This window comes from Strix uralensis, chromosome 1 (assembly GCF_047716275.1).
Source record: "Strix uralensis isolate ZFMK-TIS-50842 chromosome 1, bStrUra1, whole genome shotgun sequence".
NCBI lineage: Eukaryota > Metazoa > Chordata > Aves > Strigiformes > Strigidae > Strix > Strix uralensis.
The window spans coordinates 145,121,137-145,265,315 of record NC_133972.1 but is presented as its reverse complement, the minus strand read 5'-3'; the positions used below and the strand labels follow the sequence as shown (position 1 = coordinate 145,265,315).

The window sequence follows — 144,179 nt, the reverse complement described above, 5'->3', positions numbered from 1 at the left end:
AGTGCAGAGCTGATAAACGCTGTGCCTTTGGGCTGGATGTTAAGGAGGTTGCCTGCACCATAACCAAATGCACTCTCCCGTGGCTCTAGGGAGTCCACAGGGCTCAATGAGAGAGCAAGCTGCTACAGTGGTAGCTACCAGTGCAGGAGTGGATGGTGGGACAGTACACATTTTCATTACAAAGTCACCGCTCTGGGTGTTGATGTTTCTTTGTTTCTTTGTTTCTTGGATGTTCCTGACATCCCATCAAAATCATGTGTTGCAGGCATTCTTTACTGAGGACTGGCTTTTTCCATGTTATCATTTTAAAATGAAAATGTTACGCATTACAAACTAATGTAAATGACAGCAAAGCCTAGATTCTAACATTCACATGTTACTTCCTACTTTAGGCAGTGAAATAGTACTAAAAATTGCTGTTAAAACAATAATCTGGGGGCTTCCTAGTAAGGTTAGAATCTATATTAAAAATATGTCAATCCAACATGTTTACGAAAATGGGACATAACTAAAAACCACTCTGAATGCTTTGTGATTTTTTGTTTGTTTGGGGGAATTTATTCCTTTATTACATTGTCATCTCTCTGCACTTTTACTAAAGTATTTATATTAAATGTCTTACCTCTCTGTTATTTCTGGAAAGTTTCAGTCAGTGACATAGAAATTGTAGATTATTAGCTGCCTTTAAATGTTATTTTGCTCCCAAAAAGGGAAAAAAAATTATCCACAGGCAAATATTCCAGCTCTGTCAAGCTAAACCACAGTTTCTGGATCATGGTGCAACATACACAACATATGTCACTTGTTTTGGAGTGAAACGCAGCTATGCAGAACCTTTGCACTGCAGTTAACTGTCTTTAGCAGTAAGCAGTAGATGGCAAGGTTTATTTTAGGCGAATGCAGAAAAATAAAGGAGAAGCCTCACAAGTTTAACACTGCAGAGGAAGGCTTGACAGAATCCTTAGAGGAGGGCCAGCTGTTCGTGAAATCCTTTGCCCTTAGATGACTTATGAAAGGCTGTTTACCTACAGATTGATCGGTGGTGTCTCATATTTTGACAGATGATCAATAATGGATTTTTTAGCAGTAAGTGAAGACTGATTATTCCTGTGTCAGCTGAGATGCCTTAGGGCATTTGAGACATCAACAGTAGTAGTTGTGTCACACAAGGTCTTCAGAAGACACATGTACTTCTGGAACAACAGCTGAAGACCAGGTAAGAAACCCTAGGGTTCTTTAATGATAAGAGACTATCTCTGGGCAACTGAATTGTGCCCAGCAGTATTGTTATTGACAATATTGTGTATTTTTACTGCCAAAAGCTGATATATATACAAACATATTTCCGTGAGTGTGAGGAAGGTGGAGTAACCCTAATTGTAAACTCTTATCTGTTTGGAATTCTGAATAGAGGTTGAAATCTGAAGATAATGACTCCAAAGTCTATGTTGCAAGTAGAGAACTATATTTGATTTGGCTTAAGGGGAGAAGAAAATCCCAAATTTACAATGCAGCACATACTGTCATCTCTGTGCCTGGGTTTTTCTCTTTGGATACAGTAAAACCCAAAGTCCCTCAGGTCAGGTTTTTAATATTTCATCACACTGATTTCAAGCAGACTCAGGTGAATGGCTCAGCAGGCCCACGAGTGCTGTTCCCTTTGGGATGACATTTACTAGCACGGCAGGTCTCCAAGGCTGCTCCCTGCGTAATGTGAACAGGTGCTGTGCGTTCTGAATTGGTTTAGCTGTAGTAAAAGCATTCATATAAAAGAGCAAACATGCTGAAAATCCATAACCTGGTTTACCTACTGGTCAACTTGTTCACGGACCGTATTGGAGAGCACCTGTTGTTTGAGAACCTCCCAGACATAAAACCCTCTGTGTACACCGAGAGTAACAACAGCCAGTTCTGGTGGTTGCTATTACATTTGTAAGACTTTTGCTAGTATAGGTGGTCCCACAGTGTTCATCCATATGTAAGTTTGCCAATGTATTTAACATTGCAGGGTACCCAACTGAACACATGTGAAAAAGACAAAATGGTTTCTGAACCTATTAAGGCCAGACAAAATATTAACATGAGCTGCTTTGGCAATCTGTTCCTCCTTTACTTACAAGGAAAAAATCAGACAGGCAGAAGGCAAGTTTGATAAGTTTGACCAGCCAGCATTGAGGCAGTTGCTGTCCTCTCTGGGATGTGAGGTTGCCAGAGCAAGGTCATACCTTGTCCAGCTGTTTTTTGCTATAAACAATGCTTCTGTTTTCATAAGCCTTGAAGGGCTCGTATAAGGTCTCATAGGTTCTTCAGGCAAAAAAATAGGGTCTTATTCACCGTTATCACCAGGTTAAACCTATCTGAGATTTTCTGAAGCGAGCCTGGACACAAACACATAGTGCTTCAGCCAGCTGAACACTGGAGCAATGGCCTCCATCAAAGAGAGAGAAAGAAATAACCTGAGGAAAGAAGGGTTTGTCTGCAGTCTGCACGCCTAGCTACAAAACAGACAATCTGCCATTAGCTGTCAGAGAGGTAGAGACTTTCAGCATGTAGCAAATACATCCATCCTGGTCAGCAGAAAATCCACCACTTCCTCAAGTAGTTGATGGCTTTGTGTCAAGATATTTGCACAAGGACAAAGAATAATCATGTTTAAAATGTACTTCTGTGCTTGACTGTATCGTCATTCTCAGTCCATAAAACAGCACTAAGTTTTCTGAAATGCATCAAAACATTTTAATAATCAGTTTCATCACAATAATGTCTGTTATTAAATATATTAAATTATCCAATCTTTCTTGATTTGATTAGCAAACGTTCATTTTGTTTCAAAATAGGAGAGTATAAGGATTGTTAGAGGAGACGGCTGTGACAGCTAGTTTCAAATTATAACAGGTGTCTCAAAAAACTGGGTTTTGATTGTTATAATGGATGGCAAATAATAATAATTTTGTGATACATTGCTAATAAAATACACTAGTTAGCCATGCAAGCAGTCACTGGACATGGCCAACACCAAGAGGTAGCAGAATAGGATCTGTTAATAAGCTTTAGATTTATTTGTAGGCTAGGATGATGTAACTTATCAAACATGCTTCTGCCCATACTTTTTTCCATGCATTTCAGGAATCAACTCCCAAGATAACCACTGCTGACATTTTACTTTGTCTTAACAGTTTCCAGAGACTTCATGTTTTTTTCGCTTACATTCTGTATACAGGAAGCAGAATTACATCACATTTACAATAAGCACAGGGACTTTTGTTTTGCCATTAAGTAACTAAATATTTGCTATCAGATATTCATGATAGATAAAGTAGATAAGGTTTTCTTAATTCAAAACATGCCTTTATGCTTGGGAACAACTCAAATGGGTAATTAGGAAATACATGATGCTAGCTAAAAATGCATTTTTATCCACAGAAAAGGAATACAGATTTCTTACAGAAATACAAGTTAAATACAACAATTTCTATAGTCAGTGCAAAATGCATCACCTTAGTAGATAAAGCAGTAGCTGGTCTTCTGGATACTTTGCAATCTGGCTCTAGCTAGTCCGTGGATGACCGTTGTTTCACCTCTTTGATCTTATATACAAATGAAGATAAAAAGAAATATGCTTTGAGATCATTAATGTATCAGAACTAGGTATTATAACCACAGTAGAATTTAAGAAACTTACAGCTTATTATAAAACAAACTAAAAGGAAAACCTATGATTTATCTTGAGGTCTCAGGGCTCAAGTGCTTTTTGGCAACACTGCTTGTTTGGATGCCAGCTCTGCTCATCAGGAATTGTGGTGCCCAGTGGTGTAGTTGATAATCTGAGTAATGCATCTGAAGGAAGCCCAGATGGCCAAATGCTGCCTTTTCTTTCTTTCTGAAGGAATATGTGGCCTGAAGATAGATTAGGAACAGTGGCAGATGTATAAATAACTCCTTTCTTGGTGTAAACTACCCTAGCCACAATTATTTCCCAGTCTTTTTTATTGTTCCTTACCCCTTGTCTGCATTTCTGTGGAAGTAAAATGTGATGTGTGGTGAGATGATCTATGATCATGGTATTCAAGATCGAGTCAGTCACAAAAAGTATCAGTAATATCTTAAACTGGCTTAAGTATACAAACTTCATTAGGTTAATGGATGTAAACTACATTTTAATTATTTGATTATTTATTCAAAACAGATATACCAATATCAGTTTTTTATTAATGAAGAATATCATGTAAACCCTAGTTAACTAACATATTTAATCACGTAATGTCCTTTGGCTTAACACTTTTAATGTAATTATCTTCATAGTACCCCTGTGAGGTAGGGAAGTATTGTCAGACAGCAATATCCAAGCTTTTAGAAAAGGATTGGTGGAGATCAGAGTACTGAAATTATATTTCATTAGACTTGGATTGGCATTCTAGCTATGGAGGCCCTTCTTTTTTTCATTGTTTCATCTTGTTCATCAAAGAAAATAACAGAGACATATTCCAACTTATAGGAAGCTCTTTTTTGCTTAATATTAGACTTTGGGTAACATTTTAGAATGAGTGCAACCATTTAAAAATATATGTTTAAAAATGTATGTGTGCTCTGACAAGAAAGGAGAAAAGACTTTTTTTTTTTGTGGCATTAAGGGGGAATTTATTAAATGTAGCCTTAAATAAATTCCTGGAGTTAAAGGCAGTGTTCAAGGCCAGGTTGGATGGGGCTTTGAGCAGCCTGATCTAGAGGAAGGTGTGCCTGCCCACGTCAGGGGGGTGGACTAGGCGATCTTTAAAGATTCCCTGCAACCCAAACCATTGCATGATTTTGTGATTCAAGCATAAAGTGATAGCTCAGGACTGCTAGTCGCAATATTTCATCTTTGCTGTTACGAGGAAACTAATATTGTAGTCAGTGGGACAAATGCTTTTTTGCACTCACATGGTATAGATCCAGAGCAGTTACATTGCTTTCCACAGAGGGAGAATAGCAGTACAATTTGGGGCAATCAGTTATTTGGATTATCCCTTCAAACACGGTTTATTGATTAATAAAGCTATTTCTGTACCACTTGCCTCATGCATTTGAAGAATTAAAACTCGGTTGAAAAAATCAATATAATTTATTGTCTGTTTTCTAAGAATTGCTGGTCATGATTTAATTTGACAGTAATCTACATCAGAACAAGATTTTACTACTGAGCACATTTACTATGGTGGTTACTTCAATTAAATACCAGGAAATCTGTTCTGGAAAAATTACCACAGTGCAACAAAACACTATTGTTATTGTTGCTATTAATTGCATTGTGGCTTAGATTTTAATAACTCATTACAGATTAACAGAAAACCATATAAATCATAAAGGAGATGCTAGTTCTGCTATTGCATTTACCGAAATAATTTTGACAGAATAACACAACAGTTCATGTATTATTACAGCCTAGTAGGTAATTTTTCTCCTTTTGGTACCCACACTATATTTAACTTTTTCAACCTGCTTTCAGAATATTTATTATATAGGCAAAGTAGACCTAATTTTACAGACCTTTAAATTGCTCATTTTTTAACCTTCACCTTGGGAATACTTAGGATTTAACCTGTCTATGATTTTCCTATTTCAGGGCATATTAGTGGAGTTCAATAACTCTTCACTTGCTGGCAACACAATGATCATCAATTGTACTATCTGTAGTCTTCCACTCTGAGTAGCAGCCACTAGTATCTTACACGATCTGATATAATACTTTCTGTTAGTTTTATCGCTAAAATGTAGAAAATATAAGAGCAAACAAACCAATTTCTATTGCATTTTCTCCCTACAAGTGTAACTATTAGAAGATTTCCCTGCAATCATGGTGATTTTGACTGTGATATAGGGGACTGAACATGAGAATCTTATGGAATATCAGTTACTTGTATTCCGAAGATGTCAGATACGCTGAAGGATGTTATGGTAAATGCTTTCTTAGGAATTTTTGTTAGAAATCCCCCAGACCTAACTTCCCTTTGTGCTTTGGAAACAAGAAGAATTGTGGATACTCCCCAGTCATAATTGAAGATGCCTACAGACACAAAAAAAAAAATTCTTAGGCTGTAAAACCTAAAGAGATTGGGTTTTTTTCAGTACTGTTTTACATCAAAGCTTACATTAGACCAACAGTAACATAGACAGAATGAGCAAATAGGGAGTTGTTCAAAAAGGCCAGCTACTTAGACAACTTAATTTGTCTAGCCAGTTCAGTTTTTTGTTTTACACAGACTCTTTTCTGATTCAATAACTTGCTGTAAATTTTGCTTGGATTTCAAAGACTCATACAAGCTATGCCACTGATCCTGCAATCAGATTAGTAAGGCCTGACTGTTAAATCAATGTGGAGACCCATATGCTTTAAATTCTGAATGTAGTCTGTTTTGAAACACAAATGACATCTAACCAATCTAAAGCTGGAATTGTATCTCTCACTAGAAATGCTATCCTTTAAATCAAAAAGCCTAATTCTACGCTTTCAGTTACTGCTTTCCTCTAATTGTTTGAGATCAAGTGTTCGAGGCCTCCCTTCTGTCTCAGTGCTCGACTGGCCTCTTTTGTGTATGTAGGATATCTGTCTGCTTGCCTACCAGCCAGGAAGTTGATGTCTGCAGCTCTTAAAGTGCATATTCACTGGGGATATACACAGCACACAGAATCCTAGGGCACCAGTGATGCTTGAAAATACCTCTGATGTGTATGGTGATGGCAAACTGGTGAAGTTTAAAATAATATCCAAATATATAATTTCAATAGTGAACATTCTTTAACCATACTGAGAAAAAACATAGTAGTTTGTTGGGGTTTTTTTTAAGTTGATGTACTAGAGAAAGAACTGTCACTGGAGACAACCTAAACTCTCATGGTTTGAAACAGTGTGTAGTCACTCAGATACTTAACAAAAAAAGTACTAGAATATGTTTGATAAATTTTTAACTTGTCTGTTGCAAGTTCGTCTGTGACATTCTGACTTGTGCTGCAAATGTTGCCATGTGAGAGTTTTGGTACTTCTTTTTTTTTTTTTTTTTTTTACTAGAATAAGATATGAAATAGTTGCCAGAAAAAAGAAAGTTAACGGACTGTGAAACCTGAAAGGATGTGGATTCTGAGTTTTGGAAGAAAGTTTACAAACTCCATATAAAATTTGCTTATATGTCTGATGTATCCATTTTGTTTTTCAAATGGAGCAAATTGTCAATTGCTGGATTAAAAAGCTGTTTCCTAACTTCTACTTCAAAAAATACCAGCATGAAAGATAGGTTTCATCTTCCCAATGTCTATGGAGAAAGACAGTTTTAAGTGCCCTCTAAGGACTCCTGTCTCTCTCCAGAGATTAAAGAGGGATTCCCAATGCCCAGGTAGGACTAGATGCTTCTCTTGTAGATGGTTATGTTAGGTGAGATGAATTTAGTAATACTGCTTTGTGGAGAAACATGGATTCAGGTACTGTAAGAACCAAAAGGACTTTTGTGATCATCCTTGTAGGCACAGGAATTCGTTGAGCTATTTCCTGTTTGAGCCAGAGCATATCTTTTAAAATCTATTCAATCAGGTTTTAAAATGTCACAGACTGAGAACAAACCACATCTTTTATGTGTTTAGCCGTTTCACTGTTTAATTTCCATTGTTTTGAGTCTGTTGTTAAATTTCCAGCCCAGCACCAGCTTCCAATTTTTTGACCTTGCTTTCACCTGTAAATTAAAGACCCTGTTATTATTGAATGTATCTTCTCTATGAAAGTAATCACAGATTCATCACCTTATCTTCTCCTTATTCTCAGTCCTTCATGGTTTGTAAGGGAAACCTGAGATTTCCTGACTGAATCCAAAGTAAGAGTTTTGATTGATGAAGCCCTGAAATAGTTGGTGTTTTACTATTTCAGAGGTCTCCCTTCTTTTCATATGCTGCATATGCAGCTCCTGGAGGGACCTCACAACAGAGGTCAGTGAGTGAGAGACTCCATACTCTACACAAGCTTTATCTGTGGTCCAGCACAGCTCAGGAGCCGTTCCCTTCAGAACAATCTGCCAGAGTCCTCTGTTTACTCAAGCACAGTCTGTGACAGGTCTTTGGTATGTGATGAAGAGGTATTTGACACTGCAGTTTATTTAAGTGGACTTCAAACTTCTATTGTAGGAATTCTGGAGACTTAGACTTCGTGTGTGTGTAACTCTTCTGATAAATAATAGCCTTCTCTAATAAGAATAAAGGGATCGCAGGGACATAACCTTCTTCCTGTATCCTTTTCTCAGGGAGAACTCCCTATCTGAAAACAGTGAAATTTTTGTCAAACTAAGGATTTAATCTTCAGATATTAAACATATAATTTACAAAACTTTTTGTATTTCTAATTATTTTAGAACTTGATCACAACATCATTTTTGCTTGCACTTTCGCTATGTTTCTGTGCTAAAAAACCCCAAGAGAAGACAAATCTGACAGATTTACTTGGGGTTTCAGTGTCCTTGTTCTCTCTTACTGTCATCAAACTCATGAAGGACTTTCTGTTGCTATATTGGTCCAGGTGCCATCAAAGTTTCATTTTGTTTCCTTTCTCAGCCAAGTTTAAAGGAATTTCATTGAAGAAAAGTCATCCTTGGTGAAAAATATTGTCAGACACACATAGCAAGCTCTCCAAAAAAACACATCTTGAATGTTTTGTGTTAAACAAGTTTTATTTGTACATTCTGTCTGTATATGTGTCTCTCTGTGTGTATTTGCACTTTACATATGTACACAAACTTTGGAGACTCAGTGATTCTTTGATGTGGGTTTAGCTAAGTGGTTGGACAGTGTGTCCTCAAGTATATTAATAAATTAAAATATAGCCAAACTCCCCAAATCTAAGGAGAACTTTGGAGAAGTTTGAATCCACATCTTAACTTCTTGGTATAATTTAGGTGCATCTATTATAATAAACTAAGGATACATTTGATTGTTCTTTAGCACTAGCATAGAGTAGCTACAGGCATACTCTCAGCCGACAAGTAGTGTAGCTCCATGCCAATTGCCAAGAATGCTTTTGGGTTATGCTAATCCCTGAACCATCACCAGAAGTACTCTGGGAGACTATAAACCTGACTGGCTAAAACATGCCAAGATACAGTACATAAAATCAAGGGCCCAGAACTGTTCCCCACCAGTGCTTCTACAGACATAGCATAAGATAATTAAAATTTTGAATTACCTCATTCCCTACTTGTGATTTTTTGTAAATGGTGCGCTCTCTCTCCTTCTTTCCTTACATGGTGTTTACATGCCTTCTGATGGACCTTGCCTGACTGCTACATAGTGAACCCCCAAATTCATCAGATGCTTTTGAAAATGCTGAAGATATTGCCCAATGTTGTTCATAAAATGACTAAAACTCTTTCTATCATTTTGGAGGCAAAATGAGTGAGTTTTAAATAAAGGTTGTGTTTCCTTGGTTTTGGCCCAAACTGACTTACCAAAACCCATTTATTTAATAGTAAAATATACACAAATCAGTAGCAACTAACGAACTTCATGCTAAAATACTTTAGGAACTAGTCACCACAGTGCGTGTATCACTAACGATGAAGGGTAACATCAGAGTGTACATGAAGGACAAGTATACTACCTATTTTTTAAAAGAAGATTAAAGGTGTTCCAGGGAAGAATCTATAACAAATTACTAAATTATAAACTTTCAAGCTCTCAGGAGGAAGTGTAATGCTATGCAGTAAGCACTATGGATGTCAAGAACAAAACATATCAAACTAATCCCTTGTGCTCCTCAAATTGAACTTAAGTCAGCAATATTATAATTTTCATGACAAACCAAAACCAAAGGCTAATTTTAGCCCTTTTAGTTAATTAATAAGTGTTGTGTGTTATATCTGGGGAAAAATTACTGCAGTCTGTTTGATGTTGATGAGGCTTAGTTCTTCACTTGCAAATCACATCAGCTTTTATCTACCACACTTTGAAAGTGTGTGAGGGGAATAAATAGAAAAGAGCCCAGAAGAAAGTTATGAAAAGAAAATATGAAAAAAAGTTGAAAAAATGGGGCTTACTTAGCATAGAAAAGAAAAAGTATGGAGTGAGGGGGGGTCTTTTATATATGTAAAGGGTTACTTATAGAATGGATGGGATCAACACTTCCAAATGTTTGCTGAGAAAGAAATTAATTAAATAATCTAATTTCCAGTAGGTAGTTTGGATACTTTTTAAAAATCTAAAAATTATTAAATATGAGAACTTTGAAGTGCTGGAATTGGAATTCCAGAAATGGAAGCTTTAAATAAAAGCTGAGATAAATATCTGTCTGGGATAATTGGTGTATTTGACCTGGTATCTTAGGAGTGGATCCACCTTAAAGAGCTCTAGTAGAGGCCTGGCTCCCAATAGCACCAAGTGATGAAATCCACCCTTCTTTGGACTAGCCCCTTCTCTAGTAAATCTGTCTTGGGGAGCGCTAATTAATGCAATGCAAAGGGAGCCTGGGAGTGAACAAACAATTTAACAGGACAGGCAGCACTTTGATGCTCAACTGTCTCCTGAGCAATAGCTGAGCAATAGACAAGCATAGCCTTCTGAGCCTGCCTCTTTCTTAGTCAGTCATTATGTGGTCAAGGAAGAGATTGGTTACTTACCTAACACAGATAGATAAATCATAGAACGTATTTCCAGTTCAATCAACTTTTTTCAGGACTGGAAATTATTAATTTTTGTAATGGCTACACTATTAATAACACATTATGGCATGTCATTACCATCTCCAGAATTTATCTTAGCTGCATAGATACAGAAGCTAATTCTCTCTCTGTAACTCTCAGATTTGAAGAAAGTAAGTTATTGTTCAGAATATAATGAGTCCAAATGACAACATTAGTCAGTTTTTTATCTATAAACCCATTTTTGCACCTGTTCCTGCTGTGTCTGTAATATTCCCTTTTAATGAGGTGAATTCCAATTATTTAACTCTTTAGATTATTTCTTACTCCTTTTTATGATCTTCTGAGACACTGGCTCTACTTCACATTAAAATATGATAAAAGAAATACTTTTGAGATAATTTACATCTAAAGTACATCCATGATATTCATATCAGAAACAGTAGTGCAAGCCTGAGATGAAGAGCAGGATCACAAGCCTTGTGTTTTATTAGCAGACGATCTAAATCTGTGTGGTGGCAGATCTTGAAATGGTAATGAGATATTTCTCTTGGTATAAAAATAACCTTAAAATAAAGAACACCTGGTTTTCTTTTATTTTAAATGGAGACCCTTTCATTGGTTCGCACTTTTAAAAATAAACATCAAAAATCTCTAAAAAATACAGAGCTTGGTGGAATATTGCATTGAAAATTACTTTTCTCATCTGTGCTTTTCTATTTCTCTGGCACTCAGCTTCATTTCTAGTCTCTATTTCCACTTCAGTATATTTTGTTCCTCCTGGACAATCATGGAGTGACAGGAATGTCACATCAGGGACTAAAACAGTGCAAACTGCAATACGTATATTGTCAGGCCAAAACTACAATTTGAACGATGACTAATATGAAAAACCCCAGATAACTGGTAGAGATATATCAACACATATATACAAAGAAGTTACTATACAATAGCTGACAGCAATCCATCTTCTGAAAGCTGTTTGAGGGGATATTTGAACCACATATTGTACATCCATTACAGACAACTTTCTAGGGAACTGCACAAAGAAAGCAAAAATGAGGAAACACATACTTCTAAGAATTGTTCAATTGTTTATTTTGTCTCGTAAACTTTGCCTCTAATTCCAGTGATTTATAATCTAGCCATCCACAGCTTGCAGGTTTTGGGTCATTTTCTGCCAGTTTTTAAAATGGAAATCTATAATTCAAAATTTAAATATATATGCCTTCCCAATCTGTGCAGTTACAGAATATGAAATTGTACACCCTGCCTACCTGTAAAATGGCTGAGTCCCCACTGAAATAAGAGATCATTCAAATGACATGTTTGGATTGAAGAATGTCTGTGTGAAAAGTATTTACATGAGAGTACTGCCAGCTTCTCCACACCATACTCTGTATGTCCTTTCCTGATCATTGGTTCTATTTTCTGATGGAGTCCTTCATTTGTAACTGATGCACTGCAATTCACTATCAAAGAAATGAAAACATCCCACATAGTGATCACACCCTCAGACTGCTAAGCTGCTACAGACACCGCTTTGTTGCCTTGCCACCACCCACACATCAGAGAAACGCATTGGCTAGGCTTGCTGGGCAGAATTCACTGCACTGGTTTTGGGTTTCCACTTGAAATGTTTTGATGTCTGCTCATTTTGTCATGTGCAGCAGCATAAACTGAGTGAGGCACAAAATGTTCCTCACAATTCCTTCTCTGTCCTTACTAACTAAACCTGCCAATTTGAACTCATAGCTTCTTGGGCAACAGTTACTTTGGTGGTCTTTGGGGTGAAAAATGTCATGGCCACATGCATTAAGAATTGAACAGGAATAAATTAATTCCTCTGGTTCAAGTGTGATTTAAAATAATCACACAGAAAAAAAAAGTAAAAGCATAATTTCATTCTATCAGTCCTTATGCCTGATTAGTACTGTACAGCCAACAAAAAGGTGACAAAACACCATATTTTGTGCTCCAGTTATTTTGACAGAAATGTGATTATGGATTTATGCCTGATCTAGATTAAATTTCTACTGGTAGGTCGTTTGTTAATTTACAAGTAATATTAATGAGTGTCGAAGTAGGGCTGCAGAGTTCATGACTACCTGATGCCTTCTTTATTGGCTATTCCCTGAAATGTAGGGGTTAGCTTGATTAGATTGCTGGTTAATAGAAGCAGGTGACTTTGGAAGAATCAGCTCATTAACTGTTTTGGGTGATGTTAAGCATACATTCCAGTGACATAATTAAACTAAGTACTAAGGAGGTTAGTAATGGGAGTAATGGGAGGTTGCTCATTTAATAATAACTGTGTTTACTTTCAAGTTTATTGCTAGTTCATTTTTTTCATAGACATCATTAACGTGTGCTGTGATGTTGCATTCTGTTTCATAGAAAAAATATCAATTATTGATAGCAAATGAAAATACACTTAGGACAGCAGAATTACAGAGCACAATGTTCCAACGGGAAATAAAATGTTGGTTACATCTAGACACTACATTACCTTCTTAAATTAATTTGATTGACATTTGTTGAAATCAGCTGTGATCAGATCAAATTAATATTTTTCTCTCTATTTTTAGTACAAACTTGAATAGATTGCGGGAATCTACTTAGTATTAATTGTCCTTTGTGTCCATTTTGAATAAATGTCAGTTGTACAGATGTAAAAAACAAATAAACATCCCCAAATATGTGTTGAAATGTAGTACACCTGATCATAAGAGCCCTTTTAAAAAAATACATTGTGGCATATGAGAATGAACTGTTTATTCAAGATATACAGACTTGAAAGAAAAATACTTGCTACTCTAAGTGGACTTTTTTTTCCTACCTTATTCCTTAAAATAAAGCATTCTTCCTTGTTTCTGACTTTGTTGCTTTTTATTTCCGTTCAGCAAAGTTTCTTGCCCTTGCCACTGCAATGCTACATCTGAGTCCTGCTTAAACATCTGGCTAAGATTGCTGTATATATCCTGATTGTTCCTTAGTGACTTTGTCCCAAGAAAATGGACATATTTCATTTTCCAGAATGGAAATTTCCCATGGAGGGAAAGGGAAGGAAACATGTCATCTATCAGTCCCCATTCCAGTCCCAACATTTGCTTCTTGCGCTGGGCTCAGCCATTCACCAGGCTCCAGGCTGCTGTGTCACCCAACAGCTACCTCCACCACGAGAGAGTGTGCTGAGCCTCTTAAACCCTCTGGACTGTTTTAAAGCAAACAACATTTGCTGTAAAGGAAGAAAACATGTAAGGAATCCTAAGGTTTGGGGTGACTTTCTAGGAATTCAAGTAATATGGCTTTTTGGACAAGGATGAACTTTCCCAGCTGTGACCTAGAGAACTGCCCTCCTGCATCTCTTGCCTGTTGTGGCCAGAGTGGACACATCTGCCAGCTCCAAGTTCCTTCTAACATTTCAGTATCTATGAATAAAAGCTTTGGGTACCAAACAATAGCAACAAAAGAATTATAAAAACAGGCCAAGAGACATATGACAGACTCGAGGGTGATAACTGCACAGAAAAACTTAGCACGTTGTTTACATTGCTCTTGTCATGAGAAGACTGCTCAGAATTACAAGGCTGACCTAGTTTAGGATTTGACATTCTTCTTAAATGCTCCAGGGCAGGTACTTTTTTAAGCAAGATACTTCTGTTCTGCCAAGGTCCATCTACAACATACTGGCTGCCAGTACTAATATTCCTTTTAAAAAGTTATTTGAAGGACAGATCATATGTACTGTTATAACAGAAAATATGAAGGAAAATGTCTGTAGGATTAAAGGAAAGGAATTGCATACCCACGCTATAGAACTAATGCTGCAATATTTGTGAAGCTTATTGGTATAGCTTTTATATAACACCAGCTTTCTTCATTTGGAGCAACAGAAATTAGGTAACTAAAAGGAACTAAAGGTCTTTTCCAGATATTTGTCTTTAGAAAAGACTGATTTCCAGCTAGTTCCATTAAAATCAACACCCATAAAATCAGGGAATGAATTTCAGCAATATTTTTGACAATTTTGGTTTCAACTTACAATAATAATTATTTTTAATAAAATTATTTGCATATTAAAAGCAGATTTTAAAACACTGATGCATTTCCCCTCATCTGTATTGTCCCCATTAGGAACTGGCTTGTATTTATAATACACAACTGTGTGTAAAGTGAACTTTATGTATTTATTTGTTTAATTTTTTGTCTTTGGGGTTAATAGGGTATGCAGGAGTAGCTGTGGGAAAACACAGATCAAGCAATATTAAGGCAAGCTTTGTTCTGTAATTTCTCATTTATTCTGTCAGTTTTTGACTGGAGAGGGAGCTGAAATAGCACATAAGACTAAATGGGATAAATTTCAGCTTTAACTCAGAATTCTCCAACTGTTGGATCTGATCCACTTTTCTGTGAAATCACTGGAAAAGTTCACATTGATTTCTCTGAGAACTGGATCAGACCTTCTTAGACCCTTCAGTTAAATCCCATGAGACATATTCTTTGTTCTGCCAGATCTCACTAGTCCCATGGAACTAATGAGTTCAACAGCTGTAGCTAAAGGATAAAGTTTAACCTATGCTATTTTCTTTATATAGTTTTGTTAGGGTTATAGTTCCCATTGCCCTTGTGTAAAGGGAAGGAGGGAAAAGCATAGAAAGGAGAGGTTATAGTTCATTTTTTATTATGAGGTAAACAAGAGAGAGGCACAACATTTTAGATATAAGGTTGATATTTTGACCTTGAGAACTCAAACACTGTCATCCTACTCTGTACTTTTGAAAATTAATTCAGCAGGGGTTCATTTGTTTTATGCTTCTGAACTTAATTTAACTGTAAATATTTTGCTCATAATTTTGCTGACTGAATTAGTAAATATGCCTCTACAATATGTTCCTAGTATGTAATTGTTCCACTTCATACCCAGGCATAGCTGAGATCCACCCTGGTAAGCAAAGCCCATTCTGACATCTGAGGAACTGTGTCACACTGCCCATATGTTCCTTCCTACTAAGGAGGTCGCCCTGCTTTAAAGGAAATTTAAAAGGTCCTTTAGAAATTGAATTTGAGTAGTTTTAACAAACAGATGCTGGGTTACATGAAGAAAAACTATTTTATAAGATAAAACCATATACCGTACAGGCATTTGTGTGTTTTGTAATGTTCAGTGTATTATCACCAAATCAGCCCCTTTTAACCTTTACTTTTCAATAGTCTACAAAATCCTTTTATCTCTCTTCAGAGCTGCTGGTTGCTAAGCAAGTACCAGTCTCCCATTTTACGCTATTATTATTAACTGTCACTGCCTTAGCAAATAAAAAGGAATTAGCCAAAAGTAATTTTCAATAAACTTTGAATTTTCATATTCTATTTCTCATCATGACCTGTACTCTCCATAGAAGAAAACACACTAGCTCAAGTCAATGTAGAAAGCTGATCCAACTAAATGGTGTGAGATCTGTTTCTGTCACAGTAAATTATTTCAGACTGGAACACTAAAAACCATTTCACAGCTCTGTAGACCTTCCCATTATCTCTGTAATTCCTGCTGACATTAATCAAAACTATTGTCCTATTTGCAAAGTACTTAATACCATTTTGATTACCATTCATTTTATTTAACCCATGCCATGTGTTTTATTTTATGGTTCTCTCACAACCATTTGAAATAATGTCTCAAATATTATTTGTATAGTGTCCATTTTGATCAGAATATAAATGTATAAGATATTAATGTGTAATTAAATTTTGATTAGTTATATTGGGGTAGGTCCTACCTATGGGGTAGGACCCGACAGAAAAGTGAAGAAAAAACAGAGTGCTTTCAACCCTATAGATATTTTATAAAATTGAACCTGTCCACCTCAAAATTAGTTCCTGACAGAGACTTCAAATGTCAGGTCTATATTATGAGTATGTTTGCCTAGTTATAAAGATTAATTCATAAGAGCAGAAACGTTACATGTAAGACTGAATCTCAGAAAGAAAAAAAACTGATAAATTCTGCTCTTAACAGTGCTGGGATCAATGAACTAAAGCTACTACATCAGCTAACACTAAGCAGCTATATTCACTTATATTTTCATTATTATGCTATTACACTTATGCCTTTGAGTGGAAATCTCCAGCCGTCTAGGTCAAATTACTGCTACAGAAGTTGACCCAACGCTTCCTTCTGTTAAAGCTTTCCAAATAGTTGGTTTAATAGAGAAACAATGTAGAGATGAACAAAACACACTTTGAGAAAAGATAGAGTGTGGAGTGTGGAGATGGAGAAAATATGAGCATTTGCTGTCACTGAGAATGAGTGGAACATTTAATTCAAGCTTTTTCACAAAAGCCTCAGCCACAGAAGAAGGAGATAATAGAAAAACACTTTGTCACTAGAAGCACTGGAATATGAATGCTTAGAAGGTCCTACAGTAGAAGTAATGATGATAAAAAGCTTTGCTGTTCAATATATCTGTCTTGAAGTCAATGCTGACATCTGTAAACAAGACAAAACAAAAACTCAGTGGTGGAGCAGTTAGTTAAATAAACATCTGCAGACAGCTCTGGGACAGTTAGTCTTCAGAAATGTTCTGGCACTTTCTAGTGAACCTCCTCACTAGTATTTATGAAATACAAAATTATCTTATCATTTGGCTGAGCTCAATAAAGATATCAACAATTTCAACAGTGAATGAAAAAAGTGTCCAAAGCACAACTTTATGAAAATGCCCAGGAAAAGTCTGAATGCAGAAATATCACTATTATGAGGAGCCAGTTCTATCAAAAAAAATGGAGCTTTACACTTTGCCTGACATAAAATCATGGGGTGTCCATCCATTAGCTAAATAGAAACAAGAAAACAAGCAATCATTCCATGTCACAGATTTAAATCATGAGACATTACTGTGTTCTACCTGCTGTAGAAATGTGCTTGAGAGAACAATGGGGTCCTTGTTCCTCTCTATTGTTATATCTGTTTTTTCACAGTTTTACTTTCTATTTAGGTGCTGACTACTCTGGCTCAGAGCCAGGGAGCAATGGGCTGTCTCCCCTCTCCCACAAACATAAGATTAAAAACTATGTGAAATTTGTTCTCTCCCTCTGGAAAATGCAATCCTCAGAGACCAAAACCTTGCCATTATGGGAAAATGCAAAGCTGAGTAACTAAATAGTTCACAATAGAAATATTTCAATTATTAAAAGACCCATTGTTTGGTTTCAGTTCCAAAAGCTGATGCAATATCTGAGAGCATGATATTTCCATTGAATTAGGCATCACTGCCTGAATCCCAGGTGGCAGAGTTTGTAAGCCATACTTCATAAAACATTTTGTTTCTGTAAACTGAGTTCTGCCCATAAGCCCACATAGCCTCTTCCTTACTGGTACCAACCTTTGCCTTCACAAATCTCTGTGCCTCCCACCTATTTCACATCATTCCAAAACAAACCCCACTGCTGAACTGGCTCCTGTCCCATCCCAGAACAAACTGAATGACCTCTCTCTCACACTTATTCCATGCAGTGACTTGTTGAGCTTCCTTCTTTAGTCATTTGATACTGTCTGAGGAATGAGGAAAGAGAGAACGTTGCTTTTGACAGCAGCTTACCAGATACATTAAAATTAAGCAAAGTTTGGCAGGCTGGCTAATGGTTGCGATTTCAAAGATATCTTGTACTCGCCGGGACGCAGTAGAGAGTGTCTTTGTTTGTGAAGTGCTCATGATGTGCATGACCCTCATCTTGACGTGCATGATCCTCATCCTGACGTGCATGACCCTCATCCTGACGTGCATGACCTTCATCCTGATGTGCATGACTCTCACCATTTTAAGACCTGTGTTGTCTGGACCTGAGAGAAGACTCTGGGGAGTAATTTTCCACTGCCGCTTCAATGTATCCAGGCTGTTGGAAAGGAAGGAATAAGCTATTGTTCTCATTTTTCCATTTCCCTAGAGAAAAATTAAAGGTATCAGAATTAGAGCCAGGCAGCAAAAGTAGATTGTGGGACTATAATTGGCAGAAGGATGTGCTGCCATCAGAATAGCATAGAGAATATATTCCTGTTTAACACTGAATCTTGGAAAATGAACTGCAGAAAACAGTTTGTAAATCTGCTGGGTTATGAATGTTGCAAGGTTAGTGTTAGAGTGTCAGCTTTAGTTTGCTGGCCACCTTTCAGTCTGGTTAATTGCATGCTGCTTACTCAAACAAGCCTACAGTTTCACTTGCACATGGTATTCCTCTCTTCCTATCCTGAAATGCAGTACAGAGCTGCTGTGAGCTCATTAATAATAGAGCACTTCAAAAGTAGGCAATCCTCCATTCTGTCATACTGTTTGCAAATTGTCTTAGAGCAGTGTACATGTATATAAAATGAACAGCCAGGCACAGTTAGACCCTGGAATTAGTAAACTTTTGAGTGCCAATGACTTTAAACAGGGTTACTTCAGTTCCTTATACTCTGTAGAAGGTCACTAATTTTACTTGCTTTGCTCTGAATTCTCTTTGTAATCCTGTTTAGGAGCAAACCAGTAATAATCTTGTTCACATGTCTGTGGGATTTTGTTCTGTAACTTTAGGAGTTTTGAATTTCTTCTGCCACATATTCTGAGAACTAGGGAACAGGGGTATAGTTTGAGACTAAAGCAACTACATGTTGCTGTTCACACATCCAATAGGTATCTAAACTCTCATTATAGTTAAAAGATAACATAATGCTCCGCCTGAAGATTAATTTAATTTTTAGGTGAAAAGGCAGCTACAGTTTGCATCTAAGACAGCACAGCAGCTCCCTGTGCTTGGCAGTTGTGCCCACAGACCTCACCCAGAGAACTCTGAAAGCAAGTCTAGGTTTTTTATTGGTCCTTATTGTCCTCCTACATTATTCACTCTTGAGCCTTATCTCAGACCTCCTGTGCACATGCAGATGTACTCCTGGACTTGTACTAGAACAACCTTATGATCTCCTCTTATTTCATCACAGTAGGTCACCTACAAGCCTGTAAAGCAGTTAATGAGTATGGGACGGCAGGTTAAGGTGGACACTGACAAACTTGAGTGTCTCTCCTTTGCTCATAAAGCAGTAAAGTTCTGTCACCTCTGTCAGCACCTCTGCACTGTTTCGGTTTGATATGCATGAGGAAGAACCAAAAAATAAGAGTAGAAAGTAAAAAATGAGATATAGTAGCAAATAGAAGAAAAGCAGCAGGCAAATAACAAAATGTTGATGATTATAATGAGTATTCTTGATACTTCAATGGAGATGTAGCAACAGGGACAGCATAGGCATAGCATGGTAGGAAGAAGACCTTTAAGTAAAAAACAAGTCATGCTGTTCTAGGACATGATGCAAAGAGATCACCTGCCTGCTCAGGTCACCCTTGCTGGATGTGCTCAGTGTGCCAGTGAATATGCCACAGACTTTTTAACCCTGGAGGGCAGCAAAGACATGTCCTGTACTGATACACATAATGATTCAGGTAACTCCCACCTTCAGTCTCTGCTAGTGGAAGTCATGGCACTGCCCTCCATATTGGCTTGTGTTTTGGATGGTGACAAAACCCGCATTCTGTACCTCAGGGTGGACACTTTATTTTTGCTTTCCACTGGTGATTTCTACCAGCAAGGATTGTACCCTTCTTATTGACTGAAAATTTAACGTGAAAACCATCACATTTCTTACTTTCCTCCAGTGGGAAACTGCTGTGCCTCCAACCTCTGTCACCAGTGTCTTGCTGGTTGTGGCTCTGGTCTCTCTGGAACCTAAAGAAGAAGGGCAATGAAGACAAAGATGCAAGTAAATCATGGCAACTGGGAAACCAGTATTGACATCCTGGCCAGTGCTTTGAATGTGCAGGGTGCCCCAAGGGATGGTGGTACCTGAAGGCAGCTTCTGCACTCATTCCCTGATGGAAAGTCCTCTGTAACATATTTCCATCTTAAATTTCTGTGACACTCTGAATACTTTTGTACGTATAAAATGTTCTCCAATCTTATTGCCTCTTTTCCACAGTGCAAAGACTACATTTTCTTTGGATCTGTTAGAATAATTTAATTTCTGGGTGAGAAAGTATATATGTATTTCCATATTTTATACAGATATTTAACTTATGATTCTGGGGCTAAATAGCCCTACTATATTGATGTGGTTACATTGCACTCTCTGTTAAAATTCAGTTGCATGTGAATTTACTTTTGTGTTTATCCAAGTACAGACAGAGCAGTTCCTCTTGAGTAAAACTCAGGATTATAGAAACAATTTGTTGTGCTGATTACTCTGCCAATTTAGTGGTGGGAAGCCTAGGAAGTGTTGACGTTATTTTGTGTTCATCAAGCTCTGAGCATAAATAAAAGTTAGTATCATGCAAGTCAATTAAGAAAACAACACGGTTTATCTGACTCAGAGATAAACTCAAGAGTTTTGTTTGACGTCTTCCTAAGAGACCAGTCTACTACTACAGGCGCCCAAATGGAGCAATCAAAAATCACAACTGCAAATTCAGTAACTGGCCTCCAAAGAGAAGGCATGCACCCCCTTGGAGAATGATCAGCATCTGGCATGATTAGAGCTTTGGTTGATCTCTTTTATCCTGGAAATTATAAGCAAAGTGGAGAGGCATAAATTCAAGTTCTGGATATTAATCAGTAAAGCGACATTCTATCAAAATGTCTATTTTTGCATGTCAGTCTGGACCTGGATCTAGTCTGAGATGGGCCAGGATAAAAGTCAATATTTCAAGTCAATTTTCATGTATAATGAAGATGATTCTTTAGCAGAGATTCCCAGACACTGCCTCTGTTTTGTAGAGAACTGGGGTAATTGGGAAGGAAAGATCTTCCTTTTGTGACCGAAAACAGACATGATTGAATCCGGAGCATTACAGGTTACCTGGCTTATTGTACATCTTTTTGTGTGCTGTGGCAGAAAAGGGGCTGTCTGAACCTACAGTACTCCCCCAAGTCTTTCCATGAAAGAGCTCTTTGCTCCTTTCTTGCTGGCACAACTGTAAGTTCACTGTAAATTGCTTTTGAACTACTTTATCAATTGGTTTTGCAAATGGAAGTTGTAGGGACATAAAACTATCACTTGGCTTTGTACCACTATGTTAGATTAGCACCTGTAAAAACTTGTGTAGCTCTCCATAACAAGCAGCATCTCTGTACCACTAAAAATAACGAATAAAATCATGAAGAGTACCTTTTTCAACAGATAGTAGGAGAAGAAACTCAGTTGTTCACCTTTTCCCTTGTCAGTGTGGTAATAAATGGCATTTACAGGCCAGGATTCAGCACTGTCCTCTTCCCACAACCTGTTTAATTTTGGTGACAAATGCCTTATGAAGTTATGTAAAACAGAAAAAGAGATATTTGTTCTAATATATCTATATATATATATATATATTTCTTCCTATTAATATCCTGCAGCTAATCCTCCTGGCTTCAGTTCAGCAAAGCCCTTAAAAAGGATACTATTTATTTAAAGTTAACTTGTTCCCTGAGACAGTTTTTGCAACTGCCTGTGATTCATGGGTCTTATGGGTGAGCACTGTAGCCAGAGCATGTCAAGTAACACACATTCTGGGTATATTCACCATCTTCCCACTTAAATTAAACTTCAGCAAAGTTGGAATTTGTAAATGTTTACTTCATTGCTTTAGATTTGAGTAAAAATCTAACCCTCCTGACCTGAAAAATTATTAAATCAGTGTACCAGCCACAGCTCTACCACAGCCCACAGAGGAACAGAAGTCTTTAAATGTCAGGCAAGATGTTTTTTCCCCCCTGGTAAGGCTACTCTGTGATGTTACTGTGACTGACCTGTTTTATCTCTCAGAACAAAATGTGTTTCAGTTGAAAATATACCCTGGCATCTGTGAAGGAAGATGACTGCAGATTCTTTAGCAGAAAAAAAAAGAGTGAAATCCTGGCCTGAGGAATAAACTACAAGCATGAGTCTCTGCAGACTGCAATTTTAAAGAAAAACAAACAAACACAAAATAAAGCTTTACTGCTAAAAGACACAGCATAAAAATATTTTACAAAATTTTGTGCAGATTTTTAGTTGGCAATGGTGCCATTTAGCAGCCTGTTCAGCAGACGAGGCAACGCTTTCACGCAAGTCATTTTCTGTTTATCCAAGGCTCACATTTACCAGGGAAAGCTTCCTTTTTGCTTAATCATTATGATGACGTTTACATTTCTCAGGTTCAAATTTATACCCATCCAGAATCTGCATAATGACAGGTGATTACAGAAACCTTCTTGGCAGCACGCCATGGCGGGGCTGTGTGCACTGAATAGACCTGGGACTGGGGACTGGCCCTGACCCCTTTCATCCATCCCATCCAGTCTCCTCATCCCTTTCAGTGTCCTAGCTGGGACTCACTTGTGAGTTGCACGGTATTGATTTTGAACTGCCTATACATGTACAAACTTGGACTTCGTTATTAAAGAACAAGATGCCACAGACCCTTGGAATGAATTTTGTAATGTAATTGTAATTTGTAATGGAAGAAGTCAAAATGCTCTGGCTAGGCAAGTACCAGATTTCTGAATGCAGAGGTAATAGGATGACCATTCCACTTACCTCTGGAAATTTTATGGAAGTCGATACCAGCACTAGGGCCCAAATTCAAATCTCATTGGAACTACAGAATCACAGAATCACCTAGGTTGGAAAGGATCTTGAAGATCATCCAGTCCAACCGTTAACCTAGCACTGACAGATCCCAACTACACCATATCCCCAAGCGCTATGTCAATCCAACTCGTAAACACCTCCAGGGATGGGGACTCCACCACCTCCCTGGGCAGCCCATTCCAACACCTAACAACCCGTTCTGTAAAGAAATGCTTCCTAATATCTAGTCTAAACCTTCCCTGGTGCAACTTGAGGCCATTACCTCTTGTCCTATCGTTTGCTACTTCGTTAAAGAGGCTCATCCCCAGCTCTCTGCAACCTCCTTTCAGGTAGCTGTAGAGGGTGATGAGGTCTCCCCTCAGCCTCCTCTTCTCCAGACTAAACAACCTCAGTTCCCTCAGCCACTCCTCGTACGACATGTGCTCCAGACCCTTCACCAGCTTCGTTGCCCTTCTCTGGACACGCTCGACTAATTCAATGTCCTTTTTGTAGTGAGGGGCCCAAAACTGAACACAGGAATCAAGGTGCGGCCTCACCAGTGCTGAGTACAGGGGTAAGATCCCTTCCCTGTCCCTGCTGGCCACGCTATTTCTGATACAAGCCAGGATGCCATTGGCCTTCTTGGCCACCTGGGCACACTGCTGGCTCATGTTCAGCCGGCTCTCAGTCAACACCCCCAGGTCCCTCTCTGACTCGCAGCTCTCCAGCCACTCCTCCCCAAGCCTGTAGCGCTGCTGGGGGTTGTTGTGGCCAAAGTGCAGCACCCGGCATTTGGCCTTATTGAACCTCCTACAGTTGGCCTTAGCCCATCTCTCCAGCCTGTCCAGGTCTCTCTGCAGAGCCTCCCTACCCTCGAGCCGATCAACACTCCCACCCAACTTGGTGTCATCTGCAAACTTACTGAGGGTGCACTCGATCCCCTCATCCAGATCATCAATAAAGATGTTATAACAGGAGTGGCCCCAAAACCGAGCCCTGGGGGACACCACTCATGACCGGCCGCCAACTGGGTTTAACTCCATTCACCACAACTCTTTGGGCCCGGCCATCCAGCCAGTTTTTTACCCAGCAAATCGTGTGCACATCCAAGCCTCGAGCAGCCAGTGAGTACTTTCACATCCTTTTAAGTAGAGTTCAGTTTTCATGCATATCTGCAACTCCTTCAACCCTTGAAAAGAAGAATAGGAGAAAATTCAAATACTGATATTCTGCATCTGCATGTCGGAGAAACACTTCTGCAGTGTGAAAATCCATACATTACAGAATCAGAGAATTCATACTCAACATACATTGTGATGTTTAAAATCATAGTCATTGTATGACTTTGGAAATGGCTATACATTTTCATTTATTTTTAACCTGTGGTAACATCTTGGTGAACTTTCTTTGGAGTAGTGAAAGAACTAAATATATTTCTCTCTTTTTGCCTCGCTATGGGAGTGCCCTGTAGATAGAAGCAAAAATAGATCTGAGCCAACAACGCAGATGAGACAAACCAAACCCTTGCCACTTGAGAGCTGTTTAGCCAGCTATATCTTTTCTAGGCAGGAATTGGTCTTTATTCATAAGGAACTATAAGCATGACAGTCCTGTAATTTTCCTCAAAACTCTGTTGGCAAAACAAAGGGCAAACAAGAACTGTAAGCAGGGGTGTGGGACTAAAAATCCAGTTATAGCAATATAGACACCAGAAAGTAAAATTAGCTTTAATTATGGAGACATCTTGAAAAGTAGATTTTTTTCTTGAATTTTTGTTTCTTTTTTTTTTTTTTAACTAGAATGTGGTGTGTTTTAAATTCATATTTATCACTGCCCTTCAAAATGAAGATTTACCTCCTTAAAAGACAGTTTTGATACTGAAATCTCTCATTACACCTAAAGTTAGATAAAGCTTTGTGTTTAAGATGATACAAAAGAAAGCTCCTCTTGGAGTTCCAAAAATTAAGAATTTTTACACTGTATGACGTCAAAAAGAAGGCTCTCTTAACTATGTACCCCAAATTATTTCTATAGCCCTCATCAGGCCATAGACTTTTGCCTAGGCAATGTAAAATTTGCCAGAGTTCTTTGCATAAGTGGTTCATCACATAATACAATGACATGTGATAAATGTTTCAGCGCTGCAACAGATTTTTATTAAAGGCCAAATTTGTTTGTCAATCATTCTGGTGCAACAACATTTAAATCCAATGATGTAACTGAAAACAGGGTAGCAAAAGACATGCATCTTTAATTGGGCTAAGGAAACTGATCCAGCTGAGGTGAAAGATTTAAGAAGCTCTTACACAGAGCAATTCCCCAAAGATTAAAATGCCAATAGGTAGACTTACCATTCTCAACACGTTTACAACAATTTTCCTTGTGTTTTATTGATCTAATGCCTTAGCCTTTTAATTAGCCTTCCCAGAAAAGTGTCATGTTCTGAGAGGCTGAGAACAGAAGTGTAGGGGGTGACTGAGTCTGGTATATATCAGCACCCATCAGGGAATGTGCTGGATGACAAACACAGAAGTGTTTCATTTAGTACTTTAAAGTAATAAGTAGTTTCATTAATGACAGTATTTAGATCTCAAATACATTGTACTTTAACTTTCTCTAAGTGAGAAGCAGAGGAGACCAAACACAGATCCAAGTCTCATATATATATATAAATATTACATGCTTAAAGAGATGCAAGAAGCTATGAATTTAATCTGCATGAGCACTGACTGGGGTTCTTTATGGACACAAGATCATATCTAACTGTGTGTCAGCAGGTAAAATCAGATCAGTTGCATCCACTGTCTGGCAACCACACACTTTAGGGAATGTATGTATGTACACATTGTACGTGCTTAACTTTGAAACTGAGTATATCAGTCATAGATATTTGCTTCCTAGGAAAAGCAAGTTGTGCTCAACCTCAAATTAGGTACATGTGAAAAAAATCCCCCAAATATTCAATGTTGTTTTAACTGTTATGCCTGGATTCAGTCCATCTAATTTTAGGTACTTAAATAAGAGCTGAGTGCAGATTCCAGCTGGCCCAGGCTCCCTGGTCAGGGCAGGTTGGACACCCTTATTCATCTGGTGTGACATGACATCTCTGAAGCTGATGGCAAAACTCCAGTATTCCTTCTCCATATTTAAAGACAAAATGCAATGGGTGATATCCTGGCAAAATAACTAGGAATTTTGCTCTTGACCTAGATGATGTTAGAATTTCACTAGGACTCTCCTAGGAACAGTGGGATATAGGATCTGGCTGTGTGGTTTGGCTCATTGCCACGCACATCTATATGGGTGGGCAGTCTTCTGACAGTTGCCAACACAGGATCACAGGATAACCCAGGTGGGAAGGGAGGTCAGGAGGTCTCCAGCGCAGCTGCCTGCTCAAGCAGCAGCAGCTCTGAGCTCAGGTCAGGCTGCTTAGGGCTGTGTCCTGTCAGGGCTTGGAAACTTCCAAGAATGGAGCCAGTAACCTGCACTCCTGCCCAGCTGCCCTCAGGGGCAAAGGGTCTCCTTATTTCCTGTCTGAACCTCTCTTCTTTCAACTTCTGCCCGTAGCCTCATCTCCTCCCACCATTCAGTGTTGTGAAGAGCCCGGCTCCAACTCCTCTATCCCTTCCCTGTAGGTGTTGGGGGCTGCTGTGAGCCTCCACCCAAACACTCTCTTCACCAGGTTGAATAAGCCCAGCTCCTGCAGCCTCTCTTCACAGGACAGGTGCTCCAGCCCTAAACACCTGGGGCACCCTCTGCTCAACTGCTCCAGTTTATCAGCATCTTTCTGTCTTCGGGACCCAAAACTGGTACAGCCTAACAAGTGCTGACTTCTAAGAAACTGAAAGCCAGACAAGTCAGTAAAGGATTAAATTTCTGTCTGATCCATTATGTTGATAAACACCTCTTGAATTTTGAATTTATCTTGTCAAAAATATTTTAAATTTATCAGACTGACAGTCTACACAGTATTGTATCATAACAATCAATAACTGTATTTTTAAACAGTCAGCATATTTCTGCATGACTACTGCAAAACCATACAGTAAATTCTGTGGAGATGTCTTAGTAGATTATCTCTACGTAAATATTAGACAGTGAATTACAAACAAAATGTCTACACTTTGCATGTTGAAGTCATAAACCTGCTGCACTGGGAAATCTTGAAAGTTTTGCACTACTGTGACCATAAACTAGTTTATTATCAGCACAAGGAGCAATGATACTGCTACTTTTAACAACAAACATTTTATGAAGATAATTCTGTCTAAAGATCATAGAATACATCATTCCTGAACTTGTACCCATCACTGTGGAATATGCACACTTTCATACACATACATTTCAACCTCACAACCTGTAATCGAGACTGGCAAAATTATTATCCTATTTCAATGAGGGCAAAGATTAAAGACATTATTTCACTGACTGTATTTCCAGAATAAATGCAACTAATTCTCAGAGTAAATTAGGGTTCCATTTAAATAATAATGATGGAAATGGATTCTTAGAAACATTTTCAATTAAATAAACAGAACTGGGAACCAGCAAATCATGTCCTGTCCCATACCTGCAAAAGTAGTTGTCTTTTTGCTTCCTGTCATTTAATTTGGGTTACTCTCCCACAGAGGAACTCCAGTTCACAGTTTATAGCATAAATATGTAGTGGCAAACTAGTTAGATTTGATGAAGAAGTGTGAACATTTTGTCATGGTCTGCCCACTCACATTCAACATCATTTGAAGATTTGTAAATTCTCTTTTGCTGGGAGTGCTTCTTGTCTATTCATTGCTTTATATGTTTACCCTGCAAGGCAGAGAAATACGCACAGAAAGAATAATCCTAGGAATGGCAGAGTTAAAATGCATCGATGTTTTTTAACTTTTCATCTCTCTTTCTCAGAATGACAAAGATGCTGATAAATGGACAGTTATAGATGACATTTTTTTCAGCTGTCCATTAAGTAGATTGCTAAATACAATATATATGGTTTGGTTTTTTTCAGTGAAAGGAGACACTGATAAGAACTAGATTAAAAGATCAGGAGACAAAACTTCTATCTGCAGAGAATATGAAATAGGCAAGGGTAGTTGCCTCTTTTTGGCTGTATTGCTTAACCCTGAACTGGGATTATTATACATGGTAGTTTAGCATCTTTTCACTTTCCTCTTGAAGTTGCTGGGTTTCCATCTGACTTTTGACTGTTGTTACAATCTTCAAATGCAGCAAGCAGAACAGATGCTGAATTGTGAAGAAAAAATCTCATATATTCAGCACTGAGTCACAATGGTGGAAGTGGAAAAATGCTTCTGTCCATCTTGTTGTTTTCTTAGTCTGCAGATGCAGTGGATACATTGATAGACTTCAGTGTTAGCCATCTTTATAAATTAGGATCATCAGTGGTGCAACACAGATGTCTGTGAATCAAGTACAAAATCCACAGATTTCCCTAAAGACATCAAACAGACACCAGCTTTTCACAGCCTCTAACATTGGTGGGCACAGGACAAGAATAGATGAGAGGACTGGGAGAGACAATGTAATCACCAGAAAGGATCTGCTGTGGTCACAGGTGACCAGTTATCTTCTGAAAATATCACAGTACATCCATTCCACACTTGTCGCTACCTCTCATAAATCACAAAATCATCTTAACTCCTTTTCATAAGCTTATGACATAGAGTACAAAACTCTAGAGTACTAGTTGTATTGGGAAGAGGCAAGTGAGATACTGGGCATGGTGAAAATTCATAAAATATGAATCATTCACGTGTTATGAAGACAAGCTTCACTCACTGTCCCCAAAAATGAACATAGGAAAAATTACTTCCTGGCCTCTTGATTTATTGACTTGTTTCACAGTGAACATCTGGAAAACTACTATTCTAGCCCCCAGTACATCACATCCCCACCACTGCCTCCACAGACCCAAAAGTGAGAATATTTACGATGGCATTGCTTTTATCTGCAGTTTCTGTGCTGCTCAGCTCCAGGATCAGAAGATTTGAAACGCTTGTGATTCATTCAGATCTTATGGGCCCATACAATGATTTTACATTATTGAATTTTTATTTGCAAGACCTACAGGTTATTTGTCAAGTAAATCTATGATTCAGTAGCCATGTGGATCACCAACATGAATCTATGTGTTGGTAAAATGAAGAGAAATTTATGGTCTCCCCAGAGGACTCCCTTTCTCCAGAACATACTCTCTCTTAGTTCTGATTTTCCTTCCTTTTCTACCCCTGAGTTTCTAAGGTTCCTAAGGCTTATTTTCAAAAGCATATTTCTGTAAAAATGAGGGAATCTCCTAAGGCACAGATATAGGAAAATTTAGTAAATGTATAGAAGCCAGGAAGGAAGAAACGTGGTGCAGAAAAATTGTCTTTTAAATTTAGTGTTAGTTTTCCATGGGAAATAGTGGACTTTACAGTCCATCATTATTCAGATGTATGCACAAAATATAAAAGAGGAAATGGTTAATTATACAGCAGCTCTACACTTCCCTTTTTCAAGCTCGTGGTTGTCTATCCCCACATCATGTGATACAAGGCTGATCTTACAGCTCAGCATGTTGAAAACTTGTTTTGAAGTCTTCCATAAAAACAAGGTGAAATGAGATGTAAACTCCTTCAGCAAACCAACAATTCAAATGCAGTACTTTAAAATCTCCAATACTGCCAATTTTCCTGTAATGCTTAGTTTTCATCTGCATTGCTCCTTTAACAGAAGAGTTCAGCTGTCCTTACAGAACTTTTAAAAAAATAATAAAAATCCCAGTGATACTTCTTGATTTGCAGGTACTCTTCATTAACCTCAGTAACTAATGGATTCTAATCAGAGTTCCTGTCACTAACTGTGACAACATTTGGTAGACTAGAAATTTTTCTTATGGGACAGATAAAATTATGCAAAAGTGCAAAGTTATAAACATTTTAATAGACGTAGTAGAAGCATTCTTTTGGTAGAAGCATTAAGAAACATAACAGGTATCTATGAGTGCTATTAAGAATCTCTGCCAAATTTTGATTGCTTAAGAAAAGAAAGTTCAAGGCCATGGAAAAACAATATGACTTTACTGTTAAATTCAGTTCTTATTTGTTGAATATATCTTCCATATCAGCAATCCTTCAGCCTGTCATCTCTGAAAAGCCATCTGTGTCATGCTTTATCTTAGCCAACACTGTGTTGGCCCTCATAATCATGTCTTCATTTCCTCTCAGCTCTATTGTTGTGGCCTCGTCATTTGCTAATTTAATGAATTAATTTACTTAAGTTAAAAGCACCTATTCTGGCTTCAGGCTGCTAGTGGTTTCCTTTGAATTAATACACTGTGTAAAGCATGAATGTCACCAGCCTTCCAGGTAGGTGACTCACTGAACTTGGATTTGTTCCAAATTCAGAAGTATGCTGCTTATTTCTTCATTTCCTACCCAAAAAAAAAAAAAAAATGTCCTCAGTCATGAACTATATTGATTTCATTTCACCTAGGTCAGTTTATCTTTTAGAAGTTAAACCAACCTGAGGAACCATTCATAGTTACCATTTTACAGCCAAAAACAGGCATTGTGCCGGCACAGGTCCTTCCATCCCTGCTCCTTATGTGGACCCTGTAAGAGCCAGCATTGTCTGTTTTTTAAACTTTACCACTAAGACATGACAAAGGCAACTTATCTTCTTGGATAGGTTTCTATGCTTTTTTAGTGGAGTGGCACCAAAGAAACAGAGTAGGGATTTTTAGTTGCAAACTATTGTTTTCATATTTATTTATTTCAGCATCTAGCTCAAGCCTGACTGTTCCAGGGAATTAATCTTCCTCTTCAAACCTGCCCTTTCCAGTTCCCTAGCTCCTCCCTAAAGTTGCTTCCCCAGTTCTAATAAGTGGGTTTATTTTCCCAGTTTTCTATGTCAAGACAGCTCTTAGCACCCAAATGGCTAAAGATCTACTTCTGTGTCTTGCAAAAAACAGTGCTCTCCCTGGTCTATGACTGTCATAGAAGGATACACATGCTCTTGAGTAAAACAGCATCCCACTCTCTGAGTCACAAAACTTCCCTGAACTCATTCTTTCTGAAAGCTCTTCTGTACCCTTTTGCCTTCTCATCCTACATACAGTTCTTATTTGCACATACAAATTGTATTCAGATATGTAGGTTTCCAAGGTTTATTTTTATGAAGAATGCAATGATTCATGGTTCACAGACCATGAACAATTCACACAGTAGTCAGCATTTCTGTGTTCTGTAGGAAACTGTTGGATTGCCTTGTTCTAGGTATTATTGCCTGGTTTTTAGCTTATTATTGTGAAAAGATACCAAAACTCCTTGTGAAAAAATGCTGTTGTAGGACTGTTATTTGCCCGTAAAACAGACTGTGGCATTTGAGATTAAAAAGGAGTCCCACTGTTCGGATGTGATCCACATTATGGAAATGGAGAACCCATGGTTTATGCAAAACTGTCTTGGATGCATTATATATAGTTACCTCTGATAGCAAATACTGAAAGAGACTGTCAAACTCTGCATCCTGTGAGGAAAGATCTTACAATTTATTCAAACATGCAGTGTAACAAAACCTTTCTGCTTTCTTGAAGCTGCAGGTCAGGTCCTTATGCTGTGAACGTGCAAACTGGTGTAAGAGCAAGGCAAGCTAATGCTGGGAAAGCTTCACCGAGCTGCAGCACCATCCTGACAGCAGTCTGCGTGTAGGCACAAACTGAACAGCTTTACAAAGCCTGCTTGGGTACAGAGATCCTTCCTTTGTGGCTTGTTACAAAGGAAGAGCCACAGGAAACTTCTTCACTTGCAGCCTCCTACTTTCTTCCTTTGTGGACTGGCAAATTCAGATATTCAGATTCAAATCCCTCATACATTTCAAATGAGCTTTCCAGATCTATTGCATTTTTTCTTTTTCCAGTCTGTTTTGTTTTTCAACTAGAGCATTTTACCACTCTGCTTTTGGAATACTCAATGATAAACCCACAGAGAAATGTAGAGGAGTTAAAAATAGAGATAATCCACAATGTATTAACAGCCAGAATCTGCATAAATACAGATTGATTCTCAAAGAACTTGTTAACCAGTGTTTAACCAGTGTTTGATCCAGTCTGTGAAACATTTACTTTTCCTGACAAGGACTTATTGATGTGAATGCAGATCTAAAAACTGGGTCTGAACAAACTTGTTCTTCATTACATTTCTTTTTGAATGTTTGTAAAAAGCAAGGTCTCTACAATTCATTCTCCTTATTTATTTGAGCATGCCAAATTAGGGATCTATTTTGACAACCATCGTAGTTTACATCTCATATCATGAATATTCCTAATGCAGTCACTGGAATATCTTGCAGAGTACAGTATTGAATGTTAATACATCTACTCCAATGTGAATCTTCCTGGCATGAAACCATGAAATTCATCTTCTATAGCTTTTTTTTCTTAGTAGAACACAACTGTTGGAAAAACACAAGAAAGTGGTGGCAATTGGAAAAAAAACCCACTTCAGAATTATAATGAAAATTCACAGCAGTTTGTCTACATTATTTACTCTACTATAGATATCTCATACCCTTTTCTGTTTTATAAGATCATAGTATCTTAAAAGAGTGCAGATACTGTGTTAGAATTTCATACGGCACAAACAGGCATAGCTCCATTACATACCCATACTAGAGTAACATGTATATTCATATGGGGGGAGGAGCAAGTGAATGAATGTGTAGTTGTATATAGATAACCAACCTTTTCATATAACTTATATGAAGCTAACAGAATAGAATCATTTAATAGAACACAGAAAAGAGAAAAAAATCTGAAAAAAATTGAAAAAGTAAAGTATATGGTCTCCAATCATTGTACAAGTGCTAGTTTTATTTTACTTCCCTCATCAAGTCTTTCCATTCTTATGTCTGTGTGTTCTTTTGTTAAACAAACCCCAGAAACTTCACAGCTGCTACAAATCAATGTTGCTACAACAACAAAATCCTAGCAAGTAACACAAAAGACTTCCCAAATGTTTTACTTACCCTCACACGTATAATACATGACCACTGAAACGTAGCTGCTGACAGAGAAGGAACCTGGAAGCATTTTATTAATATCCAACAACATACAATGGTTTAGGATGGACATTGAAGATTCTTTCATCAGGCAGCAATACTATAGGAAGTTTAATTTCCCAAGGTAAAATTCCATCACTGTGTTTTAAAAGATTATTCTTATATAAAGAACAATGGGATTTTTAACATCCTCAAAGCTTCCAGATCATCATAGTATATTCAGTAAGTAAATGCTCATACTTCAGTGCCGACCGAAGCAAGATGTCACTGTGGTCAACCCCACCACATCCTGAGAAGTCCTCCATCCAAGTATTGCTTAGCTGGTAAAATCTAACTTAAGGTATTGCACAAAGCTGTTTTTGAGCTATACATGGAAGGCCAAACACTGAATTTAATTTCCTGTTGTGGAAAGAGTGTTCTACCCAGAAGAGCAGAATTATTCTTCCTAACCTTCACTGGTTTAGGGCAAAGTTTCCACTCTGTTATCAGAATAGGTTTCTTCAAGATAACTTCATATAAACTTAGTGTCATCGAGAGCAAAATCCTGTAGTCTACAGGAGTCATCAACAGCAATGAGACACGTATGGTAGACAGAAGTCACTGAAGCAATTAATATGAAAGGAAATAAATCAGAGGGAACTGTAGAAGGCACCTCACTGTACACTTTTGTCTAAATCAGCATGACTAATGAATCAGCTTTCAAACTCTGGAAAATATAGAGCTTTTCCATTACCAGTCAGTCATTTCATGTTTTTCAATGAAAGCAAGAACATGTGCTTATTTTTACACCTCACTATTTATTTGTAATCTTCATTTAAAAGTGCCAGATGGAGAAATCAAGCTTACATGACTTGTATGTGCAGGGGCAGGGTGAGGGGAATGCATGTGCATGTGGATGTGGATATTTGTACCTTGTGTGCCTAACCACAGGCTACTAACGCGTTGGCCAGTTGCAAACAAATATGTCAGAAGAGTAGCTGTCTCATAAAAAAGTATACCCTTGAAAGTTTCAGGAAAAGAAATGAGGTTTTTAGTGGAGAGGAGAGCTCTCCCCATAGGAAAAAAAAACTGCAGTTGCTTGAGAAGTTGCTTTTCACAGTGGGCTTCAAGGGCAAAACACAGTTCAGAGAAAACCTGCAAGAAGTAGTTATGATTTAGGAAATAGGCACATACTGAGAGAATAAGAAAATTCACATGGTACATATTTTCAAAGAGAAAGAGTTGACTCTGACTCATGACCACTTTGGCCATTCACCCTATCTAATTTTAGTGGTCTAAAAGGTGGCCTCCAAATCAGCTGCCCATGTTTTCTCTATAGTTAATGGAGGGGGACTTGCAACAGCCTCTTTCTCTTTATCCAGTCCTAGTTTAAGTGTCTAAGACTGATCAAATAAACTGTGTATGTCTTTTTACAAGCTAGAATAGGAGGCTATACAATTTATTTAAGTTAGAAGTCCAACTTTTAGAGAACAAAGATTGGAAAAGGGTGAGTTCCATACTTCATGTTTAGAGAAGAAAATCCTTGATCATTGTTTCACCCAACATGGCAAAATTCAGTGGCCTACACTAATAAAGTTAATAAATGGCAAAACTGGAAATGCACCACAGTTGATAAAATTAGTTAACGCCTGGGAGACACTCCCAAGGCTCATCATGAATTTTCTGTCAGCTGGAGAAGCCTGTATATTTTTTTCTGAAAGTCATGATGTATTTCAGTTGGAAGCTACAGTTCAATTTCAAGTTATTTTGCTCAAGGGGGGAATTATTGTGTGAAATCTACAGCTACGTTGTGTAGTAAGTCACTCAAGATGGGTCAGCATGACCTTTTGGGCAATCGTTAGTTATTATAGTAATTATTTTTATAGAAATAGTGATGCAGGTAGTCTGAACCTACATCTTTTGTAAGAATTTGTCTCAGATTTACTAAAGTCTCAAGATGACAGAGCTGCAGACTGAAGCATTGGGTGAATGTTTTACCTCTCATGATACCAGAATTCATTCAGTTCAAAAACAATTACTTTTTATGTAGTTATTCCTGCTGCTCCACTCCCCAACAAAGGGGAGACTAAGAAGCACTCTGAGTGCTGACAGACTTCACCTAAAATGTCGAGTGGTGGATAGCCCTGAAAGCTGCATCCCTGGCACCTTGAATAGGTCAAGGAGGGGGGAATACGTTGAACAATGACCACAAGGGCAAAACTGAAAGGAAGGAAAAAAACAAGTATAACATTCTGTTTAGATTTAGTTATCAAAATTTGCTTTGTAGCGCTAAGGTGGCAAAAGTAAACACATGCCTATGTATCTAGCCAGAGCTTTAGTTCATTCAGTAGCAGCTCTGCAGCATTGTCCCATATCAGAAGTATCCCATATTTTGTTTCTAATAGTTTCTTAATGACAGTCAAGTGGAGAAATTTAGAATTTACAAGTACCTCATCACATGTGCAACCATCTCAGGATGCCCCTTTTGAATGTTTGGGCTGCAATACAGATGTTTTATGTAGTTGTTAGAAATTGTTAAAAGCAAATGCAACATTATTTGAAGTACAAGATTGCTGTAAAGAAAATTAAGGATAGTGTCTTACATAATGGCTCACATTAGATATGTTTCACACACAGTGGGCTTTATGTTGACGTTTTAATCTCCAGTTAAGGGGATTTTTGCATGTGATCAGTGTAAAATTCTATTTGTGAAATGAAAAACAGATTTGCATTAATCTGTCAGAATTTTGAGGCAGACTTCTTATTGGTTCTTATTCTGCATCCTCAATGGATTTAAAGTATGCTTCTTTGTTGAATTCCTTCTTTTTCTCTCTGTTAGACTTACATGCACTTATTACTAAGGCATTATTTGTGAATGTTGCTGGCCCTGGACAGCTTCAGTTTCATTGCAGACTTATGAAAACCCTAAGAAAATACATTAAATGTAATTTTATTTTTTGAACTTCTTTTCTTACTAATTTTCTTTTAAAAAACAGCTTTTATTTAGGAAGCAATAGTAATCACAAACAGCTATTTCACCTCCACTCTCAGCAGCAGAATGCTGAAAGGTGTGGAGTTGGCAAATATTGCATGACTCAGTCTGATATCTCTATCACACTCCTAAATAACAATAGATTGACCTTAAGGAAATGCCATTACAGAGAACAGCCAAAATCAGGCAGAACAATAGAAAGGAAAGAAGAGAAGAAAATAGAAAATTATGTGAAACAGGGAGTATTCTTCCTGCCCCCTTCCAGTTTAGTTTTATTTGTCGAGGGCTGCTAAGGACTACCACTTTCCTGTGGAGACACCTGAGCTTTCTCTTCCCTGGGAAACAAATAGAGAAAGTTTTTTTAAAAAGCAATATTAGTGTATCTTTAAGTACACTTCTCAAAATTAATCACGTATTTGAGGGCCCAAGGACAGCATCACTTTAGAGTCAGAGTGCAGATCAGATCAAACCTGTTTGCTATTATAGTCAAACTGAAGTTTTGATAACTTCTCACTTTTTTCAGTAGTAGTGAGGGGATGGGCTGTTACTGCTGAGCCCAGAGAAATAAAATGATCTCTCTAAAAATTTCCATCCTCTAGCAAGGTCCTGTAAAAGACAGATTTGCAGCTATTTTCCATTCAGCACTTGCCTTCTCAGTATTTCCTCAGGACTGTCTCTAGCTCCAAAAGAGATTGTAAACCTGCCAAGGAGATGGAGCCAATCACATTGCTCAGGCTCCTAGTCTACAGGGGCAGCAAATGGCATTTTACAGGGAAACTGAGGAACTACAATTTTTCTCATTAAACACTGAGTGGTATGCCTTAGAACATATGGTCACATAATGTGAGCACTGTGCAGTTCCTCTCTTCCTGAAGCTTGAATAGGGCCTCCTGAGGTCCCCTGTCTCCAAAGTCCCCATTCTGCTCCATTCCAACCTGTCCAAATGGAACCTGTTATATTTGAAAACAAATCTATTTAACTTTAGTCTCAACAGTATTAATGTAAATTATCACATTTGCTATTTAAAATATCCAAGGAGATTATGTGGCTGATATTGAAATACTTGTACCAACAGAAGGAGCATTACAAGGTTGTGTAGCTTTTTAAAACAGGAAGGGACCGTTAGATTTTATAATGGCATAACACTATCTGCAGACCTTTTACTCAGTGGGCACTACACTGAGCTCAGCTTCTACTTGCCTTAAACATGACCTGCCAGAAAGGTCTTCACTCTTGAGGAAGATGGTGTTGCTTTCCCTGCTTTTCTCAAGGTAATTCTCTCTGTTTGGCATAGTCCTTTTACAATGAACACACAGGAATCTTTCTAATCAAACGATCAGCAGGAGTTAAGAGTGACAAAATGAAAGAAAGAAAATGTAGTATAAATACATGAAAAAAAAGAAAAAAACTTGGCACAGCAACACCTATTCCAATCAGCTGTATTGGGGCAATTAAAAAAAAAACAACCCCAAGTTTATTAGTCTTTCATAATAATTGAAGGTGATTTAGTAAAAATAGCATTATTTCTAAAGAACAATTTAATACAAAGGAGTTGCAAGCCTTAAAGCCTATTTAGTCAGCTCAAAAAGTAGTGACCTTTACTTTTCACAAGGACTTGGCTGAGGTGTTCAAATGAAAGGAAATGTTAGTTCAGCTCTACAGGCATTAAACTATTACTTCTTTTATAATTTTAACTCACCAGTCTGACTGTAATATGACTCTGAGAGTAAGATATTCTCATTTTATGCAAGACCATTCTGTTAATATGATTTGCTCAACTTAATTTTTGTGTATCTTTCTGTTTGCAAAGTGAGCAATAAGAATTCCATCAGCTTTCACTTTGAAACCAGTGGCAAGGAAAGGAAAGAGAGAATATGTTTGGGAACATGACTTGCAAACTTGTAGGGATGCAGAAAATTCCAAAAGATACTAGGTTGATTACTCTGATTAGTCTTAAATTTCCTTTGTAAAATGTAAAAAGGGGATCTGCCCTTCTCTTAATAGGAAGAAAACAGCTGTTCATTAAGCAAGCCCATAGAAAAGAATCCTCTAAGTACTGTTCCAGCATCTAAATTAATTTCATTTTAGACCCCATCAAACAATATAATGCTTTTTCCTTAAATCTGGATGAATTAACATAGCCCAATGTTTGTGATAAAAATACAAGCATACACACACACACATACACGTAACGTCTATGGATGTAGCTCAGGCTGTTGCTGGAAGCAACGTAACTCTGGGTACCAACAGTCCATGCTCATATTGGAGACAGTGAATTACCTTTAAAAAGAACAGATTATACTTAGCTTGTACTTAGCCTCACAGCCTCCAGTCAGTCTTATCACTCATATTAGTATACTTCACTCCCTTAGACTGCTGAAACGTAAGTCATTTATATGGTAACATCCAAATTTAGAAATGTTAGAAATACTCATGCAATCCTTATGTCCAGTATAAATGAATAAGTTCTTGGACTATGATCTATGTCAGTGTGTAAATCTTGCTTTCTTTAGCAATATCTACAACTCTGTTGATGATAATGACAGTTTTTGTTTACCTGCTTTGCTGGACTGAAGTCAAATGTAATCGCTGCTTTCCTTAATCTCTGTGCGATCTCCAGTAGTGTCACAAGCCAGTTGTGAAGTTTCCTAATATTTCTGTGAAAACTGGTGATGATCTGATAAATCTTGTGATGACTTTTGTAATAAAAGTAGAAATAGGTAACAGTAAACTTTCAAAACACACAACAAATTTTATGTAGAAATAAATTTCACTGTTGAGCATAGGTAGGGTAGCACAAATCTAAAAACAATTTTCTTAAATCCATTTTGATGAATTTCATAGTGCAACTTCCAGTGAAAATGATGGGAGGATAGAGCTGAGTCACTTTTCGCTGGAAATTATTGTTGCAGTCAAGCTGCATTGAATTTAACAGATCAAGGACTTAACTCTGTTTTGAATTCTTGCTTTCATGAAGCAGAAGGAAGACCCTTTCTGTAGGAAATTTCCATTTCTGCTCATTAGACATTTGATAGATATACAGAGGATAACAGGTAAGAAACTCTCTACAGGTCAAGTTTTTAGCTTTCAAATGTAGAACGTGTCTATCATTCACTGACATTTACCTTCATCCATATTATGCACAGGTGCAACTTTAGCTACAAAAGCAGCTCTACAGAATGCAAAGGAGAAACCCAGATGCATAGAAGTAGTGTATGCCTATGTGGTTGGTATTTCTACTGCCAGAACTGAAGGCTTGCAAAAATTTTTAACAACAGGATAATTACCATGTAGAAAGGTGTTCAGAGGGTAGTTTCAGAACTGACATTCAGAAATATTACCTTACTCAACCCAGGAAAAGCCAACTTCATAATACTTTCACAATTTCAAATTTAAACCAAAAAAGAGATGATCTAATGATATTGTAACCTCAGACTTATATTAAATATAAATGTAAAAAACACAATATATAAGTCTGTCCGAAACCTAAAAAGCAATGCCTTGTGCAAAGATCTGTTAGAAGGGTCTGACAAGTGCTTCACCTTGTCTTTCGAGACCTTAAATTAGACATCAGATGTGAATTGCACCTTTTTAAAAGTTTTGAATTCTTCCACCTAATTGATTCTGAAATGCTCAAATACAGTTTCAAAACCAATTACAAAACCACATTAACAGTGGTTACACAACAATATAGCTTCATTATGGCGTATAAAGTATTCTTCCAAGCACCCATTTGGATGTAAATCCTGTCTTTGTGTGTTTGAGCACACTGATGTGCAGGCAACTGGGGTCATTACACCTATGGTCACTTATGGATCAGTGAACTCTGTGAGTACTGCATACACCATCAGTGAGGTGTGATGAGAAGAATTAAGTTTTATGACAATAAATAAACAATTTTTATTAAAGGAAATAAAAATTTATTCAGGAAGTACCAATGTTTCTGTGAAAAACTATGTATCATATTGTTCCAGAAGAAGGCTGATATTAGAAAACAGAAATTCAGCCCAAACCTCAGAAGAGTTTCTGTACCTTGTGGTCTTGGAAAAGATCTATCTTTTGACTTGGAAATTATTTGAAAAACACCTCTGTCAACAGCTGAAAGGAAGCTCACAGGGCAAACAAAGCTTTATAGGGAAACACAGTGCAGTCAGCACTTTGGGCTCTTTAATGTCATTGTAGATGATGCCTGAAGCTTGAATACTGTCAATGACAGCTACTGACATAATGGAGAGAAGGGTGAAGGCAGCTGAGGTGAGGGGACATATTAATACCCGCCACTTTGGCAAGGTAAACTAGCCAAATAGACACCCTGAAGAGCCAATGAAGAGCTAGGAGCTCTTCTAAATGGGACCTACATCAGAAAGTTAATTTACATCCCTTGCATCACCTTCCAGAGGAATCTCTCCATTGCTTACAGTGAATGTTTAAAGAGACCAACTGGTTAACTTACATGGCTAAATTCAGTATCTTATCCACTTCAGCATCACCCTCTTGAGGCAGACATTCCTGCACCTTTGTCCCTACTGTGCAAGTTAAGTGCAGCTCTCAAGCTGGTGTGCAGATTGCTGATATGATCCTTAGTATGCCTTTGCCCTACAATGAATACTGACAATTATTTACATGGTGGAAAGCACTGTTTAACTGTACTGATTTATAGTGTGACTCATTACCATAAGTAAGCCTCCTAAGTAAGTGTCTCCCCTCCCATATTTACTGTTCACTTATCAACGAATAAGTAAATAGAAATAATATCTTGGTGTGGGACCATAGCTACCATTATGTATATTGCTTCACCGGAGCACATTGTCGTATTACTTCTACACTGGCTCACGTGAGCAAAAATCATGCACAGGACTGGGAGGAGCTATAACGATTGTACCAACAGTTTCCTGATATAACAGCATTGCATGAAATGGACAAGAAATTCATTTAGATATTAGACAAATTAGGATTATGTGAAACAATAGAGGTGGTACAAACACCAGGCATTGGTTGCTGACATTTTCTACCTGATCTTGTAAGATGGTGATCATTCTGAGTACAGTGGAAACTCCAAGATGCTTGAAGTGATATGGTCATTCATTCCACATCTCCAAATTATTTCTTTAGTAGCACAGTATTTTGTGGTTGGCATGTAAGTAGATAAAGAGGCAGTAGCAAGGATCAAGAGAAAGAGTAGTTGGCAGTCTAGGTGGGAGGGAGGAAAAGGGTGGAAAAGCTGAATAAGTAGGAAGAGCCCTAACTATACTAATGACCAAAATTTTGATCTAGTGAACAACAGAGAATATAATGTCTCACAAAGGGAGCCATCACAGCCAGGTTTATATTCACAACTATTGACATTATAACAATTCATAAAAATATTAGGTAACATAGGTTGTTTTTGTTTCATTTTGCTTTTTGGACTGGATGTTGACATTTAAATACAGTACCAGATAAGAATCATAGGAAGCAAAGTCCAATTAGACATTGTTGGTGCAGAGACAGCAGAGGAAATAACTTGGGACGCAGTTATATAAATGGCTCATCAGGTAGCAACTTATAAAGGAACATGAATGAGTTTGGAGGCAAGGACAAAAGGATCTTTGTCATACTCCTTGTTGAACTTGCTGAAAAAAAAATACCATGTACATTAACTTTTGAGATTTAGAGGAACATCTATGTCTTCTGGGAAACTAAAAAATCCTGCAGATTTTTGTGATTTCCTGGTGGATATTGTTAGAATTATATCTGATTTCAGCTTCCACTCAGGAAGTGACTCCTCTACCTAACTGATGGTATCAGCTCTCAGAGGGGGCTTTTGCTTCCTCCCCCTAATGCAGAGACCTTCACTTCTGCTTTGCTGCTGATGTTCACTGACCATCATATTTCTCAGTGACGACTGATGAACTGAATTAGCTTTGCCATAGCTTTAAAGACTTTTTTTTAAGGTTCCTAAATTGATGTACAGTGAAATCAAAAGAATTTACTGGGTGTTTCAGAAGCTGTTTGGCTATTTGGGCACTTCATGGTGAGATCAGATTATGATGTCTTTCTCCACTAAGACAAGACAGGCAAGATGTTCAGAGTTGATGTCTCCCTGCCAGCATTTATTCCACTTAATGCATTTGCTTCTTTTCAGTGTTGTGAATTGAGATCAATAACTGTACCTTTTAAGAAACTGCAATGGTTAATAATAGATGTGTGCAGACACGGGTGGTTATCCAGGAATGTGCCAAAATGGATTCATGCTTGCATTTGGTTTCAGAACCATTACTTAGTTTCATGTGCTTAGTTAAACATTTTTGTTATCCTCAGCCTCTAAACAAGTGCCTGTATATTATTAAACAAGAGCTATGCCATCATCAAGTATGTCTTAAATTGCTCTTCACTAGCTCCTCACAAACCACCAAAACTAGAAGTGATTTGTTAAGAGGGACAAGCACCTGTTTCTCATTCACTGAGACCTTAAAATAAGCACACCATGGGGTCCCTTCCTTCTTTATCCAAAACCGGTCTGTGAAATTGTCTTAGGAGCATGTTATTATTGCAAAACTGAGCACCTCTTTTCTCATCCTGATCTTAGTTGCACCAATAATTAGCTGACATGACAACAAATGAACAAGTAATCACGTTTGTAGGTGTTGCTTCTGGCCAATTACAATTTTCAAAAGAAATACCTTTCTTCTTTGCTTTTCTGCTGACAATGCTCAATCCAAAGGTAGTTACAAACTTTTGTGTAGCACTTTCTTTTGCCATGGATTTTGCTTAGACAGACACTGATCAGGAAGTTACAGATAGGGGCTATAAAGAAGATTTCACAATCTCATATTAACTATCCGTTGTTAACATCTCACGCTGACCCTGGTTACTCTATAAATGTGAGTCAGTGTCCCATGCCTAAAGAGAAAGAAGCATAGCTCCAGTTTCAAATAGAGATTTTCTGATCAAATACAAGTCTCTCCAGGTTTCTGTCAAGGCTAGATATCTCTGTCCGCAGCAATTTCTTCTTATTCTTGACACAATTAGGCTAGATAAATTCAACCTTTGCTGTGAATCCTGCAATTCAGCAGGACCAGGTATTCATTCTGTATCTGGAGGGCTGTTACCTCACACTTTCTGATCAACTTGGTGGGCTTTATTGCCATTTCAGCCTTTTAGGTCATCCCCATTCTAGGTGTTTGTTTCTTTTTTTACATTCCTAATTTACACATCATCTAAGCAGCAGTCAAGCTTAGAAGAATTTTGTGACCTACCATATTTTTAATTGATTTCCTCTTGAAAAGCTGCTCTCAGTAATGAAGTCTGGATTTAGGGGCTTGAGCTATGTGCACGAAAAGGAACATTTTACTTTTAGTCTAGCTCACGTCTTGACTGAAATAAGCATTTCTTTCCTCAGAGTACATCAGTTAAAAAAACAGATCTCAAGACATGCATGTTCTGTAGCAAACAGTAAAACTACACAACAATCCAGTAGTTCAGAAAAAAAAAAAAAACAATGTAGGGCATAAAAGAAGAGGCAGAAAGGTCAAGATAAGAGAAACAGTGTGTTGTGTGGAGAGGGTCCAGTGCCTCTCTGACACCCACATGGAATCATTTCCCATAAATTCGAAAAGCTTCAGCCATGGTTTCCCAATAAAGATAGCAGAGCTCATTACAGTGGCTCATTAGCTGCACAGTGCCATGATGCTATTAGAGCTAAGAAAAGAAGATGGAACCTGCAAGGCCCAGGCATGGGTCAAACTGTTAGAGAAATAAAGCACATGGGAAAGGAAGCAGGAGTCAAAGGAAGCAGGAACAAGCAGGGAGGCTCTATTTACTCTTCCAAGTGACTGAAAACACTCAGCACATGCCACTGACAATATTATTCTATTTTATTTAAGGGAATATTTGTTTAGGTGAAGATTAAACTAAGAAATTTCAGATCTATGGGAACAGGGTCCTGTGGTGCATTGTTATGCATTGTGCAGGACTATTTTTCTGGAACAGTACTTGAGGTCTGAAAAAATGACAGGAAGGACAGTTACAGAAAACATTTTTAATGCAATTTAAAATTCCATGTGGTCATATGCTTCCAATCCCTCATTCAAAAAAATCTGGTCAAGTAGCTGTAAATACTTTGTTTTCTGATTTTAAGATTCTCCTGCTGATTCTTCAAAGCTGAAATAGTTTAAAGGAACATTTGTGAGCTCCACTGAGCTATTTGCAACAGCACTCAGAAAGAACAACCTCAGGCTTTATCGCTGCTTTCCACACCCAACTTCTTATACAGAGAGGAAACCTTTCTGTGTAAGTGCAGCAACCGCTAACGGCATCTAACAAGAACCAAGGGAGAACTTAGTTCTTTCCCATGTATTTTCCAATGCTGGTAGAAAAGGCCATATTGTTTGTGGTTTTTAATAAGAACACATAAATGCATATTTTTAGAATAGCTACTTTCTGCCTTCTTCTGACCCATTGCATTGCCCAGACACAGAGCTCTATGTTCAGACAGACGTTCACTGTCCTTCTGGTCAGAGAGCATCAGAGAAACTCACGTCTCTGTCTTGTCTTAATGTGAGCACAACTGATTTTCGTCAGCAAATAAATAAAGAAATAAACATCAAGACAAGGGACATTTTTTGTTTACTTAGTTTGGAGCATGCTGGCAAGTGAATGCTTATAATTTATCTGCTACAATGTATATTAACAGTGTGAAGCTATAAAAAGAACGTTCTTTATGACCATTTCAGATTTTTTAATGGTGATATGTGGTTTTCTTTTTTTTAATATTAACAAAGGAAAGCAGGACTGAGCATGAGTCATAAAGGGAAGAAAAAACAGTAAGCCAAGTTTTCAAAAGCAATTCTTAATGATAAATGCTCACCTTGTGATCACTGATTACTAATTTTCAGGACTCAGAATGGAGAATCCCCAAATCACTAGCTGCTGTATTTCTGGATAGTTTCCTGCTTTATCTGCATTACCAAAGACAAATCATACAGGACAAGATCCAGAAAGAAACCCTAAACCCCTGGCCCTAGCAGTGTGTTGCATGTCAGCAGAACATGCGTTATTTGCCCTTGCAGAGGTCAGTGAAGAGAGCTGACAGTGCGAGGAGCATGCAGGCCAAAAGATTAAAGCTGATGAGTTTAAGCCTGTAGAGAGCTGTACAGGATCTTTCTGAACCCCCTTTCATTCCATAGACATATAATTCTGGCTAAATACCTTTTTACACCTCAAAGGAGGCTCTTCAAAACTCTTCCCAGAGCCCGACCCCTGAACTCCCATGGCTTTCAACTGGATTTGATGATTCTGAACCAGGCATCAGTTCCCTTTCTTTTCCTGTACACAAGAGGATATATAATTTAGTTAAGTGACTTCAAAGAGCTTATTACTGGTAGCATGGTAAAGGGAAAGGGGTCACTCGTGTCCTGCCTGCTCTGCCTTAGAGCATGTCTGTATTGAGTGGGGGGGGCTGGGGCCCGTACTTGGAGTGCTCACCCAAGAGGAGAAAGTCTAGATGATTACCCTGAGCAGTGAACTGTGCAATAACAGTTAAACTCTGTAATATTAGCTGTGGTTTCATATACAAAATATTTACATTGCTTTTTCTAAATTTTTAATGAAGCATCTACACAACTTTAGCTGGTAATGGCTGAGAGAATCATTCTAGTTGCAGACAGGTTGGCATGTATGTCACATAATCTTCTCCTTTTTTTCATTGCTAAAAGCAATTACCAACAGAAATTTTACTTTTGAACGGTTCATCTGTGCATGCTGTTTATATCTGAAGTTGTAATCCTCAGCTTTTGACCGAGGTACATAAAGATAATAATCCTGTCTTATTAACACAGATCCCTGGAGTTCAGGCTCTAACTGTTGTTGCTATTGCAAAAGCCAATTGGATCAGATGAGACTCCAACAGAAAGTGGAGAACAAGCAGTAGGAGCTGCTAATCTGTTAAAAATCAAATACTGTACTTTGTTACACATGATTATGAAGTTGTGGTGCTTTATGTTGTATGTGCTACACTGTTGAATTGCTGGGACTGCAGGCCTAGTTTATAATTGCATTGAACTTTGTCTTGATGTATTCAGGGAATGCAAACTGCTGTTGTCCAGACTGACTTTAAGCTCATGTATAGCCATAACTGACTGGGACACCAGAGCATCCAGCTTTCTGCAAGGACGTTCATCCTAAGGACCGTGCTCTTGTCCTAGGCTTGAAGGCCTGGAAATCACATGCTGTCTAGGCTTGCTTTTAAGACTTTGCCTTGCTGAGCTGTACTCACCTCACAGTAGTTATATCTGTGCTTATATTTAACTGATTTTTCGGACTATGCACTGCAATTCTTAACACCTCACAAACAAGAGTTGCTGCAGGACTTGGTCTGGAGAGTGTGACAGAAGACCATACTGGTCCAGTTTGAAATCCTGTAGGAAAACTGTCTCAGTCTTGTAACACAGCACCAGACTCATCACACTATCTACGTATACTTCAACTCTGCCTGTTCCAGCCAGGGAACAATTAATGGATCTATTGGGTGCACTGCTCCGATCTGCTAATGAATGGCTTGAAGAGAATTTAGGGTGACATTTTAGGTGCAGAAACAGCAGCTCCTTTGCTGTGCAGAAAATCGTCTCTTGGTCCCTTATCTTTTTTCCCTCGTTGTTTTCTGTAATGTCATCTGAAAAGAAATAACTATTTTTTTAGTGTTGAAAACAAATACAAGCAAAAATGGATAACATTTTTGATAATGTAAAGGCAGAAAATGTGCAGATTAAGATATTGTAGTGTTGTATAAAAGCTCAGTCTGTTCATTATTTAAAAGATTAATCCATTTGAAAGATAAACTTTTAAACTCTGAATGAGAAACACACATTTCTCAGAGTAACTTGTTTGCTCCAGCAGCAACATCAAACTGTGATTTCATCACTTCCCAGGATATTTTATTCCACGGAGTACACACCATTATTGGGAGATATATGAAAGACAATTTCCCTCCTTCCTATGCATGCTTGTTTCTTCCAGGGTGTCGTCTGGGTCCTTTATCTGTTCTCTCCGTTTTCATGTGAATTGGTGCTAATCACGTACACCAGTGACTGGCATTTTTAGTTTGCTGCAATACATTTTTTACACAACAGGAGCAGTTGCTGCTGCTGGTACGCTGTGAACTGCACAACCACTGTACGACCCCATAGTCCCAGGTGATTTTATAATCTGAGGCTACAGGAAAAGGATTCTCCAGGAATGTGATGCTATCTCTGAGCCTGAGGACTTTCAGAAAGGTCCCCAGTAAAATATCAGTGATGCAAAGTGGTTGGAGAGAAAATCTGCTGCTGAATTCACAGTGATGACTTACAAACTCTGAATATCCAGTAAAACTGAGTGCAAAAATATAGTTCTCAGTCATGACTTTTTCTGTGGCAATGTCAAGTATGTTTTTGATAAACAAAAAATGCATGGTATAAAAGAATTTATTCCTGCAAAATAGTAAACAGCCTTGAAAACTTTCCTTTTATCTGTCATCTTTGAAGTCCTGAGACAGGCTGTTAAAGCTTCTAGAAGTATCAGTGCTGAATGTTTGTAAAGTGTGGCTATGCATGGAGATGAACATTGATTCAGGCAACATTAATACCATCTTCTAAAAAAACAGGGTCAAAAACCTTTTAAAAAGGATTAATTATTTTTTTCTTTCATTTAAGCAGGCAAGGACATGATTTAGATAACACTCTGACATGGATGCCTTATCCAAACCAAAAACTATTTCATGTTGAAACACAGCAAGAATGAATGTGTCAGTTCTTAAATTATATTTTTACTTGCTTCTGGGTTGTTGGGGTTTTTTTATTTCTAGGATATAATCCCATGTCTAGCACAGGAGAGCACAACCTGTGTGAGATCTCCACTATTGAAAGATTAAACTGTTGCCTCTGGGCCAAAAATAGGAATTATAAGGTGGTACATCTGGGAGTCTCAGGCCACTCCTTTTCACGTGCTACACAAGAAGCACCAGAGTGGTTCAGCTGTCAAAAACAACTAAACAGCCTCAGACTTTTATTATGGGCTCTCTGAAGGAGGGTCTGAATCAAAAATCAGGTCAATAGGGCTTTATTTTGCTTCAGCAAGGATTAGAACAGATATAAGTATATCCTCCTGACATCCTCTTCTTAGCAGATGCCCAGTTTTGAGGCAATATGGGAATAATCCTGAGTTTTCTCTGCAAGGCAGGGGTGAGGAGCACTACAAGACAAAGCACCCTCTTTCTGGCACCAGCTGTTTGCAGCTCTCGGTGCTCCATGAGAGTGGAAATAAGCCTATATATTTTGGTAGCATAACTGGTAGGTTAGGATAGCACCGTGTAAAATTAAAATTAATTTCTGGTTATTTGATTCAGCTACATTTGCTGCTTAGATGAAGTCAATAAAAGCCACTTAGAAATGTGGAAAGTATGACCCTGATACTTTTTCTTTGCCTCACTATAAGGACACTAGATTTTTGTAAGGGCCTATGACACCCTCCATGTTTCAGGTCGTTTGTACTACACATTCCTTCCTGATGAAAGAGCAGTAACCAAAGTGATAACTTATTCTGTCTCAAGAGACAGCTGCTTCAGAGATGTTATCAGGGCAGTTTATTTTCCTCTTACAGCATCCCACTGTTCATGTCTGCTCTGCTTTTATATTTAAGCAGTCATACCACGTTATCGGTGGAGGTGAAATTAACTTCATTTTGTCCACTACTTGATATCACGTTATGTGGAGTGTTATAAAAGATAAGGAGAAGGCTTCTGTCCTACTGGCCTATAAATAAAATGTTTGTGTGTTAGGGCAGGATAGTCTTTTTTGGCCTCGGTATGATAAAATTATACAGACTAGCCCCAGTGGACTGCGTTATCATAGATGTGCAGTGGCACAGAGGTAACTTAACCCATCAAGAAGAAACAAATGAGCAAAAGTCTTGCAAAAAATGTAAAGTTTGTGAAATAAGATGTTAAATATGCTTTATAGCTCTATAGCCCACACTAGATGTAGCATATACACACGTGCATACATGCACGCATTCCATCTCGAGGTTCAAAGCAGGTCATTCCTTCTAACAGAATAATTAAATCCAATATCTTAAATACCTCTGTAATTTTACTTTCTCCTGCATTTTCAAAAACACTTGCTTTTCTACTTAATTCTTGCACTGATATGAGCAAGACTTGCAAATTTAGAATATTTTTTATATATTTTTTCGCTGAGCTTGCCTCTGAGTAAGAGTGGAACTTTTGTTATTTTGAAATGGATTCTCATGTACAGCAGAGTGCAGGAGGAAGGGCATATCTACATTTATCCATTATACATAACATATGCTTTGTTACAACCTGTTCTTAAGCTCCAATCTTCTACACCAGGGTCAGCAAATGAAAACTGCCTAACATGGCAACTATAATAATGCAGCTGAGGGTATTAGTGAACCTCTGTAATTACACAACATTCAAGAAGTCATGAACTCGAGCCTGCTGAGCAACATAGCTTGAATTTCTATGTGAGGGCTCTTCTCAGGGAAGAAGGTAAGTTAAGAAATATTGGCTTTTTCCTAGACACGAACCTTTTCTTAGTAAATGGAAGACTTCTGCTAATGGTAAAATCTATGAGGAAAATCTGTTGTTGTTAAATTTGCTTTAATTAAATATAATTCAAATGCTTGCCAAACTAACTGACCTGGCCAAAGAAAGGAATAAACCACATAATAGACCACCCACTGTTCAGTGTTATTGATCAGCAGAATGGATAATATGTAGTTATTTAATGTAGCACCTCATGTGCTCAGAGCTATGAACTCATTCATACAGGGTAATTTATTTGGTTATAGAAAAAGCTTGTAGAATTAACAGATGACTCCTTCTTTCTTTTTCCTCTACCAGCGCTTCCCTTTGTGCACAGATAAGTGCTACTTGACTTGAAATGTAAAGAAATACCATCTCACAGCTGCCTGTACCCAGGCAGTTTGCCATTAAGTGAAGCATGCCAGAGCAAAGGTTTCAGCATAAGGCAGCAGTAACTTGTTACAGTGTGAGTCAGAAACATGTGGAAGCCCCATCGAACATCAGTATTCAGTGTTACCATTAGTGTAAGGGTAGTACATACACGTGTGCTTCACAGTGCACAAGATGTGCAATATAGAGTAAAAACTGAATAGCCAACTTCAGAGAATTTGTAATGGATTTAAACCACACAGCAGTTACATAACCACAGGCCTTGAAGGAATTTTTGAAAAGCATACCGTTCCCTCTAGTTACCAGGATTTAATTATTAAACCTGAGTTTCATTAAGTTGATGATTCCTATCACTTCCACTGTGCCTCTAAACTTGCTAAAGATATTTGTTAACTAACAGAATAAAGCCTGATACTGTAACTAAGAGACGACTGCAAAGATAACAGGGTGACTAAGAGCTGACTGCATACATACAGACTAAAATATTAATTCTTTCATGTCAGTAAAATTCATGAGAATAAAAAAATGTATATTTTTATAGAGGTGGGACTGCATTAGATTGTAAAAACAGCGATATCAGTAAGAAAAGCTGCATTCAGTTTATGCAACCAAACCTTTACAATAAGCTGCAATCAAAAACCTGTATCTGACTCCCCTTTTAACAGTGAAGTTTTTAATATTGACATTGGAGCACCAATATTTCCCACAGAAATTACATTTTCTTAACAGTTTTGTTTATAAATATTAAGGTATCTGGTTAAGAGGATATCCTTGCTCCAAATAATAGACAGTCTAAATATTTGCCGATCTCTAAAAGAAACACAATATCAGCAGAAAGATTCACTTCTACTAAACACATTATGCTCTTTAAAAGCTTTGTAATGCCAAATCCCTCCCCATACACACCATCATTTCTTTCAGTAGTGAAATACTGAACTCATCCCACTTACGCATTTTGATTGTAGACTTGTCAGCATAATGAGGCTTTTGTTTTTAACATGTGGTTGAGTATTTTTTAGTCCATATGATGTTATGTAGAGTATTATTTCTAATAATGGTAACACTTTCATCAGTCAGGCTAGTGGCTTTTTCAATGCAATTGTGAAACAGAAAATGCCTTCTTTCACTGTTACTTCATAAGATGTATTTCTGGTAGCTAAGGTAGTTTTAAGCTGTGGAACATTTGAAAAGCTTTGGAAATTGTGGCTTTCTTGCTTAAAGCATAACATTAAAAGTTCTGTCATGCACTGACTGTAATGGACTGTTACAGTCCTTAACATAATGTTATGCCTCATGTTATGCACTAGAAACTACACATTACATTTCCCATTCGGCTGCAAGTTTCACTGATCCCAGTGTATGTGTTCTGAACAACATTTCTATTTTTCTGTGAATCTAGATTTTTTCATGTCTATAAGAGTATCAAACTGTGCTGCTGTGTCAAGTAAGCAAAGGGGATAATGGTCCTAAATACTTAACAGCATTAAGTAACCATATGTTTATTTTACTTACATTCATTATTAAAAGAAAAAATCAATTATCCTATTAATTGTATCATTTGGCTGATAAGAAAGAAAAGTCAGACATATCAGGTACAAGTGAGAGGGGTATACACAAACATGAAAGCTTCTATTTTCTCTTGTAGCCAAAGCTGAACGCCACAATCAGAAACTACCCATCACTGACGAGTATGTTGGCTTACTAACAGCCTGTGGCTGTGAGGAAAGAGGCCAGGACATCGTGCCTGGCAAACTGATAGATTTGAGTTCTTTTTCACTGTGAGATTCAGATGCCCTTTGGAAATGATGGGCCCCTGCCTGAATTCACTGTTTAGTCACAAAGTGTAGGTTGAAGCAGGGGAGAGGAGATCTTTCCAGCAGGGTCATGACCTTGCAAGGAGAGCCAGCTTCATCCAGCCTTTCAAACGGGTCTTCAATTCCTTGTATATTGTTTACCCTCTTGCCTTCCTTAACCTGTTTGGTTGTCACACAGTGTAAGTTTTCTGAGGCAGACAATTCCGTCTGTATGAAGTGCCTACTATGATACAACCTCACTCATTACTTGGGTTGCTAGACACAGCAGCAGTAATAAGAGCAGCAATCTGTTACTGGATGTGTAGTATTAATACAGAACACATGATGCACTGTGTACACTGAGAAAGGTGCAGTAGCAGCAAGAAGGTCTTTAATTCTGTTGAAGGAAGGTGTGTGTTCTCTATTGATATTCTTCTCTGATATTCTGGACTCTACTCATTCATTAGCATTCAGGTCTTCTGCTTGTAGAGAACAGCTGAATTAAAGATGTGTTTTTTTAAACTTTTTGCTGCTAACGTGCAGAAATTAGGGTTCTCATGTACATATTTGCATGGCAGAAGAGATAAAAACTGGCAGATAAAGTTCAAAACGTCAGTGCAATGAGGTTCAACCTATCCTCCCTCTGAGTAAGGGACTTATCGAGAACAGGGAGGAGTAGAGAGCACAGCTGGCTTTCCAGATAATATTCTTAACCTTATAGGACCTTTCAAAATATATTGCAAGCATGCCAAGGATTATTTCTTTCTCATGTTTACTTCATTTTTTTATTGTGAGAGAGAGGGGATGGTATCAGTGACTGACATGCCCTTCTATTTAGGACTATTACAAAAATGAGGAGGTTAGACGGGTCCGGCTATGGTTGACCTCTGTATATCAGGAGTTCTTCCCATTGCAAGCCAGTCATAATGGTGTCTCCATATCTTTCTGACTGCAGAGACTGCTCCATTTCCTGTGACAATAATCTCCTGAAACAGGGCAGGAAAAAACAAACCTCAAAGAGGTGCTGCAGTCCTATCACTTATCTTTCTCCCTTGGGTTGACTTATTCTTTGTGGTGAGCACGGAGATTGCAGCTGTGTTCCTGAGAATAGTCATGCTAGAAAGCAGAAGGCTCCTTGCCCCCATTAACTTTGTCGGTTATTACCCAGCTGGTCTGGCCCTCAGGGTACAGAATCTCACAAATATGATTTCATGAGTGAGGAGTTCAGTTTTGTGTTGATACTGCACTGAAAAATATTCCAAAGCAACATTGCAGAACGCATGTGTGTTTTAAGACAGGCTTAATGGCAGCACTGTCCTATCTATCAGTCAAACCAAAATTAATGTCATCATTGCCTTAGTCAGAACCAGATAAGAGTGGAATGCTGAGTAGGTGTTGCAATAATTATTTTTTTTTTAATTAAATGGTTGGCTTGTCCTTTTGAAGTTAGGGGAGACAGTTATTTTTGTAAAGATTGTATCAATATTTGTGGCTAAATTTGAGACAAGGCTCACTACTTGAAAAGGTAAATCTTCACTTTGCATAGCAACTGTATTTTAAGTCAACTGACCATGTGCTTATCAAATGTGAGTGCACTGACATATTTCCATGTCATAATAGAACCTATTATGACAGTGTCTGAGAGACTAGGAGTACATCAGGGAAGATTACAATGTCAAATTTCTTATACCTTAATAATTGTCTAGGAAGTTACACTGAGAAATAGATGTTGCTGCATAAAATTTGAGTTCCTCTCTTGAAATCATCTCCATGCCCCTTGTGTGCCTTTTGCATATACTACCAAGTTTTACAGATTTTAAAAAGAAAATCATAATTATAGACAAGACTGAAAAAAACCCATCACAGACTTTTCCTTTTAGTGACTTCTGGATAATTTTTTTTCCAGTCAAGCTGACATTTAAATTTTAAATACTACTTTGTTCAAAATCACTAAGGTATGAAATAGTTGTCTTGCAAGAAACAAAAATAGCTTAGCACATACTGGCAATAGAAAAACAAGTTTCTGTTGTAAAAATTTGTCTTTTATCTTATTTGGATGTTGACCTCTCTTGTGCCATCTCACAAATTCTTACTTAACTAGATTCTCAGAAACTTATCATACTGACCACTCTTGGAAACTGCTAACAGCTCTTACACTTTCAACGTCATCTTGGACTTACATGGCAATTGACCCTGCCTTTATATCTTCTGTATGGTTAATTAAATTCTACTGTTTCAGCACTAGTGAGGTTAAACTAGGAAAACTAAAGTTTTGAGCTCCCCAGTACAAGAGAGAGATTAACTGCAGAGAGTTCAGCACAGATCCACTAAGATCAGAGGACTGGCACAAATGCATGCAAGGAGAAATTAAGAGACCTGGATTTGTTCAATATGGAGAAAAGAAGGCTAGGGGGAGATCTAGTTGTTTTCCGTGACTAATGGGGAGTTACAGAAAAGAGAGCCAGACTCTTCTCAGAGGTGCACAGAGAGAGGAGGGAAGGCAATGGTCTCAGACTGCAGCAAGAGAAATTCCAGTTGAATATAAAGAAAAAAAAAAAATCCCTATGAATGTTGTAAAGCACTGGAATGGGTTGTTCAAAAGGCTGTGGAACCTTTACTCTTGGAGATTTTTAAATCATGACTGGGGACAGCCCTGAACAACATGGTCTAACTTCAGATTTAGTCCTTCTTTGAGTACAAGGTTGGCTTGGATCTGTAATTCTAATAGCTACATGGGTGAAACTCTTTCTCCTTACACTGTCAGCTTCCTACAGATGCTTCATGAGACTTTCAATATCTTTCAAATATCTTTCAAATCTTGTTTATAATGATGACTCATTAAGGCAGTGTATAGACGAGTGTCCTTTACTCCAGCTTCGCCCAAAAAGCATTCAAAATAGGGCCTACACAGCTCCAAGCTCTCTTCCATCAGATAGCAACTAAATTCCTCATGCCATATCTCTGTCAAACAAAGTCACTGGAAGTGTTATGCCAGGTCAAGTAGAAATCTGATCCAGCCCCAGAACAAGAAAAGATGTGCTGGCTTTCTAAGTACTAGCTGTGCAAAATATGACTCATGTAGTGAATGCTTTTGTCATTGGTTTATGTAACACAATTTTTAAAACTTTTCTATGGCTCAGGAAACATCTCTCAGCCTTTCCTTAAGCATACACACTTACATATACCCATGTATGCATACATATATTTATACATACATATATATGTGTATATATACATACACACATATATCTGTTCATACATGAAGTACACACATGAGATACAGTGTGAGAGTAGATTCCTGTGGCGCTAAGCTTTGCAGAATGTCTGGAAATGGCAAGCCGAATTCTATCTTCTTTTACACCAATATAATTCCCTTTATCCATGTTCCTGGAAAATCATCTTTTCTGAAATCCTATAGTCTGATAAATGCAGATCATAGTCTTCTAGCGGTAAAAATGAACCTTAGCAGAAATTGTCTAATCTGTTCTCATAACACAAGCCATAGGTGGGCATCAGTGTTGCATATCACCATTTCTTTTGGTAGTAGAATATGTAGGCCTGAGTGTAAAGATTGCATGTAAATAATGTCCTGCATGTGAGTGAGTTTAATCGCATTACTCTCCCTGTTAAAAATGTACAATTTGGCCTTATGGTGAATTTGTTTCAGCTTCCCATCACTGACTATGCTTTGGGCATTTTTGCATTGTGAAGAGTATGAGTCTTAAGCCTCATTAGTTTCACTACTAGCCCTACTGGTTTTATGCATTTGAAACGCCGGAGCGGGTGCCAAGAGACAGTTTTTGAGGAGTGTGTGAAACTTTCCCCCATTGTAGAGCTAGAAGTGTATCTGATCCCCCAAGGAAGCCTGAAGTCTTTCTTTTGACGTGGTCTGTGTAGCGTGGTAGTCATTCAAGACTATTAAAACCAAAAATTCTTTCTAGAAATCCTTTGGTATCATCTTAGTTAACTGTCTACATTTTCTGGTTTTTTTTCTTTATCATGGGGGAAATCCTGGTATCTTCCTTTCCTTTTTCCTGGGAATAGAGAATGGGAGCTTCAGGAAAAACACTCCTGCCAAGGTTTCCCAGGTAATGTCTGATTTGTTACATTTTTCCCTACACTTGCTTATGAACTGCTGAATTTTTTATTTTTACTTGCATTTCTTAAGTTTGCTTACAGCACATTTGCTGTATATTCACAACTTCTTGACTACATTTCAGAAAAAAAGTTACCCGTTATGACTACTGTTTTCTTGTGGCAGTTTACAATGAAGTGTAGAGTAACAGTCACAGCATATACAGCAGTCACACCTCCAATACACATTATTACTTTTAAGCTAAGGCTCTGAAAGATGAATGTGCTGCCATAACACTAGCTCCTGTTGGAATGGCATCAGAAACAAAACTGTCCTCTAACTCCAGGCACACAGAAGTGCCACATAGGATCATGAGCCACCTTGGTCCAGCCTGTACACACCGTACTCACTGCTGAGAAAACCTTTCTCCTGCTTTCTACCACCACCTTGCAGGTCAGAGAGCAGAGTCTGTATCCAGTTTAGCAGAGGAACTAGTACTACACTCAGCCAATATGCAATGGCAGGAAAAAAAACCCCTTTTAGCTCAGTCCAAGAACAGCTGAGCTGTGGTGGTCTGTTTAAAATGGGTTTCTATTCTGATTTATCCATAGCCACTGGGCTGTTTCCCTGGTTGGTAGGATACCAGTTTGCAGGATCAGAATGCTTTCTTTTATTTTATTATTTCTAATATACTGGTATGTGAATCTCAAAGTGCAGCTGTCAGCAACCATAGTGAACTCTACTCTAGTTTCACAAACCCTATGGATCTCCTGAGTTTCCCACAAAAGCCTAAGCAGAGATGAAGTAGAATAGAAAGGGACAGGCTGTCAAACTTTAAGGAACAGTAAGTGTGATCTCTGCAGTATTTGGCAGAATCTTCAGTGGGGTTTACACAAAACTGATAGTGCTCCCACAGCAAGAACTCATCCATTAGGTATGGCAGATGCCCTCAGCACAGGACAGCTGCAGTGGAGGAAATTAAAGACAGTTTCCTTTCATCTGGATCCAAGATTCTGTGATTATTGCCTGCCTGTGCAATGGAAAAAAATGGGAGATACTAAATGCTTGATACTAATGAAGTTCTGCAGTTCCCCAGCATCAGGATGAAAATGAAAATCTTCAACTGAAGTAACACACACCATTTTCCATCAACAACAATAAAACAGATGGTGAATTTCCAGCTGGTTAGAAAGTGTGTGCCATAAACTAATTACCCAGCATAGATAGCAGGTGCTGTTTCATTTTCCCCTGAGACAGAATTTGAGATCAGAAAGAGCCCATAAGGAGCTGCAGGCTACTAGACTTGCCCCAGCATGGGATGAGGAAGGTACTTGGGAGTTTGGATGAACTTCCAGCTGTACCACTTCAAGGGTAGATAGTATTTGTTCAAGCTAAGAATTGTCTAAACCTATTCAGGTGAAGCCCTTAGGAAATAGCCTTCAGTGAAGCAGCTTGCCTTGAGTTCATTGGCAAAACCAGATCTGCCTGCTGGCAAGATGTTTTGGTGACTGGATCTTGTTTTCTGGATTCTGCTACTGTACTCAGTACACGAAATGGTACAGTTCAGAGTATCAGTAGAAAAGAAACATAAAAGGCTCTTCTTTGTTGCTTACTAAATTCCAGTTATGAAATTATGCTGAAATTTGTTTACACGTATTCCACCAAACTGAAACAAATCATTACTGAATAGAGGCATAGATTATTAGACAGAACAAACAATATGGGCTGGAAAAACAATCAAACAAACCACTTTCCCAGGAATTATTCTCTGTTGTGATTACACCAACATAAGAAATTTTGTGCTGCAGTGCTGACCAGCAAAAAAAAGTTTCCATAATGCTGTAATACCAAATCCTGACATTGTCAGGTTGCTAAAGATGCCTGTGAAATATTCTTTTATAGCCATGAAACTGTTAATCACTCGGTGATGAAATACTTGAAACATTAGTCTCAGCTGAATTTAAGATGTTTCTGAGAATCTTTTAAGACCTCAGTGTTCTTAGGGTTGTGAGCTATGCACATTAATTTCACTTTTATTTTAATATAGCCCAACCCATTAAAATACTGGCATTGCATTTATTCAGTCAGCAAGTCCTGACTTCTTGCAAACAGAACATATCCCTTGTAGGACAGTCAACAGTCAACTCTCCATCTGCACAGACTCAAGTAGACTATAGAAATCTCTTGGTAGAGACCACCAACCTGTTCTACAGGTACTTGTACGTTTCTCTTCCTGCGCTGTCTGTGACTTTTGCCCCTCCATAGCTAAATCAGCAAGAACATCTCAATGATACAGAATTAACCCCAAATATCCACTGGGACTGATGAAAAAATCAACTTTGATTTTACCATGTTTTGATTGGAAACTTTATCTTTTAGTCCTGTAATGTTATCTGCTGGTATTTTTAGTTTGATTTCCTAGAGAGCATCCATAATAATGACTAGAACAGAGCTAGAATATTGTTTTTCATTAGAAATGTGTAGGGTTCATGTAAATGGGATTGTTATCGCTGTAAAACTTTGAGGCAACTCCCAGTGATTTGGATGAGCCTTCCAACACGTACCCAGAGGAAATGAAGTCTTTTTGTTGGGTGGTTCTTGTACTCAGAGCCTTCATCTTAATCTTCAAAGGCTTTCATTAACTTAATCTCAATTTCATAAACCTCTCTGAGGTTTATTTGTAACAGTTCTACTCCTTTGAAGTGCCAAACCCACTGACCTTAAGCATATAACATGTGAAAGCAGAAAACAAAATTTTCTCAGCTACTTCCTCATATCTCTTCAGCAGAAGGAAATAGGAACAGCCACAAACCAGTCCACTTTGAGGCCAAAATGTCAACTACATTTTTGCAATTGGTTGCATACACACCCACAAGAATCAAAATAGTGATAAATACATACAGGAAATGTGTGTGGGGAGGTGGAGAATAGAACATGTCAGCAGAGAAGGGGAGTACTAGAAGAAGAGGGCCTCAACTGCTGCGAAAGATAAACATCAGTCTTATATGTGCTTTTGAGTGTTCCCATGGTCATATGAAAACCAAATAATGGGGAATTATTGTGAATAGTGAAAGATCCTTGGAGAAAAAAAGCAGTGTGAGCAGATGGGGAAAAGGTCACAAACATCTTGTTGGACTTGGACCCCACAGCCTCTTACAGTTGTGATATTTATTCGAAGGTGTTAGCATAGTGAATGAAGACTGTAGCATAAGGATGCAGAACAAAATGACAACTTTTTTGAGGTTATATGAAAAATGGCTATTTCACAGAACATTTTTTCTGATGGGAGTTGAAAGGTCATTTCTTCTGCCTCTAGGCTTTTTCTACCTTTTTAAGTAGTTAAAAATAGAGCCTAATAATCTGTAGTCGATACCCATAGGTGTCAAATTCAGACACTGAGTGCACAAACTGAGAAACAAGGTAGGTATCTGCATGTGCAGTTTTCATGTTACAAATATTTGTGTGTCTCTCCTCACTCAGTGTGTGTACCTACTGTAAAATGTAAGACCCTTCATTTTGTAGAACATGAAATGAAAAAAAAGGGCAAAGTCTGTGTTTAGGAAATACTGAGGAAAATAATGCAATGAGAGATACTGGATACCTACACTTCATTTCCATTATGCATGAGTTGCTATCACAGCATCTCTGTCACAAAAGCACTAAATGCACAGCTAATAAAATAAACCCCAGCTATAGTATAGGTTTTCCACAGCTTTTCTAAAGGTGGGGTAGCATAGATGATGCTGTAAATTCTCCTATTCTCTTTCTTGCCCATCTTCTTGCAGCTTTAATGTCTTTCAGTTGTGTCTGCCTATACACCAATCACTTTGTCTGGTAGGTGTGTTAGTACATCTCTTCTGTCAATGGATAAAATGCTAATGCCACTGTATTATCTACTTGAAATGTGAAACCAAGGGAAGACTGGTGAAAAAGATCCTACTTCTAGGGAAAAAATACACCCAAAACTTGTTCTCTAAAATGAGGCCTAATGAGAAGAAAAAAATACAAACTCACACAAATAAGTTAGTTTACAACAGAGGAAAGACTTATGTTCCTTTCCCAGAGCGCTCCAGGTATCCCATGACAATGCGGAATGGTAAAGACACAGATAGCCAAGACATACTCACCTGCTGCCTTTGTTTCTTGAATGAAATTTTTACTCCTGTCACCAGCTATTTCTGTACTCTATAGGCTCTGCTTTAAAGTACAGAAGGTGAGTAAAGTTTCTTTTCCCAAGGGAATCAACAGTCAGTTCAGGTACTATCTAGCCTTGTCTGATAGGGATGAGCTACAGAAGCAGAGGCCACAAGAAGGACCACTTTCCACAGTGGGGATGTTGGCAAAGGCCACACTGGGTGGCATGGGTGGTGGGTCCCTCCTCTTCCCTACTCTGCAGGTGATGGTCTTGGTTCTCAAGCAGGTTGTCCAAGAGGTATTGGACCATCACAAACATCCAGCCATCCAGCTGAGATCATTTGAACGTGTCTTTATTTTTTTTTAACCAAAATCTGAGTGTAGACTCAGTATTTCATGTTTTCACCAATTCTTGCACATTTTTGAGCAGTCTTTCTGAATGCTTGCTTTGCTTGCTACATAGTATGCTAGACCTTGTGCTCTAGGTAGGTTAAGCTGACTTTTTTCTTTGATCGAGCACCTGATAATGTCCAGTCTGAGAATGAGACAGCAGCTTTGCAGTGTGCATGCCTTAGCCCTCAAACCAAGAGGAAGTTACAATTTAATTTCATTTCTAAACACAGTAAGCTTACATTTCTATGTCAAGTAAGCTTTGGTTTTGTGCTAAATTTGAAATTTTCATCAGAAAAATGAACAAAGATTTGAACAAAGGCTAGACCATTGCCTGATGATATAGCCACAAACATTGTCAGGCAATAGATGCATAATACTATGGTTCAGAAAATCAATACCTATACTTTATACAGTTCTAAAAGTATCTTGTTTAATTCTACAGTGATAACATAATTTTGTCTGGAAAATAAACCTGATACCTAGCATTAAATTTTAATAGATAAATGAATCCAGATTTTCCCCTGCTTTGTCCTTTGCTGTTTTTCAAGTAGCTAAAAGGCATCATAGCTTTAAAAACATCCATTTATTTTTATCTGACAAAGGTAAAGTATTTTATCTGAGAGGTAAATCTAAAAGCTGTAATGTGTGTATTTAGGAAAGAACAAAGCAGAAAGGGTACAAATAAAACAGCTGGGGTGAAACTTTAGCCCAAATGAATCCTATGGCAAAATCCCCATTGATTTCATAGACCAAGACCTGACCCAGCAGTCACACAACGAAGACAGCTGACACTGCACAACTTTTAGAAGGGGGGCAAAAGATTAAAAAATCAATATTCAGGATACAGACAAGTTTATGAGGAACAGATTCAGATGAATTCTGAGCTGACATCCAGCACATGGTTTATGCAGCAGAGGGAAATGGTAGATGTGACAGAATTTAAGTGTGGTGTGAAGAACAGTCAAAATACAGCCTTTTTAAATCAAAATGACAGTCCTTCTCTTTAATTTGATGTATAAAAAAACCTCTCTGTAATCTTTGCAGGCTATAGAGAGTTCAAGGATGACCTTGTTGTCTGGTCAGTTGAAAAGTAATCTTCTGAAATGCTTACCATGCCATAGGATAGCAACAATGGGAATGGGAGAGAACTGAGGGGAAAGAACAGGGCAAAGCCAAGCAAAGAGCAATAGGAAAAAACAGAGTTCATTTTGGACAATCCTAGTGAATCGTTATGTGTTTGCTTCCATAATGTTACATTCTTAATATTCCAGAAATAACAGAAAAATACCTGGTTTATATGCCTTCCAAGATGCTACAACAGATTAAAGAGAAATGGTAAATTCTTTTGATAGAAAGTGCCCTGGACATACTATGTAGCTTAAAGAATAGGAAGGATGCAAATCCTTCCGAGAAGCAAATGCCTTACAGTCCCAAATGATATGAATGACAAAGTTCTATTAACTTCAGTATTGTGATCTGCAATCTTGAATAAGTATTTCATTGTCTTCTGGAGGGGACATGATGGCATCTGAAATAGCAGTGCTTCACTTTCTGCTTTGCAGAACACTGGCATTTCTGAGCATCCTGGCAATGAAATGGAGAAAGCTGTCTGGATACTGTAGGTAAATGCTATGCAGAAAATTATTTTATTAAATTAAAAATGACTTCACAATAAAAATAAGTTTTGTGAAAAAAATGATGGCATGGTTAAGGTATTTTTTATTTATGCGCTTAATTTCATGGTAAAATTGCACTTACACATTTTCAGGGAAATACTGAGACTTAAAATAAGACATTTTAAAAAATATTCTAATTGATAAATTGATAGATTTTCTATAAACATATCACAAAAAGAAGGTAAAGTTGGTTTATTTGGAACTACGTAGGATAAAAATAATACTGATATTTCAAAATGAGTTTTAATTCCCTGTTAAGTGTAACATTGCATGCCAGTGAGGCCACACATGTTCATTAAGGCCTGATCCTCATGGTACTTAATAATACACCTATTAACTTTAAGCACATAACCAAGTTCATTGTAATCTCAGTTAAAATTAAACCTGTGCCTTACTGCTTGGCTGAACTAGGGCCTAAGGCTAACTGGATCTTCAGTACAGTTTTTGTAATATTCTTAGAGGAGCCGTTGGAGTCAGGACCCGGTGAGGAGCAAAGGAGAGCAGCAGCTCAACTTACAGCTGAGGTGCTTGAATGTCAGACAAGGTCTTTGGGCAGCGAGGAAGAGGCCGGCTGGCTTCCAGTGCAAAGGGAAAAAGGAAAACGATGTCCACAGCACTTCCCTGAGAGCAAGGGATGGAGGGGAGAGGAAATTAGATGGATTTGTACATAGTGCAGGAGCAAGAAAGAGCACAGAGGATTCTTCAGAGTATTGGAATTAACCTTCAGGTCTAATGTTCACATAGTTTTCAAATCACACTTAGCTTGGTGTGTTCAAGGAAACAGCTGGCAAATGAAAATATAAAATTTTGCCCTAAGAAATAATATTTTCCTTATATTTTCTGTAAAATTGGCAGCATTATTTTAAATACCTTTTAAATGCCTGTAAGCACCAGTGAAAAGCTGTTTTACCTGGGGAGTTAAACATCAGCTTTATGCTACAAAGACAGCTGCCGATCCTTCAGGATTTAAAGAAGGTAAATAATTTTGTACATATTGGCAACACCACTGATGAATATTTATTTGCGTATGTAAAGATAATCACATGTATGAATGCCTGTGGTGTTGGGCACTTAAAACGTCCTAATAATAAAACCGGGTGTGTGGGGGTCAGATCTAATTCTACAAGGGTGGTGAACATTTCATAGCATGTGCAAAGACTGACTTTTTATAGCTTTAAACAGAAGCAATTTCCAGGAGTCAATACTTTTGTTCCTTTGTATTTTTCTTAAATGAAATGGTCTCTACTTCTGTTTCAACACTGATCATCATTAGCCTCAGAAATCACTCTGCAATTAATGAAAGTCTGAATTCTTCATGTTCTCTGAGCAAAACCTTAATATAAACAAACAATGCAAACTCATTTCAAGGTAATTAATATGCTAGCATAATTTATATCTGTTTAATATCTAACATACAACTGTAACAGGCAAGTTTCTGTTCTCACTGTTGTCTTCCTGTTGCTGAAACTTGTACGCTGGAAACTCAACAGTCAGCATTGGTCTAAAGTAACTTAAAAGCAATGTGCAGTAACTCTTTTACTGAAGCCTTTTGTCTGAAGCAGCCAAAAGCAATAGTCATTGTCTTTCTTTAGATTTTGGACAGATAGAAATCTCATTAGGTTTCTCAGGCCATTTACATTTCTAAAGCTCAGAAAGTTAAACGAGAAGGGGAGAAGAATCCTCCTGCCAGAACACAGCTCAGAGAGGCTGCCTGCAGCAGCAAAATACTCAGTAGGTGTTTTCATGAATGGTCATGAAGAGGGAGGGACAAATATCCTACAGTTTCCCCCAGTAACTGAGTAATCCTCCAGGGAAGCAATGCCTCCGTACTCCTGCAGTGCATGAATCAGCAATACAGTGTGTGGGAGAATTGTTCTCTTTTTTATAGCTCACGATATAAATTGGAGAATTTGCAAAAAAAGTTTGCAGATTTACAAGTGCAAACTTCTGTAGAATTTTTTTAAGCTCTACTGTAAATATGAACGTGGCATTATAACTTCTGCTGTGCATTGGGAATGGGAAAGGGAAATATAATTTGCTACATCTGCTCTATACTGAGAGGGCAGAAAAGATGAGTTTTAAGAAGACTTTAATTCTGTCTTCTTAGTTTCTAGTGCTTTCCTCAAATGTATGGTATAAACACCATCCCTGAGAGCACTCCCAGGTTAAAGAGAAAAGCAGCATGAATGTAACAGACCCGCCAACTCCTTGGCTTTTCTTTGGTGCTCTGAGTGTGCACAGTCAAGGATTACTGTGCCTGAGTGACCCAACAGTGTGTTTTACCCACAGCAAGTACTATCCTCAGTTTGCACGTGAAAAAAAAACGAAACATAAAATAGTTACCTGAATTATCCTCCATACATCAGCTAATCTGTGGCAGATCTGGGCATTAAACTTCGACCTTCTGAATCCTGATGCTGTGCTTATCAACCTAGGCAGTTTCCATCCCACCTAGCCTTTGGTACATAATATCTGCTAACTGTTCCCTGTACCAGAGAGCTACAGGAAATGCTGCAGGAATTTGCTGGACCTAGGATTTCCTTTGTCCTGTGTCTGATTATTTTTATTGATGACTAGTTACAATTCCAGAAGGATATGCATCTCAAACTCCTTATGTTTGCATCCTTACCTTTATTACGTTGGTATGTAAGCATATTACTGCATTACCATCACTGAATTATGCATTCAGTTAGTAGCTGTTCTGATTAGCTATATGCAGATATGGGTTGAAATACAATGGAAAGCTGTATCTGTACATATAGTAAGGGATGACTTAGTGTTACTTACACTTGAAAAAGGAGGGCTTTCAGAAAGAAACCTTTTTTTTTTTTTTTCTGAAAAATGGCATTATATGAAATCAGAATTAGTCTTGTGAACAGCCACAAGGAATCAGCCAGAGAGCTATTTCACTTTCAGACTATCGCTTCACTTGGGGTCTATCATATATAGGTCTCCATCATGTAAAAAAACCTTGAGATTTACAAATAGAGTGTCCTCACACTACACAGGTTAGATTGAACTCTCTTCCCATTTCTTTTAAAATGAATTTTAACATAATTTGCAAAACTTTCTTCTTCATAAAAGCAGGTTTTTAGATTTTGAAGAGATGTCTATCCATGTGTATATGTCTGATCAAGGATTCTATGAAGCAATTGCTGGCAAAACTCAAAGATTTAATAGTGTTAAAGCCTAATAAAAGTTTTCCAACTGTTTTTCCTTTCTATCGCAATACAACCCTTTCCTGCATTCTGTGCTGCATTTGCCTCTATCATGATTTGGAATATGCCACAGGAATGCAGCATACACAGGCCAAGTATTAAATAAAAACTCTATGTTATACCAGTGGCACTGAGAATGACAGCTTGCTAAGAAACTAATTCTGATAACACTGTCTAGGTAGCAGCAATGGCAATGAATTTCCTAGATGATTAAAGTTCTTGATGAAAAACATTTTGGAAAATGGGGTTCTGGTGAAAATGAAAAATTTCCTGTGGAATTAATGTTCTTAACATCAACGATAGGATTTCTATAGGGAATTCTGAAACAGAACAACAGCTGTTAACCGAATGGTTTCACTTTGATATTTAAACCATTCCCCTACCTTTCTCCTTTCTCACCTTTCGTTTTCAAAGCAGCAATGAAACTCTAAAATAATATATTGAAAATGAGCAAAAGGGAGATTTCTTACTGAAAAGTGAATGTAGTGAATATTACTTTTTTCAAAGTTTCTCCATGATCTGAGCAGAACTGAAGAAATGCAGCCTATCATCAGAAACATCCCATGGGCACAAACTGGGATTTTTGATAAGGTGTAGTCCCTCTTTGGGCTACTGAGTTGTCTCAGGGAGACTAGTCATGAGTCAACTCCTTAGCATATCAACAACATATCAGCTGCTGAGAGAGTTCAGATCATTAAGTACTAATTCCAGGAGTTTCAGTGAAGATATTATTGTTTACTAGAAATGCCTAAAGCTCTGTGTTCTCAGCACTGAATATCATGTCTAATGATACTCAGAATTTGTAACATTTTTACTTGTATGGGTGAGCCTTTGTTTTTCTTTAGCAGCTGGGGAATTAGGGAGTTAACGTAAAGGTAAAACTCAATCACAATATAAATAATAACATATAATGTGCTTCCATAAATCATTTTGTGTATCAGAAATTGCCAGTGGCTACTTTCATGTAATGTAGACTTTTGACAACATAGCCCAGTCCTTTTCCCTGGGTTCAGTCTCTCATATGGCTATTTAATTTGTGATTACAAAACACGTGACTATTTGAGCACTCAGATATATTCAGAACCCAAAGCAGGTTCTGGCTGTTTTATTCACTATCAGTATAGCATCATAAACAAGTTGTGTACAAATTATCTAAGTTATCATTAGTCAGAGCCATGGTCTCCCAGTGTCAGTAGTGAAATGAAAAATATGAAACTTATACCTCCATATCTCTCAAGGAAGTGAAATCTAAAGGTGTTTTTATTTTATTACAGTATTGGGTGTTTTATGCTAAGAAGCTATGGGTCCAGATTCTCTTCTGATGAAAAACAAGTAAAAGGCTGAAATTAATGAATTTGCTTTACTCTAGACTGGCCAAGGTTGAAGCCACAGTTCTTAAGGAAATACATTGTAGACATTGCTATCATCTTATTTTTCATCCAGTTCTTAACAGGTGAAATATTACTTTATTTCCCAGGCTTTCATCTTAACAGTGATACTCCTTTTGCTTGTACAACACCCCAGAACAATATACAATGAACCTGCACGGCTCTATTAGCATGTGTTATGTGTCAGAAAAAAATGTTGCAAAACTATGTAGAGCCTAGATTTAAGGTTGCAGTGTTTACACACAGAAGAAGTCTGCCCAGCAGATGAGCAGTGTTGCCCCAGTCTGTCCGACCTTTTCCTGTGTCTCATCTGTACCTCCCAGGACTATGGCAGAGCCCTGAGTCACATCCCACTCAGGCAAAGGAGACAAGTGACTTAGATTCACTACTTGGGTTGGAGTAGGCATCTCAAAGAGATACATGTCCTCCACACACTCCCATTTACTTCTTTCTAGGACACTAGGAGTTATCAACCATTCACGCAACCTGTTTTCTAACATTCGGTCATTAGTAGAAAATCAAGTTGCCCCCCCCCTCACCCGTCTTCTGGACGGACCAGGATGTCTGATCCACCAACCATGGGGGAAGCAGGAGAAAGCAGCAGGGAAAGCAGGGTGTCCAGGCACCCTGGGCAGCTGAAGCTGCTCTGGATCTCACTGCTTTGGTCCTCCCCACTTGCCAGCCCTGTGCCGAGCCACTCCACTGCATGGCCTGGCAGGCAGCTGGCTGGAGGCAGGTGGGTTTGCATAGGGTTTGTGGGAAGGCAGGAGGGGACCATGTGGAGTGGCAGGCCAAATTCTCATGAACAAAAGCTTGCATAGTTAATAAATCTTTCACTTTTTGCTTTAAATTATCTTTTCATTTGCATCCCAAATCATGTTTACCAGAAACATTTTTTTAACAAATTATTTTTAGTCTGAGAAATTAAAGACGGTGAGTCAGATAGTGTTCAGCTCCGTGTGTTATGCTGAGCTACCACAGAGGACAGCCCATTTTTGCACAACAGCAACACATTTTCCAGGTCTTCCTAAGCTTTATTTTCAATTCTGTTGTTTTCTTTCTGTGGAAAGATATTTCTATAACAAGACTATATTGCAGTGGGGAATGCAACAGGGTTATATGGAGAAGATTTTTATTAAATCATAATGATATATATAGATAAACAGACCAAAATTTTGTCGGAAGATAAATCCCATTCTTAAAGTCTACAGTACATTATTAGACTTGCAGCACACAGGAGCTAGGGAAAATCTACTGAACCATGTTAAATTATCTTACAGAATATCTGTTAGTGAGAAATCTTTATAGTTGATTTTCAACTGAATAATGGGTTTGATTTTAAAATACAACACATTCATTGCTTACCTATAAGATAGCCTCATGAATCCTAGAGCATAGTTGTTAATAATATTGGGATATATAACTGTATAAACAGTAACAGTATGATTTCTGTGTACTATACTTTTGACTATCTAAGGCTCCTCCTATTTGTAGGTAGGCATTATTTACTGAGTTGAGCAAAATGTTAAGGAGGCATGAAAACACACTCAAACATATAGAACAAGTTTTTCAGTAAGTTTCTTAGTTATTTTGTTCTCTTTCTCTTTCTGTTTGCCTCCTGCCAGAAAATACAGGTGATTCAGGCAACTTTCAGACTATACTCTTTCATTCTTCCTCTTGATCGCATAGTTTTTCTAGATTAATATAGAGACATTTCTAAGTTTTTATTTTAATTTTTACCAAAAAAAATCTTTTACATAAGAACTGAATCCTATTTTATCATTCTAATTCTAGGATTTATCTCATTTCTTCTGCTGTGCTTTTATAATCCCACTCTGCAAATGAGAAAAATGGGAGACTAAAAAACACATAACAAGTTCCATAAAATATTGAAATTCATGTATTGAAGCTACAGGTTCACTCCAATTGAATATTTATTGTAATAGAGAAAGAAAGATAAAGAAGAATGAATATTATTTGTGCTTTAACAAGGATGTGAGCTTCATTCTCTTTATCTTTAGTCACCTGACCTAAAATATAGTTCTTTATGAGAATTTCAGTATCAGTAAAATTGTTCCAAGATTACCAGCTATCATATAGTAACTTATCTTTTGCCAACAGTTTTTGCTCTTAGTGATCATTAATTCTTAGCTATTAAATATTTTTTCATATATGGAAAATATTACTCTGGTCAGAATACTTCTTAATCACAAAATTGCAAGATTCTCAGGCATTACTGTGTTTTAAATGCATTTCAGTTGTAACATTTTTAAACATAGTGCTTTTGCTAGTTACACTGTGCTTTTCTTGAATTTGGAAATCACAGTGTGTATATGTTCATGGTGACTAATTCTGTATCATTGCAGATTCCGGAAGCACAAATGCGTTCTTTCTGAAACCTCTGAGTTAGTGAAGGTCTAAAATACAGTTTTTTCTTTAAAAAGTTTTCATTTTAGAAAGTGACTAATGATGTCCTGTGGGACTATATATTGGAATGATTTCCTTAAGCTTACCCAAAGTAAGAGAACACAAGTTGACGCCTCTGGTATCAATTAATTATTATTTTTTTAAATAAAGAAGTTGTAAGTATCCAAGTATTCGCTCAGCCTTAATCAAAGTTTTGTAACTACAAAATTACCCTTTGATTTTCATAACACTTTATGCTGAGTAATTTCCAGCACAGTGGGGAGCTCCATTCTTAAGAGAGAAGAGCAAGTTTGTTCTAGAAAGAAAGATTAAGGACATGTATATAGGCTGCATATTTATAGTGGTTTCTGGTTTTCCTTACTCTAAAAAGTTAAATGATTAACAGTTTTATTTACTGGCTAATTAATGAAACAATGCAACCAGAACACAAGATGTGTTTCAGAGGAAAGCCAGATTTTGGAGTTTTCCTTTAGTTATACGATAACAGAAAAAAAAAAAAAAAAAAAAAAAAACAGAGTTGCAGGAGATCACAGAATAAATATGAGTAAAAAAAATCTCACACTGTAGCTAAACAGGCAAATCTTACTCTGGGTTGCATTCACAAGAGCTGACAATGATGTGGGAGGTAATTATTCCATCTGCTTGATCCCAGTAAGAAGGAAAACATTTTTGTCCCTTCTGTTGCTATAAAATGTTATTGCAAAGAAGACGATTATAAATTGTTCTTTGGGGCCAATGGAGTAAGAAGAAACATAAATTATCTTAAACTTCAGCAAAAGTGATCTCACTGAGTATAGGAGAAAGCTTCTGTTTGGCAGTTAAAGCACAGAAAGTGTTCTGTGGAAGCTGTGAAGTCTCCTTCACTGGAGATCTTTAGAATGGGTTAGACAAACATCTGTCAGAAATGACCTTAGTGTAGACCATAGACCAGCCTCAGTCCAAAGGACTGGAGTAGCTGATCTTCTGAGGTTTTATATTTCTGCTCTTCTAGGAATCTGAAACATCTGATTGAGTTTACTACCAGCTGTATCTTTTGTTACACTTCCCATTGCATAAACTTCTTTCTTGTTGCACAGATTTCATGTTTATAATACCATGAGTGTACAGGGACTCAATGAACTTCCTGTTATTCAACTAATCTTCTCACTGCTGTATTTCTGGGGACAAATTTCCAGTTCCCCTCTCTAATTGCATGTACTCAGTCAGTAGCTAAACTGTTTGCAGACATGCATATTGCAGTTTTGCCTTCAAAACATAAAGCTGGAAGGAGTGACTAGTAATCTAATTTATCCAAACACCTGGGAAAGGGATATTTTGTAAATTTTGTGGTTACAACAAAAGACTGGCTTTATCTCAGCTCAGACTTGTGACAGTGAAAGACCTTGTTTTTCAAAGTAAGCAGCAACTTAGAGCCCTGGCATCCAGTCCAAGTGCTGACTCCTGCCTCTCTCCTGGTTGTGCTCCTACTACCAGAATCAGCATCTTTCTACTGTCAGATATCCCATCTTTTCCTTTGGCAGCAGGATCAAAAAAGATGTGTTATTTTCAGAGTTTGTCCTGTAGTACAATCATGAGTATGAAACTGCTAGTTAAACTCCTCAAGGCATTTGGGGAAAGGTTCTTGGAAGTGTCAGTGTTGCTACAGATGTGTTACTGTGCTACAGTGGCTCCTCTTGGTATAATTAACCACAGTCTGAGCGATGCCTGCAGGCCCTCTGTGAACTGGACAGGTCACAGGCAGCTGCCTCACAGCATGGTAGGGACAGACCCACACACCTGTCCTATCTCGAAACACATGTTTTACTTTGGAGGTGCAGACAATGGCAGCTCAGAGCAATCTATGATAATTCCATGGAGACATGACACCTGGGTTGCTCTCCCTTGTCATCTACATGCAATCCCTGGGACATCATTGGAATCTTAAGTATAAGAAAGCTACAGTCATCAGAGGACTTAAGACTCTCAGTTTGAAAAGTACAAAAAAAAAATAACTGAGACTTCAACTTATCTTTGCTACTTTCATCATCAAAATGCAATATTTTGCTTTTCCTTATTTTAGAGTTGTCCAAATCCACAATCACTTATGTGCTCATTAGCAAAGTCTCTAAGTTTTACCTTTGAGTATGCCAGAAATAGCTCATTTTTAACAATATCCAGTTCTCAGGAGCCAGTTTCATGCATAACTCCCTGAGCTTTGCAGAAGTCCTCTGCATCTCTCTTGCCCTACTGACAAACATTTTCAGTGCACATCTATCAGATAAGGCCCTGCGCAAATTATAAAGGTTGGTGGTAGTTGCAGTACCTCAAATCTATAACGACCTTCAAGAGTTTGAGTCCTCACAGAAGAAAGAACAAGGTCCAGAATAAGTTTTCTAAGAGAGTACCTAACAATAGGCTGAAGTGGAGTTTTCTTAACTTCCACTTTCCAGGGAATAATTACGTATTCATTAGATCAGAGGCAGGAAAGAACAAGATGAGAATAATACCAAGTGGCTAAGGCTCTTGAGTAGAAGAAAGCCTTAGGTTTCTTGTGGAACAGAGTACCTTTTCAAATATTTAAATTTAGAATTGGAGGAGAGAGCAGAAAGTGCTATTCTCCTCTTCTCCCAGATGAGAATCATAAGAAAGTAATGAGCTATAGTGGCATGTTCATTCTTGTCTTTTTTCTAGGGCACAATGAATATTTAAAGAGTCTACGAGGATAGATACAGCTTCTACAAGATAGGCTGAGAACAATCTTTGCTTTCCCATCCCAGGGTAGCATTGGCTCTAGTGGTTTGGGAGAGAAAAATGTAGGTTCAAGCACCCTAGTTTGCACTTAGCTCGATTCTAGTTTTACTTTTTCTGCATAAATACTCAGATAAGTCCATCTGTGGAAGAGACCCACTGCTAAGGCCAGACTTTGTGAGAAGGACAAGGGCAGAGGGGCCCCACACCAAGGGGAAATTGGGTGGTTTGAAATCAGTATGGGAGTAGGGGCCTCCCCACAGGCCAAGATGTGATCTAAATTTTGTCAGTTTCTGTTGGTTAATGTGCTGTCTGCTTAGCTTGCTGGCTTTGGGGGAATTGTATGCCTAGAGCCTACATTTTCACATCTGAAGTAATACATGCAATTAGCTACGTAACTCAGGGGTGAGGTATCCTGATAGCTGGGTCCTTTAATAGTGAGTTAAAACTTGCTTGTGAGCCTAGCTCTGGATTTCACATTTTCAGGTTCCACTCCTGCCTGTATTTCAGGAAGGAAAGCCAGAAGAAATGTTGCTATTTTATATTGTTGCTAAGATCTCAAGGTTTCTGGACATCTTCCAGAGGTGAGTGTTAGCTCAGCGGGTCAGTTGCCAAGAAAACTCTGCTTCTTGTACATACAGGTTTTACTCTTGTGATTCATGGTGTCATTTATTTCAATGGATGTGGCAATCATGAGAGATTATGGCCAGATTTACACTGCCCTTCAGGTAACGTGAATCCGACGAGTTGAAATCTTGAATGGGAGCTGGTATTTATAATCTAGTCAAATAAGATTTAGGCACCAATTAAGTTCTCACATGAGCCCTCTTAGTAGTTGTTACTTACAACTGCATGGCTAACCAGTCTGAAGCCATTAAAGCTGATAGTTTCGGGGTTATATATAGAAGATTTTCCACAACAGTCACAAAATTATGTGGCCACAAATGGGCCACAAGTCCACATTGGAGACGACTGTCTGCAGTCATGCACATGAAAGAAACTCTTTCCTGGCCATGCATCGTTGAGCATTCAGACACAGAGCGAGGCATTTTCAGTGTTTATTCAGTTTCCCAGAGAAAGAGGAAACAAACAGGTCCTTGTCGAAATGAAAAAATTATTGAAATAAAAGAAAATATTTGTTAAAAAAAGACTGTCTTTGATCTGGAAAATGAGCTTGAACAAAGCATTTCATCTCTTCAGAACTGTCTAAAAGTGAGTGATTCAGTTCCATTTGAAAATACTGTATCAAAGAGAAGAATATTATCTTTAAATTCTTGTTCACCATGCCATTTCTGACTGCTCCCAGGGTTGCAGAAACAGTCAGCATCAGCAGGGTGAATCATCTGCCCTGTCTACAGCCCTGTTTGGCAAACTGCACCTAAATATCTCCTGGGACACTGCTCCAGTTTGAATGTTCATTCCTACTAGAGGCCATAGCTAAAATAAGGAACATCACATCTGCAATGTACATTTATTCTGCTGTCTGACAAAATAAGAGTAGATGAATATAAAACAGTCTTTGTGGGGTGGAAGGCAGGATGTTTGGGGAATGAGGATATCTGAAGAATCTTTTAAACTTTCTAAAGGCTGGTGAAAAGCATGAGGCAGAAGTGTGGTCAGCAGAGGAATTTATGTGGAAACATGCTGGACTCTTTGCAGGAAACACAAAAAGGTTTATATATTTGGAGTCAAAGATTAAGTCAAGGGTGAACCCACTCTAGTGGAGTTTATTCCTCACTTCTAATTTGGGTAGTTTACTCACCTCTCACATATGCTAAATAAGAAAATTTATCCACACTTCATTTTCTATTACTCAGTTGTTTGCAAAGTCACTAACCTTTCATTGTTTCTTTCTTAAGGATACTGAATTTATCCCAGGACTAGAAGCTGACATTCTAGGAACTTTATAGTATGAAATATGCCATCTACTGAGTGAAGTAACTGTAGTGGAAAAAAATGTCATTTTCTAAGAGGCTGTTGAGCAGTGTGCAGCTAAATCTGGTGAAGAACTGAATGCTTGCATTTTCGATTGATGTCAGCTCTCAGGACATCTTCTTATAAATGGGAAGCTGTCTGAAGAAGTATTGCAGACTGGCAATGAGTAGGCAGATTTAAAATAGATTAAGAAATTAATGACATAAGGGAACATATATCCTGAAAGGATGATGTTTTTAATACATCTTGATACTTTACTATGTATTCAGAGCCACTCTACTAAGTGTATTGAGGGTTTTTGCAATGTTTATAACCAAGAAGCTGGCTACATCAGTCCTACAACACAAAATTATTGTAATTGTTCTGATAGGCAGGTAATTTTGAGGTTCTTTTTCCCATTAAAAGTCCTAATAAATGGATTATCAGTGTGAGCACATCTCTAGTCATTCTTCTGTGACTATCTGAGATTACCTCATCTAGAGAGAAGGAAAGACATTAATTCTGTTGCTTCCAAGGGTGTCCCATTGAATCAGTCCATTCCTTTCTTGACAGGCTGCTTTCTATATATTATCCCCTATAACAGAACACAATGGACCTTGAACTAACAACTCTATCTAAAATTACATGAAATCTCTGTTACCTGGAATCAGTGCATTCGTTAAGTGAAAGTCACCTTGAAATGCTCTGAATGTCCTTGATGCCCTCAAATATGCATTTGATTCCCTAATTCAGTGATCATTTCTTGTAATAACATCAAGGGAAATACACAAGAAGAAGAAAAGTGTTAATGATGGCTCACAAGGGGAGGTTTCCAGAAGCAGTTTGATCAAACGAATTGAAGTCGGTTCCTGTTTAAGACCAGGAATAAATTGCAGAGCTCTTTTTAGCTATTCCAGTTTGTGACTCACTGTGCAAAGCAATGTTGGCTCTAAGATATCTTTCTGTTTCGCCCAGCAATAGAACTAGCCCGGGAACTAAAAAGCAGCAGGATGCAGGGAACTATCAGCTATGAAAAATCTCACAATCTATGGAACTTCTTAAAATAATAAACTGAAGCACCAAAAAGACAAAGTTTTCACTTTTTTTTTTTTTTTCTAAAGAGGCTTTTGGTTTTCCTTAATTTCTTCTCCAAATGAAATTTACCACAGAAAATGTAGCCATTTTTCAGTTCATTGTAGGTTGACAAAAATGTGCTGACTTACTGTTTTGCTCTAGTGCTTATTTTCTTTCATTCTGTAGAGGGCTGAGATCTTTTGTTCCCCCAAAGGAAGGATTCTGGATCAGCTGGGATAAGATGTTCACATGGAAATATTCAAATATGTGATAATTATCTGATATGTCCTTACATGTTCTTAGAGCTCTCTAAGTCTGTTCTCCAGTGGAAAAGCCAGCCTATAATCTTCCCTTCCCTTGTTTCGTGGGAGTCTCTAAGAAGTCAGTTGAGATATGTGCAAAGGGTGTGGGCAATTTAGGTCAAAACCAAGGATGAGGTAAGACATTTTGTAATTTATGCATTATGGAGTGGGTGTAAATTGCACTGGATGGCTAGATCTTCTGAGTTCCTGGTAGTCACTGTCTCGAACAAAATCCAGCTAGTTCATGTCAGTGTCTAGAGAAAAGCAGCCACAGTCTCCCTGATCTCCTTCCTCTGTTGAGGGGTGTTTGTGTGCTGGTTAGGCCCTTGAAATAAAAAAGTTTTCAGATTCTCAGAACCCTTCTGGCTTTATGTCAGAGCAGGAGGGAGAAGAGGCTCCTAGATTTCAGCTACACATGTGAGTATATCTCTTGTCTCTCCCATGAGGAGCATCTGCCAAGTGCTTCCCATTCCTGGAAATGCATGGATTTAACAAACCTCCGTCACCTTCACCTGTAGAACCAGAAAATAAGTCTGCCTCTTGTGTGTTACTAACAGAAATGCCCCATGACATTCTTTCCCAAATTTCAAACCTTAGGGATATTCTGCCCCACAAGAGCCAAATGAGCAGGTAATTGTCATTACCCATTGCAATGTCAATGTAACTGCTTTCTTTAGCTCTGTGTGCTGTAAAGGTGGAAGGAGAATGCTCAAGCCATAAAGCCTTTGCTTGTCCTTCTGAATTCCTCAAGAAGGGAAGATAGCCTTGTAATCAAGCTTTACTAATGATATGTTCATTTTTGCACCATTTCACTGTCAACTGTGTCTACATTTTTTTGATAAATACATAATTTGAAATTAAGAACATATATACTGAAGATATATTAAGATTTAGGTGGCCTAATATAAACATTTCTTTAAGAAATATTCTATTCTTTGATTATGATTTGAGTCTTCTGGGTGGTTTGTATAATAGATAATATGCAACACAGTTGATCACTGCCACAGGACTGACAACCAAAAAATTTCAACAAGAAAACTTTTCCAGGAGAATGTTATACAGAGATCTCATGAGGGACTATTAAATCCAGCAGGATATCCCCATGCTGTCAATAAATTTTGGCCTAAGAATTATTATCCAGATTGCACAGAGGACACATTAACTAGGGAAACCCCTTTCAGTGTTTTTGCACCATTAGCCCCTGGCAGTTGCATTATAACAGGTCTCTTTATAAACCCTCTTACTAACTGCTTCATGCGGTTTGTGATAGAACTCCAGTATATATTTACCTTATTTTATATCACCCATCTTCCAAGTTTTTTTTCTTCTGCAGGGAAAAAACCAACACTGAATACAGACAGATATGATCAGGGTATTTATTTTGTTTGTTTGTGAAATGTCCATGGAGATATATGCAGTGAATGCAACATGAAGGCAAGGCCACAATGGTGTTATTCTGGTGAGACAATCAACTTGGGCTGTTAAGTGGATATCAGGGAAAAAATCTGATTAAAAGTCATTGTAAAAATCTCTTTTACAAAGGAAATATTTTTTCAGTTTCTACTGCAGAAGAAATAATATATCTCTGGTAATGCTTCTTGAAAAGTTGTTGCCATGAAACTGTGCAGGCCAAGAAGAAAAAAATCTCTGTGGCTTGGCTTGGTTTACAGAGCTATGCAAGGAAAAAGTATGTACAAGGCACTCTTTTGCCCTCTGTATCGCCTGTGACTGTAAGACGTTTCAGCCCGCACACAAAAGGGGCTTCTTAGAAATGTTACTTACAGTCCTGTTCAAGAGGAGCAAGAGGTGGTAGAGCCTTGGCTGCAATCATCCCCATTTCCCCAGGGCCAGGCTAAAGTAGCTATGATACATTGGCAGGACCTGGCCCAGAGAAAAAATCTCAGATAGCTCAGTAATACTAGGATATGGGTAAGCTCTTGTCTGTAACTGTGTCCATAAGCTACTTGCTACCCCCAGAAATGAGTACAGTGCATTCAAGAGTAACAGAATTGGAGATAAAGGTCTGTGTTAATCTGGTATTGCAGCATGGAAGGGGCCTGGTATTGGGGGAGCAGCTCAGCAGGAAAGGATGAAGTTGGGTCTGCACAGAGAGGCTGGAGAGTAAATGTACTCCAAGGTGGATATTCTTAGTCTACACCTGGTGCCCTTTGTTTATCCTGTTGAAAAATCCGCCTACTTCCTGTGGGTTAGGCGTAGCCCACAGGTTGGTTTACTACTCTGCTCTGAAGGCGAACTTTCTGGCCATTAAAAACACATTTTTAGTAGAATGTTCCTGGCTGTGCAGTCAGAGAGAGTGGGAGAGTTCATCTGGTTTAAACAGTACACCTTGAGGTTGTTCACATGGCGGGGAGGTGGGGCACAATTAGAAGAGATAGACAACACACATTCACCTTCTGCATCACATCTCAGTGAACTACCTCTGGATTAAAGGTGTTCCTCAGTGAAACTGATTATCAAAGTGGATTTTTTAAAAAAATGAATTTATTTGGTCTTTTTCTCAAAAACAAGCCTTCGGTTTCATCTTGGAAATCTTTATTAATTGCTTGTCCTAAACATATGTGCATCTCTCAGGGATACTTGTTCCCTTCCCCCATATCAGACTGTGAACTTTCTTTAACCCAGCCCTTCCCATTCACGAAAATGCCTCTTTGACCTGAGTTATAAAGCAGTTGACCTTTCCACCTCCACATCCCTCATTCATATGCAATTCTTCCAAGATATCTACATGACACAGGCCATCTTTATGAACGAATACAAAGAGCAGTTAGACTTAACTACAGAACAACAATGCCTATGTTCTAAAAGCCTTCCACATCTGAAATGTATTTTAGCGTGTATAAAATATGACATTGCTGGGCATCTCTGCTTCTCGCAGTGACTAGGTATCCTCACCTCTGGCTAGGTGAAAATTTTGGGGTGAAGACACATGTAGGGTTGTGACAAATATTCCTCATAAAGAAGCAAGTTTAAAAAAAGAAAGTAGGCAAAGCATCCCTCTGTACTTGTGTAGCGTGAACTTTGTCCCCTGGTACAATAAAGAAACTCAAGATACCATAATTACCTTTAGTATTCTCACAGTCTCCCCATATGGAGAGCTACGGACACAGTGCAATCCTCTGAGCAAGAGACACATCTTGCAGTTTCATGTGGTGTCAAGCTTAATGGACCTCTAACACTGCTGCTTTTGGAAAGACTTTCAAAAAGACCTTTTTTTCCTTTGCTGCCATAACTCTTAGACAAACATTTACTTCTTCTAAAAAAAGCATCTCAAAATGGCTATTTTTTGCAAGTACAATGCACTTGCTTTGCACAGATGTAAATAACAGCAAAGATACACAAGGAGGGAAGAAGCTACTCAAATATATTTTATTTTCAGCAGTATAAAATTTGATACTACCAGCTGCCATAGAGCATGCAGGTTCCCTATGGTACATCCCAGAGCCATCTTACACAAAAAAAATATGGCATGAAATAAGCCAGCAAATAGCATTAGTTCTCATTCTGGCATTTGATATTTGGTCCCACCATATGTTGATCCCACATGCTGAGACTCGTTTCCTTCCTCTAATATTACCTTTTTTTTCCCACTGCTGCTTTTGTAGAAGATGAGGGATCTTAGTGCAGGGTCTGCTTGCATTTGTTCTGCCAGGCTCTGTTTGCTGCGGTGGCATCATTATACATCTCATTAAATAGTCAAGGTCAAACCAGCAACTAAGATGTTCTGTATGTGGTTCTCTATGGGTGGCTAAATAAATGAAGATTTCAATAAATATTTGATGTCCTCTGAGAGTTGAGAACTAGCTTTCTTCTTACAGAAGGTCCTAGGCTAGCACCAAATTTTAAGGAAACAGTTGGCCCATAAATTATGTTGAAAGGCAATTGTCTTGAATCCTGATGTTACAACACTAGCAGACCTTCATTTAATGACAATGTTTTTGTTCATATGATTTGTAGTTCCTGATTCATGAAGTAATCTTACTCTGATGGGAGCATTCCTCTTTGTCTGCAGAGGCAAGATATTCCCCCCCGCCCTCAGCCCCATTTTCTATACATACTCTTGCATGGCTGAGCAACAGCTCCTCTTAGCATTCATATTATTAATGAGTAATACTTGCAAAGAGTGGGAGAATTCTCTCCAACTAAACTTCCTGTGAAGATATATCCATGGTTATGGCATCCCATTTCTGTCCTCAAGGGCCCCAAGAGGAGCAATCAGTTATTTGGGAAATCCCTTGCCTTGAGGGAATCCTCAGATAGTAGAGACCTGGCAAAATCATCTCTCTGCCATCTAGTCACAGGTTTTTCTCAGAGTAGAAGCCACTGTGGCCATGCCTGAGGAGTGATTGTGCCTGGAGTCTTGCCGTGTATTAAGATCCCTGGTCATTATGTTTCCCAGAGTTATTCACTGTTAGGTGACAAAACCTGGAGCAATTTGGGACTGTCTGGATGTAGGTGTTGAATCAACCATGTGTCAAGGGAGTGAAATGGCAGTATACAGTCATATGGGGATTTGGTGGGAGCATTCCCCTGTTCTCCCCCTGAATGCTTTTTCCAGTCTCATAGATCAGATCTCATAGGTCAGTGAGTTTTCACCATGTCAAAATATAGTCCTGGTCTGGGATTTGGACTAGAGATTAGTTTAGTTTATATTGCGTGATCAGTTGTGAAACAGATCTCTCCAACATCTGCTTCTGTTCTGCCTGATAGTGGCAAGGGATGGCCCATACTGTATGTATGAGAAGCTCAGGTAGAATCAGACTCCAGAAGGCAAATAACTTCCCTTTCACCCTTCCCAGCCCTAAAAATAATGGATGTAGAGAATCTGTTCACTAGCATACCTGAGAATAGATGAGGTAAGTTGTCTTTAGGATGTAAATGTTCTAAATTTCAAAACAGAACAAAAGATGTTAATTTGATTGAGTGTGAGACTGACTGTAGAAACTGCCCAAAGCAGATAATAGGCCTTCCAAGTTCAATAAAAAGAATATTTAAATATATTAATATATATAAATAAATTAAATATACTCCAGACTGGGAGTATAGGGACTCCTAAAAGTGTAACTCATGATATAATACATACGACAAGATATATGACAAAATTTCAAAATAGCTGAAGCATATTTATATGAATGCCCAATACATTAGGAATTTAAAAACAAACATAATGAGTGACACTAGAAAAACTTGTAGTTAATTAATACCCTTTCTGTTTGTTTGAGCTGAAATCATTAGTGTTAATTTCATTCCATGATTATTCCATTTCTAGAAGTAGACATTTTTGTGCTGATTTATGTAAGACTTACAATTATATGGTGAGCTACTGTAGACAGGATGGACATGTGTATCTTCTTTTATGTGCTAAGTCAAAAAAGAAAAGTAGCATTCACAGTATCACGAAACATAGGTATCCAGTAATTGTCAGTTTTGGTAAATTAATATAATACTATGAGTGTTATTCTCTTAAAAATTGCCACAGCAGGTCTGTTTCATTCTGAACATGACTACAATCCCTGTCATTAAAACACCGAGGTTTTCTCTCACTCCTGTGGCTTGCAGAAGTTTTTTATTCCAATGAACCATGGAGTTAGTGTCTCAGTCCCCACTCTGGTGTATCCCACATTAGCTTCAGAAAATATTGCACGTCTGAACATCCATCTGGCAAAACCAAAATGAAATATTAGCATAATCAAACTAATAAGTACTTCCAGAACATTATAATGGATAAATGTATCCCAGTAAATTCACAGTAAGCCATTGAGTGATCCCTTTGTTTATAACCTCACAAAAATGGCTCCAAATGTTTTATATTCATTCATTTTGCCCATAATCAAAAAATCTACTTTGTTTGAAGTGTCCAAAACCATCCCTTTTTTCTTGCTCTGAAAACAGGTGGAAACAGATCTTTACAGTGCTGATTGCCCGGACTGATAAAAAACCCCATACATTTAGGCCCTATGTAATGGTTTATGTTTTGGAGTTTTACTTGCAAAAAAATTGCCAGAGAAAAAACCCTATGAATTAAGTTTATTATACTAGTATACTTTGCTACTGTAAGTATAGTTGCTATACCTTGAGATACTGTTACTCAGGTCTCAGTCTGATGGTTGTGGTTTCTAGAGCTACTAGTTCTGACAATCACTCTCACCACTGCTGCATGTGAAAGATAGAAATACAGACAAATACAGGCTGATTGACCTTGCATTACTTGTTTGGGGTGGCCTGTTTTGGTTTTGGTTTTGGTTTTGGTTTTTGGTTTTGTTTTTCTTTTTCTGTAACAAAATTAAGCAAATCCTTGGCAACATACCTGAGATTTTTTATGCAGTGATACATTTCTGAAAATTGACACTTAACTTCAGGTCTCGGAGACTGAGTGAACTGAAATTGTTTCACAGCCTCCCTGTTGTGTAGGTTGCAAAAAAACTGTCTGCAAAAAGGAGGCTGAATCACAAGCAATACTAGGCAGCCTGCAACAGACCTTTAGAAATGAGAGACGTCTTGTACCATTTACCAAACAGTGGGGAAAGTGTGAAGATGACTAAAAAGATTCAAAGCCCTTTTAAAAGCCCTTGCATGCCTCATCATGTTCAATTTTATAGAGAGTACTTTACTCCCACCACAACTTTTTTTTACATTCAAATGAAAACCTGGAAACTGGTGTTGAGTTAGTGTAGTACTAGTAGAAGGTACTAGACCTAATCTTGGAAAGCTTCACTCGCCATGAAGTCTGAATGGGATTCTGGGGTCAAAGGGTATTCTAAGAAATTGATTTTATATTCACCTCAAAAAAGCAGGAGCTAAACCACTCTCCATGTTCATGGAGAGCAGGGTGAGAACACAAGTCTACTTACTCTAATGCATTCTTGTTTAGAATCTCAGTCCCTGTCCCACCTTAGGAGTTATCACCATAGATCTGAATTAATGTTGAATGACATTATAGATATTAGTCCGCAGTGATTGAAGAAGGGACTGAAAAACCATAAGATGAGAAAAAAATGTTTTCTATTGCCTATTGGGACAACAAATGATATTTTTTCTCATCTTACTGTTTTTTCTGTTTTGATTGGGTTTAGTAACTTTCAGCAGGGGCTACAAGACTCCATTGCTCATGACGAGACCCCAGTACAGCCGTTACTCCAGCCCATGCATTTACTAAAAGATAAGGACAAGTAATATGGAAAAAAAGTAGTTACTTTCAATGATAAATTACCTATTTTGTTATCAGCTGAACACACTGGGCAATGTAACACTATCTGGTTTTAGAACCGATTTCCTACTGGACTCTATAGAGACATCTTAAAACTGATTGCATATTGAAGTCCTTTGTACTTTTATTATTGATTTCTGGGATGAACACCATCAGGTACTGAGGAACTGTTGAAAGTTAGTCTCCTGAGTTTTTCTGAACACTGATAATGTTTTATCTTTATGACCAAAAGGAATAATCTCAGGGTAGAAAATTTCCTGTCAGTTACCTTGAGAAAGTAATGCAGTTGTTGTCATCTCCTTTCCTTTGCTGGGTTCCTTTGTGCTCAGTGTGCTCTATTCAAGAGCTTTTATTGTATAACTGACATATTTAAACATTTTTATTTGTCTCTCTCTAGTGTATGTTATTCTTTTATTGCTGTCAGTATGATGATGAAACCATGGCCTAGTCCATAATAAGCAGAGGTGTGGAATATTAAACTGAAAAAAAAAAGATATAAAATGCATAATATCCCTTTAAAGTTTTTAAACTCCAAGCTTTCTTCAGTGCACATTTGCAGATGAACACTGAAAATATTTTAGTGTGAGAAAGTATTAGGAGTGACACTGTTATAGAATCCCAATTAGAAAAAAACATTCAGTTTGAACAGATAAAATATGAATGACTGAGTTTTCATTGGGCGTTATGAATCTGTTGAAAAATGCTTGAGTTTTATAAAAAAAAATAAGGAACATGATGTGACACTTTATGTTCTATGAAATGAAACAAACAGTACATAAACAGTGACAGAAGACTGGCTGGTGCATGGTAACAAAGGCCATTTCAGGGTCTACCTTTACATGCTGTAAATAATCACAAATTTGACCATCATCTTCTTCCACAGTAGCTGATTATGTACCATACAACAGATCAAGTGTTTCTTGTGTTTACACCATCTGGGTTACATTTGTCTCATGGTTATTCTGCCATCAGTGAATTTACCAGAGATTTTCCCCATCCAGAACAACTAAGAAAAAAAACCTCAGGTAAATCTATTCCTGCAACACAGTCTCAATCTCTGGGAATCTGGGAATGGCTTTTCCTGCTGTCCCCTTGGGAAACAGGTTTGAATTGGCTGCAGAGTATCTTTTCTTTTTCTTTTTTTTGGTGCTGTCATTGTAGGAAAAGGTTTAATTAGGTGGTCTGGGTGTAGGACTCATAGATGACCAGTCAGGGCAGGTAGAAAAAAGCACTAAAAAAAATATTGACAGACTTCCTTGACAGCACAGCTCCTACCAGAACACCAGCAGGAGTCAAAGCAGACACAGAGCCACAGTCATAAAACGGACTTTAAGATGTATGCATTTTCTGGGCCATGTTTTACAGCCCTAATTCATGGAGCACCACAAATGGCTCTCTGTGATGGAATTCTGTGGCACTGCTGTAGTTTATGGTCATGAGAAAAAAACCTAGATTTAGTGTGCAAAAAAACCCTACAGAACTCATAACTAGAGGAAGGGCTAAATAAAGGGCCTTTGACAGGAGCAGAGGTAGACAGGCTCTAATTTGGTCGTAGTGTTTTCATTTGGTGAAATTCCATTGCTACAAATCCCCATTGTATGCTGTTTTTTGTTGTTAAATCTATTTTTATTAAAATGGAAAATGAACTAATCTCAAGGCCCTGGAGTTATCCGCCCGGTGTTCCACATACATGTGCAATATTTTCAGATTTGCTGAAAGAAAAATAATATGTACTTGTCTGGAATGCTGTCTTGCCTAGCTCCATCCTGCAGTGATTAATTACAGTTGAATTTTAGTCCCTTGGAACAGAGGATTTATAATAGAAATACTGCACAGTGTGCCACTTTTGTCAACTCTGCATATCCAGACTGGGCTTGTTGCAGCAGGTTTCGCTTACATCTTAAAATGCCTTGCAAGAACTGAAGTTGTTGAGAATGTTTTCAACCTTATAAGTCTTCAGAGATCTTGAGTCATAGACTTCACAAGGCTGGTGGTATATACAGCACTATGTCAGAGAAAAGTTCTGTGGTGCAAAGCTGGCTGTTTAAGCGGAGGCTGCATGAGCGGTGCTACAATCTGGGTCTAACCCAGATTCCCTTGACTTTTCCAAGGGCCAAGAGCCCTCATTCTCTCAAGCACTTGCAATCAGTAGCTCATTTCTGACTGCTGGGAAGTAAGAATAGTCTCATAGTTAATGTATGAGCCTTGGGGTTTTTTTCTGATTGCACAGAGTAAGATTTTGGAGATCAATTTTATTTCAGCGTTTGCTTTTATTTCCTCCATTGTAAAATGCAGGGAATAGTTAGCTATTCCAAATGCTTTGATTCTATCCACACTGCTGTCCAGAGCACTAAAGAAACTCAGTTAGACAGGAAAACCAAAAAACCACACCAAAACAGACAGGGGAATCATAATCTGCTAACCATGACAAAGGAGCAAGTTGCTGTCCCTCAGCTGCACTGCTGTAGGTTGCTTCCATGACGCTTTGGCAGTAGCTTTTTTCCTGCCACACAGAGTGTGACTGCTGTTTCACAAGTGTCCCAGTTATCCCAGGCTCTGTATTTTCAAGATAAAGAACATGAGATGGCAATCCATACTGAGAGTACATGGTAGGTCTAGATCACTGTACTAGGGTCCTAGCTGAGAACAGAGGTAAGTGTTGGAGGCTGTGGGAGTTGAAAAAGTCAGGGTACTTGTATGAGACCTGAAGTAAGGTGCAGGGAAGAAAGCATCAGTGGTACCTGCTGAACGAATCCTGTGCATGAATTTCAGTGACAAAAAGACCAAGGTATTGAGAAAGGCCTGAAAAGTGCGGGTGACAATTAGCTGTCTCTTGAACACCTCTCTTCCCTACAGGAACCTTGACACATAGTCAGCTTTAAATATGCCTCAGCAATTTTTTCCTGCTAAATCAAAAGGAAGGTGCTGGAGGGTTTTCAGACTCCAAGAAGGACTGATGCTTTGATGGTGTCACTGCAGGTTGTGCATGTCAATACAGTTTTCCCTTTGTGACATTTTGCAGCACTGCCAACATTCACAAATTATTTCTAGTTGAAAAACAATATACCTAAGAACCACCTCTTAAAAGGAAATTGTTATTTTTCCCTCAGGAGAAAATACTATTGGGATTAAAAAGAATAAAAATGTCCTAATCTCTTTATATTTGATTAGTTTTCTTTTTTTGCATTTACTTGTACATCTTTATCACTCTTTACGTGGAGTGTTAAAACCAATGTAGGTCAAAATCCTCTTATTGATTAGCAGATGTCACTGTGAATTCACACTAGTAACACTGGGGCTCCATGGAGGCATAAATATTTGTCTGCCTACAATGCACTGCAGAAATAACAGGTTAAGTCAGTTTTCCTTTTTATCTCATTATTTTCTAGCCTCTACTTATATGGTTTTAACATAAGCATAAGTTTTAACAAAATGCTAGATTTTCTTAGCTGGCAGAACAAGCAGAGAACAGATTTTGAAACTGGATGGAAGAAGTGCAATAACTTTTTCAGACACCCGTAATTAGCTAGGTCACAAGATGTGCATAGAGCATGTACCTATTTCTGTCAATACCCTGCTACCTTAAAGTTAGGCTCTTAAAGTTATTTCTAAATCATTCATTAAATGCAGATTAGACTTGCTGTCTTATCTAATCAAGCTTGCAGGCACTGAATTTCCTAAGAGTCTGGTGTCATTAGCTCTTCAGTCACTGGGAATGCAATGCCTAGGAGTGATGGCTGCCTATGACAGGCCTGCTTTTTACTTGGTTTCCTACCCCTCTTGGGCAATTATCTTCATCTGAGTCCTTGCAACATCTTTTAATAAAGCTTTTTGTTAGCCCTAGTGGGAATCTCTAGTTCCTGTAAGCAACAATAAGCGCTGGAGCAGACATATGACCCATTTTTTCCAATTATTAGTAGTGAACACTTCAGAAGGCACAGTTTTGATCACAGTGCAAAGGATTGAAGACAAAGATAAGGCAACTACTAACTAAATACAAAATATTTTGCTTGGCTTGATGTGGATTATTTGGTTTGGGTGATAATTGGTATATTAGTTTTCTATTTCATATCCTCTCCAAGACAAATGGTCTCAGAATGACAAAAATAAACATTTTTTCAAAGGCTTATATTACTGAAAGCATAACATGCTGAAGGAAGAAAGGCTTTTCCATCTCATGAATCAGGGTTGACATTTATCATGCAGCCAGGTATATTGCAGTATTTAGATATGAGGCCCAGGGTCTAATAAAACATTATTCATATATTTTGTTATTATCATATAAATCTATTAATCACAGTATGGTAGTTGCATGACAGATGAGGTCATTATTACACTGACATAATTATTCCTCAGAATTAAAATCATCTTAACATTCCACAAGCTTAGACATTTTTCCTGTTTGTTATTTTTCTTTCTGAAAGGCAAAGATATTTTCAGAGTCCCCTCTCTTCCTTTAACCTAGATAGCTGCTCAGTGCTTGCAAAATCCTCTGACAAGTAGGAATGGATTTTCACATGGGAATGATCTCACATTTCCATTTACCTGGAGACTTTACAAGAATTAGATTACTAGATAGAAATAGAACTTTACTCAACAGAAATTAAGAGCTGGATCTTGCAAATCACTTAAGAGCATGGTCAACTTTCTTCACATCAACAGTCCCAGCAGCCCAGCTCACTCCCATTCAGACAGGAGCCATCTCTGGAGTGATAAATGGAGAGAGATTTCAGCAAGGCTACATTTACCCCATTACCTGCTAGACTGTGGGCTTGTGGGATATTTGGAAAATCAAGGTCTTAGTACGGAGGTTGAGACCATACAGAGACCATCTGTTATAAAGCGCTTCATTGGTGGTGTCTCTATTGATTCTATAGGGCACTCTGATAGCCTTGAAAAGCAGGAGCTTGCACCATTCATGGTTTTCTTGTCCTTTAGCCACTACAATGGTTGTAAACTTAAAATTAGCACCTGAAGTACAAGGCCTGAAAATATCCCTCCATGCATGTGCCATGCTAGTGGGGTAGAGCAGTCCTTGTTTCATGTTCACGTCTTTAAGGAATCTCTGGGAAGCTGGATGAAAAATGAATATCATTTCCTATAGCCACCTTTATTACAGGTGATTCCTCCCTTCCTACTCTTCCTCAGGATAAATCCCTAAACTGAAATCCAAAGGAACAGGACACCTGACCTTTCAGGAATTCAGTCTTCTAACTCCACTCTTCATGGAAGAAGAATAGCCTTTCCTGTGCAGGGAGTGTGGCAACGCAATTGAACTTCAATTAGTGGATGTGATTACTCATGTCAGTTATTAGTCACATCAGAGTTTTCTTGATCAGGCCCTAATTTTTTGTATTGCTTCCCCCACACCCTTGATGATATGACAAGTTCTTCTCCAGAGAGAGAAATGCAGAGCAGAACAGGATATTTAAGAAGTCACAGCAGGGGCATTTTACTCATGCTGGGATTGCTGCATTTTGTATCTGTAGGCTTTATCATTCATTAATTGCTTGTTTATGTCTCTAAAATAATTTAAAATACTTCAGTTTCAGAATGCCGTCTGCGTATGATTTCCATTGCTAGTCAAAAAGCATTTAAGTGAGTCTGATGCACTTCTACAGAGAGTAGGAGGAAATTATGTTTACCACCCTCTTTTAAGCTCATCTGCAAAATGCTGTCCTTTCAAACGTCTCCCAGGAACACATTCTGAGTGAGGATGGTATTTTTTTCAAGCCTTGATTTTATCTTTTTTTCCTGCAAAATGCTACTCTTGTTTTCTTTAGTATTTCTATCTTCCTTCTCAGGGCATGGTTATTATTAACTAAAACAACAAAAAGACATGTCAGTGCAAGTATCTAGAGACCTTTTGGTTTTGATTTTGACTCAAAGAATATATTATTTAAGACTGCCATTTAAGAATAATGTAATTAGACTGTTTATAGTGACTTTGGGCAGAAATACAATTGGTAAAGTGGTGAAGGTCTGCATCATCCAAATTACAATATTCTGCATCACCTGATGAGAGTATCATCCTATTAAACAGCCTCATGTTCTTCTTCTTGTATCAAGTTCAAGCTAGCTGGTTGAAGAGGAATTTGGGCAGAGGAAAGAGGAAGTTCTTCCCTGACCTTTTCAGTAACTTCAAAAAAGTATTCTGCTGCTACACAGTTTTGAAAAAATAGGCTATCCGTTCTCCTATTTTTGGGAAAGGGCACTTCTCTCCAACTGTCCTTCCGTGCTTAGGTGCACTGGAGGAGGCCCAGCTGTGGAGGAGAGTGGGAGCAAATGTTCCATGAGTCCTTATACTAGCCTGCTTCTTCTTCTATATATGGGGTGGCACATGATCAGCAAAGCGGATCCGTCACTGGTCATGGATTCCACTTCTTACACTGATGAACCCCGCAGGTGGAGTCCTCCCACCTCATGGAGTGAGCTGAACCTTTGGACCTGGCCTTTGGGCTGGTAGATCAGCATCCAGCCTAGCTCTGCTTCTTGGGAAATCTATCAGCCTTGGAGTGTCTGTTGTGCCTCTCAGAGACACCCTTCGTGTAGCGCTACAGAGAAAGATTTCTGCCTGTGTTATCCCTGGTCCAAGGTACCCAAGTGCCACACAAACTCTTTTTCCCTGTTTGATCTTGGGGCTTCACTGACAGAAGGTGGCAACAAAGCTGCTGAAGGGGCTGAAAGACATATCCTGTGAAGAGTGATTAAGGACTTTGGGCTTGTCTAGTTTTCAGAAAATGAGGCTGAGAGGTGACCTCATTGCTCTCTGTGGCTTCCTGAGGAGGGGAAATGGAGAGGGAGGTGCTGATCTCTTCTCCCTGTTATCCAGTGATAGGACACGTGGGAATGGTTCAAAGCTGCACCAGGGGAGGTTTAGACTGGACGTTAGGAAGCATTTCTTTACCAAGAGGGAGATCAAACACTGGAACGGGCTTCCTAGAGAGGTGGTCATTGTCCCAGGTCTATCAGTGTTTAAGAGGCATTTGGACAATGGCCTTAACCAATGCTTTAACTTGGTCAGCCCTGAACTGGTCAGACAGCTAGACTAGATGATTATTGTAGGTCCCGTCCACCTGAATTATTCTATTCCATTCTAGTACGTCGCAGCAAATTTTCCAGGTCCTTGAATACTTAGTGATGTTACAAGACTCATTAAAACCTACCCCTCAAGAAAAATATGTAGCTAATATCCACCTGTCTGCTCTAATAACTTGTTTATTGCATATTGTCTCAATGCATTTCTTTTCTGTCTCAGGGTGTGAGTTCAAAAGAGCAGTGGCTGCCTCTTCTCATATATATACAATGCCTCATACCATGCAAGATTATAAAAACGGTGCTTATATATTGCCTTTTTCAAAACATGGATATCTTTTTATTGTTTAATAAACTGCAGTGGATTGACATCCTCACTGACTATTCTGGGATTAGGAGCAACACAGCTACATGGTATTAGCACTGAGCCCTGCTGAGAATCTGGGTCCATCAGCTCAGGCAACAAAGCTATGTTGCTTTGAGCTCTGAATGAAAGTGAGCATCCAGAAGAGCTTGATGTTGGATGAACATGAGAGCTTGGGGAATCACTACACTGTAATCCACACTGGCATGGGGATGTACCCAAAACGGCTTTGGTTTGCGGCTTGGATAAAAAAACAGCAAGACTTGTGGTCTAAAATTAGTCAGGGATCCCTGAAAAATTTTGTCATCATACCTCTCGCTGTTTGGTATGGAGCCATGATGGCTTTGAACATGTGCCCATTGCACTTGTACCTTTAGGAAGTTGGTGGTCAGGGAGTCTCATGGCCTGAGTGAACCATCGATGGCATTGAGGCAGCACAGCCCTTTACCATCATACTGAAAGAGGAAGAGGGACAGTGGTGGAGTGTCCAGTTGCCAAATAGACTTAAAATATATCAAACACTCAGTATAAGCAACTGTCACTAGGTGCTACGTGACTGTATAAGATGCTGTGGTTTGGAAGAGGAAGTGGCTGACATTAAAATGTCCATGGGAATTTTATAATAAAGCCACTGCCTGTACTTTCATTACTGCTTGTTTCTACGATACTAGATTTCACACAGCTGTTGCTTGCAGGGCTTTTCTTTGAAGAGTTAGAAAATCCTAAAACTGTCATTTAGTGAGTGATACTCTTCTGTAAACTCTCTGGACTTCTATAAATATTGCTAACTCCATGCAGGACATTATTATCTAAACTCATAGGGAATACCTCTAATCACAGTCTACCCGCCCATGTCAATCTAGGACACATCCAACCCTTAGAAATAGCAGTGGAGAAATCATAAAATGTTCTAACACATGGAGTTGGCAGACAAGCGCGAGACAAGATCACAAACTGTGCAAAATGAACAGTTTGCAAGTGAACGTGCTTCTCTCCCCCATCAAAGTGCTGGCTGAATATTTTACGATGACTTCAAATTAACACACTAGCCTTCTTTTTCTTTTTATTTTTTTCTTCTAAATAAATTTTCCTTTAATCAGAGCTGCTTACTTGACAGTAATGCAATTACCTGCCGTTGATCATTTTCTGATCCATGACCAAAGTGGTCTCTTTTTTTTTCATTAAGAATTCATAAAGTTTTCCAGTTGAAATAGGTCTGAGTGTGATGTTAGAATGGATGTTGTTTTAAGTCTGTTGTGAAACAACTTCAAGACCTAATTATAACCTGTTCATACGAGCTAATAGTGAAGGAGACTAGAGGTCAGGAAGAACTGAATGGTTCTATTCAGCTTTATCTTAATTGAACTCACCATTCAAGAAATGGATCATGAATGCCAGGGAATTTTTCTTCTTTTCTGAGTTGGCCTGAATATATGTCTTCCTTGAAAAGGCTATCCATTGCACAAGAGTCTAACTGCAAAGTGTGAATTTATGATAAGGCCATGTATCATTTTATGCTGGAGAGGGTTTTGTGTGAAGATTTTGGGGTACAGTTCTCTAAGGAAACTTGAAAGAAAAAAATAAAAATGAAAAAGTGTTCCCTGGTAGACCACACAGGTAAGACAAACAGCAGACTCTCCCTGTACATCATGTATATGACTTACGAACACCAGCTTGCATTGTCTGGCTGAATACAAAAGTACTTCGTATTCAGCAAAAGCAAACATATGGCACTGGCAACATTCCAGGTAAACAGGCTTGTGCAAACAAGATGATAAATATATGGCTGATGTTGGTTGTCTTTGCTGTTACTTATTATTTATGGAGCAACCTTGAAGTGCAATGGAGTATGGTATATGAAACTTTTTATGGCAGCAGTGGTTAGAACTTCACAGGCATTTCCAGGTTTTTACCCTAGCCATTAAGCAGAAATTTATTCTGTCACATACTAGCCTGGATACCATTTAAGCTGTACAGGTACCAATGAGATTACCACTTTTCAGGAAGTCTTATTACTTAGTGGTTGATGTATCATAGCTGTCAAGATAACAGGTTTAAAATTTGAAAATTGCCACTTTTGAAAGCAAATTCTGGCATACATACACAATACCAGGAAGAAGTCTGATGTTTGTGACTGCTAACAAGCACTTTGCTTCAGCAAAAGGATGCTACCTGCTGAAATAAGTGGGTCATAAGCCCCTAAGTCTCCATTCTTGGAGATACTCAAACGCCATCTGGGCATGATCCTGGGCAACCTGTTCAAGGTGGCTCTGACTGAGCAGAAGGGTTGGACCAGATGACCTCCAGAGATCCTTTCCAACCTCATCCATCCTGTGATTCAGTAAGTTGTTTCCTCTTGGCTTGCTTCAGCAGCTTTAAGCCACAATGTATTGAATCTACAATTCTAATTTTAGAGGTGTAACCTCCCTTGCATTGTTTAGGGGACACACATGTAGCACTCAGGCCTGCGAGTGACAGTCAGTAGAGTATTCAAACCACTCAACATGAAGAACCTGAATTAGTCAGCACGGTTGTAAGAAGAGACAAGTACCTTTATAGCTCCATTAAGAAAAGCTGAACTTAGAACAAATGACTTGTGGCAAAAGAACATTTTGTTTTACTGTTCTGGTTTTGGGGGTTTTGTGTTTTTTGGTTGGGTTTTTTTTTTTTTTTTGAAGGAGGGAGGCAGTGTTTTAAATGGGGAAGCTTTTCACAGGGGGAGATTTGACAGTTTTCTATTGCTCAAAACTAACACTTCCTTCTGCTGTCTATCAGAGAGCTACTTAGAGAAAATTTCCTAATATAGGTTGGCATTCACCTTCACTGTCATTGAAAGCAATTCCCAATATACTAGATGTTTAGTAATTATGTTTAATATGAAACGATGAAAACGGATTAGTGATTCCTTTCCTGAATTAAAATAACACCATGGAAGCAAAATATAAGTATAGATTTATTAGAGAAGTTATCTAAAATACAATATTGTTTTCCTCTTTAAATTAGAGCATATATTACTTCAATGAAAAGATATTTTGTATTATTCCTATGGTAACAACTTTTAAAGATAATACTTAACTTAGAACATTTTTAATTAAAAAAATCCAACACTACCATTAAGACATAATCAAGGTTGTCGATAGCATGGGTAAAAATGTAAAACAGTCAAAAATATTTACATGTCAGTTTCTTAAAATCTAAGAAGTCTAATTCTCAATATTCATTTTGCTTTCTCAAAGTACTTTTTTTTTTCCTAAATCATACCTAGATTCTGTATTCCTGTGCTTTTCACAAAGCTTCAAGTTATTGTTAGTTATGTGTCCTATCACACCAGTGGATGAGGTTTCTTAAAATGGCTTATTTTGCTCTCAGCATATCCTCTCCCAAGTAGCCAACATACTGTTATACCATAGGGTCAGTCGCAGAAATAGTCACCAAAACGCACACAGCCACACCCCCCCATGCTTCCCCCAACCCCACACCTTAAGAAATCTTTCCTATTTGGCCAAGAGCCTTTCACATTTCATTAGCTGGCATTTTAGATGCAGAGCGAAAGAAAGAATGGACCTGGGAAACAAGATGTTGCCAGGGCACACATGGCAAAGGTCTGATTTGTGCTTAGCAAAAGGGGCTCCTCACAAACACAGCAATTTCTAACACACTCAGCACTGAGGTTACTGGAAGGAAGCTCTGACTTCTCTGCTTTTCAAAGGCTGACATGGGCGCCAGTTGTCCACCATATGACACACAGGCTCATTCTCAGCACTGAAGCAAAGGCCACGGAGTTTGCACATCTGTAGAAAAAAAGCACAAATGTCCTCAAATGCATACTCTTGTTTCAGCAGGATTATTTGAATTATACACCTTGGGCCTGAGCCAGAGGTCCAACTCAAAATTTCACCAGCACTAATGGTCTAAAGAAACGGTCCTGACACAGGCTCTCCTGTCCACAAAATATCCTACCAAGAACTAAGAAAGTACAGAAGACAAAGACCTAGGCACACATTTTCTGAACACTGTGCACAAAGAGCTGTTTGTCCTTGATTCAGATCTGAATTAAAATCCTTTCAGAATCCTTTGCAAGTATATTGGTTTGGCTCTTTTGAAAGTTGGATTTTTGTGCGTCCAGTTGATATTAAAAAAATAAATTTACCTTACCCTTGGTTCAAATTAAAGCAGCCAAATTCATTCAAGTTTTCTTGATTTTCAAATACAATGAGAGAGGAAATCACTCCACATCAATAGGAGCATACTGTAAGGTTTTAGTGCTTGTTTCTAAAGTAAAATCAGTGTGTACACAGTCTGATGTAATAAAAGCACCTTGATGTCTAAGTGGGCATCTCCAAAACTAAGAAAAAGTCTGTGCCAAAATAATAACCCATCCCAAATGTGATCTTGTAAAGACAGCTGGAACTGCTGACAAAAATATGTAGGTGGGATACAGCATTTTGTAAGAGTCAGGCTTTCCCTCATTCAAGGAGGAAGGCCCCCAGCAGTGACCAGCCAGGTGAGGACTTTACCTTCAGAACCAACAGGAACAAAGTTTGAAGCTCAACCTCTGCCAGGAAATGCTGTGTCACTACAGCAAATGATAATGGGTTCGCTACACCCTGCTGTAATAGCCAGCTTTTATCTGTCTTTGGAAAACCAACTCAACTTAAACCCAGTGTCAATACTCCGCTTTACGGTTTCTTGTTTTGATCAGCTTTGGAATGAAAAGGCAAGCTGCCACACACACTGTTTTGATCTCAAATCCATCTTTGAAATGTAGATGGTAATATGGAGGGGGGTGTGTGGGAGAAACAAGTGGTGCCTTTTACCACTTGCAGGTGGTTAAAGTAGGTGTAGTAGGAAAAACAAATCTATTTTGGTGAATATGCTCCTGCCCTATAATAAGACCGTATTTGCAAACCTCACATTATCAATAGCGATACCAGCAGTTTAAAATAAGTAGACAGTGTCAACTTTAATGCTCCCTGGCAGTTTATCAATGGTAAGCATTTCTGTAATTATTATTTCCAATAGTTCTTCCTTGTCATTTATTCTATCTTTCATTACGTTAAGTCCCATAACAGCTCAGTTGCACTTTTTTCTTATCAGCTGAATAAACCCCCTAGAATTATGCATATATAGTGTTAGCATGCCTTACATTGACAAAAGGGAGTTGAGAGTCTGAAGGGTAAACTAAGGCCCTTCAGGGCTAGTTTATATTTATAGGCTCTAGATTCTGTTTATATCTCCCAAGCACATAGATGCGAACCCACGGATGGAATCTTGCCTCTATGTCATTTCATTAATGGATGGTGCAGAAAGCTAGAGCCAGGAGTGATTTAATCTGCACAAGCTCCTTCATACTAGGAAGATTCTATCCTCCTCAAGATGCTCAGAGTAAAGGGTTTTTTCAGGCAGCAGACTTCTGGAATCTGCAAGTTTTCTCTCTTCTGAACAATGCAGTTTTGTTAGGATTGTCACAATTCTGCGTGGGATTTCCCAGTCTGTTCTATGCTGACTAGAACTTGTAAAATGAGCCCTGTGTCCTGGAAATCCTGGAAGATCAACAAACCAACCACAGCTCTACGGTGTGAAACTGCGGATGCAGAATACATGCTCTTCAGATGCTTGGTAATCCCAGTATTTTCAGGGCAATTATACGCAGCCAGGTGATGTGTGCATGTACAGCAAACCTGCTGATGCTCATAACACGTGCTAGACTAACTCTGCATGTGCAAATGGTCTTTTCGTGCATGCTACAATTTTCCCAGATTTTTACCACATGGCAGCTCTAACCATGTATCTAGAAAGCCTGATTAAATTTTTAAAACCCCCCAAATTTTCCCTGGACTGTGTCCAAATGGGGGACAGCCTTACATTTTACAGCAAACTCTACTTCCACACATAGAAGCAGAGTCCTGACAGAAGAGGATAACCACTTCAGATACATATTTTTGACATGTGATACTAGCTATTGCCCTGCATAGCTCTGCAGTAACATAAACCACCACTTCAAAGATGGCCTGGAGGGCTGAACTGAAGCAATCAATATGACTCCAGTACACATCTACTAGCACCATTCATTGAAGACCTACCTGCTCGGGGCTGACAGTAATGGGCTCCTTCAGGACATGCCAGATCACACATTCGAGCAGGGGGGGGGTGGTCAGTGAGCCAGGGTATGTCCAATAGTCTCTGCATGCAGGAAGCAGTCCAGTGGGGTCAAAGTTTGTGAAGGAAGCTTGCTTTCCCTACAATAGAGAAAGTAGGTGGGCAAACATCAGGGGAGAGACCACATACACATGCTAGGCTTGCAGTACTGAAGTCTCCTACAGGAAGCTCCATGTTTGGAGAAAGGCAGAAATGGAGCTTGGCATGAAGCACTGAGTGCTTCCTACAGTACATTTGGGATTAAAGACTTTCAGGAATGTATTTCTTATAACATAAGACTTTCATTTGAAATGTTGAATTTATGTTCCTTGCTCCTAGAGATATGATTTGACCCTGCTTGAAGGAACAATGAGATTTCAGATGCCATGTACACTGACTGCAATGGAAACATAGAACCTGGGAGACCTGTTGGCGAGTCCATTGCAGTAAATGGCAACATCCATTTACCTCAAAGGAAGCCTGATGACAAAGATGACAGCGCAGTCTCATTCTTACCTTTCCTGTCCACATTTCTCATTGGCACAGGCCTTTACCCACTACTCAGTAAGTACTTTTAGTTTCTCATTACTCAGGTCATTAAGATCACACACATGTTTCAGACAATATTTAAAATACAGAAAGGCTTTTTTTTCCTAAGAGTTATATACCCTGATCAAACTTCTTATCTGGACTCTCTCTAGAAATAGCCAAGAGAAACATGACCTCTTGGAGGAGAAAATTTATCCCACAGCAGGAGATGAGGGGAAGTGCCTTTTGCAGCTGTCATCACTGACTAGAAAGGGCACCTAGAAGAGTAATTTAGACTAGGAAAATGAATCCTACCCTACAGGTTTAAATGCAGTTAAAAGACAGAGAAATATAGTCAGAGATACAAAATAATTGCCATTTCTAGTATTGCCTGCCCTCTACCACAACTTCATTCAAATCTATTTTGCATTTAGGATTACAGGAAGATTACTGCTGATGGCAGGAAGGTTTGTTTTACTGTCGTACATGTAGCAGACTGGGAAGTAGTAAAAAAATCCACTTTCTGAAGAAAACAACACAGCACAGTCGTGATTGTGTCTATCACCACAGGTAGCAAATATTACCTTGGTTTGAATGGAGTTCAGAGCATCCACAACCTTCTGTATTTCAGGCCTGGCATTTCCTACCTGTAACAGAAACCATATGAAAAGAAAATAAACATGCATTCTCATGATACCTTTAATTTTCCATTACAGTTCTCAAGGAAACATTTATAGCACGTTTTCCCAGCACCATTTCATTACATAACAGTAGTATTATAGCAAAAGTGACTGCAACTGTCTCTGTAAAATCATGCCACTTGACAGTCAGCACAAATAGGTCAGCCAAGGACACTGGACAGAATAAAGGTAGTTTCATTTACAGTGTGTGGTTTTATTTTTGGACTTGAGCTGTTCTTTTTTCATAGAAGTCACTCTCCTAATAAAATACAGTGAGGCCAGGACAAAGTGCACACTGCTGGGGCACAATCACCTTCTCCAACTAGCTGTGAAGACAAGATGCTCTGGACATTTAACAATGAGAGGAAAAGGAAAATAGGTGTTACTTAGGCTGGTCGTACTGCAGATTCATACACAGAGAACTGTCAATTATGCACATGACTTTTCACTGATAAGAGTTATGGCAGTGTCACTGTCATGATGAAGGCAAAGTATGCTGCTATAGGCCTGCCACAGTGATGATGGCAGTCATACTCCATGGCTGGTGTACAATTTTTATATGTAGAGCAAGACAAGAATTTGGAGTACCACCTAGTATGCTATGGGTTTAGGCAGTACAGCATAATGCTGCTTTATTCTACATTTTAGACTCTTAGATCCCCTTGCAACACAATGAACATACTGGACTCATCCAAATAATACAAAAGAAAAAGTTTAACTAACCTTCATAAAGATGCCTACCACAGCCAAACCATCAGGATGCTTCACAGCTTCAGCAAATTTACCATATTTTACATTCCAGTGAACGATATGGAGCTAGGAGCAAGAAAATAAGAAGCACTATGAAGACAATATTCCATCCACAATATTTTACAAATGAGGATGCAGGGAAGTAACTTATTAAACATTAAGAGCAGATGGTGTTTTACTGCTGAGATTTAACTTTTGTGTACAGTTAAGAATTTGTTGAATCATTCATCTACTTTCAAGTTTCATTTATGCAAAGGTATTTCTGTCATGCATTTTATTTTGCTTCTCACTCTCATCCCCAGATGAGTTTTAAATGCAAACTGTGGCTGTATTGTTCTGCTTTTAGTCTGGTGAAGCTCCTGTTATCTCCAGCATGAGTTTTTCCCGCATGCAGCCTGCAGGATTTTGATGTAGTATTTAAATTCTATATATCCTGGAGTTCTTATCAACACTGAAATACATGATTGTCAGTGTCAGAAGAAGCAGAGAAGACACATTAACTACAGATTGGACCTGCAATCTAGAGAGCTTTTAAAAAAATCAGTCCTGTCTGTTTCTGGAAAGCCTCTGAAAAGAATATGAAATTAATCTCCAAGTCACATTAGCGAGGATGCTGCTCTCTTTTTCATTTTCAAGTTATTTCTAATTTAGTTCATCTGGCTGTTTCCCCACATCTGCAAGTCAAGTTGAGCAAGTAATTATGGTACTGTGAACAGAGGTAAGACAATGGCAAGTTTCTCAGATAAGACAAAAGCTACTTCTATCTCATGAAAAAGCAGCAGAGCCAAGTAATTTGTGAGGCCATTTCTTTTATCCGGCAATGCAAATCACATGTATGTTCAGTCAATGTGTATTTATGAAAGGGTTAAACAAGTCTGTCACAGCATCCAGAGGTAGATTTCTAAACAAGGGACAAGGAAAGGTGGGATGCAAGGCACTCAAGTCACCCCACTTCTGTAGTGAGACTATCATACAAAGCCTTAAGGACATTACAAAGTCTTAAGGAGTCTTAAGGACATTACAAAGTCTTAAGGAGTCTTAAGGACATTACAAAGAGTGCCTGCAAGGTCTCACTTTGCAAGCTGTGCTCTTCACAACTCCCCTTGCTTCTTTGCTACGAAAAGATGAAAGGGTCTGCCCCAAAATTATTCTGTTGTTTATATAAATGTCTCTGATCTTAAGAACTGAAGCCAGGAAAAGGAGATTTGTGTGTACAGAGGTGCTGCAATTCTATTTCTTCATAATTTTCAGGAGTCACCAAGAAGCAGGGAAAAAACAGGGATAATTAATGAGGGGTTTTCTGCTTCTGTTAGTCCCTTTGACATGAAGTAGCTGAGAAAAAGAATATTACATGTGTCCTCCAATTCTAATCTCTGCTCTTGCAAGGAGTAGGTAGCATTGTACCATAATCCTTTTTGGTAACCACCACAATCTCTCACCCTATGAAGATCTGTAGAGAAGCTGACTGGAGAAGGTAAGTCATGTCCTACCTCTGCGTCATACTTCACACCATCCACAGTGTGCTCAGACCCTTGGCCCTCACAGGATCCCCAGTGAATGTGAAACTGTGCCAGTCTGTAGACTCCATCCAGCGCTCCTCCTTGCAGAACTGCAAAGCAAAGAGCCTTTTTTGTTATAAAGTCTCACTTCAAAGTGAAATGGCCATCTCAAGTCTTCAAGTGAATTACAGTTCATTGCTCTACATGCTGCCATGCTACTCCAGACCATCTTCAATGGTACATTGCTGCACTACGCCAAAACCAATAATAAATGTATAAAAAACATAAGTGACTTTACAGTGAGCATCTCACTGGCAATTTAACAGGCATGCTAATATTACAGGTGACGAGGGGAGAGCTAAGGATGTAACTTTTCTGTCACCAAATAAAAAAAACCACCAAGAAAAATAATAGTCTTTGTAAGAGGCCCATATAGAGTTATTCTATGGAAGTACACTTAAAGACCAAATAATCTTTCACTTACTAACATACTCTGTCCCTTCATTTTAGACACTTTATCCATTTAGGCCTTAATCCTGCAAATCCTGTGGCAGATTGGATTGAGCAAAATGGGTTTTGTTCCAAATTAAACCTAAACACCCGTTAGCCATGGATTGCAGCGAGGTAAAGCACTAGACACAGCGCAAGGCATTGCAGAGCTGTGAATTCAAATCTCTTGTCCCTCCCATCCTTTACTCCTCAAGAATGAGTTTAAAAAATGGTGATGAAAATGGCAATGTCTGCAGAGACAGATTTTTAAAAATATGGGTCAGAAGTGAGGCATTTACTTATGTTCTCCACTATCTGACATTACTCCTACCATGGGACTGCTGTAAATGGAATGCCCAGCCACACTTTCAATTATACAGGAGTGAGTTCCCCTGAGCTCCCTTATTCCGCTTGTTAGTTTTAACCTTGTACTTAAACTGTGACCAATCACCATTACGATATGCAGGATCAAGCCCTATTACTGCAAAATGCTCAAGGCACAGACAATGTCTCCTCCAGTGCAGCATAAAGCACAGAACAATAACAAATAGTCCTATTAAATAGAGCTATTTATCCAAGTTATTAGAGCAAGGTTTCACACTGGTTTGAGGTTTGGTGTTGGGGTTTTTTTGCTAAGCATCTCAAATCCACAATTAAATCTTTAAGATGTTAGTATTTAAAAATAAAAATACTTTAAAATGTAATTTGAAGTGCTATATATCTTAGAGATCAATTTATCTATATATATGTGTGTGCATATATATATATACACACAATAAAGTGACAGAAGAGTGTTGACATCAAATATTACATGTAAGTGTGCTCTGTGTATGTGCCACAAACAAAATGGTTCTGTGGAGTAAAGATGCTTTCCTTTCAGTCTGCAATTAGTCTGGACACTATCACAATACGTGCATGTGTGAAAATATACATCAAATGCAGATAGGAAAAGGTCACTGCCTGTTCAGGTTTGAATAATTCTGATTATATGCAAGCATGGACAACAACAGCCATGGATACTTGGCAATGAAGTGAGAAGGATTTGACTAAAAAAATGGAATACATGAAAATTAAATATAAGATACACGTAAAACACATTGGTTTCCACTGGTGTGCCTTACACATGCAAAATTTGAGTTCAGTGGACAAATTTAGCATTTGCTTGGGGTTCCTTTGGTAAGTATATTTAGAAGTCTCCCAACATGTTATTTGAAAACTGTGAATATATTTCCAATACTGTAGCCAAAACTGAACAGCCAACAGACCAAGACTTGCCCTACCTATTGTCAAGCTATGTGACACAAAGAACAATGGCTACTTAAAGTAATTAAATAGGAACATATCTTATTCTACTTTTATGTTTCTGCATGTGCTAGTTGCCAAGAAGCGTAACTGTTTCAAGCACAGGACTACAAATCAGAATACTTCTTTTCAGAATGGCGACTGTGAATGTGCGTAAGTTCCTTTTGAAAATGAAGTAGTCGGTTGCTATGCCTTTACAGATGCAAAATCATTTAATCCACACAGTATCATGTTTCATTTAAAAATGATGCCATGGAGTTGCAATGTTTCAGTTTCAGTTTGTTTGGCTAATGGACTTGCTGCTCATTGCAGGTACAAATGGACTGAGGTTCCACCATTCCACAATCTCAGAAAGCACTAGCGCAGCACAAGTTAATCTGCCATTATTAATCAATGGAAAGCATGCTGAAAAGCAGAACCATGCAATTTTCTTAGATTCATCTGCAGTGTTATTTCTCTACGCAAAGTTTGTTACAGTCTCATAAAATTCAAAAGATGCACAAAAATCTCTTTGCAGTTTTCGCTTACTTTTCTCATTCTGTGGTTCTCAAATCCAGCACTAGCTTATTTTGACTCACAGCAGAGCATTCAAAGAAAGTAATAATTAGATTAGTGTGAATGAATACAAATTCAGCAGGCTTAATTACAGAACAGCCCTTCTTGTTCTAGCCTACATTAAGTAGTTATTTTTTTTAATACTTCTCAGCCCTTCCAAAGAAGTAAAATTTTAAATTAAACTTAAAAGGCAAAATAGAAATGTTAGAGCTTCATTTTTTTTCCAGCACAAGCTTTTTAAACCATTAATAAATTCTACCAGCTTTTGCAAAATAAAAGTTCATTGAGAATTGGAGCAACATTCACACCGGTGACTTGTCCTTGTCCTATGTGACATCCATTTGGGCCTCACTGACAATAGAAGTCCAACCTTTCCATCCACTTTTTTTGAGGGATGGGGAAGTTCTGATCCATCTTTGAGCATCTGATTGTTAGCCCCCTTCCTTTTGAAATTAGCATTAGTGAAAACCATCCTGAAAATACATACGTAGCTGTGTTCCCTCTTGTTATATAGCACAACTTCAGATGCAGAGTGAAGACAGCACAAGCCAACCCAGAAAAGATTCTTTTCTTACAGACTCAACCTACTCAACACAATCTACATCATAACCTGGTGTCCATAGAGGTTTAACAGCCCAAGAGGTGACAGCTTGAAAATGCAAATTGTTTTTCTATTTGACAATTATTTGAAGTGTTACAGTGAGATAAATTTGGAGCTACTTTGCTCAGATTAAGAAACGGTAACTGTTTTCAACCTTCTACCCTTTACTGGAGAAGTTATACCAGTAACATCCAGTAATTATATTGCACTGTTATGAAATGATCTCATAACATTTTGTAAATTAGGTGAGCCTCAGTATTAGCAGCACTAATTTGGAAAGTCAAATAACCACACGAACTGTTCCGTTTATGTGTGTGGGATTTCTTGGATAAAGAAGGTGAACTTGGTTTGTCCCCATTACACTTTCTTGGGACATCTAGAAACACATAGAAGTCAAAAGGCATTTTGCTGCATCTGGGACAGCTGTTTACCGAGGCCACACAACTTCACTGTTCTATTTAAGGGCAAGTCACTGGGTAGTTACCCTTCCCATGTAGAACAGAACAGCTTTGTAAAAAACACTGTGGACCACTTCATACCTTTTTTCAGGAAGTGGCAGCATCCACATCTGTGAATTTCTGTAGCTATACTGTGGAATTACTGTTATTTAGTTACCTCCTATGGGATGTTCTCTCTATACAGAGCAGGAGACTAATAAATGTCATCAAGGCATTAAACCTGTCAAAGAAATAATCAAAATGGCTGAACTACAAGATTGTTTCATGAGTTAGAATTAATTCCTTCCTGTGATACTAATTAGCGTGGTAAGAAAAATACTACTATAAAGTTTGCTACTCTGAGAAAATGCAGAATGAGAAAGTGCTCTTCAAATGGAAATCACTGACAGCAAAGCTCCTTCCAGTAGCTGAAATAATGGGTCCACTACAGCACAATGGATGTCCAGAGCTCTAAACTTAGGAAATTCAGTTCTATTTGAGACTCCACCAAACAAAAACCTATCAGCAGGACATTTCAAGCACCTTACCTTCGAGCACAGCCCTCTTGCACACACACTGCTTTGGCATCAAGCAAGCCATAATTTTTTACCAGCCTACAGTAGATCTGCATGTGTATGTGACATGGTAGGTATGTGTGTATGTAAATATATGCATTGTAATTCTGTAATCTTCTGTACAGACATCTGTATAGCAAAAAACAGGACTTGAGGAGACAAAGTAGATGAAGCATTACTTGAGAAAAAAAATCTTGACCACCATGCACTACTGATGGCACAAAAAAGGCTCTTACAAGGATGCTCAGGGATTAGCCTCGTGTTCTTATGCAAGGATGGGCTTCCCCATCTGACAGACTGAAGAGTTCAGTTAGGGTAAGCTGTCACTTCTGTGAAATGTGGAGTACAGAGCATCACATTTTGCGAGATGTTTCCTTCTTTATGTTATCTCTTTCAGACATTCCTCCTAGGACACTGTATCATGACAAGCAAGAGTGCAGGACAGCATGCAAGCATCTGACTGTAGGGATCGTACTTGCAGAAAACATGTGTAATGGGTTTCACCAAGAGGACAACTACGTATTTGGTATCTCATAAGAAAAACACCCTTCTCTGACCTTGCTAGAGGGTTAGCCTGATAAAGCAACAAGGATGTTCCACAAAGATAGACCAGAATAAAACATGTGCCAAAATGCAGCAGGCCTGCAGACGTGTGTATCGGCAGCAGGTCAGTGATTCTGATTCACCTCAGTTGAACTATTTCATCCAGACTGGGCAGCAGTCAGAGAGACTCTGACCTGCTTAAGGATACAAAGTCATTTAGGTTCTTAATCTTTCTCACACTCCCTGGGGCCAGTGGAGTTTATTTCCCATGTAGTCTCTTAAATGGAGGTTCTCTAAGAATTATAAGGCCCTGTACTGAGTCCCTGATCAGCCTTCAATCCTCATGTTTCACCATATGAGCTGACAATGACCTCGTAAGAAGAGTTGGAAGCACTAAAGTTCTCTTAAAAGTAACTACTGGTTTAATTTCTGATGGTAGTAACTACAACACTAATCCTAGTGACTGCTTACAGCACCAAAAATTGTGCATTGGGCATAGTGCTCGTATTACATTGAGATCTAATGAAGGATTTTTATTTTGAATCTCAGAAAGTCAACCCTATCCTGGGCTGCATCAAGAGAAGTGTGGCCAGCAGGTTGAGGGAGGTGATTCTCCTCCTCTGCTCTGCTCTGGTGAGACTCAACCTGAAATACTGCGTTCAGCTCCGGGGCTCCCAACATAAGGACATGGACCTGTTGGAGCGAGTCTAGAGGAGGCCACAAAGATGATCAGGGGGCTAGAGCACCTGCCTTATGAGGACAGGCTGAGAGAGTTGGGGTTGTTCAGCCTGGAGAACAGAAGGCTCCAGGGAGACCTTCCGGCAGCCTTCCAGTACTTAAAGGGGACTACAGGAAAGATGGGAAGGGACTCTTTATAAAGGGAGTGTAGTGATAGGACTAGGGGGAATGGTTTTAAACTGAATGTGGGCAGATTTAGATTAGATAAGGAATAAATTCTTTACTGTGAGGGTGAGGCACTGGAACAGGTTGCCCAGGGAGGTTGTGGATGCTTAGAAGTGTTCAAGGCCAGGTTGGACAGGGCTTTGAGCAACATGGTCTAGTGGAAGGTGTCCCTGCCCATGGCAGGGGGGTTGGAACTAGATGATCTTTAAGGTACCTTCCAACCCAAACCATTCTATGATTCTATTAACAAACTTAAGGTGTGAGCATTGCCTCCAAATATGCAGCAGTCCTTTGTGCCTATAAGCAAATGAACAAATATATCAGCTGGGAAGAGTAGTCATGGTGACATTTGGCACACAGATTCATTACATCTTAAAAATAAACTTTTCAAAGTGGTCCTAGCTGATAACAGCTGATTAGTTTCTCCTAGTTTTTCATTAAAAGCACCTCTAGAGGAGGAATTTGGAAGAAGGGAAGGAAGTTGCCACGACTGTTAAATGCACAATCCGTGTCAAATTTCTGCTGAGAAGTTGCATGTTAAAAAAAAAAGCTGATGTAAGTGAAGGATAGCACTTTTGGGCTCTAAAGAAATGAAGGCCTGAAACATGCAGGACTGATCTCAAGCCCCCTCATCTTCCTTTCCAATTCCTGGAAGCACTATAGCTATTCTCCAGTCACTTGCTTACATAGGCTTTGCAGCTTCTGGTGAGCCCAGTTCACAAGAGAAATGACTTAATGATCACACACCCTCTGGGATCTCTGACTTTCTAGTCAAGCAGTGCACAAAAGTACTTGTGACACAAACAGGTGTCTGAATACAGTCCCCTAAAACTACAAGCAATCAGTTCTCATCTATGACTCTAAAGGCTCAACACATTGCTTAGGCTATACTGCATTGTGGACCTTCAGTCCATGACTGTATACTGATAACATGCAAATTATTCTGGCATAGCTAATATTACATCTTTGGAGCTGGGAAGCCTAAGAATAGACCAGCAGCAGTGACTTTTAATTAAGAGTTGTGCCTTAAAGATAGCAGATCTGTGTGTTTCGTCCTCTGTTTACCAGCTGAGGTGGAAATGTAGGAAAAGAACAACAGTGGCACAACTTTCAGAGTAACTCACTGCCAACCAAGCAGTGCTAGCACTGGCTCTTGAATAACTCATGTAACAGACCAGACTGGTTTGTTTACAGTGAGTCATAATTCACAACAGCTGAAGCACCCTCATTAATATTTACAATTATAGGAAGAATTGGGTAATACATTTGATTACATCTATTGAAAGTCTCACAAGGGCTGCTAATATCAAGGTCAATACAGTATTTTCATTTCCCTAGATCTCCTCATAATTTTAGATTTAATATTTGCAAAAGTGTTGGATTTACTTGGGACTCTGTCTTGGATTTCAATATTATTTCTAGCTAAACAGCAAGAAAGGCCAAGGAAACACTTAAGAGACCTGTCCACATGCAGAAATTACCAGTATTTTTAACAATGTCTCTAGAGCCTTACACCATAGCTGCAATTCACTCCTGTCAGGTCCTACAGCTAAAATACAGTACTTTAACATCCTTGTTATGGAATAAATTAATTGCTGATTGACTTCTTCCTTTTATAAGCTCATCAAACACATGATCGGAAAATACAGAATACAGTGGCTACTGCTGTGAGCATTTACCATTTGAATTTCAGGTTTTAGGGGATTTCTGAAAAGTTTTCCAGGGAACTTACAGAGAGAACACATTACAAGTATGTTACAAAATCTTCTTTCAGACTCTTGAGCCTTTCTTGAGCAAAGTCACTTCCGGTGGTTTTACAGCTCTGAGAAGTCGCTGTTTACTTCTGACTTTTAAGAGTGAAACAATGCACATGTCCTTACAGCAGACTATAATATCAAGTGTTTAATATGATAAAATAAGTACCCTTGATGAGACACACCTTTGCAATAAAGTTCCTAACTTAAATTATAATAATGCACTTTATTTTATCAGCACCGCTTGCTTTACTTATATATGGAAGGTCAGGTCCCAGGATAAAAGAGTGGATGAACCTGAATTTGGAGTTTTATTTCTAGTGACACTTTTACCATAATGAATTTTTGCTTTTATTTAAAGCTATAGAAATTTTAAAGATGAATGCCTACAAATACTTCAACTCTCACTATCATTAAGACAAGAGACATCAGAACTGAGAAAGCAACTGCAAGAACTGAAGAAGAGAGACTGAGTAACAACTGAAAGAGGAAGTCACTGTTCACTTTCTACATACAAGTCCAAGAAAACATTCTGAAAGACTGCAAGGAAACAAGACAGAAGATATCCTTTTATCTAAGAGAAAATCATGGAGTTTCAGCAAACAAAAAAGTGTTCATAAACAAGGTAATGATGGCTTGTGAATTTCGTTTCCATACACCATTTCTGCCAACCAACAACTGTGAAATCTGAAGGGGATTCACTCTGGGAATTGACTGAGCCTTTAGAAGTGTGTTCTGGAATATAAAAAGCTGTCAGATAACCCAAGAAATTCAAAGGCTGTACTACAAGAAGTGAAATTGAAGATTGGGGGGTAATTGCTTAGAAAGAGGGTTTTTCTAAACATGGTTAGTAACATCAAAGCATATCTAAGGAAATTAGTAAGAAAGTAAAATAAATCAGGTTCTAAAGCTATCAAAGATTTTAACATCATTTACCTGTTAAAGCATCATTGTAGAGAAAACTTATTATGATCATAGCCATAATTACAACCTGGATGAAGAGTTATGTCTACAAAGCCCCACCTATCAGTAAAGAGATCTGCTAAGAGCAGAGAAAAAAAACCATTTTCTTCTGTGAAGATACATTAGTCACATAAATTGCATCTAGATTATTTTTGTTTAAAAAGTTAAAATTTTTATTTTACATCCTTACTATGCTAAAGAATAAAGATGGGATATCATTTTAAGAAATCTTATTTTTTTTTTAGATTTTTAGTTTTTCACTGATACGGGCAGAAGCTTTTTATTACATATTCTTGTATGCACAAACATACTGTAAGAAATACACATTTTGGGGGAACAGCCTTTTATTTGGGGGAAAATATTTTATACCAAAATTTTAAATATTGTGACATCTACTTGTTGGTACTTGTGATCAACAGTATTCACATTACATATTTTCTGAATCAAAGAAATAAGTAGCAATTATTTTCAAAGTTTTATCCAAAAATGCATTTTAGCTTTCTTACCTATTTTTACTATACTAACTATTACTACCTCTATTTTTTAATTGGAAGAACTCATTTTTGACTCCTGCTCTTCAGAGTATGCAACAGACATTAATGCCTAGAACTGCTGTTCCATTTACTTCAGGGTCATTAGTTACAAGCCTGAAGATTCTTAATGAATGGATTTACTTCTTTGTGTGCAATTATTCATGTCTTGAAAATTATTCACAAACAGTGATCTTACTACTTCATTTTGTGCCTATCACCACAAACAATTCATTACTACATATGGGACAGCTCACAGGAGCAAACAATACAGCCTGTATAAAGTATTTACAGGATTTTATCCCATTGTCTTCTGTAAAACATACCAGCACATCACAATTTCCCATAGTTTTCCCTTGAGTGACTGTTGCATGATGTCTAACCAAGAATTTGGTACGTGCATTATAGTTAGTCTCAAATTCAAAAATAGGAGTGAATCAAGCACAGTCAAGTCAAAGACAGCTCTATTTTGTGTAAGGAAAGTAGGTTACCTAGTTAACTGCATACAAATGAAGCCATTAAGCATGCTGCCAGGTAGATTCTATGCACTGTAATTTTCGATAGGAAGTGTGATACTAAAGGAACCACCCTTACCTGGCTTCACAGAGATCTGTTTAATGTTTTTTTCTAAAGAATAATCAGTGTCTGATTCACTAATAGAGCTACTGAGAATGTTTCTACTTGCATCTCCTATCCTCCCACTCTAAAAGCTGTGTCACTGCATATCTGTCAGAGGATCCCTGTCACAGATGTTCTGGTTCTGCACTGACTTTCCTCATAAAAATCATTCTTCCTACAGACATTTCTTTACATTATTATATGTTCCTGCCATTTTCTCCTCCCAAGTTATCAAATACAACCTAATGTTCAGTCTTTCCAAACTTGCGAACACATAATAGTGTGTTTATACGGTGAAGACCTGAACCTGCTTCCCTTGGGCCCAGTGAGAGCAGGATGACAGCAAGAGCAAACTCGCATGTAACTGGTGAACACATAATTCTTTTTTGTTCTCTGAATCATTTACCTTATTCCCCATGACACTGTTAAAATGAACATGTGTTCAGCTCTTTGGCTCCTCAGTGCTTCAGAAAAATAAACACTAAGAACTCAGAATACTTTTTTCCTTTAAAAAAAACATACAAATATTGATCTGGATGCTCTGCACAAATTATACATGGATCTATGTGTATTTATACAACTGTGAACACTTACAGCTGACCACTTAATATTGTTCAGTTATAAAGATTGTAATAAAAATACAAAGTCAAATTCTTAGAGCAATGCTGAATGTCTGTTATAGTGTTATATTACATTACCTGCAGAAACATCACATTTTTAGTAGGCACGGATCATTTGTTTTCAGCACCATTCCCTAAATGACATTGCCAACAAAACGCTTAGCAAAAACAGGGCGCTTGCTCAAGCAAGTTAAATCAGGCAGTGTCTAGAGAAGGCAGTGACTTACAATAGGATTGTTTTTTCTGTCTAAATTAAAAAGAGACACATCATCATAGCAGAGTGATGATTTCTGCAAATTCAGCCAGCTGAAAAACTACAATTAAAGAACTACAATTAACCTGTTGTAACTGTGGCTTGGATTTCATCTGTCCATCAACACGCCCATTCCTTTTAGTAAGGATTACTAAAAGGTTTGCAGGATTCAGGGCTTAATTTCACCATACAGTACGATGAACAGTAAGACGCTGTGGAACTACTACCTGCTTGCAGACTTTGTAGGAATGTGTCAGACACATTATCTTTATCTAGAAAGCCCAGTGTCAGGAAAATGTCAGGGATAATACTTGTTTAAATTATAAAAGAACGAAGAGGTATTTTCTAATCATTCCTCTGTTTCTGTACTAACCTGGAAGCATACTGGCTTCAGAAATATGAAATAATATTTTGATAACCAAAGAAACTATTCCCAAACTATTTCCACTTCAAGTTGTTAACTGTAATTCTTTGTTATTCTACGGCCAATTTCCTCCTACCATGTACTTTGCCTCTTTAACCATTTTGTCAATAGTTTATGATGAGCCATGCCTACAATTGTTCTTGTCAAATATTTTTTTTTTTCTCTTCACAGCTGAGCCCATATACAAATCCTTCTGATTTAAACAAAAATAAAGCAACTCGATTTTCTGGAGTTTACAGCAGGGCAGCTCAAAACAGCCCTGATAGGTTTAGCTTACTTCTAACGGCAGTTCAGTTTCCTTCCAGCCTAAAGGAGCTGAATCCTGACCTTACTGGAGCCAAAACACTTTGGTATTTTTTTGCCTTTTAAAACACCCTATGGCCTCCGTAGACATTTTAGTAGCAGTTTCTCCCATCTCCACTCCCACACATGAAGATGAGGTCTCACCTGATTTGTCAGAGGAATCATCAAACTCCACGTTGAAGGAGTGCCCGTTGTTGACTATGTTTCGAGCCGTGCCGGCATCATAGCTGAAGCTGAGAGGCTTCAGAGAGGAGTCGTACTTGGCGGCCTTGCTGCTGATGGCAATAGGGGACTGGCGCTCCCCATTGGCGATGGGGAAGTGTTCGTGCCAGTGAGCGGGTCCTGCAAGACAGCGTAAAGCAGCTCGGTGGGAACATCGAAAGCTCGGGGGATATAAGCGATAACCCTCACTCTAAAACCAGGATGTTTTTAACGCTAGCATCAGCCTTTACTAAAGTACCACCTGTGCGGGGTGCCAGTGCTGGCAACACAGAGGGGAAATCCCACCTGGGGAGCAGAGTGGGGACCCGGCAGCCCCTGAGCCTGGGAGGCTGAGGCGCGGGTTTTACCGGGGAGCCCTTCTAGGGGCCACCCCGTCCTGCCGGAGCAGCGCCCCGTCCTCCCCTCTTCCTTGCACTGTTACCGAAGTAAAGGACCGGCAGCGGGAAAGAAGAAGATGCTCCAGGCAAATCGCGCGGCGCGCCTGGCTGGCTGCTCAGGCGCAGGTGGCATCTCAAGGTTAAAAGGGGGGGAAAAAAAAAAAAAAAGGAAAAGAGCGCCACCGGGCTCATTCCCGCTCAGGGCAAGGGCTCAGTGCGACGCGCAGCGGGCACGTCCCAGCGCTGCTCCCGAGGACCTGCGGCAGGTGCGGTGTCCCGTCCCGCAGCCCGCCGGGCACTCACCGTCCTGGCTGCCGTACCCCCAGCGGTGGGACATGGTGCGCGGCCCGGCTCTGTCTGCGGAGGCTGTCGCAGCGCCGTGCCTCCGCCGCGCTCTCAGGGGCTTTTATAGGCTCCCGCCAACTCCATGCCCTTCTCCGCGGCCGGAGGAAGGGGTGGGGAGCGCGGCCGGGGGCGGAGGGAGACTCCGCTGGGGGCGGAGAGAGCGGTCCCTTATAACCCGCGAGCCGCCGCGCCCGCGGAGCTGCGGCGGGCCCGGCCCGCAGCGCCCCCGGCAGCCGGGCGGCGCGGGGCGGCCGCAGCCGGGGCGCGAGCGGCCCCCCCGCCCCCCCCCCCAAGTCCCCCCTCCCACCCGCGGTGCCCCCCGCCCGCATTGCGCACCTGCGGGCGTCCGGCCGCTACGCGGGGCGCTGCGGAGCGCCGTGACCTTGGGGAGGTGCCGGCGGGCCGGGGGCGCGCGTGTCCGTGCGCGGGTGCGTGTCCGTGCGCGTGGGGCCGGCGCTGCGGTCCCCTGCTGCTCCCTGCCGGGGGCGGCCGGAACGGCGCGGAGCGGGGCGGGGGGGCGCCTGCAGCCAGCCGCGCCACGGGGGGTGTTTCGTGGGTGCCGGGAGGGGTTTAGAAGGGATTAGCGGGGATTGGGAGGCCGAGGTGAACGCGCTTAGCAGAGGGGAGGTCACGCGTCAGAAAAATGAGGACGTTATTGCTTATGACTTGATAGTGTATTTTTTCTAACCATTTTCGGAGAAGAGTGGGTAGAGCTGCGCTTATATTCACTTCTTAACATTTGGGAAATACATACTTGCCGTGAGAGCGGCTCAGCTACCACTCCTGAGGATGGACTTGCAAGATTAAAATTGAGCAATACTTATTTTAGATTTTTTTATATTGCTCAACACGCTGGTGTTTTCTCGCAGGACAGGAGGGATCAGACCCTGACAACCCTTTTACAAAGGGCTGAATTCGAGTTGCCCCTGCGCTGCCGCGGGCCTGTCTGTCCCAGTGAAGCCATTCGCACCCAGTGGGTGTGCTGATGATCCTTTTTGAAGGCTGTTCTGCATCCTCTTGCTCCGAGCAATTTGGGGGATGAAAATGACATCATAACTGTAATATTAGTTTATCCCATTTTCTTGTTAGGACTGTTTATTCAAATATGGTTTTAATTTTATTCGGTTGCGATTCAACCACAGGGGTCTAAATTCTGTTGTCAATGAAGTCGGTGTAAATCTAGAATAACAACACCAGAATGACCCCATCATTTACATTCGACATTGTAAAATGTGTGCCATTTGTTTTCATTTGTTGAGAGGGGGGAGAAAAGTCTATTCGTACAATGTAGTTACTGTTGCTAATAGCAAAAACAACCAGCTGGGAAATCGCTTATAAAAATTAAAGGCATTTCTCAGTCTCCTTCGACTACAAGCAGAAAATATTTAAAGCTTATTACTGATTAACCCAGTGTGTGTCCTTTCATATTTGCATGCCTCTACTCAGGATGGTTTAGCAACCGCAAAATGGAAATGTGAAGGCAGAAGTGTATACACAGAAGTTACTTAGAAGTGGCTATGGTGTACGTGATGTAGAGCAACAAATGGAAATGCACATGGTTGTCAGAAAACTATTAGAAATTCCTTGTTTGCTCATTATAGATACTTTTCAGCAATCACTTTTATTGAGTGGTTTTGATTTACTGAGTGATATTGATTGAGCAGTTGTGCTGCCCAAGTGTATTGACAGTCTCTCATAAACACATACATATACAGGTAAGAATCCAAATACATATAGGTAAGAATTCTTGAAGAATAAAGCAGAAAACATCCCTTTATGTTGTAGGAAGGAATAAGGTTTCTGTACATTTCAGAAAGCTTCCTTCCATTTAATCTTACCATAAAAAAAATCAATTCAGCCTGATTCCTCTGCACTCTCATATGTCGTTTCCACTGACGTCAAAGGGAGTACCACATAAAGGACAAGTACAGGATTAAGCACGACACAGTGTTTGGCATGGTAGGCTTCCTAAAAGATCTGCTTAGGGTTCTTACCAGGGAAATGAAGTCAGTTGGCAGCACCACTGAGGGACTAGGATTTTAATCACATGAATCTTCATTTTACCACATTATTTCTATCAGTAGGTATGTGATACATGCTAAGCACACACAGGCATACATCCACATTTTTTTTGTCTATTGTTCTTAAAATCAAATAACCATTTTCTTTGATCATTCAGCTGTTAGTGTTTGCAGGCTTGAGCCCATGCCAAGAAGCTGCTATTGAGAGCCTGGCATTGACTTGGTCTCTTCGAATCAGACTCCTTTTCTGTCTCCTGGCTGCATCAGACTCCTCTAATCTGTGACTGTGGTTTCATGGCAGAATGCAATGCTTCACAGAAAGCCATAAACTAGCCTAGAGAAGAAGTTGGATATGGGAAACAGTACAGTCCAGATAATACTGCACACTGGTGAAGCTGCTTAACAGTGACAAAAACCAAGGCACGTTAGCAACAGCAGGACATAATATACATCGGCATAGTACCTGGACTAGCTCAGGCATCTCACATAAATGCGGACTGTGCTTCGTAAACCTGCCAGTTCTGCTGAAATCGGTGGAATGACGCAGACCAGTAAGGCCTGCTTGTATGTACAGAATGTGTAGGAGCAGTTCCTAAAGCAAATGTTCACAAATCCTGTGGCGACAGAAGCATTATAAATACATTTCAAGCAATACAAATACAGGGAACAGATTAGATAATTACTGTAGCCATTTGATTACTCATGACTCTGACATTAACATTTTGGATAGAAAAGATGCCAGTGTAATCTTCTCTCCCATTTCTGTCATTACCAGTACCACACAAAGTGAGGGTTTTTAGCAACTAATAAAATCAGATGTCTTTCTTCATCTCCCCTCTATTTCTTAGCATGAGATCACACCTGAATATGGTAAAAGAATAGGTGTTTCTAGATTCATTGGTACTTTTCAGTAATATTAGTAAATACAAATAGAAGCAGCATCAATAGTTTCAAAAAGTGCAAACTGTTCACTCAGATACTTCCACACCATTTATGGTACTCATTCCTGGGCAAAGGACATTGCAAAGCCTATACATCATTTAGGCCCCATTTGAATCCTGCTTTGAAAGCTTACGTGTCACAGCACATTTGTTGACCCTGTGCACAGGAAGGAAAGCATCCTTTTTGTGTATGTTTTATGAAGTTTTCTGAAATATATTTTTATGATCATTATTATTTGTGAAGCACTGCAAATGTCAGATGGAAAAATGGCACAGATCCTTCCATACCAAAGGTTTGTTCTCCTTAGTCAGTTGCCAACTGCTAGGAGTATTCTGGCTGCTGGAGTAATGACACGTGAAACATGCATCAACCTGCAAGATGGTTTCAGCAGAAGTGCATGCAATTACCATGTTGTAAATCCACCTTTTAATTTTCATGGTAGATTTTCAACTCTGTCTGAAAATCTATTTGCAGTCATTTTTTTACATCTTTGTCCATGTTTCTGTTCAGTACTGAACAAGATCCAGAAGAATCCTACATCATTCTGATTCTAGCTATTCTGTGAAAGTTAAATGCAATTATGAATATAAAAATAATTTTGGTCCTTCAGTGAGGTCAGGTTAGAGCCCTTTCTTGTGTTACAAAAATGTTTTACTACTAATTTCTAATGAGAGACTAATACAAGTAGCGACAATGCAAGCTTCATGACATATCAGTGCAGTAGAAAAAGCCTGTCTGCCTCTCTGCTGACTTCTAGCCATTGCTGATACAAGCTGCTTTGAAATATAGATTTTGATATACTTTTTGAGAAGTGTGGCCAGCAGGTCAAGGGAGGTGATTTTCTCCGTCTACTCCACTCTCGTGAGACCCCACCTGCAGTCCTGCGTCCAGCTCTGGAGCACCCAACATAAGGACATGGACCTGCTTGAGCGGGTTCAGAGAAGGCCACGAAGATGCTCAGGGGGCTGGAGCACCTCCCTTATGAGGACAGGCTGAGAGAGTTGGGGTTGTTCAGCCTGGAGAAGAGAAGGCTCTGGGGAGACCTTCCGGCAGCCTTCCAGTACTTAAAGGGGACTACAGGAAGATGGGGAGGGACTCTTTATCAGGGGGTGTAGTGATAGGAGGAGGGGGAACAGTTTTAAACTGAAAGAGGGCAGATTTAGATTAGATATAAGGAAGAGATTCTTCTCTGTGAGGTTGGAACAGGTTGCCCAAAGAAGCTGTGTTCAAGGCCAGGTTGGACGGGGATCTGAGCCATATGATCTAGTGGAAGGTGTCCCTGCCCATGGCAGGAGGTTTGGAACTAGATGATCTTTAAGGTCCCTTCCAACCCAAACCATTCTATGATATGACCACACAAATAAGTTCGGTTTCCAGACTAAAGCTATTTGTCATGATTCAGTAAAATTACATCTACATGATAAAGCTCTATGCAGTGTAAATCTAATGTCAACAAGGGCGTTTTAGTGTTTGTTTTAGTTAAGTCAAGTCTAGCAACTTAGGGAAATATTTGTGTACATGCCTTCTCATTCCGTAACGTATCGGTTTGAACTAACGTATCGGTTCACCAACTGTATTCCATGATGTTTTGAACTGTCTCACAACCTGGCCTTTACTTGTCTAGTCTTTACAGCTCCAGATGCTGTTTCCCTGTTTATATGCTAGTGTGCCCTCCTCTTTACACATGAATGTGCCAGTGGTCATCATCCTTACTTCTCACCTATGTACCTTTTTTGCAAATATGTTCCCTTAGTCTTGCAAACTGCCTTCTTGTGACTTCTGCAACTGGCATTCCACCATGTGATAAACTTGTAGCAACTCACACTTGAAGTCTGTTACCAGGGCGCACATAAGAGTATTGCAAGGCAACAAAAGCAGAAGCTCACCAGCATGACTCAGTACAACACTGCACAAGCAAATGATTTAAAAGCAGTTTATAAACTAATCAAAGCCACCAGCTTCCAGCTGGTCGTGAGGCAAGTCACTTCCTCTGAGGACAAAATCTTGGCAAGAGATGCCAGCACTCTTTGGAAGATACAGAAGATAACCCACATAGTCACTCTAGATCTCCTGCCCACCAAGGGCAGCAACAGATTTCTCCTTCAAAAAGTTCTCAGCAGCCAAAATGTTCTTGCTTCTGAGATCCTCAGTGAGTTCACCTGGACCAGTGCAGAGCCCTCACATTGAGGAGGCTATGCAGAAGAACACCATGATCAGTTAGCTTTTTAGGCAAAACAGATTCTGGAAATTCCAAGTTCATGTTATTTTCTATACCAAGTCTGCAGAGATACTAACGCACTCGACACCGTGCTCAGCTGAGATTTTTGGACAGAGAAGAACTATATGTAAATACCATGCCTTGGCTCAAGTAGAGAGAGAAGGAGGCTTCTGTCAGCAACTGATGCGGTCTGGGAATCCCAGACTTGCAGAGCTTTCCTCTGGCCCCAGAATAATCATCCACAAGGTGTAAGTCCCTCAAGCAGTACTATGTCCTGGATCATATTCTGCATATGATCATCTTAGTCATCTTTTCTCTCAGCTTTTTAGATACTCCTTGTGTTCCTAAAAAAAATAGATAATGGCTAACTGACATGTGAGCATGCTTCCCAGTCCAAATATTGTAATGTGTCAACTTCTCAGAATTTATAAGGTGAGCTGGTCCTGCACAGGACTGTGAGATGTCTGTTGTGTGGCTGGTTTAGAGGAAAACCTATTACATGGGAATAATGAACCATGTTGAGGTAACAAGTGGCTTTTTGCATGCACTTATGTCAAACTGTTATCTCCAAACTCCTAATTCAATGTTTTCTTCTTCAAAATAAACCTGTTCACCTCACCAAAACCTTAAATTACATACATTACCCAGGATCAGGAGAATATGCTTACACTGAATGGAATCGAGAACAGAATCTAATTGCAAGGGAGGATTGAGGTTGAGACAATATAAATACCTAAGTCAAAATGTCATTAGGTTATTACCTCTATACAGAACCCCAAAGCTGTGAACTTTTCAACTGACATCTGGACAAAAAGTTACATCTTGTTAGAACATAAAACATTTTTATTGTACTGGTACACTGATTAAATGTTGGTCCTGACAAAAATGAACAGGCTGTCTTCTCCTGTAGTCAAAAATATTTCAGGTAGCACCTAGGTGCTCATAGTTTGACTCACCAAATCTTCCAGCTATAGGAACTCTAGAGTGAGCACAGTAGAGTTAGAAGGGCATTCTCAAAAGACAGAACAGAAAGTTCTCGAAGAAAATTTTGTATCTTTCCAACAACAAAGGAAAAGGTGCAAATCAGTTTATTGAAGTGAACTAGAGGAGAGAAACAGAAACAAAAAGAGAGGAGTAGCTAAGAATAAATGGTAAGAGAGAGCTGTGAAAAAAGGATCTAACCTTACCTCTAAGTACAGCTGAAAAAAAAAAATAATAAAAAACATGTTTTGTGAGAAAGTTTAGTGTTTACATCAGTATCAACTATTATCATACAAATGTTCATATACCTGAGTAATTTTATGTGAGTAATTCCTTTGGATTCTCTGATCGTTTATTAATGCCATCTGCCCTGCTAAATGTAAATCAACTAAATCACCTGCACTTAAAAAAACCCCAACCAACCAACCATATCCCTTTCACCTTCACTGCAGGTAAAAATGTAAAATGTAGGAAGAGATGAGATTTGAACTTCTGTGACAACTTCTTACTTTTATTTCAAATTTTTAAAAAAACCACTGTGAGGTATACTATTTTTGTTAGTAGAGACCATGGCATACTCTGCTTTTGTTTGCTGAATGTGTGAAGTGAAGACACTGAAAATGGTATTCAGATACTCCTATAATGGGCGTTCTGAGAGTTACTTTATATGAGATCCTATACTAAGCTCTTAATTTGAACATAGGAATGTTTCTTTTCAGGGTAAGAGAGAATGGTGACGTGCTGCTCTTTTACTCTTTCAAAGAACTTTCCACCCCAGTTATAAACAGTGACATGAAAATGCTCATGGATTGGGAAAAGCAATATTGGGTATACAAAGAGACTATGACTGCTGAGCGTAGAGCAGTGACCAAGGAGATCTTGCACAGGAGCTCTGTGAATTGCCTGCAGGATAGGGGTTAGGATGGAAAGCCATAGCTTTCAAAAATGGCTTGTGCTTGCACAGAGGATGGTGACTGAACACCAATGACTGCACTGTGTAAAACTGCCAAGTGTCATGTCACAAGGTAATAAATATTCTATTGATTTTTTTTAGTTTCTCTTGCTAAAATTTCACATCCAAATGAGCAGGAAATTGCAGAGCAAAACCTATCAATAACAACAGACTTTCACCTCGCTTTGCCCAAAAGCCATTCACATGAATCTGTGTTTTTTGCCATTGATGGGTGTAAACAAGAATGATGGATACAAACCCTAGCCTTCGATCCAAAGTCTACAGCTGAGGCCTCGAATTCTAATGAAAGATTGCAAATTGGACTGGGCAATCCTAGCAGCTGTGTGAATCTGTCACTGAATTGGATGTGGTTTCAAAGTAGTAATGAAACCTGCCAAGGTTTGCAAATACTTAATAAATCAATGAAATAGCCACATAATACATACCTCTTTTTTATTTCCTGAGAACATAATTAAGCTTTGTTTTGACAAAATATTTGTTGGTTTCTTTAAATTTCTGCCTAGGAGTAACAGTAAGATACTGAGAAATCTATTTTTCTATATATTTCTATGTCAAGTGGCCACTAAACGACAGCTTCTGCATTCCCAAGAAATTCTCTGATAGGCTGACTTACTGGGCAAAGGACCTTCAGATTTTTTAGGGCTAAGTGTAAGTCTGGATTGTAACAGGAACTAAACCTCAAGCTTTTGTCTCAGAACTAATCTTTCTGTCCTTACACTATTACCTGGTCACTCATTCTCTTCTCCATGGGTAAAAAAGTAACATTATCCTACTTGTGTCAGCATTGTATTAGATGCCTTACTCAGTGGAAACAAACTAGTGACGTCAGAAAGAATGCTTTGGAACTTTTCCTGTTCTTATATTTATGTACTGATTTTTGGACTTGAAAGGCTACACAAACCAACAGACATCATCATAGGCTGGTTTTGTTTATGTTTCCTCTTATCCATATTCCTTTCTCTCATTCCAGAAATGTAGGAGATGTGTGTGTGTGCGCGCACACACACACACACAGAGAACTTTTCATATTCCATGATTCCAATGCTAGGCTTTTTTTCAACTCTGTTTTAGGGAGGGGAGAGATACACTGCATTAAGGAGTGACAAACAGTGACTTCACCCATGAAAAATGAAAATAAACTCACCTGCTTAATTTTCAAGTCTTTTTTGGTAAGATACTTTAGTATCTGGCAATGGAAAATTTCGTTTTGGAAAATCTAGCAGTGAAATATTGTTGATCTATCTACTGAAATTGAAAAAGGAAAGCTAATTATGGGTACTATGTATGGTTAAGGCTTTGTATTTACTCAGCCAAGGTTTAAGCCTGAATTGGTGGTTTTAAATAGCTTAGTACAACAGCTGCTATCCATCTCACAAAGTTCAAATCAGTTCAACCTTTTCACTGGCATGTGGAATCAAAGCAAACTGTAAGACCAGGCTTGTAGGTCTAGCTAAACTCCTTTCAGCACAGACTGTGAAAAAGTAAAGCAAAGTTGCTTTCACAACAATTTTCTGAATTTTGACCTATGGGGCTACTGATGGCTTCCTCACCCATTGGCACAAAGTACGAGGATGCCTATTTCAAGTATGATATCTCTCAAACAATTTAAATTGGGATAATATTTCATCTCCTACTCAGGTCAGATCATGACCCCAGAATGTCCACTGCAGATTGGGGGCTGAGGTAGCGTGAAAAGGAAAAGTAGTTCTGAGCTGGCTGAACCAGTTTTCAGTCATTTCTCTAACAGCTGTCAGGAAGTTATTGAAAAATTCAGCCTCTGTGAGTGGAAAAAAAGTCACTGGTTAAACCAACCATGTTTAAATCTTTGTGTTGGAATATATGTTGTCTACACTTCACTCTATTCCTTTCCATGAATATCTTCTACATGCTCTTTCATCCTAGCGACCAGTGATGTAGATTTCACGTGGTATCTCTTCTACTTGCTTAGGATGAAAATCATTGTGCAAACGGCCAGGCTAACTAAAGATATTACTGTCACCCTGAAACACCCCCTGCAAATGATTAAAACTCACTAGTGACAGAAGTTAGCTTTGCCACAGCTTTTCTGTGGAAAACATAGTTTTAGTTAAAGTGAAGCTGGCTACCTGCTGCTGTCAGAGGAAAATGGTAATTATCTCCAGAAAAAAAGCAGTGGGGTGACAACATTTTCAAACAGAATAGGAAGGTGTAGAAAAAAAAGATTGTTTGTGGCGTTTCATGTTTTTAGCATTTTAAGATGTTTGCTTTGGGTATGTGAGTCAACACTCATTAAAAATAATTAAAAGAGCTTCAGACACTCTACAAAGTCAGGGAATGTAAACTGCTTCTACAAAGTTCCTTTAGTTCTTCATATCTGTATAAGCCATACATTTTTATTTTTCAGTAGAAGTAGAAAATGGAGGAAAATTAAGAATTACTACAAAATTCATCTCTGGTTTACAGCTAGAAGAAGACCCTACTTGTAGGTGCAATGCAAGGACTTGGTCTTCTACAAGAATGAATACAAAGTAGAGGTTTTGAATTTGGATTGATCTAAACTAATCAAAATTGAAAATTATAAAGTTATATTTTGCCTGATGACATCTCACAAAATGGACTTTTCAGTTCAGAAATCAAAGTTCAGTAATGTAGCTGCTATTTTCTTATTTCATAATTTTTAATGATACAGAATCATGTGCAGCTCTGAAAATTTCTATTCAGTAAGCATTAGCATTACTCAATCTTCTTAAGGATTCTGAGCGGATTAGTATTGTCCCAGGATTGATATACTACACAAAACTGGTTTGATAATGCAGCTCATTGTAAAAAGCTTTTCAAAATGTACAAATAACTGTACATTGTGTACTAAATTGTCTGCTATCACAGCTATCAACTGCAAATAAATGATGAGCAGCTACCACTTATTTTATAACAAAACATTACATAAACTATGTTTGCCTTTAAATTCTAAGTATCTTTCTATATTGAACTGGCAGCAGGATATAAGCCCTTTTCCACAACTTGTTTTGACCTGAATATTCTTCAAAGAACAAAACTCATACTGAATTCAGACCATAGTAATTACATCTCATTGCCAGAGTTCAGAGGAGAAATAGTCCCAATCCCCTGAAAGAAAACGTACATATTTCCCAGAACTAAATAATTAGCACTGAGAACAGCTGTACCTTCTTTTTCTTGGTCTTGTTGTTTCAAAAACTCATTTACACATTTCATTCCATTATCAAGAACATGACTTTTGGTAGTCATGATTTTGTCTGTCAGCAATTCCCTGGGAAACAGGCTTGGCTGACCAGTTAAACTATGCATGTGGCTTTGTCAGAATGTGCAGCTGACATTTTTTTGAATAAGTTTAATTTTAGCATGCAAATTTTTGGTTACAAAAATGGTGAAAAAACCTATATAATAAGTTCACAGCAGTGGAGACACTTAGCACAGTGATGTATTGACCCAGAAAAAGGTCTATGATAGAGCTGTATAAGCCATTATAGCTTTTTCAGTGTCAGTGATGTGTTGCAATTGCCAGTGCTGGGGAGAAATCCTGTAGAAAGGGATGAAGGCAGAAGGGTGGTAACACCACGATAAAGCTGTGTACAGCCAGCCTAGAATGCAGGGTACTGTAATAAAATTAATAAAAATACAACAACAATGTTTTGCGACTTCTCAGATAGCTTTGTATCATGAATTAGGACTGCTGAAAAACCTTCTACAATGGGAAAGGATTAAAAATGGCTTGTTTTCCTAGAGGACATCATATGCTGTGTCTGCTGAATCCTTCCTTGATGTGGTCAAAACCAAGCATTTTGAAAGTCAATTACAGCTACCATTTGAAATTTCTATACACAGAGGAGAAAATTATGAAACCGCTTTCCAGAATGCAGAGTAACATTGAAGGGCAACTGACATAGCTGCTGCACTGAATAAAAATAGCTAGTGAAGTTGACTGTGCAAAGTTATACAGGCTATGCTTTATTTGAAGAAAGTGTTCAGATGAGGCTTGTCATTTAGCATGGGGATGGTTTTACAACACGAAGTGGAAGCTTCCAAGCTGATTTGCTGACAGCAATAAGGCCAGTCAGCTTCTGTTTGAAAAGGAAAGAAGCACTGCGTTATCTTGGTCAGACATACCTGCTGACAGACAGATTACAGTCCATTTGTCAATGAATCCAGATCAAGTTGTATGAGATGAAAGATCTCTGTGGTAGAGCACCAGTATTACTGTATTCATACTCTGCCAATATTTATTTTAAGAAATCAAAAAGCAGTTTTCAGGCAAACAATGGAACAATTTCCATAGTATTTATCACTATACAAAGGCAGGAAAAGGAAGAAGTAAACCCTAGACTTTTACATAGCTTCCATGAGCTTATTAAAACCTCTGATGCAATCAGAAACCCAGGCTGAAGATTCCTGGAAAGTCTGTCTAGTCCAAGAGCAGCTATTAATGTTGAAACACCTCCATGATGAGATGCAACGTAGAGTAAAGGTCAGTCAAGTCTTTTCAAGCACTTTGTTGCAACATCAAAAGAGGATGCATCTTAGAGCATGTCCTGCTTAGGACATGAGGCCTGATGATCTATAACCTCCAAAATAGGTCCTTAGACTCAATTCAGACTGCAAATGTTTGTTTTTTTCATACAGCTTTGTAGAGGGATTAATAGGAACTGTTTATGCTAATGATTTACCTACTGATGGCCTACTCGGAGCAACATTTATGCCTCTACTTGCTTTGGAACATATCTGAACAAATCCCCAAGACTGTTTCTCAGAATATTCTGGAAAAGAGTGTACCTCTCTTTCTGTATCCATCAATAGAACTGAATTCTAAGTCATTAATGAGTTCACTTAATTTACAAGCACCTTGAATGACAATGTCATTGGAGACACACAGGCGATCTGCGAAAGGAAAGAACCATCATTTCTGGCAAACTTTCACAGTGAATATATGGTCAACGCAGGATCAAGCTCTCTACTAACTAAAGCTGTTCCAAGCTATTGTACCTACCTCTCTGCCAGACAAGTATGAAACCCATCTATTTAACAGAAGATAACTTTTTTTCACAACCAACATGGGCTAATTTATAAGGTGATATAACAAGCTGATCTATGATGAATTCTGCAGCATACTGACTGCACTGTCATCAAGACATTATTGATAATAGTTACACCATGACAGGCAAAAAATGTAACACATTTTGATCCTTGAAGGGCTAAGCAGCTCTTGTTAGGGAGAGTAAGAATGTGGAAAGATCTGTAGCTGATAAGAAAGAGCTCCAAGAGCCTGTGAGCCACAACCCAAAGATTCGTTTGTCCAGTCATGAGACATGTACCAGATCCTTTGAAAAGCCAAGGGAAGGAAGAATCCTGGGAATAGTTCATATATGACAGCAGCTTCTCACTGTGGACAGGACCAGGCTGTGCTTGTTGCATGCATACCCAGTGCTGGTGTGATTAGCTGGATTCATCAGCTTATACTAGCTCACTTCTTCCCACAGCTAGGGGCTACTCATGAAATCTTATACTAGCATAGACTCATTGTCAGTCAAATGGCACCCTCCTCTCACATGGAAGCTGTGCCTGAATTGCTTGCAGGTTGCAAGGAGCTTACATGCCAAAGTATAGCCATCTCTGTCCTGAAAGACACATTTGACTAGGTGCAGTTAACATCAATTCATATCAGTTATTTGCTGCACAGAGTACTGGAGACTAGGATGAGGCAAAAGCCCCTCTGAGCAGGAACAGTTTGCCTTTGGACTGGGAAGCACACAAGACAAAGGACTGATCAATAGTGTCAGCAGAAACAGCAGCTGCAAACAGAAGAGCTCTGAACACTATTGCAAGTCGTGCAATACAGGGTGTTTGTTGCATCTAGTCCTGCACAGTCATTTGTACACTCACTGACCTTGATAACTCACTATCTCTGCTTCATGATTATTCTTTACAAGTGATGTACAACAACAATCTGACATTTCCCTGCTATAAGGGTTCTGGGGAAAAGGTTACCCAGGATCCACTGCCTAGTTAAACTATGCCAGACCCAATAAGCTACTACTAAACTGAAAGACGCTCTGGACAGTAACTATATTGTGCTTCACTAACGAATTACTATTTTCTTGAATTGTATAATTTGCCCAGTTACAGTAATATTCCAGTGGCAGCATCAGGCCTACACAAATAGTGAGCAGTCTTTATAATTACTTGTAGAAGAATCTGTAACTGTGCTTACCAAAGGATTGCAAAAGTACTAAGTTCAGAATCCATGGATTTTTTTAATATGTCTATTATATAATGAAAATATGCTCTATACTGTATTAAGGGCAAAAACATACAGAGACATTTCAAAGCCTAAACAGTCTCATATAGAAGGTGTTTTAAGACTACCTCTTAAAATAATTTTATCAGAATAAACCTAAAGTTAAATGAGGGTTAATTCAACAACCTCTGAACTTTCTGCTTGAATATATTTTTATGCATTTTCTGTATAGTTTTTGCCAATAAACTCTTCAGCTGATAACCAACATCACCCTTAAATCCCTCCCACTTCTGTGTTTGACTCTACTTTATGCAAGAATAAGGCAGTAAGTGTGAGTAGCTCAGTATTAGGTATATGGGATAATTGTATCTTGGTCTTCGTGAAAATTCTAGGCACTGGATGTTGTTAGAACTTGAGTGTAGGCATTTCATATAAATTTGTCTTCTCTTGCTTGGCAGAGTTAAGAAAAGTGAGGCTAATTTACCTTGCCAGCATTAGGTTTGGTCAGAACTGAGACAGGACTCAGGAAAGGAATTTGTATTATCAAAGTCTATCTGCTCTACCGGTTCTACAGCCTGCATATTAATATTTCCATGCCAGCATCAAACCTATATAAGTAAATGCGGTATTTATCTATCATTACGTACCAGGAAGAGTTTCTATAACGGCAGCAGCACATGACTGAAATGACCTAATTAAAAAGGAATTATTTTTCCTTAAGAAAACAGATCAGAGGTGACAGGGTATCCTTTAGTGTTAATAAAACACTAAATAAACTTCACTGCATAGGTTTTGGCTCTGAAACAAACTAAATATTTTGTTTGATTACAAGGCATGTAATAGCTTTTGGATGTGGTATCAATCTGAAACATCTTCTATTTTATGTTAATATTTATACACAGGGGATGAGCAGGGGTTTTAGCTTAAGTGTCCTTAATATAAAAGTCAGGGTGATTAAGGTAATAGCATAGACACGAAATATAACATTTATCACCTTTTCTCCTAACAGGTTCCTACTTTAATTTCCATAATTCATGAACGTTCAGCTTTCTCATAATGCATGCTGGTACTAGTATTTCACATTTTCTATGAGCATCGTCCTTCAATCCAAGTTTCTTCTACTTATAAATTATGGTTACTCCAGTAAACACTATTTTTCCCCCAAAATATCCACATTTCTTCTGAAGCATCCCAGTCTCTGTTTTGGTCCCACTCTTGATTCAGTCTTTTTGAACTCCTGATGTGTCTCATTCTACAATCTAGAAGGGCCAATTTTGGAGCTGACATTTTCCTTTCTTTCAATTCTGCACTACATTGTTATCTCTCTCCCTTAAGAATGCCTCTCTTTCCTTTTCCACTTCAACTCTCCTTCTGTGGATAATTAATTCAAATCATCCAGCCCTTTTGACTCTCTGCAAACTTGTCTCTCTGCAGAGACAAGTTCATCTTGCTCTGTTATTCACTGTGATTTGATGAATTTCTGATAATACCAGTTCACGCCTTATTTTTCAAGCATTTAGGTTGGCTTTTGATCTTCCTGGCTGTTTCGTACAGAGGTCTGTCAGAACTGAATGTGCATTTCTACCTCATTTCTCCCTTACATTTTCCATAGTGCACACACAGCTTTTGAATCTTCTGGGAGGACGTCTTAACTCTTCAAATAAAAGATCTGTCTACATTGCAAGCACTTTTCCTGTTAAGTGACATCTATACTTCCCAGAACTAAGATTTCAAAGCTTTTATATGTCTACAATGATAGCAGCCTGAGTTAGCAGACTTACCTTATGGGATAATAAAACTGAATTAGCAAAATAATCTTATGAGAATATATCTGAGTTAGAAAACTAAAACTTGCCTTTTTTTCCTACAATTTCTCAGGTTAAATGTAACAGAGAGAGGAGTTACCAGGATCAGGCAGACTGCTCACACTTGTGTGTGTTCCAAGCCTTGTACAAACTGGCTATTCATTTCCCCTGACACTCTTTGGTTTTCTGAAAACTGTATAGCCATACCATACCGGTAGTTAATCTACATTTTTCCTCTAAGACTTTCATCATTAATTCTTGCCCTCTCAACTCAAGGAAGACTCCCAACCTGAGACTCATTGACGGTGGAAATACACTAGATTTCTAGTAGGTAGATGGAAAGAACAGCCCTGGAAGGGTGACATTAGCAGAAGCTCCAGGCATCATTGTGCCATGATCTTGCAATGCCAGATGCAGTTGAGTATCTACAGGTTGCTCTACCAATGACATCAACAGATCAACATGCAGCAGTGTGAGGCTAAATATGTCAATTAAATGTTTGTCTCTCAGACACATCATCAGCCCTTCTACAAATTTCAGTAAGGTCTTATCCAGTGCATGGAGCACAAAACTCTTGCACTATCTCACTATCATTCTCTGGAGAGTCTGATTCACAAGAAGAGGATGTTTCTGAAGAGCAGACTACAATCACGTGAGATCAGAGTGCATCTAACCAGGAACAATATGCTTAATAATTTTTTTTTCCAACATTCTGCTCCAAAATGGACATCTTACAGTTTGGGGGTTGGGGAAGGACTGAAATTAGAGATGATCTTGAAGAGGAAGAGCCACAAGACTGTGAAAGCTCCATAAGCTGTAGCATTGTCTTGCTGATCAGGGATATCAATTAAACTAATACACCAGAGTGAAAAGAGCAGGCGTATTTTACTAGAAATAACTAAATAATATAACAGAATAATACAGAAAACATACAGTAAGAAAAGACAGAATAGTGCACTTAAACAAATAGGAAAATACAGGGTAATGCATCAAATCATTACTACCTGAGAGAGAGAATAGTGATTAAGAAAGATACATCACCACTTGCATACGTTACCATCATCCAGATCCGCAGTCTCTGCGGGAGCCCCAATTACAGCGAGGATTTGGAGAGCCTATCCCAGAAGTGGGAAATCCTACGCGGTGCGTCCACCCATACGTGAGGCTTCCAAAGTCGCTGTGAGCAGGTCCAGCCTTATATGCTAAAAATCAGCAAGCCAGAATAGCTGGCACCTTTTTTTAAGCAGAAATATCTGGTTTAAATTTCACATTAGGTTCCCCCCAGAGCCTGGCCCAGGCTCAAGGAAGAAACTAAGGGAATTTCTCTGCTTATCTGATCAGATTATGCGCAAGGTCTCACATCAGGCCTAGAGGACAGGCACGTGCCTCCATAACTCTGTTACTCTATTCATATACAAAGGAAGGGAAAGATACATTCATCATAGCTACATCCTCCATACATATTTCATTAGGGATTACATACTGAATTAACAGTTTCGGTTCAGGGCCTGTTGCTCAGCTTCAACACTTCCACCTTTTACATCAGACTAGGTGGTTTGTTATAACTTAGTATAATACCTGTTAGCACAATGGTTATCAGTTATAAAATATACAGAATTCATCTATAGGTCAACTCTGACTTGGGCCTATTGTCCAAGCCTTAGCACTTCAAGCATTAATGGAGTCAAGCTTCCTGCTTTCACAAAAGTTGTCTGTTATTTCTGTACAAAAAGTTTTGACACAAAAGTGATGAGAGCATTTTCATTAGGGTTATTGTTTCCTATATAGAACACTTAGTTTTAGCTAAGAGGAAAAGACAGGTAAGTACCTTCCCATACTCCTCTCCTCTCCTCTCCTCTCCTCTCCTCTCCTCTCCTCTCCTCTCCTCTCCTCTCCTCTACTCCTCCTCTCCTCTCCTCCTCCTCTCCTCTCCTCTCCTCTCCTCTCCTCTCCTCTCCTCTCCTCTCCTCTCCTCTCCTCTCCTCTCCTCTCCTCTCCTCTCCTCTCCTCTCCTCTCCTCTCCTCGTCCTCTCCTCTCCTCTCCTCTCCTCTCCTCTCCTCTCCTCTCCTCTCCTCTCCTCTCCTCTCCTCTCCTCTCCTCTCCTCTCCTCTCCTCTCCTCTCCTCTCCTCTCCTCCCCTCCCCTCCCCTCCCCTCCCCTCCCCTCCCCTCCCCTCCCCTCCCCTCCCCTCCCCTCCCCTCCCCTCCCCTCCCCTTCCTTTCCTTTCCTTTCCTTTCCTTTCCTTTCCTTTCCTTTCCTTTCCTTTCCTTTCCTTTCCTTTCCTTTCCTTTCCTTTCCTTTCCTTTCCTTTCCTTTCCTTTCCTTTCCTTTCCTTTCCTTTCCTTTCCTTTCCTTTCCTTTCCTTTCCTTTCCTTTCCTTTCCTTTCCTTTCCTTTCCTTTCCTTTCCTTTCCTTTCCTTTCCTTTCCTTTCCCTTCGCTTCCCTTCGCTTCCCTTCGCTTCCCTTCGCTTCCCTTCGCTTCCCTTTGCTTTCCCTTTGCTTTCCCTTTGCTTTCCTTTGCTTTCCTTTTTCCTTTGCTTTCCTTTTTCCTTTGCTTTCCCTGTTGATCCCTGCTGATCCCCCCTAAACTACATGCTTTCCTACCAGAAAGTGAAAATGAAAAAAATTTCATCACCCTATCCCTTCCTTCATTATAATACCACTGCATTATAATACCACTGTTTTACATAAATAAGCACTTTGTAGGTGAAGGCAATAATTTTATAAAACTGGTGAGAATGAGTGGGTGCAGAAAAACTCGGACCATGACATGCAGATCTGTTTAATGTGTCAGTTTTCAGTCCTACAGTTATCAGGCATCACAGTCTTGGGTTGCATAGAAAATATCCAGGAAGACAGGATGAGTAGAAGCAAGATAGTGTTGATAAAGTGGTTCCAAATTCATAAATCACCATGGCTGAAATGCTCCTTGTGACCCACTCTTAGGAAATCTGGGTACTAAATTCTGCAGGTTTCACTCCTTGTTCTTTTTTACAGCTCGAAGCGCTGTGGCTTTTCAACTCTAAGACCACTCCAGACCATACAGACATTACTGCATATTGCAAAGTGCAGGATTTGGACACCCCTGGGGGTGCTGGGTGGGTAAGCAGAAATTCCAGGCATTTGGGGAAGGGAGGTACAAATAGTGAAACAATGAGCTCATGGTCAAGCTCCTGCTGTGCTATATAAGGTGTGCTCAACATTTTATTGGGGGGTGGCAGAGGGGCGGCAGGGTCGAAAGAAGGGCTCTGCAGTCAGGCAATGAATTATTGCTATTATATAACTCCTATTACTCAGGCTGCCTGCAAACCTTTGTTGAACCTCAGTTTCATGCATTTAGGGTTAATTGTTTCACTTTTCAAATTATTAGTATGTCCTTCTCTGCTTGTATTATTTCACTTGTTACTCTTACTATATTTATGTGCTTAATATCTATGTTTTCTTGTATACTTTTAAGCTTATAAGGAAATAAATATCGATACTTAAGAATAAGAGTTTCATGAAAATTTAAGGAAACATCAGTGCCTTGGAATATAAATCTAGAGGTATCTCAATTACACAAAGTCTGTAAGTGAATTCAACACAAACTGATACTAACAGAACAAACAATATGCAGATAGAAAAAGCAAGAAAGTATTTTTTTCCATAAAATGCAAAGACAATGCAAAGACATACCTAGTCACAGTTAACAGCAGCTCAGTTTTCTAGGCTTCCTCCATAACTTTAAAACTAAGCAGCATACAGATAAAATAACGTATCAGATGACCATTGTCAATACAAACATACATGTATTTACATTCAGTCACTCACAGACTTCATCTTGTGGTGACATCTCTTATATTCCATGTCTGGTTTTTGACCTTTAACAAGTATTGAATAGTATAGGCTATGTTGAGTGTACTCTTGAAAACTATTGATGTACAGACCCCATCAAATCAGATAACCCCAAAATAACATAGCATAGTTTCTCTTCTCATAAACAAGGAAAGGACAAACAGTGATAATAAGCTCACTGAAGCACAAGGTCAGAGATTCAGGGGTGGTAGGGAAGACATTGTGTAGCGTAAAAAGTCATACACAAAAAATCATGCTATATAAGAATAGCCATTAAATGCAACAGTTCTAGAAAAGAGCTCCAACTATTAAGTTTTATGGCATGTTAATGTATGCTCCTGATGACAGGAAAAAGCAGTGACTTGGCCAGCCCCGGGTGCAGTCTGGCACTCTCTGGTTTTCCTCCAGCCTGCCCTGAGAGACCTTGCAAATGAAAGCAGGGTTGAACATTTCTCCCTTGGCTGTGCAAAGGGCCCATGATGACAGCTTCTGTAATCACCTGCCACTGCTGCTGGAGTCTGCTAGGGAGCAACTGGAGGGAAACTCTTCCTACAGCTTTAGTAGGGGCACTCCTCAGTTTGGACCAAGTTTAAATCAATCTGTACTATGCAAAGGACGTGTTGACTCAGAGTTCTTCCTGAAGTTATAGAAAATATGACCTATCTAATAGAAATCGTTCCTCTGCTATTTGGGGATTCATCTTGATTCCTTTTTCCCTCCTTAGATGAAAGGATTTAGATAAATGTGACAGATAAAACTGTCTCTTGTTTACTCCCTGAAACAGAGAGGAACATACCGTACCAGATCTTACCACTGGAGATCTGTCCCTGATGGACCTACAGGATATGTTTCAGAACCTCTGCAAGTCCGTGAATTTTTGGCCCTTTGACCCGTACCAGAACAGACTTGATAGCCCTTCTGTTGATTCAGACTTTATGTTTTAATCCCTGCCATCTAACAACAGTGAGACTTTCTCCTGCCTCTGACAGGGTTTGTAAGGTTTGTTTCTGGTTTCATCATGGAAATTTAATTACTTGGATACAGTGTGCATAGCACAGGGCATACAGATTAGGAGAGAGCATCTGAAGGGCTACAGAGAAATGTACAATAGGGCTGACCCAAGAAGACCCCAAAACAATGGAGCCCAAAATCACAGCTGCATTTGCCTGCGTGCTGCCTGCGTTATTACTGTTGTTCAGTTGTGCATATGAACGTGGTTTATGCTCCGTCTCTATTGCAGTGGGTCTTGTGACTGTATGGAGCTGTATCAGTGATGACAACTCTATAGTGATGAGAAGTTTCTCTGAAAGGTGAAGGCAAAGGACTACATTTGTGCAATTAAATCCAACTTTCATATACAGAGGGGAGGAAAGATTATATCAAACATAAACACATTGCAAAAGCCTGTCCACATCCCCTGCCATTCCCTCCTTAATGAGTTCAAATCCCCATTAATCTGTTCACTGCTTTCAGCTCACAACCCAATTACACCTCCCCACATCCCACATTTCTCAGCCCATATGTTTGGCCGTGCTGCAGTGGATGTTCAGGTCAGTATGACCAGAGCCCATCCGGCTCCCCAGGCCGGGCCAGCAGGACAACAGGGAGCTTGCACCCGAGCAGAAGCCGGGGTTTACACATTCCTGCTTGTTGGCTGCCTCAGCTGCAATGCAATGGCACCATTCAGGGTCAGGGAGCCCATGACATGTAATGGGAACTGATAAAAGTGAAGGATACAAAGAGTACTTGTGCCTACATCTGCCAATTCCTGCATTCACTTCTCTGTATACATACAATATACCATTACAACAGGCAACTGGTGCTGTTTACAGGCTCTCAGGAGCACTGTCACAGGCAAGGCAGACTAACCGCAGGGCTTACTGTAACTCCTAACTTAGGGCTGCCAGCCTCAGCTACCTGACTCAGTGGGAGGATGGCGAGGCGCAGTGGACAGTGGGCCTAGCAGAGCCAAGCTGAGCCGAGCCCAGATGAGCCTGGCCGAGGAGAGGAGAAGAGAAGAGAAGGCTACGGCCACAGGGCTGCTGCTGCCCTGCCCTGGGCAGGATGGTGGCTCCAGGTCCTCCCACCATGGGGCCTCCAGTGAATGGGTGCAGCCTCCTGCCCGGCTGGGCCCGCTTTCAGGCCTGGGCACCGAGTGTTGCAGCATCTACTTGGAAACAGGACAGGACAGGAAAAAACCCTTTACTTGCACCTTGTTCTGTGGGAAGTGTGGGCTGCCCAGCACCCAGTGCCTGGTCATGGGTGGCTCTGCTTTGGGCTGAATCAACAGCAAATTCTGCCTCTCACCAATGCCTGCATTAGAAACACCCAGGCCTGTATTTCTGAAATGCAAAATGTCAGCCCATAAACAAGTAGAAACGAATTGCAGTGAACAACTTTACAAATAAAAGGACTTGCTCAAATCTGTCCTGTCTGCCTGTGTGGGACAGGCCGCCATTTCCAGCCAGAGGGAGGTGAGGCTTCACTGAAAAAATACCAGGTTCTTTCACCCAATGGATGTATCTGCACTTCTCAGAATAATGGCTCTTCAAAATCACTCCATCAGTTAGATCCAAGAGACTCTCCACTGCTGTCATTTGGAAAGAGATGGCAGATGGAGGTGAAAAGAAGAATTTCATGGATAAATCCTGCCCTTCCACACTGCAGTATGGTAGATGCTCCTGGCAGTGCTGGAAGTTCACTGACAGTCCTGGGAAAAGTGCTCTTAACCTCCAGCGTGGTGTACGAGACTCAGAGCAAGACACGCAATTTCACCACAAGAAACAGAGCCACACTATGAAAATGCAGGGTTCAGTATCTAATGGTAGAGGGTATATTCTGGTGAAGAATCCCTTCCAAAGCTACCTATGAAAATACATGCAGGACAGTGTGTTTCAAGGTCTTCCATTATGTATGTTTATAAACAAATACCAGTTTATAAGAGTAAATTACCATGTGTCATTTATCAAAATTTTAAAAAACCAAAATACATATAACTAAAAATGAGGAGCAATTGTTTTCCAGTTCTTTCAGGTCCTTTATTAATCACTGACCAAGACTAATGGCATTTACAAAACAGATGAAATCTCGTGATTGAAAGTGACCCAGACACTCTGCAGACAGTCATTTTGTGTAGGGCACAGGAGCTACCCTGGGACCTATGGCACTCATCCCCATGACACTTCATAGGGAGGATTTCTTCTTTTATTAACCTGAATAAGGCAAAGATTCTGCTCTTTATCTGGACATTAAACTTGGAAAAATGCATAATCTTTGACACGCTTCATCAAATATTTTCTTCTCATAAGAAGAGAGTGATGTTTCTTTAAAATGTGGCATTTCACACTAAGAGTGTGATAGCAGTGGGCTGGAAATTCGCTGACTATGACCAAAAGTGTTTCTCCACCCTTGTTTGAATGCTGAAGGCTGCTGCAAAGCTGGTTTGGGTTTGTTTGTTTGTTTGTTTAACCACCTCTACTGCACCCTTACTTTTATCTACCCTCTTCAGTGTTCATCAACCATCAGCAACTCTTCTACACTTCTGAGATCCATTTCAGCTGTCTCCTGTGCTGTTTCTCATCTATCATTCACCATTTACCACTAGCTAAATGTCTGACCCACGGACCAGTTCCAATCACATCTATCTAAAAACTCATTGTTTATGGTAGAACAACTATTGGTTCCAGAGATAAGGAGAAAACCACAATGTGAGATCAGTCTTGCTGAGGTCCCAGAGAACATGGATCTGCTAGAGAACATCCTTAATGACCCAGTTAGAGCTCACATCTCAGAGATGGAAGCTAGAGTTGGCAGAACTGTCTTAGGTATATGCTCTCTCTTTCCTCTCAAAACCAAGATAAAATCTGAGGAAACAGGAGAAGAAAATAACATTGTTCCCACCTAAGAAGAATTAAGGCAGAGTCACCTAGCAAGCCCCTCACTTCAGTGGCGAGCAGAGACAGAAGGTTTATTCTACTACAGCGTAGCACGTATATCCGCTATTATTGACTGCAGCGTTCAAGCAAAACGGTGATTTGTTCAAGCCTTTGAGCAGCTATAAACAGAGCTGACAGTTTATTTAATTTTTATGAGAAAGCTTAAAATTCCCTAGCTGGTGAGATGGAAGCCAGGGGTAGCCTGTTGCATCTCTTCCTTAGGACTCTTGCTACATTCTTCTCAAGCCTCATTTTCAGGGCAACCTGTGCCTGTTTTACCCACTTGCAGACACATTTCTCTGTAGTCACGGGTGCGTGCATCTGCCACTGCCGCCAGTACCACACACAGAGGTGGAATTGCAGCCGCCAGCCTGCAGACTGGGTTAGTATGGGGCACTGACGGACTGGCTGGTGTGAAGACATTGTTCCAGGAGTACGTGTGGCGCAGCCCTGAAAATCTGCCCCCGTGTCCCAGACCTGCAAAAGGCATAACACTGTTTTAAAGTCTAAAGCAAAGTCCTGAGCACTTAAAATCTTGCCAGAAAGTCTGCTATTAAAAATCATCCGGGGCTTGGCATTAGATAGTAAGTCCTTTGAGGGCAAGAATTGTATAGTTATTCCATGTGTGTACAGTACCTAAGTACCTGCTATAGCTGGGTTACGCTTCGTGATTGAAGGTGTTGCCACCATACACACAAATAGATGAAGGAATGACAGATAATGTCTCTGAAACACTGAAACCCCAAATAAATGGACAGTGCCAGCTGCACTTATCAAATATCCAGCAAAATGGCCATTTTCTTCTCTGTATCAGGCCAAGTGTTCTCCTGAACACTATGCACATCTCTGGCCAGCTACCAGATGAATGATCTGTTCTTTCATACTAATGAAAGATAATAGTGAAAAATCAAGCACTACCGCAATTTCAGCTGAGATCAAAAACATGCTGCAGAAAATTGGATCAATGAGTCAGCACTTATCTATTGTATTCTAAATTAATTTCATACTAAAATGAATGTACTAAGGTGGGCAAGATGACAGAACATTGACATTTTTGTCCCTGAGACAACAGTGACTCAGTAATGACTCTGCTTTTGTCTGAGCCACAGATAAATCTGTAGCTGATGCTATGCAACGTAGATAGCTGAGTCAGAAATAAGGCTCTAAACAGGTCTGTGTTTTGCAGCCAGAAGCTGATGAGATCACACCAGCATGCAAAGACAAGTTTTTAAATATCAAATATCTTCAGTACCACAAATAAGAAATGGAGAAATGGCAGCTCTACATTCGAATGAGCTAGGTGAATACTGGTACTTAAACACAGCTGTGCAATAGTTTGTGTTAACTTTACCCTAAAGGCTATAGTTCACATCATATTTGGACTCGAGTGATATCGTCATCCATTTTTCATAAAAAATAAGCAGATATATTTGTATGGCATACTAATGTGAGCCAAGATTTTTACACAGTGGCAAAAATGCTGACCCTAGCTTATTGTACAGTACCCATTAATCATCATGAGACATAAGAAATTTTATATATTGTAGTACAAAACCACATAAAATGTGTTTTAACTGAAAAATTGAAGTTCATATTCCCACCATGTGAGAAAGAGTATTTGAATTTCGAGCACTTACACAGTGCAAATTTCAGTAGACAAGAATTATCTGAATAAGAGAAGCAATTGCTAGAAGTTGCATTTAAGAAAATGTCAACAGTTTTGGTATCCCTACAATGGCTGTGGAGAGAGACAGTGCCCCTTAGGATTGACCTATAATGAAACTTTGTCTGAAGTGCTCTGCATGTCCGTAGCATGAAGTTTTGTTGTGTGACTTCTTCCATGCATGTGTATTGGCAGTAGATACGCAGTATGTCTCGTGTAGTACCCGAGCACTCCTCAGACACCGTGCTTCAAACACTGGGCATTTGGTAGTGTTAATGAGTTAACCTCATTTGACAGCAACTGGGCTGCTGGATTCCTATTCCCCCCTTTCACTTTCATGGAAGGTCAGTGTCTAGTCAATATTATACATCTAGTTTTGCTCAGTAGCCATCAATGAAATGCAAGCTTTGGAGAAGGGTGGGTTTATCCCACAGATATCCAGCGCATCTTTTGGTACAGGCTCGGTCCTTCTCTGGAGGTAAATCCCTTTCTGCTCCAGCACAGCTCCAGCACACTTTCTGTGAGTGAAGTGAGGTTTGAGGTTTCTAGTGCACAGATAACCATGCTCCTGTACTTCTGCTTTATGCTTCGTGGCAGTCCATATCAAACCAAATCAAACACTCAGCAGCCACCTGAAAAAATGCACTTCATATGCCTGGAAAAACACAGATTATTGTACCCTCATTACCAAAACCACTTGGAGACCAATCTTGTTCTGTCTTCATGCTACATTAAACCGATGTAACCCATAATCCCAGAGTTGGAGCCTGATGACTTAAATGTACACAGACACATTTGTTTTGCCTCCCAGGAGATGAGCTCTAGACACTGACCTAGACTCCACTTTTAAGTGATGACCACAATCAAGTAGCCATCTCTATCTGGTACTAATATTTTTCTCTCATTGAGACCTGGAGGGAGTCAGTAAATACTGACTGTACATTTATGTTATGTACTTGTTTGAAATCCAGGACACATCAGAATTTTGAAACAGAAAACACTCAATCCAGCCTTGAACAGAGACCAGTCCAGGATGCTAGTGTCAGCCCCTTTCCTGATGTGCAAAGATAGATAAAATGCCACTGTTACAGCTATATCCTCCAGCTCAGGGAGCTTTAATACAGGGCTACCTGTGTAGTAATACCAGTTACTTAAGGCTCTCTGCCCTAGACTGTAGTAAGAAAGACTGTTGTCATCCCCTTACTACCCTGCCAGGTTGAACATCCACTGTCCCTGCACCCCTAATGTAGTGTGGGCATGTTCTGGCAGCCACTTATATATTCCTGATCATATCCTACTATCCCAGGACTAGCCTGTACATTGGCTGTGCTTTCTCTCTGTCCTGTTTATTGGGAATGACCACTGGAATGACCAGTGGAATTGTAGACCAAGGTACTTATGGAAAGGATGGCAGAAGGCCTCAACATGGGTTGGATGGTGGATGGAATCAGTATTTGGGTTGGGAGTTGCCCCGGCATGCAACCGACAGACTATTTTGGAACTAGGCCTACAGCTATCAGTCTTAGCAAATGCTACGTCTGATAGTTTGGGACTTTTAAACAATAAATTGCAACATACCAGTAAAATGACCCTCCAAAACCAAGCCCAACCAGTCGCCTTCTATCTTTAATAATGATTGTAATTACCGTGATTTGTATTATCATAAACTGTATTAAGCACGTGATAATGAAATCTGTGTTAACGGTTGAGTATACTCCCTTAAAACCTGTTTGTGTATTAGACATCCCAATACAACCATAGTATAGTCTTTATGTATTTATTTGTTTGTTGTTGTTGCTGATTGTTATTATGATGTTGCTTGTTGTTACACAACTGATTGTTTCTGCCATTGATCGATCTCACGCTGTTGGTTGATACTGTATTACTGATTGTTGATAGTAGTTTGCAACAGCCTGAAAATGAGTAAGAAACAGTGAGTGTTTAAACTCACCAAGACTGCGCTCTCTTTTAACTTTGGAGGCAAGATGTGACTGTACCACCACTCCAGAGAAACCAGTTGAATCATGACTGTGGTCATGGGATGGATTGTGTGGTAGGTACACTCACCCTGATAGAGACCAAAACTTTTTGACCAAAAAAACTCCCCTAGAAGATGCGGTTTGGGGGTCGAGCCGCCCAGCCCGCATGGTGACTGTGGTCACATATACACTTCGTTTGGTGATGACCATCATGTACACACTTTGGTCTAAGGGCAAGACCCTCAGCCAATGAAACACTTCTGTCAAAAGAAACTTCTCGACTGTTGACCATATATGACCACAGATCAGATTCAACTAGGGTATAAATGGAGCCCCGCCAGAAGGCAAATGGAGTGAGTCCTCAGAGCAGCAGGTCTGCAGTCAGGGACTCTCCTCTTGGGCTGGGACGCTACCTAAGGAAACTCCTCGAGATTGAGAGCCCTCAACATTTAGGTGAGTGATTTGTACATTTTGGGTCATCATTTCTAAAGCTTAAGAATTCTTAAATCTGTTGTGTAGTATTAATTTCCCCTTACACTGAACGTGTGGTTTGTTAATGTCAGAGTTCTGAATTATTTTGGTTGAAGAATAAATTTCATTGAGTTTAACACCTATTTAATTTGATTGTGTAAGCCTCTGTGACAGGTATGTTTTCAACCACCTGGGTTGAAATCCATGGTTTGGTGTGTGCAGGTGGTGGGCCTGGTGGAGTTTTCTCATAGAGAACTGCAGAGAAATCTTTGGGGAGGAGATGTGTGGCCTTTCCAGGCCCTCAGCTGAGGAATCAGCAGCACCCATCGACAGCTCCACAGGTATGAGTCTCGACTGAGGACTGTCACAGACTGGGGCTTCTGGGCCTATTCCTTAGTGTGTTCCTGGTGGTCATCTGTGCAAATAGAGCTGCTAAATGCTTGAGACTTGACAGAGGTGATTTCCTACTGGAAGGCTTCCCACATGTTCAGAGTGGCAGGATTCATAAAGCAAACATCACAGCCGCTCTCCTGCACCTGACCTTCACTTGCACATCAAGCAGATGTTTTGAGAGTGATGCTCTTACCTCAAAGTCGCTTCCGGTGGGGCTGGATATAGAGTGTTGCTCTGTCAGCCCCGCTTGTCCCGTGGCCTCTGTTTGGTCACTGACTCTTAGGGCATGAACTGTTTACTTTTCAGGATAAGCTCAAGCCTGAGGGCCTTGAGTGACTTCTGAAACCTGCTGACTGACATGTCCTTTTCCAAATTATTTCCATTCAGCACAGCAGACATGGCAGAAAACAGGGCATCAGAGGGCAAAGAAGGAAACTGGTATAGGGTTTCAGGTGGTTTTGCTGTAGTTGTTTTTCAGTTCCAAGCAGTCGCTTCACAGCACATGCCTTTGCTTTCTAGAGCTGTGCTTGAAAGAACAAAATGGCCATGCAGGAGAAACAGATCCAGATCATCAGGCAGAAACAGTTCTCACACATATGTCTCACACATAACGGTATAGTTTCAGGTGTAAAGCTGAGGCTGAAATGTATAGGGTCTTCTCCTTACTGAGAGCAGGAATGAAATATGCTCCAGTGTCTACTATGAGGTGTACAGCAAAAAACAGGCAGGTGCTTACTTCTGCGTAAGCAGTGGTTTTCCTTCTCTCAGCTTGTGGTGGTTTAGCCCCTGCAGGGGTCTGAGACCACGCAGCCGCTGCCCCTCCCCCACAAAGGGAGTGAAATACAAAGCCCCGGAGCTGAGATAAGGACAGGTTTAATACAACAGTGCAACTGCAACACAACAAACAAAAACAAAAACAATAAGAATAACAGTAATAACAATGAACAGAGCAAAATATCTACCAATACAGCAGTGAGAACAGAGCAAATCCCATAGTACACGCGGTAACTGCCAGGATGTGATGTCTGCATGGTATCTGAATAACCCGGCTAGAGCTCCCCCCCCACTGCTGGGGAAACTTAACCCTATCCTAGTAAACCAGGACACAGCTAGAAATTCCTATGCTGAGGCATATCTCTCTCCACTGTAGACACAGGACCCAACAGAAACAGATTCCAAGTAGGTACTGTGCCTCTTCCTGGCATTAGATCTCTTGCGGTTTTTTTCCCCAGGACAATACATAATAAGAAAAAATGGAAAAATTGTTACTCAAGTGGTGCTGAATGCCCTGAACTTGTGCCTCTGGAACAGAAACAAAGTAGACAAGCATGGACTGTGAAGTAAGAGTGTCATGTTACTAACACAGGCAAGAAACAGTTGGTCCTCTTAGAGAAGGTCCTATGCATTTGTGTCTTTTAAGAAAGGAACTCTTTCTTGCTGTGCACTGAAATCCTGTGATGAAAGGGTAAGCAAGGCCATCAGTCTGCAGCTCTGCAAAAGTTAAGAGGTTTGATGGAGGTTTGCCTTTGCACTTTGTGCCATGGTCCCATTAGAGCTGTCCTGTTAGTAGCTGTCCACTTCAGAAAAGTTGAGCTGAAATCCTACTTCATCAGAGCTTCATGAAGTCTATTTTGGGACAGGGGACTGTGTGAAATGGGGATAATGCAAACCAGTCCAAATCATTTGCGTTGAAGAACCAAGGTAGAAATTTGGCTAGCAGTAGCTTACTCCTCCAGGGAGTCCCTTGCCACCTGTTAACTTCTACATTTTCCTTTTAGGTGCCTGTCGCTTTGCCTCCGGTCACTGCAGAAAGCGTGGCAGACTCCTTTGTGTGCCTTGAACAACTGAAGGGCTTTGAGCAGTGGAAAGAAGGTAAAATGAGCTAGCTTTGATTAAAGTAAGAACTGACTGAAGTTTATCATGGCTTTACCTGTCTAATAATACTGTTGAATGGAAAGGTCTGCAGGCTCTTTCCAGGAAGACAAAAACCACAGAAAGAGAAAGAGAAAACATATTCATGCAGAAGGAAGCAAAAGTAACCCAGGAGAGAAGAGGAGAAAGAGAGAAAAGGAGCTTTCAGGGATCAGCAACTGAAAAAATCCCAGAAGGTTGAGAAGAAGCCCAGCTGTGTAACAGACTGCTGTCCATCCCTCAACACTTTGAACACTGCTCAAAGTATATGAAGTATTTCTGTGGTGCACAAGATGGCCCCGGGAGGAAGCTTGCTCCTGCATTTGGGAGAAAATGTAAGTCAGAATAAAATACCACTCCAAGTTTTGCAGTTTTAATTTTGTATCTGTTGAAGCTCTGTTTGTACAAGTGTAAGCAGTCACCCTGGCAAGTTCACAAGAATTACTATTTTTAGCTATTTGACCTGCTATTTAAATAAAGAGAGAAAGTCCCACTTTTTGGTTCATGTCAGTTGGCAGTCCTAATGCTGGCTTGTATTGCCTGAATTCCAAACAAGCAGCAAGGATTTGTTCCACGTAGATTTAGACAATATTGGCACTTCTTAGAAAGGTCATATTTCACCTGAGATAATTTAGACAAAATAATTGTTTTTTAAAAAGACAAAAGTACCTAGGCCCTATGCAGAAGAGATCTAGTCAGGTGCCTTTGTATTTCTTTACGCACTGTCCACTAGAGAGCAAGGCAGCTCAGTGCAAACTGATCAAACCAGACAGCTCAGTAGGGTGTTCTGCAGAAAGAGGGGCTTAAGTCCTGGAAACAGCACGGTCCCAGACAGCTCAGTGGCTCTGCCTGAGGGAGTGTGTGTGGCCTGTAAACCAAGGTTGGTAGCAAGGGACAGTGAGGGATTATGATGCTCAGGTTTTGGAGAGGACTACATCATAGCTACGCAAGGGCTTTCTGTTGAGCCCTACTGCATGGCAAAGGGGCCCCATAAAACTCTCTAAACTTACAGTTCTCTGAGGTTATTACACATGGTTAGAAGGGGCCAAGCAATACTATAGTCACTGCTGGTAAGAGTTCTCTCTTCTGTTCTATAACCACTTCATTTTGAACTGTATTTCCCAAAGAAAGAGGAACTACATCATGCCTATTCCCACCTTAATGGTTCCATCAGTGCTTTCTGAATTCATCGTTGTAAGTGCCAATTTATTTTTATTGGCTGATTTCCCAGCTAAGCGGTGACTCCTGAGCTACCAGGGACATGATGCAGCCCTGGCACCTTCTTGGCAGAGGCAAGGAGAGGAGAAGAACCTGTACCCTGCTGTTCTTGGCAGCAGATTTCATTCATGCACAACTGAGCCAGAACAAAAAGGGAAAATGCAGGGCACCTGCCCACTAGACACTGAGGCCAAGCACTCCTACTACTCCAGGGCAGCCCCACACCTCTCTCAGACCTAACTCCCAGCCATTCAAAAGGGAAAAAGTCCCTTCAGATGATACTGCAGGTGTGAGAGCAGTGCTGAGGCCTGTGCTGCCTGTCCTACACATTGTACTGGAGATGCAGAGGGTGCAAGAGGCATCTCGCCCCTGGAAGGAGGCTTTGCTGGCCAGTTCATCAGCTCCACAAGCACATGCCCACTAGCTGGCAGAGCTGAGAGATGACTCCATGACCTGGGAAGAGCACCAGGAAGCTCATAAAAGATTGCTTTGAGGTAACTTCTAGTTCTGCTTTGCAGTCTCAGTTCGGATAAAGTTTCTGGTCTTCTGGATGCTTACTTAAACTGAACCTACAAACCTTTGTGGATTTACCCTTGGCCCTATTTTCCTGTTGAATCTGAGGGGATGTTATCATCTGACCATGGGCTTTGCCTTGGGAAGACTGTGGCAGTTCAGCTTGATGCAATCCCTTTCTTCAGAGTGAAAAGATTCAGCCTTTTCTCTGCTTTCCTGATGATCCTGTCCTCCATCAAACCCCCATACAGGTCTTTCATGCTTTCCCTTGCCAAATTCCAGGTAGTCACTGCACTGCTCTCCTTCTAAGCTCTCCTGAAACCTAATTTCTTCTGTGATGCCTACGAAGTCATCAACACTGATGGGCTGCTACTGCTGATCTGTGAAGTACTAAAGTACCATCATCTTAATTTGTACCTCTGTAAGCGACTAAGTTTCCAGTTCTGTAGATGAACTTAAATAATAATAGTAAAGTGAACTGAAACCAAAGCTTTTTAAGTTTTCTCACTGAAGCCAGAACAAAATTCAGTTTCTGTCTGAAAAGGACTTTTCAGGTTGTCTCAGGAGGACAGGGATAATAGGGGTTTATATTTCCTGAAATTATCTTGGTGTCTATCCAATTCTAAGAAAAAAATAATTAAAAAAAAGAAAATCAGAATGAAACAAGTGGAGAAGAAAAAAAAAAAAAAAGAAATGTCAAACATTTTAACTTTTTTTGAATTTCTGTTTCTGTTCCTGGGAGACCAAGTCAACCTGATAAATTCAAAACAAAAGTGTTCCGAATCAGTCCTTCCATGCACTTTTTCAATGTGAAAAAGTGCTCCATAGAAAATTTGAATCGGCTGGAGTTCACTGATGTATTTTATCCACCAGTTATCCCCCATTTCCATTGTTATCTATGTTTGACATAGCGCTTAGGGATATGATGTAGTTGAGAACAGTCAGTGCTAGGTTAGTGGTTGGACTAAATGATCTTCAAGGTCTTTTCCAACCTAGATGATTCTGTGATTCTGTGATTCTGTGAAGCAGAGCCCTCTATATATGGTTAGACAGTGTCTAAAATGATGGGGTGTTGTCCTTTTGCTGTGGCTGGTGAGCCAAGCTCGAAATATGCTTAGTCCTGCACAAGAAGCCCAGGGAGAACACTATTAATGCTGCATCTGTATCTTCCAGTTCCTTCAATAGGGAAAACATTTCCAGTGAGAGAGAAACTGGTCAAAAGCTGTACTGTTGCACCTGGGGTGCTCCAGATTGATTTCTGTTCCCTGTAAAAAATTTCTCTGTTTCGCATATATAATTATATACTCATGAGAGCAGAAACTTTCCCACTTTTACCCAGCAGAAGTCGCCCTTTCCCTATTTTTTTCTCTGGGGACAATTAATGTTTAATTCTGTGTATCCACGGGGAAGATTTTCAAAAGAAGAAATTAAGAGAAATCTGTTCTCTGACTGTCTAATCTGCTGATGAGGTCTCTTTCCTGAAAGGTGAATAAGCCAAGTTCAGGTTCCAATTCTGAACGACACAGAGGGGATTTGAATGGATGAGCATGACTGGACTGGAAGAAGAGCAAGGTAACTTTAGGAGATGCCATATTAACAGGTAAGTTTCAGACTTCATGCCAACGTAGGTTTAGATTAACTAAAGCCTTTCTCATCAGTCAATGATTAATGATGGCTCAGGAACTGA

General features: G+C 39.2%; 1 protein-coding gene and 2 long non-coding RNA genes across 6 annotated transcripts; 1 reads left to right on the top strand and 2 right to left on the bottom strand.

The window, feature by feature from the left end:
• Positions 1-31,486: 31,486 nt before the first annotated feature.
• Positions 31,487-53,299, bottom strand: LOC141949870 (uncharacterized). 2 transcript variants are annotated; one of them, XR_012630872.1, is made up of 5 exons: positions 51,182-53,299; positions 46,539-46,934; positions 45,473-45,589; positions 38,841-38,979; positions 31,487-32,706 (listed from the first exon to the last, which is right to left on the bottom strand). It is a non-coding gene; the product is annotated as an uncharacterized LOC141949870 (long non-coding RNA). The 2 variants fall into 2 exon arrangements; XR_012630873.1 differs by lacking the exons at positions 46,539-46,934; positions 51,182-53,299 and adding an exon at positions 47,217-47,431.
• LOC141949860 (uncharacterized) lies at positions 49,048-96,853 on the top strand. Of its 3 annotated transcripts, XR_012630868.1 has the most exons (4): positions 49,064-49,167; positions 49,647-49,805; positions 56,069-56,112; positions 96,454-96,853. It is a non-coding gene; the product is annotated as an uncharacterized LOC141949860 (long non-coding RNA). The 3 variants fall into 3 exon arrangements; XR_012630867.1 differs by having other exon boundaries at positions 49,048-49,805; XR_012630871.1 differs by lacking the exon at positions 96,454-96,853 and adding an exon at positions 62,189-62,322 and having other exon boundaries at positions 49,048-49,805.
• LOC141949854 (carbonic anhydrase 2) lies at positions 92,917-111,592 on the bottom strand. The gene is made up of 7 exons (XM_074883949.1): positions 111,344-111,592; positions 110,586-110,783; positions 99,563-99,681; positions 98,046-98,138; positions 97,227-97,289; positions 96,060-96,215; positions 92,917-93,767 (listed from the first exon to the last, which is right to left on the bottom strand). Exons 1-7 carry the CDS (start codon positions 111,375-111,377, stop codon positions 93,648-93,650), a joined length of 783 nt encoding a protein of 260 aa, XP_074740050.1. The 5' UTR covers positions 111,378-111,592; the 3' UTR covers positions 92,917-93,647.
• Positions 111,593-144,179: the final 32,587 nt, after the last annotated feature.

Bases quoted from the DNA above. Each gene is read 5' to 3' on its own strand.
- LOC141949854 (XM_074883949.1), bottom strand. From the start codon at position 111,377: ATGTCCCACCGCTGGGGGTACGGCAGCCAGGACG. The intron at 110,784-111,343 runs GTGAGTGCCCGG...GCTGTCTTGCAG, and splicing joins GGGGTACGGCAGCCAGGACG to GACCCGCTCACTGGCACGAA. The intron at 99,682-110,585 runs GTGAGACCTCAT...TTTGCTTTGCAG, and splicing joins TGATTCCTCTGACAAATCAG to TTCTGCAAGGAGGAGCGCTG.